This window comes from Sturnus vulgaris, chromosome 16 (assembly GCF_052056855.1).
Source record: "Sturnus vulgaris isolate bStuVul1 chromosome 16, bStuVul1.hap1, whole genome shotgun sequence".
Classification (NCBI taxonomy): Eukaryota; Metazoa; Chordata; class Aves; order Passeriformes; family Sturnidae; genus Sturnus; species Sturnus vulgaris.
Genome location: NC_142258.1, coordinates 5,653,167 through 5,797,345, shown reverse-complemented (window position 1 = coordinate 5,797,345; position 144,179 = coordinate 5,653,167). Strand labels below are relative to the sequence as shown.

General features: G+C 42.3%; 2 protein-coding genes across 4 annotated transcripts; one reads left to right on the top strand and one right to left on the bottom strand.

The window, feature by feature from the left end:
* Positions 1–22,813: 22,813 nt before the first annotated feature.
* PRKAR1B (protein kinase cAMP-dependent type I regulatory subunit beta) lies at positions 22,814–117,362 on the bottom strand. Of its 3 annotated transcripts, none has more exons than XM_088174356.1 (11): positions 117,093–117,362; positions 113,471–113,654; positions 103,861–104,031; positions 99,952–100,043; positions 63,274–63,335; positions 62,482–62,528; positions 54,655–54,813; positions 45,838–45,898; positions 42,263–42,384; positions 25,742–25,823; positions 22,814–25,321 (listed from the first exon to the last, which is right to left on the bottom strand). In XM_088174356.1, exons 1-11 carry the CDS (start codon positions 117,110–117,112, stop codon positions 25,149–25,151), a joined length of 1,173 nt encoding a protein of 390 aa, XP_088030482.1. In that variant the 5' UTR covers positions 117,113–117,362; the 3' UTR covers positions 22,814–25,148. The 3 variants fall into 3 exon arrangements, with proteins under 3 accessions (XP_088030482.1, XP_014725302.1, XP_014725313.1); XM_014869816.2 differs by lacking the exon at positions 117,093–117,362 and adding an exon at positions 114,542–114,766 and having other exon boundaries at positions 113,471–113,675; XM_014869827.2 differs by lacking the exon at positions 117,093–117,362 and adding an exon at positions 114,542–114,690.
* Positions 116,657–143,308, top strand: DNAAF5 (dynein axonemal assembly factor 5). Its single transcript, XM_014869898.2, has 13 exons — positions 116,657–117,198; positions 117,791–117,975; positions 119,029–119,153; positions 119,589–119,704; positions 123,666–123,898; positions 126,296–126,508; positions 128,611–128,751; positions 132,625–132,793; positions 135,459–135,606; positions 138,924–139,074; positions 140,399–140,555; positions 141,719–141,910; positions 142,398–143,308. The coding sequence occupies exons 1-13, from the start codon at positions 116,664–116,666 to the stop codon at positions 142,535–142,537; spliced, it is 2,505 nt and encodes an 834-aa protein (XP_014725384.2). The 5' UTR covers positions 116,657–116,663; the 3' UTR covers positions 142,538–143,308.
* The last annotated feature ends 871 nt before the right edge of the window (positions 143,309–144,179 follow it).

Below are 144,179 nucleotides of genomic sequence, written 5' to 3'. Positions count from 1 at the left end.
TAATAGCAGATGCAAAGAATTCAGCTCATCTGAAAATCCAATAGCATTTAAGTGGATTAACTGCAATAACACAACTGAGGAGTGATACTATCCTTCATGGGAGACAATAGACTGTAAATGCACAGCCAGGGAGACTTATCCTTTCATCTCTGAATTTCCTTCAGCATTTCAAAAGCGAATGCTTTCTAGAAGCCCTGAAGGGGTTTGCACGCTACTGGCTTGGACATGCTTCTAGGAAACAACCTGTGCTTTAATGGGCACTTTGCAATTGCATAGAAGTTCCCACCAAAACAGAAGTGGCCTTTCAAGTACGTTTAATTCTCTCTCATGATGTCATGTAGGCTTACAGGGTGGTCTCCAGGACCACAAGGGGGGAAAAAAAAAAGGTGGGGGTTGTAAAGAGAGAAAAGGAAAAGAGATGTAAAAGATTTGGAAGCACTTTAAAAAAGAGAATGCTGCTGCTTCTTTTTTTTTTTTTTAAAGTCAGAAAATGCTGAGCCAGTGTGGAGCCATTCCCAAATGCCTCCTGATATTAAAAAAATGACCTGAGTGCCACACTGCAGCAGAGTCACCCATGCAGGGCACGAAGAGACAGAGCAGGGCAGGACACTCTGGTAGTGCCATCACTTTCTTCCATGGCAGAAGTAAAAAAGCAACTACTTCTGTTTAGAAAAAATCTCATTTGCACAGTCTCATTTGCTGGGGTTAAAGAAGCAATTCTTATGGTCCATGTTGTCATAGTAATAAAAAAAAATAATTACTAAACAGTGAAATAGATTCTGACAGTACCGGCTGGCTGAGCCTTTACTCCTCTCCTTCCTTCCTTGATTGGCTAGTGCATTTGGGATCAGAAGTGCTGTGTATTTGTAGCTCTTGCTAGTGGTATTTCACTGCAAAAGCCAAGAGAGATGACTTATTCTTATGATAAAAAAAATCTATGCAGTTTTGATTCTTCTTATATTTCCCTCATTTTACAAGAGACATACTGCATCAGCATCTTTTTTTAATCTGTCGTTGTGGAGCTCAGATAAGCATCTTTCTTCTGGGTCAAGTTACACTTGGAGTAGCTTTTAACATTAGACTGTTTATAAGGGATCATTACAAATATTTGATAATAATGCAAAATATGTAAGATCCCAGAGGAGAGCAAAGACTAGGAAACATAAATAAAATTCACATATATTCTGCAAACAACTTTATACTTAGGTTGTCTGCCTTACAAAATTTTGTCCTTGTCTATTGTTTGATCTAAAATTGCATTTGTTGCCTCTAAGTCCCTACATACAGCTGTGTGAAAAGCCAAACACCAGTGCATGCTTGCTTCAGCATGGCACCTTCCCGTGGTCTGCACATCTATTGCACATGTGTGCACCAGACATGAAATATCACCTTTTATGTAATACCCACAAGCCACACATAAGGAAGGAGTGACAGGATGGTGGTTATAGGTTTAAAAGGAAATCGGTACCAAGAACAGAGCATCAGAAAATTAGGTTTTGCACTTTTTTATTTATCTGAGAGCAGCGAGCAAGATATCACTTGTCTAATTTAGAGCACGCACTGTTAGAAGTCTCTCAAATGTCAGGAATTATAATAGAATTACACCATGACAGAGTGTTGAGAGGGAGGATTCCCAGGGTTTGCACAGCAGTTGGCATGGGGGATGGGATGCAGAAACTCTTTGACACGAAATGAGACCACTTCAGTGTCACCAGTGCTGCTTTCTGCGAGTGGTCACCAGAAGCCAGGGTGCCCAAAGTCAGACTTCCAGCACCCACTATAGAGCTCATTTAAATCTCTGCTGGCTCAGCTTGTGGAAACACAGGCCAGGCAATGCAACAGGACCAACTCATGTTTCACAGACGAGTGCTGGTCCGGGGGTAGGTCACTGGGAGAGGTGCGGTCAGGGATGGCCAGCAAGGTGGGCACTGTGGGGCTTGGAGGGGGCTGAAGCCACGGAAGCACTGGGCTGGTTCCAAAACGGTACCTGAAGCCCAGGGCATCTATTTCAGAGCTCAGGATGGAACAATGCTATTTTGACCCTCCTGACAAGTCTTGAGGTTGCAAGAGGAATCATTTCATTGCAATGACATTCCTGCTGAGGGAGTCTTGGGAAATCCGAGTTTCTTCAGATTTTATTTCAGTGGGGATTTTGCCTCATAGATAATCCAGTTAAAATTAACAAAACAATGGGTTTGGGTAAGGGTTTTTGTTGGAAGTGTGGCTTGCTTTTGCTGCAGTGTGTGTTTGGGGCTGGCCAAAGCTGCTCAGTGTGTTCTGCAGGATACATCCTGCCACCACATCTGTCCTGGCTCTGGAAAGGGACCATAGGAAATACTCTCAGCAATTTGGACCTGCACCATTCTGTCAGTGCCCCACAGTGTATAACAAAGGATAAAAGTGCAGAACATAAAATCCAGAAAGCTGGACAGGAAGATCACCAACTTTGGGTGGTTCCTCTCTGGTTTTGAACATTATTTTGGCCTGTAGCTTCAGGGGGGCATGTGGACATGGTGGGGGGAGGTAATTTTCCTGCTCTGCAGCTTGGTTGCTGCCTGCCTGTGGAAAGACATGAGGCTGGCACAGGTGCAGGTGCAGTGCAAGCAAGGATTACAAATGCAGAAGGCACTGATAGCAGACACGCCATTCCCTTACCTGAATCTCAGCCCATAAAGAGCAGCAAGAAAAGCTGCAAGGAAAACAAGCAAGGCTGTTATTATTCCAGCTCGTGCACCTACAAACATGATTTCCTTATTTTCCAGCTCTTCCTTTTGGATCCTTGCACTGGCTCCGTTCTTCTGGTTGAGCTTTGTTGTCTTTGTAACTTTTGTTGGTGCAGCTTTCCAGACGCTTTCACAGTTGATAATTTTCTTAAATAGTCATGAGATGCAAATCTGCAACAAAGTTTCAGCTAAGAGGAGTGATCAGAAGTAGTGAGGAAAAGTTTTATGATGTCTCTGCCCCAAACACAGAGGGTGGCCGTGGCCAGGATCCACTTATGTGGGTTGACACTTAAAGCTACAGTATTTCTGGAGATGTTTTGCCCTCCTGTGAATGGGGCAGCGTCCCTGTAGAGCTGATCCTCCACCCAAAATTGCCCTTTTGACTTCAGTGCGGGTTAGACCCAATTGTCTCTGGAGACATGACTTGGTTTAATAGCCATGAGAGGGTTGGTAACGCTCTTGTTAATGTGCTCCTCTCTCCCCCCGTGCCCAGCTGCTCCTTCCCCAGGAGCTTCAGCAGCGTGGCTGAAAGTTTGACCTTCCCTGCTGCCGGAGCCACTGCTGAGTGACACACAGTTCACCTTCAGGGCTGGAGCACGAACTGGCAGCCCTGCCAGCCTGGGTAGCAAGATACCATGTTTAGGCATTAAACTAGGGCACTTGCATACCAGCACTGGCCGCTATTTTAGTGGGCATTGAAGCTGATCCCTGCTCCCCACCCCTGTGGGACAGGGGAGCTGCTGTTAGTGCGGGATATCCTCTGCCTGGTGGATACAGCTATTAAAAATGGGCTGTGTTTTGTCAGGAATACGGAGTTCATCCAGCTGAATGACTGTAAAAGTACCAGCCCAGCTTAGGGTATGCTGATCCACGCTGTAAATGAGAGCAGAGCACACAGGGCTCAGCCCCTGGGGTCCTGTGTGTGCTGTGCTCATGTCTCCTCAGCAATGGGGGTGTAAAGCTCTTCTCCTCTGACTCAAATCAACACCAGTTGCAGTGATTCTGTGGAGACCATCCAGGATGTAACTCAGTCATGCTAAGCACCATAAAATTGTGATATTATTCTTCATTGTTTGTAGCTTGGAGGCCTGTAGAGGCCTAGCTTGGAGCAGTCAGTTTTATTAAGCTCCATCCAAACACAGTGAGATAGTTATTCTTCCGAAGAATTTGTATTCTCAAAGTGTGAGCCGCCCCGTTTGTGTTCTTGTATCCATGCAACCTTGTTGCTCTTACAACATTACACATTTGTCCTGTGAGATTCCCTCCCTCACAATAAAAACTCACGAGAATGATACACACATTTTCAACTCCCAGCACACCGGGGACTGCAGGATCCAGCAGTACCTAAAGGACACAGGAGATATGGAGGCTGCTGTAGTGGAATTGCTAACTTTGAACTGCAAATGTTTGTAATGGCTGTGAAGCTTCCTAATTGAATTTCTGACCCTTTTTATCACAGAAATGTAGTTAATATAGGGGAACGAGAAGAGGACTGGTGATTTGATTTTTTTTTTTTTTTTTTAAACAGAAACTCCAGTATAGCGTTTTTTGCATTTTTCTTTTGATTTTCTTAGACCTACAGCAGCCTGGTCCTCACATGGTGTCAGTGGCTGCACATTGTTCAAGGATCATGCCTGAAGTCCCCAGCCCAGAGCAGTAGCTCTACAGAAAGGCTTCATGGAGCCCACACTGAGTCTCCAAACTCACTCACCCTGAGCACTTCCATCCTTTTGAGACACACTGGTATCCACAGACACACTGGTGGTGGTGGTCAGACCAGAGCAGGCAACCCATGTGGTGGCAACTCAGCAGAAATTCCCAGGGAATTCAGTGCTTTCCAGTTGTTTATTCTGACCACTGTACTTAGGGGATTTCTCCCTGAGAGCTGATAAAGATCTTCCACAGCCACGAGGCACATCAGTAATCAGAAATACAGGGAGAATGTAGAGAACCTGCCATGGGGCCATGGCCAAACTGCAGGTGAGAAACTGGGAGCAACCATTTCCAAAGCCCTTTTCTCACCACCTCAGGGCAAGTTTTATCATTGCCCTGCTGAATTCCAGGTCCAGCAGACCTCTGAGAAGCACCTCTGATCACATCACTTGTCTGTGTCACATGCCCATGTCTTAACTTTTTCTGTCACCTGCCAGCCATCATCACATGGTCCCTGGGAGCATGTTCCTGATATACTGCTGGGCTAGAAAGAGACCACACACCCACATTTACACCAGAAATTAATCTCCTGGGTCTTGCAAGAAGTGCAGTGCATAACCATAGAATTGTAGAATCATTTAGCTTGGAAAAAGCCTCTAAGATCACCAAGCCCAACCATCTTCTCCGTCCTATTGAATGTAGCATTTCTTTACCTTTCAGTGGTGGCTTGTGATGCCATTCTCATCAATTGCGATACAGAACTCCTTGTTTCTTGGAAGTCAGTGAGGAGTACAGCGTTAAAGCAGAGAGCAGGCAATGGCCCTTTAAGCATTGTCTGTTTAACTGTAGCACGATCTCTCCTGCACTCGAGTGCTTTCCATAAACAGCAAGTCATCCTGGAAGGGGAGGGAGGGGATGATAAATAATCCTATTCATGCAACTGCGTTCTTTCATGAAAGTGGGAAAAGGCAAAATAAAGTGGCGACTGTGAGACTGAGAATGAAATGAGAGGCAGTGAGTTGTGTTGCTGCAGTTGTTTGGGGCTAGAAGAAATTCTGGAAAGAGAAAGGTGAGCAGAAAAGGTTTAAACTGCCAAGAAGAAAAGCAAGAGACAGGACATAAAAGAGCATCCTTGCTTTGTGTCTGGGCTCACTGTAGGGCCTGGCTGTGGTTCTGGCTGTCCAGCACCAGCTCCTGTGGCGTGGCTTCCCTGTGTGTGCACCTTGTGGAGAGGTGGGAAGTGGGAGATGACAGAGCTCCAGTAAGGACAGCTGGGCAAGGAGAGAGGCAAAAGGGAGCAAACTCCGGGAAAGAAATCTCATGGAACAATGAGGAAGCAGAGAATAAACCTGTTTGCTGAGGGTCCTAGCAAATAAATATTAATAGCTATAAATAGTTTTTATGGGACAGTTACAGTATTGTCTTCATCACACTTTGCATCTGTGCCAGAGGTGCCTCCCCAGTTTGTGTTGGAGGTGCCCACGCTGCAGCCGCTCCAGTTCCGCATCTGTGCATCCCCTGGGCCCTGAGCTGGGACAGCTGAGGCACAGGCATCCCTCCCATTCCACCAGCCCTGCTCACAGGCAGCCTTCCACCGAGAGCCAGGACACACAGCTGTGGGGGAACATCTTAAACCACTGCAGCTGTCTGCTCTCTGCATGTGAGCCAGAGCCCTCCATCCCTGGGATGCTCCTGGAAGCAGCCAGGCCTGTACTGCTGCATAATTGCCTGGTACCAGCCCCATCTTTGGTTTGTAAGAGAATCTCATCCTGGCACAGTGTGCCAACCCTTCTAACACTTCAGTAATGGCACACATCCACTTCAGCAGCATCAGGGGTTGGGATAATGCAGCCACATTGTTAAAATCTTCCAAAAGTGCCTCTTCCCCTTGTGTGGCATCTGTGCAATTCCTTCGGACTTATAAAAACTTAAGCCTTTGTAAACAAGGCAGCACTGGAGCCTAGGTATTGTAGAGAAAGGATTCCTCTCCATGTCCTAAATACTTTAGATTGAAAAAAAAAAAAGAAAAAAAAAAAGAAAAATAAGAAGAACATTTAAGACATCAGCTTCCCTTCTAGTGTAAATGGGACCAGTTCCTTCCAGCTTCAGCCTGGAGTCCCTTACACTGTCCCTGTGCAAAGCTCCCAGTAAGGCAAATGGGACTTGCACATGATGTGATGGGAAAGCAGCAGATACCTTTGTAAATACTGTACCCTCACGCGAGCCACAAGTATCTTTCCTGAGACATGCTGCCAAAGTAGCAGGTGTTTTTTACATCAGGCCTTGTATTAACACACTCCTACGTATGTCTGGCTGCATCTGCTGCATTAACAATCCCTCGGTGCATAATGGCTGGGTTAGTTTGTGAAGTTAAATACCACGGGCAAGAGCCCAGCCACAATGCATACAAACCTCAAACTGCTTCTGTTTCCATCACAGGGGTTACTGCTGTGCTTCTTTCGCTGTGACTTTTTCTTTCTTCCTTTCACTGAATTTTGCTCTTCTTCCTGCTCATCCTTTCCCTGGTTTGTGATTTCCAGATTCCCTCCATGTATTTATTTTCTCCATTTTTTGCTATGTCTTTCCTGTCTCATTTCAGTTTCTGTGGATGCCAGAGAGAATGAAAGCTGCAGCCAGCCAACCCCAACTACTCCAACACACTCCAACAACCCCGGAGTGGTCAGATACTCCTCCAGCCAGTGCACGTCTGGGGGCAGTGCCATGGGGGCTGCTGGGTGGGGATGCCACCATTTCAACTCTAGGTGCTTGTAGTGGCTGCTGTGGAAGTGAAAAAGGACAGCTCAGGCCTGCTCAACTTCTACTCTCAGTGCAGACAGCAAGCCCAAGTCCAAAGCTACCGGGGAAAACATGTGCCCCTAGTGTAAAAGCCTGCTTTTACAGAAGCCAGAGGTAGGAGTCTTTGGGGATCAGTCTTCTGTTGTAATTATCAATGATTTTAAACTATGTTGTGGCCCAGCATAAAAGCTGTTCAGAAGCATGGCAGGGCTAATCTGAAGTCAGCTATCATAGACTTCTACAAAAACTCCCACCTGTCTTCGTAGAGCTGACACTAAAATTAGGTTGAAATTTCCAAGGGCACCAAAGATATATGTGTGTGTGTTTAACTTCCACTGAAAAGGGAGGTTGGGGCATTACTTAATGAGAAGGATTTGAAAAATACTCTTCTATCCTCCTTTGTTTAAAATTAAGATGCCAAATTCAAACATCCATGCCAGCATGGTGTCTGTTTCCATTGCTCATGCTTTTAGTTGTGCAGTTGTTGTCATGGTCCTTCATGGAGGTCTCACCTTTGGTCCCAGTCTCTCTTGGCCCTAGGTTTAGCTTTTTGCAGTAGTTCCATGGTGTATGCACACACACAAAGTACAACAGCTGGTGGATCTCTTATTCATGCCTTAATCACTTCCCTCCGGAGGTGTGCGGTGTGATGTGTGGTCTTGCTCAATCCTGGCTTCCTGAGGGATGGAGCAGGAGGGTCAAACACAGCCCAGATTCAACCCAGCACTTAGGAACATGACTAACTCAGGCCATGGAGTATTCTCTCGAGGTCATTAGGATGGACCTGCTTCTTTTCCTGGCATTAAGCAAGCATTTAGTCCTTTGGAGTTTGTCTTACCACACCCTTCCCATCTCATGCTTATCTCAGTATCACACTTTGAGCTGCCCACTGGTTTTCCACACATCTCCTCAGACTTTCCCCAGGCCATCCATCTGATCTCATAACCGCAGCTCCTCTGGTGGTTCACCATGTGCCCCCATCCCACCCTTTGTAAAGGTTTGCTGTATCACTGCTACTTTCCTATCCATCTGGAATTTCCCCTGAAGGCTCTGAGCCACCTACTCCCTAAGTGTCGTCAAACACCTTTTGCTGGGAGGGACTTTTGTTTCTTTGTTTCATGGTTTCGTAATCCAAATTGGCTGTCGATTTAATTCAAAATGCCTTCACATTAGAGCAGGGCCTCTGCATTTGAAGCAGTTGAGAAAAAGAAAATACTGATAAGGAGCCAGATGGCTCAAGAGATTGAGAACCAGCAATGGAGTCTGTAACCTCGACATCACTGCTCCAAAATGCAGCTCTGATCCACAGTGAACTTCGTGGGCTCAGTCCAATTTCTAGATATGTATGGTCATGCCAGAAAAAGTTCCCTTAAAACACCCTCTGCTTTGGCTAGGAGGCCTGAAGAGGTGTGGGAGGGTCCCTCAAAACAGAAGAAACATCACCTGCTACACATGGATGATGCAGTCTCCAGCAGTGCTTGTGCACCTTCTGCAGCAAGGGAAATGCAAATTGCAGTGTTGCCCACCTGGCCAGCTCCCACAGGGAAGACATTTCCTTCTCTTCCAAATTACCTTTCAAGCCAGTTTTAAAATTGTCTCGTGCCTAAGTGTCATGAAAACTGTAGCTCTGCAGTCCCAGTGGTCCAACTGATCCCATGTGTACCCGGTGAGAGCCTCCTCAGAGGTGAAAGAACATTGCCAAAGTGTCAATAAAAGAATAAGAAGCAAGTAAGAATTTGTGTCTGGAGCATCCCTAGGATTAAAACAGTGTGAGAACAAAATCTGGCCATGCACACAGGAGCCAAAAGCCTCACTAAACTAAGCTACAATTTCTTGCAGCACAGCCCTCTGTCCTGCTGATGGTTATTTTCTAACCTCGCTGTGCAGGAATTGGAAAGAAGCAGGTGCCAGAGAAGAGAGGACTCTGAAATGGCACTAAGGTCATTACACACAGAGCAGAAGAGCAATCCAGCCTCCCAGGTTTTATTTACTGAAGCCATAATAGTCTGAAAGGGCATCAGACCCCTTAGGGGTAGTCTTCAACTGTATGTGAAGGCAACAGAGCAAACAACTGCTTTTCCTTGCAAGGCTTCTTGGTGTGGATGTTGTCTGTCCTCAGCCCATGTTCACTCAGCTGCTCTCTCCCAAATTCCCCTTGCCCCCGCTGGAAAGCTGCCCAGAAACTCCCTCCACAGCTTAAGGGCCAAGACCAAATCAGCTCAGTTGGGCCTGTTAGAATCATAGAGTCATTAAAGGTTGGAAAACACCTCTAAGATCATCAAGTCTAACTATTAACCCAGCCCTGCAGAGGTCTCAGCTAGATGATGTCCTTAGGGGCCACACCTACATGTCTTTTAAATTCCCCCAGGGACAGTGACTCCACTACTGCCCTGGGCAGCCTGTTCTAATACTTAACAGCCCTTTCTATGAAGAAATGTATCCTAATATCCAATCTAAACCTCCCCTGGCAGAGCTTGAGGCCATTTCCTCTTGTCCTATTGCTTGCTGCAGAAAAGACTGGCCCTCCTGGCTACAACCTCATTTCAAGTAGTTGTATAGAGCAAGAAGGTCCCCACTGAGCCTCCTTTTCTCCAGCACCCTCAGATGCTTCTCCTCGGACCTGTGCTCCAAAGGGATTCCTTGTTACATGGGTTCTTGCCCTGCCTTGACACCCTGTGCAGGTCGTTCTCATTCTGTGGTCCTTTTTTTGGCTACCCAGGCATTCCCCAGTGCTCCTGGCTGTGGGATGCCCACGGCCTGCCAGTGCTGCTCTCTGCATCCCTGAGAGCTGGTCCCATCCCACACATCCACAGCCCTGTGGCAGCCCCAGGGAGCTGCTTCGTACCATCCACAACTGTTTGGTTTATATTCGCCTATCGGGCCGTGACCCTGAACTGGCTTCTCCCTTTAAATTCCTTCCACATGGCTCTGCCCACACTGTCCACAAAGCCTCTCAAAGAAATGCAGCTTGGAAAAAAAAAAATTGAGAAGAAGAAAAACCCCTTCACAACAAAATGTCCTTCTCTCTCCGGCAGCTCTGCTTGGGTGCGGTTTTCCCAACACTCCCCCGCAAGTGAGGAGTGGAGTCTGTTCAGATCTGCTCCCACTGGCACTGCAGGGACAGGGTCACCCCAGACTGGGCACAAACACCCATCCTGCAGGGACAGGGACACCCAAACTGGGAACAAACACCCACCCTGCAGGGACAGGGTCACCCCAGAATGGGCACAAACACCCACCCTGCAGGGACAGGGGCACCCGAGACTGGGCACAAACACCCACCCTGCAGGGACAGGGTCACCCCAGAATGGGCACAAACATCCACACAATCTGGGCACCTTCCCAGAGTCCCTGCATTGCTGTAAAACAATGCTTTTACCCAGCTTTTATCCCAAGAGCCTTGATGCCCTTTAGTCTCTGCCATTGCACAGCCCTGGGATTGTGCAGCAGGGCCAGGAGCTTCTCCCATGGGTGAGGGCCCATGACAGCCCCTCTCCATTCTCTCCCTTCCATATAAACATATATATATAGGACTGTCCCCGTAAAGTGGCAGCTCCACACATGTGCTGGTGGGCGGGTAGCTCTGCATTTGCCCTCATGATTTCATGCCAGAAACATTTGCAAGTTCAGCTCGCCGCTCGGTTTCCCCTCTCTCTCTCCTTCTCCCTTTCAGGGTTACTCCCCGACTCTGCAAAGGCATCCCACATTCCCCCCACCACGCCATGGGCTCCTGCCTGCCGGCATCCCTCCAGCTTCATCATTGCCTCATCCTGCCCCAATCTCTTAAAGATTTCCTTAAAGACTTCCAGTCAGATCAAAATTAATTTTACCATACACACTGCTGTTATCGAGGCTTCCCTTTTTGCCTCTTTTCTCAGCAGCTGTTTTGGGATGATTAATAATTCGTAGAGAGGGCCAGCACAGCAATGGTTAAAGGGACGAAGCTGAGCTGACGCAGGAGCCTTCTGGACAGAAGCAGTTTTATAAAGTCTTATAAGTGCTATTTTTTTCTTTAGGAAAGGAGTGGATTTTTATTTTTTTTTTTAAGTTTTGTGAGAACAGGAATGTTTCTCTTTTAGCCAATTCCACATACTTTTTGTTATAGGAGAAGATGTGGTCTGAGGGTTTTCGCAGAGGCTAAAACAGGGGAGAACTGGATCTATTTTGATGGTGTATCAAGCGGGTAGGAAATAATCGAAAATGCTGTGTTAAAAAATGAGTTTAGCAGCAGCTCCAGACGAGCCCTGTTCTGCAGAGAGCCCTCCCTCCCCTCACCTGCCCAGCACGCAGTAGACCTAGCAAATGTGCAGATTTGATCCATTTCCACCCTTTGGCCAAAAGACATTCCTTTAATCATGCCCTCCTGGGAACTGAGGTTGTGAGTGTTTTTCTGTTGGTAAAACGAAGCACATTGGCTGCCAGAGGCTGTTTAAGGCTGTGTTCAGGGGGGTGTGTTGCACAGTGGACAGACAGGTCTCTCCCGGGGCTCCACTGGGATGCTCCCACACATCCTTGCTGATGGGCAGCCTGTGGCTTTGCTTAGGTTGAAGCACATCAAACGTTCCTTTCTGGGCATGGTGCTGCAGCAGCCTCCTGCCTTGAATCGACTATTTTTCCTTCCCCACCTGCTGCCTGGGCTGAAATCAGAGCTCAGATCCATCCGCTCTCATCCCAGCACCTTGTCTCCATCACACACTGCTCAGCAGAAATGTGATGGAGTTTTTCCAGGACCCCACATGACACACATCCTCTTCTGAGAAAATTCACTGGTCCCATCGCCTCAGACACACCTCCAGGTCTGCCAACAGCCTCGCCTCTAATGATGGGTGGGATGTAAAATGGATTAAAAAGCAGAGGCCAGAACTTTTTTAGTTTAATCTCCTAATGCAAAAGGATCATATTTGGCAGCAACATAAGGCAAGCTCTCATCAGTTTATATTTCTGCTTTTCTTCCCTTTAACAATCTAATTTTGTACATCGCTGTGTGGAATCCAGATACAGATAATCCTCTCCCAGTTTACACCACTCTGGCTGTGCCCTATGGAAATCTGTGTGCTGTCTGTGGGAGCTGGAGACATGAGGGTGCTGTGCTGGTCTAAAGACTGTCTGGAAGGGTTTCAGCAGATAATAGATAGCTCAGGGTCACAAGGAGAGCTGCTGGAAACACTTTTCATGAGCACTTTTGGAGAAAGTGGTCTTTTGTGCTTGCGTCTCACCTTACATACACTTTGGTGCAGGGGACAGTTGGTAGCTACTGAATAACTGAAACTGAAATATTCTTATTGTCGCATAGGAGAAACTCATAATTTTCCCTGAAAAACTTTCACACCAAATGGAAATTTTCTAACAAACTATTCAGCCAGAACGACCTTTTGTGCTGCAGAACAAACTGCGATGAACATTTTTTCTACCAGGTTTTTCTCCTGACCTTATGAATCCTGATGGGGGATTAGTTAACACAGCTCTTTATCAGCACATGCAGCATCAGAGAGGAGGGCGGGAGCTAATGTGAGGTCTCAAAAACAACCATCTGATGCCAATATGCAATTTTAGATGCTGCTTCAACCAAAAAGGAGGATCCATGGGCTAAAGTTGGTGCTAATGTTAATCCGAGCTATAGGTGAAGCTCTCCCAAGGCTGAATTTGCCTCAAGAGAGTCAAGCCGAGGAGTGGATTAACTTCTAAGAAACTCTGAGTGAATGAATTAGCAGAATTACTGGGTAGAGTCAGCAATGAAATTATGAGTCCACTGTAGAGGAAACAGGATACGTTTCTAAAGGGCTAAGAATGGTCCCTTTGCTAGATTTATGGGACTGAGGTGATGAGCGTGGGGTCAGATAATAACCTTTCAAACCACCAAGGCAGACCAAAATATGCTTTGCCACGGCCCGCTTGCTTTTCAATGCATGTGTGTCATGTTTGGAAAACAAGGCCCCGTCTGTCCCGGCCGAAACAGCAGCAACAAAATAACGCTGCTTGTTAGGGAAATGCCACCGCAGAAAAAGATAATTGAAACATTCAGGCTGGCAGTACATGGGGATAAAGGCAATAAATCCTGAAAGCATGCTACTTTATCTCGGGCAGGAGCTGCCGGCGCTGCTCCTTGGCCCGCGCTCCACCAGGCCCCGGCCCGGCCCCGGCATCCTGAGGGCCCCGGCCTTCAGCCAAGGCCACCGGCCTGCCACGTGTGCTGATTTCAAAGACAGGTGTCTGCTGAGAAAGGCAGGAGCATCTTTTTAAATTTGAGAGTGTAAACCCCCTCTCCCTCCAAATTATTATGATTTTGAAATTAAGGGGGCTCTCAGGCAAAGGTATGGGAATGGGAATAACAGTTCTTTACTAGGGAAATTAAGATAGAAATACAGTATTACAGAGAATAAACCCAAAAAAAACACTGACAGAGTCAGAATACAGCCTGACACCCCATCAGTCAGTCAGGGTGTTGGTGCAGTCCCATTAAATGGTGGCTGCATCCTCCTGCAGTGACAAATGTGGTTCAGTTGAAGCAGTGCTCCTGTAGAAGGTGCAGTTTTCCTCCAAAGGTCCAGTGATGATTTTGAAAGGTCTGGTTTTCCTTCTGGAATCCAGTGGGGAAAGGCTGCCTTGGTGTTCCAAATATCAGTTTTTATTTAGGTAGGCAATGCTTGGCTCCTCCCCCTGGGTGGAGCATCTCCCATTGGGATGATGGAATTTTATCAGTCATGCACTGGGACTCAATGGCCCATTAACAGGAGATGTCTCCTGGAGGAAGGATGGGTTGTGGAACAGACAAAGATGACTGCTCCATTTTAACAGATGGCCCATTAGCAGAGAATATCTCCCACAGAGATCAGGATCACTGCCCCACCTGGTTTCAACAGATGGTGATAGAATACATACTTTTGGTCACATCCTGTATTGCAACCTAAGACACCATGGAACAGGGGTGCTGAAAGGGGACAGAGACCTGTCCCTCCTCATGGTGCAGCTGTTCTCCCTCCCAGGCACAGGGGGAAGCATCCACAGTGGGTTGGAGTGGGTGAACTAACCCCGAAGGCACACAGCCACCAAAACACGGCAAAGTGGCACAAAGTGTCAGGGAGGTTTGGGGTGGATGTGAGGAAAGGTTCTGCACCCAGAGGGTGGTTGGACACCGGGACAGACCCCCCAGGGAAGTAGCCACAGCACCAAGCCTGGCACAGTTCAAGTGTTTGGAGAACTCTTCCCCGGCACAGGGTGGAATTTTTGGATTGTTTTGTGTGGGGTCTGGAGCTGAACTCGGTGATCTTTGTGTGCCCATGATTCTGTGAAAACAGAGGTGAGGCTGGGAGGGACACACAGCCCCTTCTGGAGCTACTCCAGGCTGTCCAGCACATCCCTGGTGGGTGTCCAGCATCCCCCAAAGGGCTCAGTGGGCTGGAGCTGCTGCTCTGGTGCTCACAGCCTCCTACCCCATTGCCAGGCCTTTCCTGATGCCTCCACAAGTCACTGCTACAGGGACTCTGAAATTATCTTAACATTACAGAGAGTAAGCGGTCAAGGAACCGCCATAGTTTACCTACTAATCTGATATAAAAATGATGCAATTTTTTTTTTCTGAATTTATGTACAGCTGAAACATGAGCAATAGAGAGGGAAAGCCTGCAAACAAAACTAGTATCCTCAAGTCTTCTGCTTATTACGTGGCAACAAAGGTATGTGATGCTGCAAAGCTCTTGGCTTGTGGCCTCGCCCTGCTCTCACACAAGTCCTGGAGAAGTTATGCAAGTGCAATGGTAATCCGTGAATTTTGATGAGGAGTATCCCTGCTTCTCATCGTTCATGCCTTTGTAACAGGAGGCAGCACAGAGATGTGCTGCAAGGCAGCTGGATGGCAGTGACCACTTCATTACTGCCCAACAGGGCACCCCTGACTTTGTCCATCCAATTTTTCACGCTCAGTGCCCGGTCTCCTGTTGTGGCAGTGAGACTCTTCTGGGAGTGCTTTTACAGCTGGCAGCCTGGGCAGCAGCCCCAGACAGGAAAAAAGGGTCCATGATGGGAAATGGGCTCCAGGGAACACATTTGGGCTGCAGGGCAGCTCTCCTTTGAGGTTTTTGAGAGCCCACCCTCTGCCCCTTTATTTGCTTTGATGTTCTTCAGATGCAGACAGGATTTACAAATGCTTGACTGTAAGAAATAATCATAAAGGAGAATGCTATTTCTCCTGCTTCTCTCCCCCATCTGCTCAAGGGCTTGATCCTGCAAGTACTGCTGAGACAAACCCACAGCCAGGGGGGAAATGATGTTTTCCAAGACCACTCCAAGGTGGGCAGTAGCACAGAGCAATCAGCTCCGGTCTGTGTTGCTTTGTGCTTGACAAGCAGCAGCCAGAGAGTCTCTAGGGAGACCTGCTTTTCCTAAGGTGCCAGTACAACTCCTTACACGGAGCACAGCAGTTTGAGGTCCCGAGGCATCGCTGTCAGACCCCAGCTCGCTATGGAAATATTGCTCTGGGAAGGATTATCTCTCCCTGCAAAACACAAACCTTTCTTCTTCTCTGCTGCAGTAATTTTTCTGCAATTATAACTTACACTGAACAGCTCAAACTGCAGGCATTAACACAGCACAGGCTGCAGTCTCCCTTTACCTTCGGGTGGACAGCATGGATCAGACGGCACCCGGATGGTTTCAGCATGAATCACTCACTGCCTCTGTAACCAACATTCCCATAACCTAAATCTATCAAAAAGAACATAAACCACATCAGAAGCCAGTTCTCAGATACTCATTTGCTAAGACTTTGGAAACCTCTTATATTAAACAGATCATCTCTTTAGAGGAGTATGAAGCTGCCCTAATTATACAAAGGGTGGAAAGGGACAATCTTCCATCTGGGAAGGCTGTTTAACTTCTTCTGGCTTCCTAAAAAGCTATTGTCTTGTAAACTGAGCATTCCTTCACTGGCCTGGTAGACACAACATTCCCCATGTCCCAACCAAGTGCTGTGCAAGGAGCAGCAGGACCTGAGCCAGTCAGCCTGAACAACCCCGGGCACAGCCCCACAGGGGCTGGTTCTGGCTGCCCCTGGAACACCCCATTCAGAGCATGATGTGCTGCCAAACACCATTCTGCCTTGGCTTTTGCCTGTGGTTCCTCAGCAGTGGCCTCTGGCCTGTTTTTTTCGGAAGGCAAAGGTGCTCTGGGCAGCCCCCTCCATCACACCAGGAATCACTGTGATTGTAGGGACCTCACTGGGTGAGCAGCAGCTCTGCAGCATTGGTCTGGTGGCTCTGAGGTTTCTCCATGTGGCTGGAGATACAACGAGAACCCTGGATCTTCTGGAAGAGGAACAGCTTCATCACAAAGGCTGCCTCGTTTCTCACCAGACACCAGGGCCAGGTCTACCCACATTGACCATCCAAGGAGGATGATGTCTCAGGATGCCAAACAACATCCCTCAAACCCCCTTTACTTGCAAACCTTTCTCAGCTATTTTCTGCAGCTGGAAAACCAACTGTAAGTAGTAGTGAGGTGTCAGCTACTAACACCAAGTCACATCTTCTAGGGAGGACATTACTTCCATGTTATCGTAAACCCAGGCGTTTTTATTTGGCACCAGTAGCTTTTATAATTCTCTTCTTCATCTGTCATCGATACTGTGTTCAGTTCTGCTTCTGTACATGCTCTGGTAGATGCTATTGTACAGCTGACAGGCCTTAAATTCACACTTTGTGGGAGGCATATTGCTTTCCGAAGGTTTTACATCACTAAAGGTAGCAAGTCACAAAATAAAACCTTTGTTGCAAATATCATTTGAAGTTAATCTTCATATAATCCACAGTAAATATTTATGTGCAATGCAATAGTGGCTGGATTTGTTTACAGTTTGAAATTGTTAGAGAGGATTCCATATAGATTAGTCAGCTAATCTGCTGTAATCTGCTTAAAAAGCAACTGAAATGGGTTTTCTTTCACTGATTCGTGTTAGCCCTGTCTCTGCAGTGACTTCAGATGGGAAAGGGATTCATGCACAAAAGGGCATTTACCTTGTGGGTGCTCACAGTATTGCTTGCATTGCAGGAGAGCCATAAATTTCCCCTTCTGCCTTAGAGAATGGGACAGCTGCAGTGACTGAATTTAAGGTGAGATGAGTGTCAGGCTCTTCTATCCCATTTCCTTGCTGCAGCTTTTGAACTGTATTGCCCGGGGATAAACTGATCTTTGATGAGGCACCTGCACGGTGTCTGCACAGAAGTCATCCTTTCTGAATTTATTCTGTTTTATTTCACTCCCTCCTAAGATCTACAGGAGGTGCCTTTACCTAGCATGTTCCTGGGTTAATAAGGAAAGCATCCCATATCCTTTACTCCCAACTCACCTTTGTTCACAGGGGAGTTGCAGCTCAGGGTGGAAAAAGATTTTAGATATTCAGTGTACTTCACAGAAGGTCTCTGGGTGATGTGGGCATCCATGGGACAGGTGTGTTTCCTCTGAGCTGTAAGGTCCAGGCTTGGACCTCTAATGGCCCAGTGAGTGAAGGGCAAAGCCTGGGCAGCAGAGACCTCCTCCAACCAACCGAGCTGCAAGGTTGTCTGGGGTGCTCAGCTAACATATGGCAGAGATATGTGAAGAGTGATGAAATCCCATTCTGTGGCTTTCACCAACATTCAGAGGTTGGAGAATCTCTCTGAACCCTTGTTCCTGATGTGGGGACGCTCACACAGAGGTGGCTTCATGCATACAAGGTGATGGTTTCAGCATGGGTGAGTCCTGAACTCTCTGCATCTTGTGTCTCCAGGACATAGGCAGGAGTCGGGCAGGGAACAGCCCTGCTGGGAGAAAAGGGAGCTCAAACAAGGCACCCTGTCAGTATGAGGCCACTTTATTTCCCATTTGCCCACCACACCTGGGAGTGGCCAGAGGGCAGATGGGGTTGCCTGTGGCTCCCTACTCACCACTGGTTTAAATCCCATCTTCTGCCCCCTTGCACTGGGAAGGTTGGGCACCTCCTGCCTGCAGCCTGCTCCTCCATCCAGGCTTGAGCAGTGGCTGCAACCCAGCTCTGCTTCTGGAGATTGAGACCTGGAACCTCCCCAGGGAAACCTGGGAAAGGCAAAACACACCTTGTGTCCCCGCATTAACAGCAACACCAGCAGGACTGTGGCTTCCAGTCTGGGAGGGGACCTGGCCCATCACCTGTGCTACCCTCTGGCAAACACATCAGCCTTTGGTGTGGGACAGCCACTTTTCTCCCCTTTCACACATCCCCAGTGCCGGTAGATCATTTCAGTGTGGGTCCCTCTGAATAATACATTCATCCACAGTCCTTCCCCCACCCGGTCCTCAGCAAGGCCTTCACGAGTTGAATACGGTGGCTCGGCTCCAGCACACACAGCTGCCATCACTGCTGCAATTCTTTTGCCTTGAGAAAAAGCATATACAATTTAATATGCTCCTGGCACAACAGCTTTTCTGTAGCAGAGGAGGCGGGTTTGTTTATGGCTATTTTGATAGGGCAGCTTTCATCCGGACACAGGTTCTGCTGCATCTCCCCGCCCACACAAGGGCGCCTTTGTTGGGCTGGTTCTTGTGTTCCTCTGCCCATTTTGGTACCTTCTTCTGCTCCCTGCAAACCCCAGGTTTAAAAAGCCCTCCTTGCTGGTCATGTTATTCTTTAAAAGCTAGATCCTGGGCTAAAAGCCAGACATGCAAAGCAATGGGAGAGGGTGTGATGCTTTACGGGATATGTGTCAAGGATATGAACCATCCTGTCATCTCATGGGAATTTGGCCCATGGAGCAGAGCTCGTGGTGCTTGTGGTGGCTGTTAGCAGTGACTTACAGGCTTTCCAGGCTGGGGAGCAGCTCTGTTGCTTTCTCAGACACCTTCCATCTCGCCAAGAGCCATATGAACATGCACAGGAGCACAATTCCTTCTTTCAAGGGCCAAGACAGGGCTTTTCCATCCCTTCAGGAGCTGGCACTGAGAGATGCAGATTCCCTTCCGGCAGCAATTTCCAGAGTCACCCTTACGCAAGTTGAACTGTGAACAGTGACACATCTCCCTGCTCTGCACTCCCACAGCACCTCAGCTCCCCAGGCAGGGTGGGGTGTGGAAGAGATGCACCTCGGGGCTGGGAAGCCTCAATCAAACAACCCAGAGTCTGCAAACCCAGCCAACTCCTTCTATCTGGCAAGCAGCTTGAGCTGCCCCTGGTTAATAAGGAGAAACAATCTCTTGTGTTTTTCAGCTGCTGAGTCTGTTCCCTCTCTCTTCCACAGTGGAAATAAATGGTGGGAGGGTTTAGCCAGCACTAATTCATTGCCACATTCAATCTGAAGCTGCTGCAACTTTGTGCTTGGCCCACAAACACAACGGAGAAAATGAAACCGGATAGAAAATACAACGGATCATCCGATCATCGTAAGCACATGGGAACGAAACAGAGTCACTCTGTAGTGCACATGAATTCTACACATGTGCAGGAATGCAAAGCAGCTATTGTACCCCCACTTTGCAGATCCATTTCACTGCTCTCCCAGTTTATCTGGAAAATACATACTGCATGGTACTGTACGTCGTATTTCACTGCTATGCACCATGATGCCTTCTAATGGAACAATCGCCATGCTTGTAGTCTAAGGGCAATACAAAAGTGCTTTCAAATAATAACAATACATTTTCTGTATAAAGAGGATAGGGAGTAGCCATTTCCCAGAAAGGCTTGATTTCCCTGGAGCCAGCAGTATGAACATCCAGAGCGCCAGTAACAGCAGGCAGTGGTGAGAAATTCCCTACCTCATCATCAGTCTATACATCCTGTTTCCAACTGCCAGCTCTGGGAAGAGTGGAGGCTGTCAGCACCCACTGAGGGTAAGGTGAATGCACCCAGTGAGTCTTGGCAGCACGAGGCTCCATTTATCCCATCAGGGCTTGGGTGGGGGGCACTTTTTTGGCAAAACAACTCTCTCGGCTTTGAACCAAAGCTGTGAGCAGAGGAGCAGTGTTCTCACAGCCCAGCTCCCAGAGATCACACAGCAGCACAGCATCTGCCAATTCATTCAGCACTGCTGGCCCATGCAGCAACATGGCACGCCACTGTTCCACGTTTGGAGGCAGTTTATACTGGAATAGGAGCAGTCTTCTTGGGTAAAATGATTATTTTTTTCCTCTGTTAAGATCTCACGCCTTTTTAAAGGGAACCCTGCACACTTCAAATTGCTGGAGCACAAGAGCATGGGAAGTATGCTGCAGCTGGTCTGGGCTGTGGAGGCTCTCTATGATACTTGTGCAGAGAGTGACTTGAAAACAAGAATTAAAGCACAGCTAGGGAGGGTCTGGCACACTTCAGAAGGGAAAAGTTACCCTTGTGCATCTGAGATAGGAGTCAGAGCAACCCAAGGAGACGTTCATGCTTTGCTTTCCTTGCCCAGGCAAAGTGCAGCGTCTTTTCTGAAAACTCAATCCAGATTTTAAGACATCAGAAGAATCACTCTGGTATTGGAGCCTGATCAAGCACAAAAAACATCCTCAGCCTTCAGAAAAATACCAGATGGCTGCAGATGCCAGCTCCTTCGGCCAGGCAGTGTTTTGAGAGAAAAGGCCAGCTTGTTGTGAGAGCTCTGCATCCCAGATACAACTCTGCTGAGCAGCAAAGAGCCACAGAGAAATCCCTAGAGAAGGAGGAGCATCCAAGCCAATGTATTCCCGTAACATCAGATTTTCAAGGCTACATCTGCTCATATCCAAATATGCTCTCTTTCTCCAGAGGGAAGAGGGACCTACAGAAGGGACTGGCTGGAAATGCTCTTACGAGTTTCTGAGCAGTCGTGTGCACTTGAAGCTCCAGTCAGAGTTGCCAAATCATTGGAAGCAAGTTTAAAAAACATGCCTGGCAATATAAGAGGGGATAATTTGGTCTCTACATAGTGAACTGGTCTTTGGAATATCAACTGTGAGACTTTAAGCTGGTTGGTTCTCAATCATTTACTTTTTGAGGAGTCGATCATGGTGTTGCTGCTGCACAGGATAATATCCTTTTGCCCTACAGAAATGGGCACAAAGAAAACCACTTCTCCCATAAATAGGGCAGTGAAAGGATTTATGCACCATTTAAGACTTAAAACTGAATGGGATGCACACATCTTGTGAAACTTTCACAACAGGAGAAATGTCACCCTTTGTGTGGTGACTCCACTCCCGAAGACCACTGACTGCAAGAAAAGCAGCCCAGCAGCCAATAACCAGCTGGGGTGACTTGGTTCTCCAGCAGCTCTTGTTTCCCACCAACACCTGAACAGGTAACATGGTGTCAGACTGTGTTTGCTTGATGATCAAGGAAGGTTTCACAGGGTTCATGTGCCTCAACGACTTTAGCACCACTTTAGTGCCATGAAGCACTGGGAGTGCCTGAGCCAGCCAGAGTAATGTGATACACACACCAAAGCCTGGTCAGCCACATGGCCTTGTAAAAATCTGAGGTGCAATTAGGTTCTATTAAAAAAAAAAAAGATTTTCTTTTGTCTCAGGAGTCCTGAAATGGTTGCAATGCAATTAAAACCAACCAAAAAAGGAATGACAATGAGGAGTGGTGAGATGGTCTTTTCTGGGGAGCGTGGGCTGGTAATGTCCTTCTGGAAGGACCTCAGAGAGAGTGGTCACTTTTGATTACTGCATAATGTGAGTAATTCTCTGGAAAGACCAGTCCTTCCCTCCTGAATCATAGCAAAGGGGGGAAAAATAACACACTCCAAAAACGGAAACTGGACAGCCCTTGGATGTCGGGAGCCGCCCAAGATTTCTGTGCAGGGGCTACCACAGAGAAGCTGCAAGGAGTGAGCCACTGGCCCTGCCCTCTGCCCTGGGTGACAGCTCCAGCTCTGGAGCCAAGCTTGGACTGTAACACACCTACTGAAATGGCCACCCAGGGCTCTGGTAGGTGGGGTGACACTAACAGCACATGGAACGCCTCGTCACCCAGAAGCCACACTCTCCACTTCTTCAACCCGTGCCTGCACCTTGATGCATGAGGTGCAGCTGGTTCCTTTGGAGGCTCTGCCTTCTCTGAGAAGTTTGTCCCCAGTTTAGCTCCTGGCCAGCCCATGGTATGAACACAAGTTAGGGCAGCAGCACAGTACATCCCTGGTGCCAAAAACAGACCTGTGCTTCAGTCCCAGGGCAGCCATGCTTCTAAAAATCCATTTGCAGCCAAAAGTTGACAGGAATGACTGGGACAGATACTCAGTGTGGTTGGGACCATGGGCTTTGTCTGTGACACTGGGGGAAAAGGAGTGGCACTGGTATTTGAGAATGAAAGAGCCTGTTCTTCCCCAGGTGTACCCCCTGGCCGTATGACAGGCTCAGCATCAGTCCTGAGGGTTTCACAGCTGGCACCTGGACAACAACAGGAAGGTCCCAGAGACACCTTGGACCCGTATTTCTTTATATAGACATATATGGTTACATTTAAACAGATGATTATTTTTTGTTCGTGCTAATCCTCCACAAAACCAGTTTGGTTTCCATTACTATATATAGCACTGGGAATCTTGGTCTATTTTTTGTCCCTTTGCATCTGATTATTTTCAGTAGAGCTAAAAGTTTTGATGATATGCAGATTTTAACTGGAACGTGACATCTACTCACACAGACTTCCATTAGCAATAAACCCACAATGGCCATTTATAACGTAGAAGAATTTTATTCATACCATAATCCTGTCCCATCATCCACTGCAAATATTACAATTATCTTCAAAATGTCACTGAATATCATTTTGTTCCACTTAAAGCACAGGAATCCTGGTGTTAGACAGTTACATTTCTCTTGAGATTGCTTATAACAGAACCATAATTCAAACGTATTTTCCATGAGCTGTAAAGGTTTAAAGCAAAGAATCTGCAGTGTGTCTGTGTGCTTGAGTAACTTCTAAACAGTGAGGCTAATACTTGGTATTTAACAAGAGATGTGTCCTGCATATTATGCTAAACATTCACAATTTTTTTACCAACACAACCAAAATGCAACAGATAAAAGAACATACTTGAATGACTGGTGACATTTAAAAAATATTTCTTTTAAAAATTGCACAAGAAAATACAAAAACAGTGCAGCAAATAACCAAATGCGTATACATTGACCTATCTATATAGAATGGGGGTCTGCCTATATAAATGTATGTGATAAAAATTGCAAGGTTGGAAACTGTGAATAGTCATATTTAATAACACGTGCACGAAGCATAACATAATCATAATAAATAGCAGCAACGAATACACACTAACAGGACCACTGAAATTATGCTAAAATAAATTAAGCACCTTTAAGTGATGAGAAGAGCCTGAAGCTGAGAAGCTTTTTAGCTCTGTGAGAGCCACTGAGGGCAGCTACTGGAATATTGGGCCCTTTGTGGCAGTCAACAGGAAAGTGTCCAATTAGTATTTAATTCCAAAGAAGAAAGAATTGTGTGTCAGTAGGACTCAGCCATTTAGCCAAGTTCAGCTACACCTCTAGTTTCAAAAGGGAGATTGGTGCTGCATTTCACTGCTTAACCTTTGGCATGTCAAAGGTACAGAAAGTTTGTATTTACTCAGAAGAATGTTATTGTAAAGAAGAAATGGAGTTTTGGCCCAGCTGAAGAGCAGGCAGTGCTGTTTAGGGTGGCTGAGATGCAGAGCTTTGCTGCTGCTGGCAATGACTAGTTTACCTGCAAATAATAATCCAAATGATCCCATCCTTGAGGGCTGTGCAGGTCCCCAGCCTTGAGAGATCTGCAGAAAGCTCCATTCAGGAGGAGCCCCATGTGTAGGCAGGGCAGCAATTACTGCCAGCAAGGCTGTGAGGCCCCTGGAGGGACCTGGGCTCCAGGATCCTGGTGCTCTTTGTTACACAATACCTGTCTTTTGGAGGAGAAGCAGCATTTTGAAGCACTTATTTGGCTTTCAGAAAATTTTAAAAAATTCTAAAATTTAGTCATATACTAGAAGAAAGGCATTTGAATTTAATTAAGTGGACATTAAAAACAAGCTGCTGTATTTGTCCCTGAAGTGCACCTGGCACCATCTCTTCAGCATTTCATGTAATGTTCAGAGAAGTGGCTGAGGACATTCTGCTGAGTTTTGAAGCCAACTTAATTCAGCAGAGAAGCCCCCACTGGACTTCTAAGGACTCTAATGTAAACCCTCATTTTAAAAAAGCTGAGGACAAATAACTTAGGTCCTAAAGGCTCCATTTGAATTCTTACAAAACACTGTCCCTTGACCTCTTCACCCAGAAGACTGGAGCAGGCTGTTTGCCTGAGTATATCCTACAAAGCAGACCCAAAAGGGTTTGTGACACGGAGGAATATGGCCCCTATATCTAAGCCACAAACAAAACCACTCAGAAGCTTTAATTCTCCCTGGCTTGCTGGAATGATCAAAACCTTCCTCCAACCTTCCCCCTTAAACTGCATCTCATCAATGACACTGCCACTCACTCCATGGGATTTCAGAACCCCCCAGCCTGTAAGCAGTGAAAAGTCTTTTAGAAGTGAGAGGCAGAGAGATATCATGGAATCACAGACTGGTTTGGGTTGGAAAGGACCTGAAAGGCTTCCAAGCCCCTGCCATGGGCAGGGACACCGTTCACATCACTTCATCAAAGAACCTTGACAAAAGGTGAGTAAGACCAGCTTTAAAGATAATAAAGAAAACAGAAATTCATATGTCTTTTAAATAGTTGAACCCAGTTTTAGGCAATATGAACCAACAATAGGTAAAAATCTTATCTGCAAGCCAAGAGCCCAAAAGAGCCCCAATCTTCCCCAAAGCTAGTCTTATCCAAACAGTTACCCTTCCACTTCCATGATACACGAGATTTGAGCTGACATCCACTAGGTAACATAAACAGAAAAAAATACACATAAAATGCACACTTCTTTTTTTTTTTTTTTTTTCTTCATAAAGCTAGGGAGCTGCACAGAGCAAACTTTAAGTGCACAAGGTCACATGAAGGCAGCTTTCCAGAGGAATCATTTTAGACAGTGAGCGAAATGAAGCTGTTGTATCTCTGAATGTTTCTCTTGAGGATCTCGGAGCAGGGGCCGAGCACTCTCTCGAAGCGGGGCCGGTCCAGCTTCACACACTTGAGGGGTCCCCGTGCCACCACCGTGGCTGCCCGGGGCCTGTTGAGCAGCAAGGCTATCTCACCTGCAAACAGACACAGCACACTGTCACACACCCTCCTCTCCTTCAGACGGTGCATGTTCCACCATGCCTTGCTCTGCTTGTAGAACATCTCCCTTTATATATCTCCTGATAGACACTTTACATAATTCTGTTGACAGTACAAATGCATTACACATGCATAATGCATGTGTGTAAAATGCTTTGGAAAACAAATGCTTTCAGACTGTTTTGCTGATTCTGGTCTGATCTGTGTGCTGTCAGCTGCACTGGTACAAACCAAGGGATGGATTCAGCTTCCCTGAAATCTCTGAGCATCGCTGAGAGCAGCGGCTGACCTGTGCATAACCCCTCTCATGTAAGAGTGGAACACTAATTAAGACAATAAGCACTTGACCCAGACGTGCCTGTCTTTCTGAACCATGCTTAGCTGAATTTTCTTACCGAAATAATCTGATGGACCAAGTCTTCCAACTTCGACATACTCCTCATTGTCAGACCTGCGCTGCAGGACGGAGGCTGTGCCCTGGGAAGAGAAAGGCAGGGACTCAGCTGGCTTTGCTCAAACCTGCTCTGATTTAAAAAGTACCCAGGCCTGAGTATTTCCTTTTGCATATCACACTCCTTCCTGATATGTGAATGAAAGGAATTAAAAGATTAAAAAAATAAGCCCGTTAAATGCTTTCTCTGTTATGAATTGTTTGGATGCAGACATATTCGGCTCATAAAGAAGACAGGAACAGGACAGAACCCAAGAACTCCTATTTAACTAAAGTTCATCTTGTTTTAGTGTAAATGCATGTTTTAATATAATTTTAAAATATGTTCTGTGTGGATGCAGAACCGTAGAGAGAGACATACAGAAAAGATTTACATTAAAAGAAATGAAAAAGAAAATTCCCAGTCACAATACTGGAACATGGTTTTTGTAAGATGCAACTAGAGCTTATTCCTTGGTAAAAGGAGTTTTTAATGCTTGTTGTAACAAAGGGTGATTTTTTTTAGGGGCTTTGCCCGCTTTTGGCCTACAGTGATCTGGACACCTGCAAGTCAGTCTCTGGAGAGATGGAATGTGCCTTTTCTCCCCTACCCTTAATAACTGCTGTACCTGACACGTGCTAATACATGTCAAAACTCAGTTACAATCTATTTAAACCTTCAAAGAGTTTTACATGCAGAAATATTCTGACCTGGAGGAAATCTTAAATTATTGTGGCATAAAGCTTTTGTAGAGGAACAGAGAAGGTATCTGCTTTTCTGGAAAAAAATTACAGTAATATATGAGAATATCTTCTGAGTCCAAACCAAAAGCATAAGGAAAGGCCAAATGTTAACATATTTTGATTTTAACTGAAAAAAATTCACCTCCCTCCAGTGCAGAGCATTCAGTGAACATTCACTGGCTGCAAATATCCTGCAGCCTCCTTCCACCAAAATAAACTTGTGCACCCCCAGTAGGTAAATTTTATTTCTTCTTGACAGAAGAAATAAAATCTGTCAATAATTTCTTCTGTAATTTCTTCTGGTTATTTTATTTCTTTTCTGTCTTCCAGAAAAAAATCCTTTTCCTTGATATAACTAAATTGTTCCACCAACACTGCAGTTTTCCAAGATCTTCCAGTAAATCTGCAAGGCCATGAAAATGCAGAGATAGTGTGATGAGCGTTGTTATTCACACTTGCTGCAGCTTTCAGAACAGACCCACATTCACAGGCAGCATTCTCAGAAATACCCCACACAGGGAATAATAATGCCTGCATCGATCCTTCTCTTGCCAAACTTTGGATCAGGTGCAGCTCAGTAAATTGAAGCTGTTCTGATTGCCTGTACAGTGTAAATGGATTCAACTTCGGAGTCACTTCCAGCCCCTGTCCTCCTTTCATCTCCATCTGGAGCCTGGCAAAAACTGAACCCCTTGACCCAAATAGCTGCCTGCAATCCATGTCTCCAGCTCCTTTCCCAAAACTAATTTTTAAAAAAAATCTTCTATTACAAATGTTTTATTATATTAAAAAAAATAGTCTCTGAAGTAATCATAGTGACCACCCAGGTCAAATGAAGAAAGGACTCAATTCCCCACTGCTCACCTTCAGCACATTGCTATAAAGGTAATCACAATATCAAGCAATATTGCTTTCATCTCCCCGAGTGTCAGCTCTTATTGTGGCTAATATTTTTCTGACAGAGTCCATGTGATATAGGACTCCAATAAGTCAGCCTTCTGAAGCAATTTCTTCCACTGTTCCACTACAGTCAGCCTTTTTAATCCAAGAAACACCATATCTGCTGGAGGAGGACAGATGTGTCTGGCCTCCACAATAAACACTTGGCTTGGCAGGATAAAGCAATGCATATTCCAGATCCATATTTTTTCCACTCTTGTTTTAACAGTCACATAGGCTTTTCCCGTTGCCCAGTGAGAGCAGGTCTGTCTCAGAGCAAAACAAGCTTCCTGAAGGCCTGACAGCAAGCACCCAGATGTCAGCTCTGATTACACTGCCTGGCCCCTCGTTGCACCAGCCACCAGCTCCACAAGTACATCCTGGAACATTGTCAGAGTGACCTTCACGGGAAGGCTGTCCACCCCGGGAAACAAAGAAGATGTTTTTTATAATTGCCTGTCTGTATCACCTTCACTTTGTGTGTTCTTATCTCTGGAATCAGCACTATTCTGACTGTACTAGAGGAGCAGTCCAATTGTAGGCAAATAGTGTAAATGGGGCAAGAATAATACAGAAATAAAATAATAAAGAACAAAATTTATTTATTTATTTATTACAGAATAAAATACTACAGAAGAAGTCCTTCATTACCCATATAGCTGATAAAGTTGTCATGAATTCTGTTTTGACCCCTACCCTTGCCCTCCTCCCAAGTTTTGGGGCTGTTTGAAATTTTATTTTACTTGGCACATCCTTCTGATAGAGTTTTTGATTTTTATGTCCTTCTTGTGCTTTAGGATTCCCCACCTCCCACAAATGATAGGACTGAATAAATCCTCTGGGCCCTGTCCCAGGAGGAAAGGGCATTATCCAACAAGGGTTCAGGAGCTTATCACTCTCACTCCCAAATGCATTTTGTCTCTGTGGGAAAGACTTCTCCTTAAATGACACACAAAACTTGGCAAGATGAATCTCTGAAACAAGCTGCATGATCCTAGATTTGCAGGATCAGGCTGCTTAGTGCTGCTCAACTTAAAATACTGCCTTGTACACTGATACCCATTTCAGCCTCCTACACCACCAAGCAAACCCTACAGAGCACGAGCTCGAAGGCTGTCGAGAAGGTTGACACCATTTAATAAATCAGCCCTTTGTGATGATATTAAACTGAAGGCAGACAGGCATGTCTTTCTGCTAGCAGACACTTGGGAGTGAAATTATGGTCTTTGGGGGCTCCAGGAATATTCTCTTTCAGTCACTGGGGAGTGCCTGTATTCCCAGAAACTGATAGCATTAACCTCCTCTCCTCTCCTCCGAGTAAATACGAGCATCCTGTTGCAAAAACAACAAGAGTAGGAGTTCCCAAAGCACGGTGCCATCAGCACCTCTCTGCCATCCTCACCCCACACACCTGCCTGCTCCCTCTGGCACTGCTCCAGAGCACTGCTGGGAGTGTTTATTCAACTCCTTCAAAATGCTTCAACAGTTTGTTTTGCAGAAATTTATGCCTTAGATATGGCACCATGATTTAAGATATAAAAAATAAATTAAGGTTTATAATCCATGAGCCTCCATCCTCTCCAAACTAATGAGATTTTGATAGATGTTTCACTTTTAAACTCTCAGATCCTACAGATAGATGAGGGAGACATTCTGGAGTGTGGCCCATCTGGGTCAACACTGGGATTCCCAGGCCTTATCCTGCAGGTACTTACAAGCACTAATTGCTTCAGGAGCCCTGTTCTTATATTTAAGCCTGAATCCTATAGCCAGCAGTTGGCCTAAAGAGCCTGGCTACAACAGGCAAGTATGATTCATGGTGCTAAAAACTGAAATCCTGTATTTTTTTCCTCTATTCCAGCTCAGTGATCAGATGGGATCACTCCCAGGCAGCACGAGGCAAAATGTGGTAGCCTGTGTCACCCCTGGGTGGGAAAGGCAATGCAGGATGGGCTTCACCAGGGGCAGGGGGTGGGATGGGAAACCCTGCACTGTTTTAGAAATTTTTTGGTTTAAAAGTCAGTCATACTGATTGGTTTTGTTGGTCTAACCACCCATTTTAAAGATATAGCCATCAATAAAAGATACAGTGAGGCTCCATCTGGGATAAAGGATAATTATTAAAAAGAAGACGTTACTAAAATTATAAGAAAATAACTTCAATTTTCATAGTCAGGAAGTTGCTAGTTTATATTTCCAGATTTATTTCATTTTTTTTTTTTATTTACTGCTTTTTCTAAAAAACGATGGTTTTTCCCCATGGCCTCGAAATGTGACATTTTTATCCTAGTTTTGAGCTTAGAAAGTTTTTCTATTCTATTTTATTTTCCTCTTCACAACCCAGCACAAAGGGCAGTGCAGTGTATGGAATTAGAGATGGAAAGGTCAGGCTGATCATCTGTGATTGCCATTAACTGCATCAATGGCAGCTCTGAACATACCTTTGCTCTTTCTCACTTGGTTAACCCACACACTCCATAATTCACACGTTCAAAAGATAAGTTTCCCCTCACTCCACAGCCACACAAACCCTCATTAATGTGTTGCTATTAAATCTTAGCACAGTTCTACAATAGGAGAAGGAAGGGGCACAAAATGCTTCTGCTCCCACGGCGCAGCAGAGGGACTGGATGGAGCTGCAGCAGGTCTGAAATGAATTAAAAGATCTGTCACACAGTATGATTCTGGGAGGATTTCATTTAATTGCAGGCAAGACAAGGTTTGTGGAAGTAATATATTTTATTAGATCAACAAGCAGAGCTACAGAAAGCAAAGAGAGCTCTCGGGCACATGTCTGTCTTCAGGCTGCCTATTTACCCAGGTATATCTAATAAAATCCCCCATTCACCTGTCTACAAACATTGTCTGGGCCATGTTCTTATACTACAACACCTACAACCATATTAAGGTGCATCTGATTTAATCATATCTGCTTCCCAGAGCATCTCCAAATCATTAACTTAATTTAAGGAGAGCCAAAAGCCCAAAGCACTACAAATTTCCTGGAAATTCCTGGGAGTTGGAACTAGTTGATATTTAAGGTCACTTGCAAGCCAAACCATTCTGTGATTCTATGAAATTGCCTGATTGCCTGCTGAATCTGGGAGACCTGTCAGCCAATGTTTCACCCTCCACTTCAGAAAAGGGTCACAAAAATCAGTTCAATTGTCTAATGTGAAACCTCGAGCAAATTTGGTCCAGTTTGGGAAACTCTCCCTTCTTGGCTATCCTTCCTGATGAGCCAGTTGTGGTGGTGGAACAGAGCTGCCAGAGCAGCCCCAGGTTTGCACTGGCTGGAAAAGTGGTGGCTGTTTGCCTTGCTTATCTCGAGCAAGTCAGTTCTTTTCTGCATCCATTAGAATTCACTACAAATACAGCACAAGGCAATGCCCAGGGTAATGAGCTGCTGAGAGCTTTTGAGAACAAATATGCAACATTTTACACATCCAGCTTTTTTAATTTGGTTGCGACTCAGTACATTTGGAATTGCACTGATTTCATGGGATTTTTTAGGAAGCCAGCATGTTGGGAATGGGGTTAGGATTAATAATGCAAGGTCAAAGGAGTTCTAAAGGCAATGTTAGAGTAACAAGCTCTGCACCCTGATACCCATCCAGTCTCCTGAAGAGAGCAGTGCTGCCAAAAGCACCTTTACACTGTCAGTGATCATCACTACATTAACAATATTACATTCATCTTATCAGCCATCGTTCTCAACAGCATATCAAATTTTAGCAGAGATGGAAAGCACCTGTCACTGCCCAGCTGGCAGAGGTCCTGGACATCATCTCTACAGCCATGACTGATATCAAACAACCTGCAGGTTCCTGTGTGTTTTGTATCACACCTGCATCAAACTGCCCTACATATGCCTACATTCCCAGCTCTTTGCTATTCAGACATGTTTATATTAGTTTGGGACTATGGGTTTAGGAATAACACCCAGACCTGGGAGAGGAACAAAGCTGTCTAGAGCAGTCACCAAAATAGCCACAAACATTAAGGTACTTTTAAAGACGACAATCAATCATAAGCCAAGCGTAGCTTAAAACAGCAGAAAGAACTAAGCCACAGGGCATTTCCTAGGGATATACAGGAGGCCAGGGTTAAGGCCCAGACATGACTACACCCAGCCCATCATTAATCACCAGGAAATGCCTTTGTCTTGATCGTTCAGTATTTAAAATCATAGATGTCTGACACGGGAAGACCTTTTCAGTCGTTTTGTTCATCCTCCTGTTGCACTACCTCAGACAATCTTTCCCTTCAGTGTTTCTTTGATACTGCCTGCATTAAACCTGTGCTGTACCTATGTATTCCTCTTGAAGTAAAAGAAATGCTGTTATTAAATGGAAGAAGTCAAGATTCAGACAGAGAGCAGTAAACACAGTGAAATGTCAAAAGAAATGGTACCAACTGCAATTTGCTTTGAGCATGGAGACCTCTGCAATACTCAGGTGAAATAAAGTGGGCTTTGCAAAAAGAAGAAAAAATGGGATTTCTTGGTTTGTTAAGCCTTTGCTGTTGAAAGACTTTACAGGAGCAACACTTTAAGATTTATAGCATATATTGACTTCAAATTGTTGCCCTTGAGCCACAGTGGCAGAGCTACCACCAGGCTAGACCACACAGGTGTCCAGTAGAGGCATATCCACATGCTGGGGGACTCATGACTTCACCATCATCACCATCATCATCATCCCCCATGGTCAGACAGAGGGACACGACAGCCCCAATGCCACAGAGGTGCCACACTTCTTCAAACCACCAGTTGCCAGCTGGGACTGGGAAGCCTGGGAGCAAGGGAATGGTGGCAGAGGAATAAGGATACCAGCTCTGAGCCACGGGAGGAGCCCCTTGCCTGGGGTGTGATCCTCCTTGGCTAGCTGTCCTGGCTCCATGCCCAGAAAGCTGGAGAGCCATTGCACCACAGCCCTTGGGGTTCTTCTGCATTTTTACCTTTACTCCCTTCTGGGATTTTGGTCATCCCTCCCATTGCACATTCAGTCACCTGTTGCAGGGTGACAAGAAGCAGAGCTACTCAGTAAAGGTGGGCTCAGATGTTGGTTTTAATGAATCATCTCAGGGATACTTGGCCTTGACTAATCAGTAGCTTCTGTGGGAAAACAACTGAATTAATATTCATCCCAGTGCCAGATTTTAAAGACCGTCTGTGCCAAGCACTGTGGATTATTGGCAACAAGGCCCTGTTTTCCTCCCTCAGACATGTCAGTGTACAAAGCAATAAAAGTCACAAAGGGAAAAAAATGTTGCATTTTAGAGATTCTTTCTTTCTACAAAGCTAGCCATTATCTCGACTCTCTCTGAAGCCAGGAAACGTCCACTGAGTCAACATAAAAGTGACTTTATAATGGGTTATTCATCAACTGTTCATATTTGTGACTGACCTGACAGGGCTCATCTCCTGTAAGCAGAGAGCTACCACCTACAGCCAGGGCAGGGGTGAATGCATGGGAGAGAAAACACGAAAACAGTGCTGAACCTCCCTCACCCTGCCTGCAGAATCCTTTCTGGTGAAAATCGTTTTTAGCTGTTAATGCTGTTTTACGGCCCAATTACTCCTACCACCATCTGCTTCTTTGTGAAAACATTCTGTAGATGCTGAAGTAACCAGACCAAGCAAAAGGCTGAGGCAGACATTGTCATTAAAGTCTCATAACTAATGCTGTGACCAGGGCTGGGAGAGCAGCTGTGGCCAGCGAGGGCAGCAGCTTGTGAGCAAGAAATAAAACATGAAGTAAACTGGAGGAAGGAGAGAAGAGAGTTTATTACAGAGATCAAGAAAATTCCCCATGGAAAGCTCTCTGTGAGTCCTTTCAGTTGGTGAATCTTGTGTTTTCAAAGGACAAAATTCTGAAATTCAGAAGAAGAAAAACCTCACAAACTCAAAATTGCCTCATCCTGGAGCACACTGAGAAGGGTATTGCATGCTCCAGAAAATCCACACTGCACAACTAATGAAGGAGCCCTAAGGGCTATATTCTTGCAGCAAATCTGCAGCAACTCAATAATATCTTTGCAGAGGAGGGACAAAAACTATTCCACTAAGGGACAGCTTTAACATGATCCACAGAAAGGGATGAACTCCAGCAGAGACTGGGGAAGTTCTCCATTTCTCTTCCTCTAGGTTGAGCACCACTGTATTTCAGGTCTTGTTTACACTGCAGTGTTTTTGCTCGAAGACAGAGAAGCTCTCCTCAAGACAGAGCCCCCAGCTCCTGACACAGCAGATGCCTTTAATGTCAGCTCAGATTTAACATGCCTGGGGCCATCTTGTTCACCTTGACTAAGTGCTTTGAATCAGGGCTTGTGAGCTCAGGATCCAGTGCCAAAGGAGCTTATGGGGATCCTGAAAACCTTGAGGGGTAAATAGCCTGTGCTCCTCTCCTTCCTCCCATGGAGAGATTTTCATTCCCTGTGAACCTCCAATGCTTTTTGCAAGCTGACCTGGTAGGAAGACACTACAGGACAGGACTAAAGAGCACCAACCATACCCTAAAGTTGGTATTAGCTCAGGAAGAAGTCAGAGGCTGCTTTGAACACAGAGAAAATCTTGCACTCTGATTTTTATGCAAATTCAAATGGAGCATGCATATATTAAGAATGAAACTGCCAATCACTAACTTTGGAGTTTACTTCTCTGCACACCAAATGATTTCCTTATATTCCCTGATTTCCACATATCCCATAGTGGTACAGGGCCAGGGTGTGTCTGTCATTCCAGCATAAACTTCAATTTTATGGGTTTACAAATCAGATGTTTTAAATTACAGCTGAATGAGACTGGAGACTCCTACACAAGTTGTCATGTCAAAAGTGAACCGGGGAAACATTCATGCATTTTTTTTTATGCCGGGTATAGCATGTGCAAAAAGAGGCTGGGAAAACTACTTTTAAGCCTTTGGGAACAGTGTGGTTGCACTGCATCCTCCTGGGAATTGTGCTTCAAGACCTAGGTTTATCAATATCCCAAAGACAGAACACAGCAGGTCCTGTGTGCACATTATGGTGCTGACATAAGCAATGTCCTCATTCCTGGTGTCCTGGAAGACCACCAGCACATCACTCCTCAGCTGCCATTTCAGCCCTCAGGGACTGCTGATAGCATCATTCCTGGGACAGCTTTTATGTTAGAGCTAAGGATCAGCAGTTCTAGGGCTACTTTCCAAAAGAAGACAAATCCTTTGAACTATGTAGCCAAAGACACTGCAAATATTCCTTTAGCCAGTAAATAATCTTGGATTTTTATTATTTGCCAACCTTTGATTTATGAAAAAGACCTTTCTACAAAAACAAGGGAAGAAATCAACACATTTCTGCCAATACAAAGAGCAAGTGACTTCCACATAACCTGTAGTATAAAATAGCACCCATCAATTTTGGGTGGTAACATTTAACCTAAAGGAATGAATAATGGAGTGCTGGTCACAGGCTCCCACTGTTTGTCTGCCCTGGACATTTCATAAGCAAAATCATGAAGGTCTAGACCTTCAAGGTGTCTAATTCCCATCAATTGTTTTTTCAGGAATGAAGAGCTATCCCAATTCTTGTGCCCCGTGCTTCAGCTCACACCATGCAACACAGAGGTTGCTTCACACACTTCATCAGAAGGTGTGGTGAGGATAAAAGCCCTGTGGCCTTCATGAGATGTTCATGTAGGTAAAAAGGAATGAGCTGGTTAAAAGGTTGCATGTGTTATAGACATACAACACTTAAAGGTATTTAATTATAAAATTATTTATCTCATACTACATGGAGGGGCCAAATCCAGGTGAAAACTCTTTACCACCACCAACCATTGGCTGTGCACATTGTTTTTACACTGTTCTCCTTTCCATCAGACCTCTTTTTCAACATGACTCATTTCCCTAATGTAAAAGCTATCTGACATTAATGGTTTTGCAGAAGGATGAAGCAAGAGGACTTAATTCTGGTTGTGGACTCAAGATTGAGTCATGACTGGGTTCGACAGCATTTTTTTAACTGTACATTTTCAAACTATCATATGTTATTCTCCACTCTCTGGGTTCATAGCAACTCACGGAATTTACATACAGTTGTCCTGGTTTCTGCCACAAATGAGGAACGAAATCTGCAAAGCTCTAAAATAGACTAGAAATAGTGGCTAATCTGAAGTTTCACAGAATTATTAGGAAAATGCTTCCTTGTACATCACTTCTGAGGTTCCAGGTTTTGCAGAATTCACCAGAGGTTGACTGCACTGCAGTGGTTATTGGTGGGGCTGGAGAAGGCTGGAAGGAAAGGTCAAAAGCTGCAGTCACTGCCAGGTCCTCCATGGCTGGTGGGAAGAAGGAAGGGAGCAGCCATTTGCTTCCTATGAAACATAATCCCATGGATATGCAGCCTGACCCACTGCCCATGGAAGTTAAAATTGAGTTTAACAAGAGCTGGACTTAGCTGACATTTTAGTCTCTTTGACTCAACAAAATATTTCACCTCCATCCCTACTCAGGATGGGACCCAATCACACACCCAACTTTGCATCTTTGACGTCAGCTGGCCATTAAAAATGGATCCTGAGCACAGAGGAACTCTGTAGCTGGGCCAGTGGAAAATGCTGCTGCTCCAGCACAACTGGGTGATATCAAGAAAATCGAACGTCCCCTTCCTGTAAGAGCTCTGTGGGAAACAATGTCCGTGCAGTTAAAAATAAGCAGAGTACAGAGCCCTGGTGCCTGCTGGCTCTGTTTATTCAGGATATTTTGTTTATTGGGTACATTAGGAGTCGCTGCAGACTGCCTTTGACAAACATTTTTGGTATCAACAAAATCCTGGTAACACTAAGCAGTTCAGATTTGTAGCCTTTGAAACTCCTTTTCTAGACAACATTCATCTTCCTAATTAATAATTAATCGCACTGTGTTTTAAAGAGATTATCAGGTGTGATAGCAGAGTGTGCCTAAGGCAGTGACTTCATTATCCCTACGGAAGGAGTTTACTTTGTAGTTCTCCTGCCTGTCGCAGGGGTAGGTGCCAAAGGGGTCTCTCTTAGGTTAGAATGTCAAAGAGCAACGATTTAGGGCAGGAAACAATTGGGCTATTATTTTTCTTTTTTCTTTTTTTTTTCTTTTCCTCCTTAAGGAGCTTTTAAATCATAAATCTTGAGATGCTCCTTGTGTAATTTAAGACTCAAGTCGAGTTTTCCTGCAGAAAGGCCCAATTCTGTGCAGGACCAGGTGCCCTTCCGAGGCAGAGGCAGGTTACCATGGCAGGAAGAGTTTACAAACACTGTTCCACCTACAGGCTTTGAACTGCATCTGTGCAGAGACGCTCCAGAGTGTGCCAAGAGTGTCAGCAGGGCTGGAAACACTGATTTCACCTACAGGACACTATCTCAAGTACACTCTCGTCAAGAACTCACAGCGGATCCTGCCCAGACCGGAGCCAGTTTGTGGCCCTGACTTGAAATGTCAACAGCAGCATGGAAGGAGCTGCCCCCACCAGGAATTACTGGGCTGTTTCCAACGTGATCAGCCAAGGATAGTGCTGGAAAAATGACCATTAACCAATTAATTTCACTCATTTCTTTCAACTAGGCAGCTCTAGGCATTAATTCTGAAAGACCTTCTGCACTATCAGAGAGGTTTTTTCTCTTATTTGTCAATTTTGCTATTCCCATTGCCTGGTTTCAGTAGTGACAGAAATTTATGCCTTTTTCCATTAAGCTTTTCTTCACCTTTAAGAGGTGTCATTAGGGGATGGGGAAACAGGGAGGGCAATGTTCTGCCCACAGACTGAACAGGTTAGACTGAAAATCAGATTCCCTGACCATGCCTCCTCTCTAACTAGCAGGATAATAAAGAAGAATACAAACCCTCAGATTTTTATAAGTGCTTTTCACAAAGGAGTTGCAGAGGAGTGCCCTCTGTAACTTAACACAAATCTGCAATTAAATACACTGTTTTTTAAAGCTGAAAACAAAAATCTAATGCCAAACTCCTTGATACCAAGGGTCCATTTCTCCTTGAATTGTCTCCTGTGAATTATCTTCTATTTTTAGGTCTTTTATTTTTAGGCTGCTGCATGCGATTGCTGGGCAGCTCGACCAGCTATTAATTGGAAATGTTTTACTTCTCATGCAGATTTATTTCTATGCTTTCTGCACCACTTAAAGCAACCTGTCCTGGGAGCAGATGACAGGCTGCACATTTAAAGGGCAGCCACAAGCTGTGCTCCCCAGGTTCAGCGTGGCCCTGTCAGAAACCTTTTGCTTTTCTCTCCTCCTCCACCTGCGCACGTTTGTGTCTGTGCACACATTTTTCTTAAACCATGTCAAACTTTATGAGTATTAGGGCCATATGGCAGCAGCTCAGCAAGCTCTGGGTGTGCAGCTGAGGTTCAGAGAGTCCCTGAGCACAGTGGGTGAGTCCCAGGACACGGGCAGGGATCTGACAGGGGAGGGGTGGCAGCTGGAAATCCCAGCAGGCTGCAGCTCCCTGCATTTTTGGCAGCTGCCTTACAGACTTCGAGGTACTGTGCCACCCAGCCAAGCTGGAAGCTGAACTTGAGAGAGTGGTACATGATCATAACCGCTATTTTTAATACTATTGTCGCTACCTTTCTCAGTAACCTAGACAACAGCAAAAAACTCTTTTCTTTCCAGTTTCAGAGCACTACTCCACTGGTTTGAACTACTGTTCGAGCTGGAGTCAGTGGCAAAGCACGAGTTGGGAATAAAACCAGGCCCCGTTCAACTGGCATCTCATTTAAAGGGACTTTTAACTCCACAAAGCTCACATGCCTTTGCATCCACCACTTTAAAATGCTGGCTAAAAATATTTGCGTTATCTGAAGTCAGATGAATAAATCCTCCCCACTGCTGGGTACACAGTGTGGCAGTGCACAACACAACTGCAAATTTATTTGTTAGAAACCGTACATCTGTTATGATTTACGCTTGCCAAAATATAATTCTTTATGGCAACAATTGTTTCATGGTGCTTAAAGTTTTTCACCTCTGTGCCAGGAATCTCATATGGGATAATTCCATGACCTTGGAATCCAGCAGATACATTCCACATCTGTCTGGTCTGGGAAAGCCCGAGTTTGTTGTGTGAAAACCATAGTGGGAAAGTAAGACCTGGAAATATCTGAAAATACAGAAACTGCAGGGCTGCTTCTTTATTATTATTATTTTTTCTTTAATTACCAGTTTCAAGTGCAGTAAATCAATCTCACAGAAGTCGTTACTTTGCTTTTGTAAGCAGACATTCACTTCTGATCCTATCTTCACATTAAGGAATATGGTATAAACATTACAATAATTCTATCTCTGGAAAAAAAATAAAAACCACAGCCTTTAAATATTAAAACTAAAGCTTGTTCAAGGCTGCTTGATGTTTAAACAGAAAAAGAACCCAAATTACTGCAAATAAACATCTTACTGCTGCCTGTGAAGATTTAGGATGGCAAAAAAACTGCAGTTGTCCTGGAAGCTCAGGGAACTTTTCTCATTAGACTTCTTAGCAAAAAATGAACCATAAACAGCTTTGTGAGCAGCGAACTTAAAAAGCTCTGGTTTCCTGTGATTCTTCCCTGTGCACATTTTCTGTTATTCTAATAATTTGGCTGAGCTCCTGCTGCAGCCTCACTTTCCAAGAAGCACTGTAGCATTTCCATTCACACAACCTACAACTCAAACAACCTGCACCCCAAATAAACTCTGCAACACTGGAGGGAGGAAGGTGGACAGAAAGCCATGACAAAAACGTTATAGTAAGAAATACACAGAAAAGGTGAATGTGTTTGCTTGATAGAAGGGGAGACTAATTAGATTTATCCATACTAACTAGGATGATATTCCTAGTTTAAAGCAGGAATTGCTGTTCTGATCATCACTGGGACTATCAGTCTCCTTTTCAAAAGGTTTCAGTGGTTTCTCTTCAGTCTGCAAATCCTGAAGGTGCCAATCCACTCACAGGCTGCATCCTTGGGCAGGACCCATGTCCTTACAATGTCCCAAAGGGTGGCACAGAGCAAGGCAGCAGGGCAGGCTAACCAGAGTGAATGACTAATTTATGAAGTTTAACTATTTTAAATCCATGTGTGAGTCCTGGGTGCCTTAGACAAGCTTTTATGCTAGGAGTCACAAGATTCCACTTGGAACCAGAATCTGGGATGCACCAAAGCCTTATAAAGTAATAACTGATTTGTCTAAAGCAGGATATGAATGATCCTAAAAACACGGAATGTTAAATCCCAGCATGGTTTGGGTTGGAAGTGACCTTAAAGCTCATCTCATTCCACCCCCTGCCATGGCAGGGACACCTTCCACTATCCCAGGCTGCTCCAAGCCCTGTCCAGCCTGGCCTGGGACACTGCCAGGGATGGGGCAGCCACAGCTTCCCTGTGCCAGGGCCTCAGCACCCTCACAGGGGAGGATTTCTCCCTTGATATCTAACCTAAACCTACTCTCTTTGGAAGTCATTCTCCTGTCCTGTCACTCCAGGCTCTTGCAGACAGTCTCTCCATCTTTCCTGCAGGCTCCCTTCAGGTGTTGGAAGGCCACAGGTAGGTTACCCTGCAGCCTTCTCCAGGCTGAGCAATCCCAATTCCCTCTGCCTTTCCTCACAGGAGAGGGGCTCCATCCCTCTGATCATCTCAGTGGCCTCCCCTGGGGAGGGGACCCCAGATCTGGACACAGAGAGCAGAGCAGAGGAGCAGCATCCCCTCCCGGGACACAACTGGCTTTCTGGGCTGCATCAAATGCAAAATGAGTAAATAAAAAGGTAAATGAGTACCTTGTCCAAAAATCATGTGGCCCAGTTAACTTTGTAGTACTGGCCATGCTGTGCTCCAAAGGAGGCTGCATTTTAGTGATATATGAAATGGTTTTCTGCATATGCAGCAGCCAAACAACTTGGCTGCATTTCTAGTGGTTTGGATTAGAAGACCACAAACATCAAAAAGCATATGTAAGAAGCTAATGGCTTTTCAACATATTGTGACAACAAACCAGCCAAAACTACTTTCAACCAGGTTGTAGAATAATGTCTTCCTGGTGACTTGAAGCGATTTTTTTCCTACAGAAAAGCTTAAAATCAAGGATGTAAACTCCTGTAAAAATCACGTTTAAAATATAAAGCTTAAACTATGTGTGAGCAGGCAGAAATACTGCTGCAGCACAAGAAATAGTTGAAACTGGATGTTCATTCTTTAAAGCAGAAAAATATAGGCAATTTCCAAAATGAGAAACTGAGTCAGATTTTCAGTGCAAGGGTGAGGTGAGCAGATACTTTCTACAGAATGTTGTGTTAATGCTTTTCTAACCATTCAAGTCTTAACAGCTGTTTCAGTGAGAAGGGGAAAATAAAGGCCCTTGGTAACTCTAAAGCAAGCTGCCAATTTTCCACATGGGATTCAATGGCTATGAAAATTAGATTTTCCTTGTCTCCTGCTGCTGCAAGGAATAACAGCACACTCAGTAACACTAGGAGCAATGAAAATTCCATATTTCTGGAAAATCTTCAATTTCCTAAATTTTTCTCATATACTAAACATCTTGATAAAAAAGATTCCCTATCTACTATCTAGTCTCTTTTATTCTGACATTATATTTTTCAGGGGTCACTGCTTGTCACATCTTTAAAGTTCCTGAATTGTCTCTGTATGATAGACAGGTGCAGTTACTTGCACTGACAATTTTGTGAGCATTGAAGAAAAGCTATGTTCATAAATAAAATACATACTTCCGACCCTCAAGAGGAAAGAAGGATGGAATTTCAAATGTCAGATATTGATTATGAATCAAATTCTGGATACTTTGCATGGAGGCACCTGTCCAAAAATCCACAGATAAAGAGCAAGCAAAGCAAAGCCTGGGATGCATTTTGTGTACATACAACTGGGTCCCAAGGCCACACAGTGACCAGCTTCTTACACCCCTCTGACCCACCTTCTCCCACACTGAGGGCTTCCAGCTCCCTCCCAGTTCCTGTGCCACCACAGGAATTCATTGCTGGTCATGTAACACCTGGAACTGTCACCACAGCCATATGTTGGCTATTTCTGGTGTATAGATTTGCATAGGAACACTCACAATCCACAGACAATCATAGCCTAATGCTCTCCTGTTGTTCAGTCTGAGTCTCTCTAGTACCTCTTTATAGCTTGTTACATCACAGTGCCTTGGTACTTGTGTGAGATACCAAGGATCCAAATATTTATGTCAGAGGAGGGGGGGAAAGCCCCATCAGCATCTGTTTGCAGAAGTGAGATGGTGGAACTGAAGTGTCAGATAATCTCCCAAAAAGATGTCAGCATTTTCAGCTGCCTGACAGATCTGTCTGCCTGTGTCAGAGTAAACAAGAAGATGGCTCAGCCACTTGGACTGAATTTAAGGCAAAACAAAGAACAAATTATCTGTTTTCTGATCAGGTCTCCTGCTCCAGTTTACAGATGTGCATTTGTAATAACCCCTCTAAGTCCCTTTGGGAACAACAATCCATGTACTCTGTGACTGACCAGTATCAGAAATTTTGAACTAGAAAAATCTCCCATAGAAAACAAACCTTCAAACAGTAAAGACACCAAGCATACCTCAAAATTACTCTGCATTTTCAGTTTACTGGAAAGATTGTCTCACTTAAGACAATTCCATGGAACTGGTCTCTGAATTCATTTGAATTTTGAGTAGGTCTCTTGTTTTAAGTGGAATTAGATTTAAGCTGAAGTAAGAGATTGAACTGAACCCAAATGTCTTTAATACACAGCCTTGATCTTTACCAGGAAATGACAGAGTTTATCAGCTTGCCAATCTTACCTCTGTAATAATGAAGAAATCATCACCAGGCTCTCCCTGCACGACAATTTTTTCTCCATCTTCAAACTGGACAGGTTCCAGTGCATCAGCCACTGTCAGCCGCTCCCATTTGTCCAGGGACTCTAAAATATTGAAGATCATAAAACTATATTATAAAAACACTCCAACTTTGGCTGAAGATTCATATCTAAACTGACAGCTCTGCCGTGCCTGGTTCTGTTATAAAAGAAACATTTCTTTCATCCAGGCACTTTGCACGAACCTCCAGTTGGGAAACATGAATGTATTTATTCATTGTGTCTTAGCCATCAGTAATCACCCAGATAGCAATCTCAAAAGTTGGACAGGAAAAGTTGGCTCTGGTTCCCCTTGCCTGCAATCTGATCTGTGCTGCCCTGGCACTGCCACAGCCTGGAGCAGCTGAGGAGCTGCCTGGAGATGTGGGAGCACCTGAAATTCCCTCACCACATCCCACACCAGGTGTCAGGACAAGTCCTGCAGTGTTTCCACCAGAGCTGCTCCCAGTTCCTGCTGGGCTGCAGGGTGGGTGATGCAGTGCCCATCTCAAGGATGGGTGACACCTCCAGAGACAATGGCCAGACCCTGGTGGCACGAGCAGCAGGAGACCAGAGGCATCCAGGTTTGTGGGTGCTTGAAATGGCACCTCCTCATTTGCCAGCAGGATGTTTTCCTTTTCATTCCCCCACTTCAGGGAGAAAAGTTATAAAACTTCCAAAAAAAATTCCGTAATTAAAAATGATGGGTCTGTTTTAGGATTAACAGAGCAAATGCAGCCTGTGATAGGGGTCCCCATCACCCACCTGCCCCTGCCCCAAATCCCCACCCTGGCAAGGGACAGCCTGCACAGGGCACATCCAGGGCTGCTCAGTGTCCCAGTGCCCTCCCCTGCCTTTGCCAAGGGATGGATTCCACCTGCCCTGCCCTCAGAGAGGAGGTGCCACCCCCTGTTTCTCTCCAACAGCCATTTGCATGAGAATTCAAGACAGTGAATTGTACTTGAACTTTTGTACTTTGATCAGATTTGACTGAAAAATTACAGGTTTAAAAGTTATTAAAAGCAGTAGATAATACGATGATTTAACCTTCACTGCCTCAAAAAGCTGGGCTGAAATTCACGTCCCAGAGCTCTGCTGGTTTCTACTTACTATGAATTATTGAACAAATGTAAGTTGAGATACAGATTCTGACACCAGGATTAGATGTGTGCCATTCCATCAGACTCTGGTTTCCCCATTTTGTTCAAAATATTGCTTAGAAGGATTGTGTGAGGGTGAAAGGAAGTTCCTTAAAGTAAAAAAATGCCTTTTGGCTGAGCTCAGAAGGACACTGAGTCTGTAACAAAACCAGACCAAAGTGCTCAAAGCACCAAAGGTAAGTTTTGAGTTGACTGACACATCATCATGTTTTTATGCCACTTTCTTGTTGCTGTTTGGGAAATTGATTGTTTCTAACATTTTCCTCACCTAAAGCACTTTCCTGGTGTGTTTGTGACCTTTGCTGCAGAAGAACTAAGATCAAGACCAAGCCCATACTGCCAATGCAACATTCAAAAACTGCTCTGTTTGATTAAAAATAAGCATGAAACTCCTTCATGCAGACTAGAGAAGACTTTTCTTTTTTTTTTAAAGAACTCAGTAATTAACAATGAAAAGAAAGAGTCTCTTGAAACTTCTTCTTCTGTTGGCTTTATGAAAAATTCAAAGCTAATTCTAGCTCTAGTCACGAAGTGTCTCTCTTTTGTCTAAGGGAACTGTACCACTACAAATACATTGGTTAATAATTTTTGAAAACAGAGCATTATATAGAATATTCCAGAGCATTATATAGAATATTCTACAAGTTTTAGTGGCAGAGTTGAAGTATCAGATAAATTAGACCACATGCAATTTTTTTGCAATGTCTAAATTGTACATATCAATTCACGACTTTAATTAAACTCCAGAAGAAAAATTCAAAATAATCACGTCTTTCATATCTTGTTTGATACACTATAAGCAACTACTGATAACCCAAAAAAATCCTTAGATTTAAAAAAAAAATATGACTTTTGCAATTATGTGGCTAATTACAGACACTAGGCAGGCCTTGGAAAAAAAGAAACATAAGAAGCAGGTAGAGGTTTTTCCACCAGGAAATCACTGAGTTCTGACCACATTAAGGGATAAAGTGAAGTTGACTTTTCAGTGCCATTTTGAGATTCTAAAATATATTTCTGCCTCGCAGGTGCCATCTACGTTTTAGACATGTCAAAGAGATCCTTACACATTTCACCTAAATTTCCATGTTCCTGCAATGATGTCTTATTTTGTTCACTGCTTTTCTGTACTTAAAAAAGGTTCAAATCTTGAAGTCCTTCCTCTTTTTTTTTTTACTGAGATTCAAAAGCCACACTACAAATTAGGCTCTAATTACATTGCAAACCACATGTTTAAGGAAGCACATCTCTGAATAACCTTTCTACTCTGAAATTGTTTTGAGATGTCTCATTGTTGTAATTGCTCCTCATTAGTGCAGGTGCACAGATTCTTTTTTTCTTTAAATACTCATTGTAATTTGGTATAATTTGTGCTCTTAATTTAGGAAGATTTAAATTAAGCATAAAAGAAGGATTTAAAATGATGAAAACTTCATTAATAAGTGAGCAACATACTTGGCCTCACTTTAAGCACATAAATATAATTGAAAATCTTATGCATAGCACCTCTCAGAAGTTCAAGTGTATGCTCACTGAGACACTCATATTTCAGGTACCTCAGTTTGAATGGTAGGTGAATATCATAAAAAAAATAAAAGAAAATTTAAAGTAGAAATATAAATACTTTAATTATACAGTAAATAAATCCTGAACTGTTTTTTTCCAAACAGCCCCAGCAAAAACATGATGTTTCTCCTAAAGAATCAACAGCTCATTGTATTGTCTAACACTGTCCTCCTTATTAGAGGCTTTTGTTCTCCTAATGGTGATTGATTGGTCAGGCATTATGGGTTTGTTGTTTTTCCTACTGAAGGCCATCAAGAACATGCCCAAATTTCGTGGCTATCACATTAATCAAAGGGAAACAAAATCCATGGACAAGAAGCTAAACAGATGTTTTAAGAATGTGAGACAGGGGCTGTAAAATGCAGAGAAAAAAAAAGGATCAGTCCAGTTTGATTTGTAAGGTTGGCTTGTTTAGTGCACATAAACACCGTATTCTTGCAGGAAAAAGCTTCTCACCTGTTCCCTGGGAGGATGTAACTGGACTTTATGACAAATTTATATCTCTGCACTGCTTCCTGCTCTATCCACATGATCTTTACTCAGCAGCAGCTACTGAAAGTACCAGTGTGTGCCTGCTCCACCTTTAATGTGTGCTCCAAACCCATGGGCAGTGCACAGGAAAGAAGGAGAAAAACAAAAAGGACCCTTGACACTTTCATTCCTTCAGAAACAACACAATGTGAGACCTTCTGTCTGAGCACCACTGCTTTCATCGTGCCATCAAAGATCAAAATTCATCCTGCCAATGCCAATAACAGAGGAACCAACATCCAAGTTCCAAAGGGCAACTGACCCAAAATGGAGACCTTGCTCAGGAATTCTTCGTACATCTTCCGCTTCCTCAGAGTGCTGCCCTGTTATTACAGGAGAGAGAAAAAGGAGGCACAACATTACACAAAGTATTTTTGTGATTTCTTCCTACATCTGCTCTTTTTTTTTTTTTTTCCCCTCCCCTTCCAAATCTTAAGCATAGCCAGTGTAAACAGCCTCAGGCAAACGTTTCCCCATAAAATGTCTGGGCAAGTTGTATTGCTGATAAGCAAAGACAGAAGGACTCAAATTCAATCCTGCTGTAATTTCACTGACTTTACTGGTGTTACTGGACACTGCAGATGAATTGCATCCATTTAAAGGCATTCATTTTAAAGCCTGAACTTCATCAATTAACTATTTAGCCAATTCAATATATGTCTCATTGCCAATGAGGCTCTTTGTAATTACAAAGTAGGATAAAACTTAAAATGTCTCCCTCATGGTTTCCATCCTTCTAGATTAAAAACTTTTTAATGCCAAATGTGTTTACCTGTAAACCTGGTTAATATTCTGCACAGTGTTGTATCTATTGTTATGCTGAGCAATCCATTCATATTATTATTTTAACAAGATTTAAGCATTTGGGGGCAGACAATCCATCAATGTATGTGCAGCCAACAGCACAGTCATTCCCACTCTTCTAAGATTTTGTTGTGTGATAAATTTCTAAGACACGTTCTCCTTACACAGTGTTTGATCAGCAAGACAGAAACCACAAGTCACTGTTCCAGCACGCATTTTTGAAGGTGATTCATGTAGGAATAATTATGAAGAAATTTTACCAACACAAAAATAATGAATGCATCCTGAGTTCCTTCGGCAGTGACACAAAAGACTCATAAAGAAGTTCTTCCCAGGTACCAAGGAGGAACTCCAGGGCCTTCCTTGGAGCAGGCAGTTTGTTCCACACTGGTGACACCCCAAATCACTCCTGCCTGGGCAGATTTCCTGGGGATGTCAAAGGCTGCCTGGTGCCTCCCACTCAAATCTACAAGGCACAACACAAGGATGCTACCCTGATCTTCTCAAGGAAAGGAAAACAAAGATGCCATTTATTCATAGACTGGGAAGAGAGGATGTAAGCAAATGTCAGTGTCTGCCATAGAAAAAGCCATTTCTCTATTCCTCCTCCTCCAAGTGACCACCTGTGAGTGCTGGGAAAGTGGAGACAGAGAAGGGCAAAGGAGAAGAAACATTTGCCCTCTGGTATTGGAAGCATTCAGGAGTGTTTTGGGTATGAAAATGGGAATGGCTGGTTCAAGGGCACTGATATAACTAAGAATTAAGTATCACCCCTCCTCCTACACATGCTGTGCAGGTGGGGCTGCAAGAACCCCCAAAGCACCACGAATCCTTCCAGCAGCATCACCAGGCTTTGGCTCCACCTTGGGACCCCAGCACAGCTGGAGCTGCCAGGTGCTCTCCTCTGGGAACAGCTCCCGTTTGTGCCCCTGTCCCGGGGTCACCCCTTCTCCAAACAGCCACAGCAGCCCAGGAGCTGCCAGTGTCCCCAGGTAGCTCTGGCTCAGCAGCAGCAGCAGCTCCTGAGGCTCCCTGGCCATGACTGGGGGCTGGTGATGACAGTCGTGCTCAGCGATAGCATCGCTAACCCTCGCCTGACCCCTCTGTCTGACAAACTTGGTTCTCAACCTCGGGGGGCCCCGGCAGCATTTGAAGTGCCAGAAAGAAAAAAAGTAGAGAACTTCAAACACAGGAGGCTCTGCGAACCACGCCAGCCTCTGACAGCTCGCTGGGAGACAAAGAATGGAAAACTGGACACTGCACAGTTGTTGCTTTCCTCCCTGCAATCGAGTGGAAACGAGAGCAGCAAAATTGACAGCTGTGGAAAAGCAGATTGGTGGTTTAGTTCGATGGGCTGGGACACCCAGGGACAGATGTGGAAAATGCTTTTTAAATGACTTGCGGACACAGATGAATTTTAAGAAGCAGTAATCAGTAGCCATAAGTGATGCCTGGCCACGGCTTCGAGTATTTAGAGATGCAGACAAGACCAGGAAGGTGGGAATTGCAGCCATCCCACCTGGCCCAGAGAGGAAGAGCCCACCACTTCCTCCAGGAGCACAAGTGTGTTATGCCTTGGCTAAACTAAGCCAGGGCAGCACTACAGAATCCACAGCAAAGACAAGTGCAAAAGCAAAACTGAAGTGGAAATAATTAATTAAATGTGCTGTTACAATTTTTTGTATTGTCGTAGTATCTAGAACCCCTCTTAATGCACAGCTACACTGACTGGAGTATCCCCTGTCTCAGAATGATCCCACAGGGGTCAGGGAGAACATGGGCCCAGGGAAGAGCGAGTGGCTGGGGCTTAGGGCTGCTGCTTCCCAGCACATGCACTGAAAGCCAAGGTGACCCAGCTGATGGCTCCTGACTCATCCTGCAGGATGGCTCCATCCAGCCCTCCCTCCCTGTCTCCTCTGAGCCACCTGACAGCAGAGCTTCTCCTCAGGGTGCCCAGGCAGGCACAAGAGCTTTTTCTGCTTTTTCAGAGCATCCGAGGCTGGATCCAGGTTGGCACAACCAGATCCCAAATTCATTTCCAGGTAGGAGAAGCCTGGCTCACCCTTTATACACATTGTTTCTACCTGAGTGTGTTTTCCTGCTTCAGCTCTCACAAGCAGAGTGAGGGGAAGGATTTTGAGAGATCAGTACTGTAGTGCAAGCTAAAAAACAACACTGCAGTGGAATTACAGCCAACCAACCATGTTATTTCCATTGGTATTAACCATCTTTTCTCCCATCAAAGAGAGAGAGAACATAGATTCATAGGATCATAGAGTGGCTTGGGTTGGAAGGGACTTAAAAATCATCTAGTTCCTTCTCACCTTCTTTGGCCAGCCTGATATCCCTCTCATCCCCTCCCAGGCATAATGTCACCTCTGATTTCTGATGTCCTTTTTACACTTGTTTTATTTAGTTGCTTTACCCAAACTGCAGAGGCCAGGGGTATGAACAGCATCACCATCTCCTCTCCTACCCTTCAGGTACCTTCAGCAGAAATGCCAACCTGTGCATTCCCTGGCACAGGTGCTGAGTCTGTCCTCATGCAATATTTTTATGGATCTTCTAGAAGCAGCAGCAATTAAGACAGTACCAACATTTACAGACTGTGAGGTGGTGGAAGTTCCCTAGAGCAGGAAAATAACAAGAAAGGATCTGGAGACATTAGAAATGGGACTAGAAAAGAATAGAATGAGCATCCATTTGGAAAATACAACTAATAAAACACATATCCGAAGCAGAGATGCTTGACAGAAGACCCCTGCAAGTTGTAAAGCTGAAAGAGATTCACAGACAGGAGGTGAGACCTGCATCAGACTGCAACAAGAACACAGCCAAGGCTATTTTGGTCTGCACAGGCAAAGATATCATCCAGGAATGAAGTTTAGAGGCTCCATCTCCGTGGCTCAGATGTGACGGCGCCTGGTGTGCTACATTCTGTCTCGGTACCTCTTCTCCAGAAATGTGCTCCCAAATGCAGCAGAGCTTGAAGAAATGCTAACACACTTGGGGAGAGCTGATAAGGAAGGAGCAAAACAAATGCAGCCTGTATTTGTTGGCTCAGCACTGGGATTATAGGTGTGTCATCCTCATAGCTAGCATGCACTGTGGCAGGGGTTTTAAGTAGATAGTGATAATTATCTACAGATATATGACAGAAAGAGAGGGCAATTCAGTACAGCATAACTTGACATAGCTCAAAGTAATGGGAAAAATTAAGAAAATCTAACTTAAGATCAATACCAAAAAAGTTTTCCAATGAAGGAATTATTCTCTCACAGAAAAGTTTCCCAAGGGAAGCACTAGAAATCTTAGAGCTTAAGCCAGATAAAAACAATAGTAAATGTACATGAATAATTCTGCACTGGCAGGGTTCTTGATGGCATGTTTTAAAAAGTCTTTATTAATTCTGGTTTTTTCTAACCTATTAATATCTTATTTCAATAGTCTCTGCTTCTCCCTCTCCCCCCCCTCTCCTTTGTTCACTTTCTCCCTGGTTCTGAGCTGTCAGGCACAAGCTCATCTCCTTAAAGGCAGTGGCTCCCATTAATTACGAAGTCTTGTTAATATTCTAAGCTGCAGTGCTCCTCCCTGAGACAGTCCCAAGGAGAAACAAGATCACTCTCATGTGTCAAATCCACACAGAAAAGGCTTCAAACCCATTTTTTGGACCATTTAACGTTGCAAGGCCTAGGCTTAGCTTAAGCAATACACAGGCTGGGGAAAATGAATGCCCCAGAGATTGTAACAGGTCCTGTTGAGTTCCTATTCAGCATCTGCTTCACCTCATTTCCAACTGCTCTTTCTGTGTTTTCTTCTATATTTATTTTCATTCCTCCAATCCAATCTTTCTTTGTCTCTCCAGCACTCTTTGTGTCTTGTTTCTGATTCATTTTCTCAGGTGGAGCTGTCTGAGTCCTTCCTAGAAATCCCCACCTTCAGTAAGAAGCCAAATAAATGTCTATCAAGAGGCAAAGCATGACTCAAGTTTCAAAGAAGGAGTTATCCTGGCAGGAGGTGCTGGAATGGACTTCAGGACTGCACAGCCCCATTTAATCCCTGATTAAGCTGTTCCTGAGTGATGCTTTGGGTGTGCATTCCTGCTGGAGCATGAAAAAAAGAGTCCCTGTGCATTCTGGCCATGGGCACCAAGCAGCCCACACGGTCCTGGTGCTCTGTGCCACAGATGTCAGGTGGATTGCAGCCTTTGGAGTTGCTTTATGCTTTGGCCACCACACAACCTACATTTTATGGCGACCCAAAATCCTCCTGACTTTATTTTATCTCAGCTGAAAAAAAGCCCTACTTGCTAAAGGATTTGGTTTTGGGTTCAAAGCTGTAAAAAGACAGTAGAAGAAACCGAAAATAGCATAAATAAAATGAAGTATAACATTAGGAACTGACTATCCTTGATTTGTCACAACTTACAAACCAATGTTATAACTCACTTTCTGTGAGCACTTTGCCAAATAGGCCAAATGTATTGAATCCCACACAACTCCACTCTCAGAGCCAGGTACCTTGGACCATGGAAACTAGAGGGTAGTTAAATTATCCTGGACCAAGTCCTCCTAAAGAAGAAATTGCAAGAAATTAATACTTCAAATTTTCTCAGTCTGGGAACAGAATTGTCTAGGGGATCAATCTGATGTTGGGATAGAGACATTTGCTTCTCTGGTATTTGTGGTATTTGCTATATTTAGAATACAAATATTGTACTACCCTGGGATGTTCCCCATTCCGTGATGCTCTCGAATCCAAATTGCAAAGAAGAGGGCAGCAACTGAATTCCAGGAGAAGCCTATGGCAGAAAAATTCCTTTGCTCTCTCCCAGAAGAATGTAAGTAAATAAATGTTGGATATGTACACAAGTGTGTGTATCTGTGGCCATGTGCACACACACAGAGAACATATACATAAAAGAATTTGCAACAGAGTGAAAAGTATGTAACTCAGCAGAGATGATTCTATGAAATAAATGGAACACACAGATGGACAGATAATTTGTGAGTGTATCATGGAGGGAGCATGTTGAACTGGTTTTTTGTACCCCATCTAATACAATGAATTTCATGGTGTAATACTTTGTCAAGGACTGCAGTGAAAGCCAAGCAGTTTCACTGCACGTTCTGACAAAAAGAGCTATCCCAACATTTACAATCATCACAGCTGCTAAAACAAACTTGAATGTGACCTTCAAGCCATCAGGATACCTAAGCTGAGACAATGAAATATAAAGAAATATATCTGTTTCAACAAATTTCCTCTGGGACAGGCTAAATAATAAATGGATGACAACTGTAACTAAAAGCCAGCAGGAACTTTCTGCATCAGGCTTTGTCCATCCATAAAAAGGAAACCCCAAACTCCAAACCTCCTGAGATGCATTTTGTTCATACCATAAACCAGTCAGGATCAATGAGACACGTAAGTGGGGAAAATGGCACTAAGCAGAAATAAAAACAAGAAAATATTAAATGCAAAGCAAAGGACCAAAATAGTGCCTGCAAGGAGAAACAAGGTGGAGAGTCAAGTGTCTCATGACAGGATAAAATCTTTTTGGCAAGTGTGGATCTGAAGGCATGATTTGTAAATAAATATTTACAACCCAAATAAAATTTCAACACTTGACTGAGAAAACACGGGGCTGGTCATGGCAGGGAAGGAATGCAGACAAGAGAAATAACTATCTGGGGCTATGGAAGGGCTTTATCTGACTACAGCAAATATCTTTGGCATAAAAAGGTCATTTATTCCTTGGACAAAAGGATTTGCAACCAGAAAATAAGAAAAGAAAAACCTGCTTACTCCCAAGTTTTGAAACCATGTTAAATCATACATTTCAAAAGGTAACCTAAGCATTACTACTCCTTAAAGGCAGAAGCATTTCTACATTCAAATACCCAGTTAGAGGCTAAATGGCAGGAAACCATGTTTCTGGGAGTTGAGAGGCATCTACTACTGCACTTGAACTGAGTACAGCAAAAGCAGCCCCATAATGGTGGAGTCAGCTTCAAGTATGAAATACAGCCACTGAAACATGGTGTAATTAATTCTTAGGCTTGAGGAAATGTGCAGAGAGCCACTGTAACCTGCCCTCACACGACTGCACAAAGACAGGTGTCCCATTTCACCTACAGCAATGAAATTATCCACCCTGCACCTACAAAGAAATTGGAAGATGACAGGATTCACTCACTTTGGATGAGTAAATTGCATTCACCATGGACTGCATTTAAAATTGGACATTTTCTATACCTGCAGCAAATAATTTACCATGAAAAATTTCCTATCTGAGTACTGGGAATACTACAATAATGCTGTCTGGGTATCTAACAGTGCAACAGACCACCAATTTTTAGTGGCCTCAACTGTGAAAAAAACAAAAGTAGCAAGAGAGGCAGAGAAATATATCCATACTAATCAAAAGGTCTCATTGACTGCAGAAACTGAGCTTGCTAGGTAAGGTACAGCAGGCATTGGTGCAGAGAACATGTGAATTAATTTGAAAAGCACTTAGCACTACCCTAGAATCAAACAGAAGTACAACCATAATACTCAGCTTGTATGTATGACCAAAACCAGCATTAAAAACACAGTCTTCTCCACTTGGGACTTTAAATCCTTTTAGCAAAGTCCTGTCTCTGCATCAAATATTCATCTGCTGAAGTGTTCTATCAGATGATAATGGACACATGACCAAACTTGACAGCTCACAGGGCTGGCTGATTTTAGGTACCTCTAGTTCCATCAACACCAACACTGAAATCACCTCCAGGCTGCAAAGCCTGTGAACCTGTCCCTTCAATTCCTTACCACAAGCTTACAGGCAGCTGCAGAAAGCTCTGCTTAAAAAGCCAAGGAATATGTGCCTTGTCCTGGCATTTATTTCCCTCCTACATTCCTTCACTTTTGAATTTTGGATTCATCCTTGTAGCTTGTAGGTTCATCACACCAGTTATCCCAGACACCCCTCCATGCATCCTTGGAGGACATGGGACAAGTAAGTTGGGTGTGGCTCTTACATCTCTTTAGAAACTCTCCTTCTCTGTGTTTTAGAAGTACCTCTGCCTGCACTGGAAACCTTTCAAAACTGTTCATCCTGTTTACCCACAAGAGAGAAGACAAAACACTTTTTATAATTATTCGTCTATTTTGTCTTGGAGCCATCAGGCTGAATATTTTGGGATAGAATAAATTTCCATCAGCTGTACTCTCTCAAATGCCAGCATGATGTTTGTTTATGTGACACTGAACTCAGCCCATGAAATAGGGAGTGAACACCAGCAGTGCTCATACAGACACCCAACAGTCATCACACAGGGTAAACAAAGATCACTTGTACACTGCTGCTTAAGAATTAATCATTTAAGGGTAAAATCTATTCAGTTCCTTTGCTGTTTTTTCTGTTTCCTATAACACCCACTGGAAATACAGATGATCTCAAAATTGTTAATCCAAGAGAGCAGTGTCATTTCCATCAGATCAGAATGGAACAATGCAACTTCTAGAGAAAAGTCCTATTGAGAAGTAAGCTTTACATAGAGTAATGTCTGTTAATTATCAAAAAGAAAGGAATATTTTATGGAGAAGGAAGATATGCACATGGACATTGGAAACAAACTCATAAAAAAGTTATGACTTTACTGAAGTTAATTATCTGTCAAAGTTTCCATTATAAACTCACCACTGAAGAACTAACAGCAAATCCATAAGCTAGCACACGCCCCAGGTGCCACAAAGGTCTGCAGAGCTTTGCTGCAGGGACGAGGGAGTTTGAAAGGAGCAGAGCAATGAATCATTAGCAGCTCTAACCCCATGGTATGTGTGGCTGGGTGCTGGCTAACAAAGATGGAGGGCACAGTCCAAGCAAGACTTTATTATTTTAGTGGAGCTGGATTTACTTTCCATCACCTGCCTTGAGGAATGTAATACAAGATCAGACAAAGACTTCACAGGCAAGGGGTGCTGCTGAGAGATATTTCCAGGCTCACGATAAGGAGAGGATTTGCATAGCTTTGGTGGGTAACAGAGGCCTCCTGAGGTTTTCATTCACAGAGCAGTTATGCATAATGTTTCTCAATTGCATTTCTGACTCAGCGCCTTTCTGCTGATTCCTGTCCCCTTTTCTTTCAGCTCCCTTCATTCAGTTACTCCGCTATTTTGTCATGGCCTCTCTCTTTCATGTGGAAGCTCCAGGGTACTCTGAACACAGAGCTGCAAAGGAAAGTGAAGAACAGCAGCTGCATGGGGAAGCCCTTCCCCATAAACTCACCATCAGGATGCGTCTGTAGCTGTCTCTGTCGATGCCCCAGAGCTTCAGATCTGTCTTGGCCTTGACAGTGGCAGCTCGGGGGGTCCCATAGATCAGCGCCAGCTCCCCAAAACTGCCTCCTTCTCCAATGCTGGTCACCCACTCCCCGTTGACATAAACCTACCACAACACGAGACAAAAGAAGCAAAAGCAGCTTAGAGACTTAGCTGGAGTTCTCCTCCTGACTGCCAGTTACCTAACAGGCCATCAGCAATTTCCTTTCTAGTTGTCAATGTTGGGGACACAGAAGGAAAACAAGAGCATGACACTTCCAACAGTTGGTCCCCAAAGAGGGGGACAACCTGCTCTGTGGACAGAATTTCAAGCTGTCTTGCTTCAGTACAATGACTTTATTTACTCTCTGGGTTTCCAGCTCCCATGGTTAGCTGGCATCATGTTTTCCCCTTTGTGTTCAAGGCTCAGGCAGTCAACAAGCAGAACTGTCACAACTTTGGTTTTTTATTAACACTGTCAGACTTGGAAGGAAGGAGGTTTGTTGATATGTGTAATGAGGATTACTGAAATGTGCCATGGCCATGAAATGGAAAACAGTCAAAATAAGGAAATATCTTTTGAAAAGGAGCTTGTTTTTCTTCCCTAAGCTTAGTGCCTCCAAAACCCATTTAAATGTAACTATATAGATCTTCTCCCTTACTGAAGATGACTTTGGACTTGAGAAGCTCTAAGCAGAATGACCCTTTAACATCAGCTCTAGGAACTCAGGAAGCAGATTTTGACCCACATCCTTTATAGGTACTATATCCTCTTGGAATATGGTATTAATGGATACTACTGCTGCCATATTTTTCCTGGATGATGTTTAATTTGAGAAGAATTCCTTCACTTGAGTGCTATGTGCCCTCTTCCCTGGAGGAAGGGGACTGGTGCAGGTGTTGTCTGCTGGGCAGATTTTTCCTCACTATTTATTCATGCACAATGCTGCTCATGAACCATAAGAGTGCATGCAAAGGCTGCTGTGGACTGTGCATTCTGCAGCTTGCTATAAAATACACAAACCCTTTCAATCCTGTCACTGTGCCTGTGAGTTTGGAGGGCAGGAAAGGCTGGGTGCGTTTACTCAGGGCAGAATATATCCCAAACTGTTACAGACCAGTAACAGCAGAAATTAACCACTATTCATTTCATTTGCTTGAAAGTTCTGTGAAGAAAAATACTATGAAAAAAAATGGCAGGTATTCTCATCTTAAGCAGAAAAGTATTGCAGAGGCAAAGACCATAACCTGACACCAATTAGTGAGTAATAAACTAGCAGTTTTTAAAAAATGCATGAATTAGAGTTGTGCTCAAGCTGGGCATGAGAAAAGATGGCAACCAAAATAAATGAACTGGGGTCAAAACTCAACAACCTGTCAGTGTTAATTTTAATTCCATCTTCGTTTTATGATGAAAAAGCTTATTACAAAATACAGCTGGAATCAATCCCAATTTATCTTCACAATATTCAATTAAGATTTGCTCCAGCTCCTACTGAGGCCAGTGAAATGCTGGTTCAGTAGGAGATGGATGAGGCCACGATGCAGTTCAGCTGATCAAGAGACCTCTCGGGTATCAGCTGAAAAGGAGCAGCTGAACTCCAGGCAATGTGGTGGCTCCTGGTGCTCCTGGAACATCTGAGGATCAAGGGGCTTAAAAATAAAGGGTAAAAATAATCCCAAACAGGCAGGTGGTTGCAGACTGCCAAGAAAAAGCTGAAGCCACAAAAGCTAAAGCTTCATTTCATCACCATGACAGGATGAATGTCACCCAGGAGAATATCACACAAGAGAACAGCAACAGCCTTCCCTTTCAAACTTTCACACTCACCGCAGAAAGAAAATCTCACAGAACATTGAATCTACTTTTGATTCTCCTCATGATGAAAAAATGAAAGCAAAAAAAGAAGTTTTTAAAAAGCCAGGCAAACCCAAGCAGTTTCCTGGTGAAACAAGCAGGTAATTCTGTGGCTTCTTTTTTTTTTTTTTTGTGAGACAATCAGGAGAAATGGATGAATAAAATGAGGATTCTGAAAGGCTTGTTATACAGTGAAACTGTATGAACATTTCTAAATTATATTAGTTCACTGCAAAATTGCCCAGAAACATACTTGACTGTAGGGATATCCTCTTTCTGCAGGAATTGCACTGGATGGGTTCATGGGGTTTGCTACACTACAGTAATCCATGTGTCTTCAGTAAAAAGTCTCAGGGATGGTGGGGAAAATCTAAATTCCAATGGGTTTTGGATCACATCCTGAATGTCAGCTGACGTGGTACCCTTGACTGTTTTTCATGACACCAAAAATACATGTGTATGTGTAGAGTACATGCTCTTCTGTTGAGCAACACAGATTTCGTTACTGCAGAAGGGTCTGAATTATAAGCAGGAAAATAAACTTATTCCAACACGTATTTTTTAAGCAACATGGTGACATTTCTTGTTAAGGCAGTGTGCAGGATGTGACTGCAACCCAGAGAGGGGAATTATGCTGGTAAAACTCGAGACTGAGCAAGTGAAGGATGGACATTTAACACTGCACAGTTGTAATTTAGTTGTTATTTAGTTGTTATTTAGAGAGGCCACTACTGAACTGCTCTAAGACTCCTTAAATGTTGCTGTCTTACTTGACAAGACTGTACAAAACATGTTTGACATCTCTCCTTAAACAGTTTATGCAAATGGTCATTCCTCCACCCTAAGGGTGTCAGGTTTAAAGTGCTCTGGGGTTAAACCAAATCACTGATCTGACAGTCTTTGGGCCCAGCACTCACTCCCCCAATAAAATGTCATTTCGAATATCAGTCTCTGGAAAAGAAAACACTTTGAGAAGAAATTGTTTTCTAGAAGCAAAAGCATTGGACTTCATTCTCTGCAAAGGCCAAAGTCAACACTCAACTTCTGTGCTTGGGATGAAGTGCATTGATGGCACACTACATCCTGCCCTTTAACAGAGTTCAGCTCCACTATAAATCCCTTTAAAATAGATTTTTAAAAAAGAAGTGGAAAGGAAAGAAGTTCTGTTTGTAGGGTGTGGGAAGCAAAGCTATTTTAGGCTCAGAACAGCTTATGAAAGTCGATTTTATATGGCAGCAGCTCAGATGATCTCCCTATTTATCCTAAAAAATGCTGGGCTGAGGTTTTGGCTAAGCCAGCTTTAGGCATTCGTGAACTCTCACCCAAGTGGTGAGTACATAAATGAATTATTCCTAATTGTCACTTGACCTGCCAGTCACAGATCCATAATAGCTGGAACCTTCTTTCATGCAGCTGAAGAGGAAAAGTAGAAGTGCAGATGCCCAAATATGACCAAGCCATCAGGACCATCTACTTCCCACAGAGCAAAAGTGCCTTGGATTTCTATTATTTTGCATCATCTAATATGAACACTGCAATTTCTGGAGGCTTGAGGATCACACAGTTTGGTTCATTTCATTATTTTTTAGGAGGCAAATGGGCTGTGATATCCATGGGCACTAACTGGGAGAAGCTGCAGACACACAACATTCAGTGCCACAGGAATGAGCCTGGGCAGATGCAGAAAGGAACCTTGCCATAAGCATTCTACCTTGAAGGCAAGATATGAACATCTATCTCTGAGCTTCACTGGAGTGAATTTATCTTTAATTTTGTATTGCTGATTTCAAGTTAGCTTCTAGCATTTTTTTTTTTTGTGCTGCCACTTTGTGATCTGTGTGGACAATCTAATTTGTTCCAGGCATGGTAATTCTTATGTTTTAAGTCCCCTCCCTTGTATCTGTTTGCAATAATTTGTGCTTTGTGTCTTGTCAAGCCTAAATATTTGTTATCCAAAAAGGAAGATGAGTTTTATTTATTCTTGGAAAAATGAACAAGCCTTAGATATGAAGGGTATTTTAATGTGGGTAGTCTTCTCAAATGCAGTGTTTTATTTGTAAGTTTGAATTTGAACATATGAACTTGGAGACTGCCTTAAGAATCCTTAAAAGTTCAAGTTGAAAAACTCCAAACTTTAAAATATTCTGCTTCAAATTTCAAAAGGCAACCTTCCAATATTAGAAAACTCATTGATGATGGAAGAATTTAAACTAGAAGCACTCTATGGAATCTAGCCATTAAATATAACCAGTTTTAAAATCCAACAGTATTCTCACATAAAACACTGTGTAATTTTCATCTTTGTATGCACAAATTAGACAGTTTGTATATACAAATAAGGGCTTCAGGTAGATTTGATCCACAATCAAGAGATAATTTTATCTATTGTCCACAATATTCATGTATAGCTTCACATAGAGATTTGCACAGTAAATACAGAAATTTAAGAAAAAAACACTGAAAAGTTTTCATTTTAATTTTCACCATACTACAGGTTGGCTGCTGTTGTCTTACAAGAAGAAAACCTGAGAATGCCTGTAGAGAAAATTGCTGTGACATTAAATAGAATAGGAAGATGTTGGATCTAAAAAAACCCCACATCTGTTTGAAAAGGGCAGTCAACGGCGCTTTTTAAAGTAAAAAAATGTGAGGTTATGAGATTAAAATAACAAACAGGAAGTCACTTTATACTTAGAAATGTGGATTAGAGATTTTTGCAAGTCATATTTTAGCAGGTACTTTCAACATCTTTACTGGAAACTATAATTTAAGTTCTGCCAGCTCCTTTTTGGCACACGCTCCCATTTGTCTGAGCAGGAAAGATTCCAGTAGCCAAGTGACCTCTAAGATTTCAAAGTTTGTGCCATCATCTACCTCGTGTGCACTGTACCCATCTGCAGGGACAGGTCATGAGAGAAAATTCTCCTCAACCCTGAAGTGCTAAGGAGGAAGAGTGTGACTGATAATGCAATAATGCCAGTTTGGTCAAAGTGTCCCTGGTTTGCAGGATACAGTAGAAGAGAGGGAAAAAAATCATGTTTTCCAAGGCCTACCTCTTCCTCATTCTAAAATCCTTCTTTTACACATGAAATTTGTGCTCTTCCCTTGGCCCACAGAAGAAAATATACAGATATTTTATTCTAAGCTAACAGGGCTTGTTTATACTCTAAGAAAATGTAGGAGTTGAGAATGAAGTGCTATTATATTAAAAAAATATTTTATGGTGCTTCTAATTTGACTCAGATTATTTTGTAAGGGAAAATTTTAGAAAGTTCTTACTTAGTCTTTGGGGTGCCTGTGCCAAAACTCGAACAAAAATTACTTTTACATGCTGCAGTTTTTAAACTCAAAACACCACACACTGATTTTGTTATTGTCACTTTGTGGTGGTTTCTGTTTGGTTTTGGTTGCTTGGTTGATAGATTTTATTGGGTTTTGGGTTTTTTTTTTTGTTTGGTTGGGGGTTTTTTGTTTTGGTTTTTTTTTGTTGTTTTTTTGATTTTTTGGTTTTTTGGTTTTGTCATGACTTTCTTCCATGGGCAGGGATTTTATGATGACACTTGTGACCTCCTTTACATCTGTGTATGGAAAATCTGGGTGTTTATCAGTCATGATGACCCCAGAGCAAATTGCTCCTTGAATCCACCATTCCTGGTATTCCTGCCATCCCAAGCAGACCAGGGAATGGCAGCAGAGCCCCTGGCCTGGGGTTAAAGCCTCTGTGCACATGCCAGCACCAGCTGAACCAGGCAGAGAATGGCTCGAGGCTCCAAGTCTCGGGGTCAATTGTCTCCACTCCAAGTCACTTTTTTTTCTTGGAGAAGCATGGAAGCATGCCAAAAAAGTATCTGGCAAGGCTTAAATGAACAGCAGCTCACTTACTCCTGGCCTGGGCTTTCCTCAGACTACAAGGATTTCAGCAGCTCTGCCCAGAAAGTGGCAGAACTCTTCTGGGGAGCATCCCATATGGGGTGATGGTGCATGCCCAGGGGCTCTGGAAGCTGCTGCCCCACACAGGAGCAACTCACCCTGCACTGGTGTCCTGGCACAGGCTTTGTTCTGATGGGAAAAGCTGGGATCACCCCCCTGCACCTTCCCAGTTACTGCAGGGAACTTCCAGCCCTGCAGGAGCAAACCCCTCGTGCCTTGCACAGCACCTTGCACTGGAATTCTGGAGGTGTTTTGGCTGAAGTTTTAGGCAATGCTTAGGAAGGAGAAAGAAGCAAGCTGAGCAGATGGGGAGGGCAGAGGAAATGGAGCATCAGGAGGCACCTCAGGGGGTGCTGAGGTGGGCAGTGTCAGAGCTGGTCACAGAAGGGTTTGGCCAGGTGGTCAGAAGCTGTGCTGGTCTCTGCACAAGCACAGCCCAGATTACATTTTAAAGTCTTGCCAGGAAGCATTTGTCCCACAGGTGGTGTCTGTACCTGTCTCTGTAAGTGTCATGGTGACATTGTGGTGGATATGTCCATTTTAATCTGTCCTAGCAGCTATAGGCTGATTTTAGGGGAGTAAGGAATGATAATGTTCACGAAATCAAAGTTGTAATCTACTCAATGAAACCCTATTTTGTCACTGTTTTCTAAGAACAATATGTGCATATAGAACATTAACTCTTTTGCAATTAATTACAAGGGTTTTGCAAACTGTTTTCTGCTGTCATTCAGTCCCTCACTATCTCTGAGCTGAACACTGGAGAAAGCTTTCCTAAAGGTGTTGAGAGAGGACAAATTATTTTTAAAGAGGATTAATCTATAACTTCAGCATGTGCATTTGCGTGTTTGTGGGTCTGATTCAAAGCCAGTGAACTCATTTAGCTCCCTATCGGTCCCAAGCCAATTATTTTAAAACTAAATTTTAACACTGTTCTATAAATATTGCCCTTTTATTTTCTGGCCCTGTGGATGTGGCAGTGTTTGCTATTGAGAGGGCTGTCTGATAGGAACAGTGAGTCAGACGGATTTCCTGAGGAGCAACTTCCAGAGGCAGAGGCAGCATGTGAGGTTTCTCAATTCCCAACAATACCAATTAGATGGTCTCCTGACACAAACAGACCGCTAAAAGAAAATAACTTTCACTAAAATAACTCTGTGCCTCCTGCCTGGATTTAAAATAAATCACCTTCTTCTTTAAATATGCCAAACCAAGCTCATGTGGGCATCTGAAGAGTAAAGCTGCTAATGAGCTAGTCTGTCCTACCCAGCTACTGTGGATACATAAGATGTGTGAAGGAATTTGCAGCAAAACTGTAAAAGGGCGAGTTTCAAACAGGAGACAAATGATAGGAGGTAAATAGTTTATGATTTGGAAGGCAGGTTCAGAAAGGAGCTTCTTTTCAAAGACTTGCTGATTAAACCACTGCATACTCCTGTAAACATTTTGTGGTCTAACAGATCACTTTACACTTATAATAATCCCTGCTTTATTAATATGCTGCATTGTTCTTATATTTGGACCTAATTTTAAAAGCAAATTAAGGTTTCTAAGATGAAACTCACTGCCTGAGGCTGTATCTCAATTTCTGGGGGAAAAAAAGAAAACAAAAACAAACAACACATGAGCTAAGCTAACTGATTAAAGAAAATATTTTCTTTATGGTTGATCTGAACCCTCAGGTGCATTCCAGCATGGTGGCCTGCTCTGCCAAAGACTGCACACCTCCAGGTGTGGTTAGGGCTCTGAAGATAATGTCATTTGCTTGGTTTTGATACCATTTTCCTGCTCAGAATGGACAAGTAAGTTAGGATGCAACACATGCCAAATTTAAAATTATGAACAAATAACTTAACACAACAAAAGCAAAGTAATGAAATCAATCCTGTGAAATCTAGTTGAAGAAAGGAGACAGACCCACAGCACATGGCTGGCTCAAGCTCTCTGCCAAAGTACACACTTTTATTCTGTAGCTTCAAAATAAATATACTGTAAGTGTATACTTACATCCACCTCGCCTTGGTCAATCACATAGAAGTTGTCTCCCTCATCACCTGGAAGCAAAATACAAAAGGTGATTGTTTCCTGAAGGTCTGCCAAGCTATTCAATAACTTCCTGTCCCTGTATTTAATCCTGTACATATTTGCACAGGTTTGTATACCAGATTTCTTACAGAGAGATTAATTTTCTGAAACATCCTTGCTTATTTGCCTTCATAAATCAAAGTATCACTATGTGTTCTAGCTATTTATACCCTTCAATTGCATTAATTTATTTCTTTTGATTGATTCAATACTTCATTTAGGGTAAACACTCAAGAGGTTTTAATATAGCCTGAGGGTAATGAAGTCCTCCACAATGTGCTGCAGGCATGCAGGTAAGTTGCCAAGTGTGATAACTCTGATACAGCACAATGAGGTGTTGAATATTCCCAACAACCATAAAAATATTTTCCATCTCTAATTACTCTCAGCTTGCCTGTGCCACCCTTATGCATCCTGAGCTGAGGTTTACTTCCTGACTATCTTCAGTTAAGGGAGGAACATTTTTATTTTAAGTGCTGTTTATCTACATTTAACTGAAGCACTTTGAAAGCCTGGAGATCCACCAGAGTGGGGCTCTCTTCACGTGCAGCAAGAGACCTGCATCCATGAAGTTACCATATAACTGCACACTTGGAGGCCTTTGGAATATGGTTTTTCTTCCCATTAAGCAAAGAGGGTGAAACCTCAAATGGAGAGATGTGAATTACAGGACCCTAGCAAACACACAGGAGGAAGAATGAGAGGAAGAATTACCCTGTTGTATGACTGTTTCTCCTGCGATGTGTGTGACTGGGAACATGGCATCGAATATGTCACTGGGAAAAAAAAAGGAACATTTATTAATAAATCAGACCTATTTCTTATCTAGCCACTAGACCTACCTTCATTGTTTATTTAGCCTTTGTTAGCAGATTTTGAAGAAAAGGGAAAGGAAAACATTAGCTGTAACTGGAAAGTGAACCCCTGCTCGGCAAGAAATCAAAATAACTTGTTAGGCACAAGCTGTGGTTTAAAACTGAGACCATGACTTGGCGTGTGCTGTCTTGAAAGATCTCTTGAATTATTTGGAGAAAGGCACCTCTTACAGCAGTGCACAAACTGGCCAGCCTGAGTACTGTGTTGTCTAAGCAGAGAGATTTGAGATTTTCAGCTGTGATGGGTTTGTGGCCCAGCAGTGACTGCCAGATGCCCAAACGGGAGCTCTCCTCTTCTGAACATCTGGCCTTGCATTTACAAGCAAAACCTGTTCCACAGTACAGAGCACATTTGGAAAGGTAGTTGGCTCTAAATCCATGTAGCATAAGAGCTGGCAGGAGATTGCACTCACAGTGCAGAAGAGGCCAAACTCTGAAAATCTCAGTGAGTTACTGGTGAGAGGGGAATCCAAGCGATGCTACAGAAAGAGGGAAGCTGCAGAAGAGCCTCGTGCTCATTAATCACACTGAATTACACACCTTTCCATGTCTCCAGCTCGCTGTCACATCTCCTTAAAAGGCCAGGCAGAGCAGTGGGGATGGGAACACACCCTGCACCAACACTTCGGGCAACGTGCCCAAACCCAGTCCTTTGTTTATTGAGGGAGACAGCAGGCTCTGTGGAGCCAGGGCTTCCTTTCCCCACATCAGATTTTGGGGAACTTATTTTCAGAAGCATGAACCACATGCTCTCCACCTCTCTTCCCCTTCCTATGCATCAGCCTCAAGGGCTAAAGGAAATAGCTCCCCAACAAAAACAAAAGGCAGCAAGAGGGGATTGTTAACTGCTCTCTTCCCTGGTCTGGCCTAGAATGGTCCATCCAGGGACCACTGACGACAGTGGTGAGATGAAACACTTCAGTCTGGAGTGGGGAAAGGACCTCACACACACAGCTACGCAAACAGGGAAGAGACCTAAAATCTTCATCAAAACAGGCAAAGATCAGCCACCAAATCCATGAAGCCTATGCTACATTTCAATGCCTTATATGGGAAATGCATATTGTAAAATCCCATTATTAGCTTATTTCCTGTTCATCTGTTCCAGACTTTTTTCAGGCTCAGTTCTAGGAAATGTTTCACTCCTAAGTTCAAATTGCTCATGTCTTTCCTCTTCATCAGTCTGAATGTTTTTGCTCAGGATCACAGCTCTGCGTCAGCACCACTTGTAGGAGAACTGGGAGATTTCAAACCTGCACCTGCAAGGGATGCTCAGCCCATGGCCTATATATAACAAAATGATATATTTTACTCCTGCTGTTTTCATCAGGCCCACTCCATGCTATTCCTACTCACATTCAGGAAACATTTCCACCATGGATACCAAGCCTGCTTTGAGACATCCAGGAGAAACTTCTTCCTCACCTCATTCTGAGCACCACTGCAAAGACTTACAGCGGATTATTTTGAACAGTCTATGGACCTTATTCTTAAATCCACTAAGTTAATTTCTGTGATCTCACATAGGTTCAGCATTTCTCCACTTCGAGGACTTTCTCTGCTGGCAGAAACCATCTGCCTGGTACAGACAGATCTCTGGAGCTGGTCCCTGTGCCAATGCTCCAGCTGGAACTGGGAGCTGAGGTTCCAGCAGGATGGGGAAACTGCCACACCAGTGGGTGCCAAACTGGAACAGCCACTGAGGACTTCATGTCCATGAGGGAAGTCCAGTTGTTCTTCAGCAGCTCTGGGACTGGGAATTCAGTGTGACAGAGGCTCCTCTGCCTCCCTCTGGTTTCACCTTGGCTGTGCCAGGGCTCCTCACCGAGCTCTGAGAACAGCTCTGCAGCCTGCAGAACATTTACTGAGGGACAGGCACTCTGTGAGGCACAAAGTCTTCAATGTGATACATCCAAAAATAGGTACAACACAGTAAATATCAATAACCAAACCAAAATGTGCTGTTTGAGCAAACTTGGAAACTTTTCCCTTTTTTCCTAATAGAAATACAGAGGAAATAACTACCCGCAGTTTCACCCTTTCATCCTTGTTTTAATCCTCTATTTTATTTATAACTTAACAATTGACTGTACAAATAATGCCAAATAAATTATGTATAGCACTGCACCCTTCTCCAAAATGTTCCACATTTTATTTCCACATCACCTTTTAGTTATCAAAAAATAAACTCTTTAAAACTTTCAGCTGCCAGTGTAATGAACCCAAAGTCTATTAGCAGCAACAGCAGATTTACCCCAAATAGCAGAATATCAGTGTAAATATTCCAGTATCCCATATATGATGGGGTCAAATCTTAATCTTATTTCAGTGAAGTCTTAATCTTATTAGACCAAGACTTGGATTTTTAAAGAGACCTTTGAAGGACATGTCATCAAAATTATTCTGAAGTACGTATGAACACAGAGACAAGGTACCCAAAGTTATGGTGATGTTGATTTACAACTCCAAAGTGAAACCAGGGCATGGCTTTGATATAAAGGTAAGCAACCAATACTATCACAACTGTCACTGAAAACACACCACCACGTTCCTTTTCTGCTGGAGAATTACTGCTCTTAATTGATATGGTTAGACCAAGATCTCCCACAGTGATTAATGAGTTGAAGTGTTTCTGCTTTTGGATGCTCAATTTGAGATTAATTAAACATCCTCAGATCTCCAATGATATGGATCAGCAGGCAGCCTCAAAGTTTCTCAGCCTTCAAGGCAGCCAAGAACTGGGCCTTTCAGAATGGCACCAAAGAAAGCCACCCTTCTGGAAATTATCACCTCCTAAAGTACCAAATGCTTAAGATCCCTGTAGCAAATCTGGTTTTTGATTCCGTTCAGACTAAGTGTAGAATGGGTTTGGAAATTTTTATTCCCTCTATCTTCAGAGTCTGAAATAAAAGCAAAAATGTCACAAGGATCAATATACCAAAATACTTCAAAAATTTGAAGTATTTGTTCCTGAACCAAGCTAGAATCTGAAACTGCAAAAAAACAGACCTATTTTCCATCCCCCCAGTCAAGGTCTGATGCTGGCATATTCAGTTCAAGCCATGTGTTCCTGGGCCTGTACTATGTACAGAAAACAAGCTTTAAATACAGAATAAGTTGAATAAGTGGTGCTTGCTAAAGGCATAAACAATACAGCTAAGGCCAAAAATATGGTCTGTTGTTTTTCCCTGTACCACGCACTTGTTTATAAGACATCCAAAATCATTCTCTGGCCATTACAGCAAAAAAAACCAGCCCTTACAAACACAGTGCTGCAGCCATCCCACCACCAAGCACAGATTGTAACTGCAGGTCTGCAAAAGTAGGTGTATTTCTAGTGTTTGAAGGGTGTTTTTTAAATAATAAGGGCCAAACACATGCAAACACATTCCTAACAACCAAATTATTTGTTTCAAGCACAAGCAGGTTTTATTCTAGCACAAACAGAAAGCCAAAAAATCAGTAGTTAAGTCTTCAAACGTTGAATTACCATGATTTCATCTTCTGCCTGAGCTGCAGCACCAAGAACACAGCAGCCTCTGTCTCCTGCCCCTGCACTGCTGACACCGACCGTGCTCGCAATGCTGTGTGCTCCACTGATATGGAAACAGTTTGATTTTTTGCCAGGATTTTTATGATTGTGCTGTAAATGAGAACTGCTCAGAGGGATTTCTTTATTTTGTTGACCATGTATCATTTGCCCTCTTTCCAGATGACTTATTCAGGTGATGGATGAAGAAAATAGGTCACCAGTTCTGGTATTTAAGCTGTTGTTTCATGAGACTTCAACCAGGAGAGCTGCACTGCACTCAGCATGTCCCAGGCTCAGCATCAGCACTTGGGCCCTTTTCCACCCTCTCCAAAACCAAAGATTTTGACAGGCTTTGCTATTTTTTTTAAACCTTCCCCACCTCCTCCCAAAGAATCTGTATCTGGCTGCTCGTGGCTCTTGGGAGCCAAGCATTTGTTCCAACCAGAAAGTATCAGGGGCAATTTTTTGGCTTGGAAGTGTAGTTGCAGGTGGAACTGTATTTACCTGCATATCCATGTTTAGATCCAAAGAGGGACAGCAGGACACCACTAAGGTTTTCCAGGGGCATTTCTGCACCTTTAATTCTTTGCAACCTTTTGATAGTATCACTCAAAAACAAATCACAAGAAAAGATTGTGAGCAGCAGAGAACATACAGTGAACTAATCCAGCAAAGTGAAACCAAGAAATGTGTTTAGACATGAAATCTCTATCTATTCAATCAAAAAATACCAGCTGTCTGCTTAGGGAATATCAAAATTTAGAAGACTTTTTTTAAAAGGTCAAAGATATCAAAGGCTTGCAGCAAGTTTTAACACATAAAGTGTCTTCCATGAGTGTACATGGAATTGCAAACAACTGCTATCAGATCTGGAATCACAGGGGCTGATCCTCTGCTGTCTGCCATCTCTGATGACTCCTGGCCACCTGGCCAGGTTGAGCCAATTCCCTTCTCATGCCAAGAAGGCAAACTGCACTCAAACCAACGAGACTGCAGCTATTTAGACCAGAAAAGGAACTATCACAGTGATTGCAGAATAAATGCAATGAAACATTTTGCTGGTTTAATTCAGTAGCATTTTATGGACCCCATTTGCCAAGAAGCAAATGCCTGTGCTAAGAGGAAGCCAGTGGAGAAGGCAGGGCCAAGGGGTTCTCTTTCTCACGAGAAAAAGTGAGTGATAAAAATAAATCATCTCATCTGCTTTTACACCGAGGCCTCTTGGAGTCGACGTAGAATTGGAGATAGAAAAAAAATGATGTGCACTGTGGGTAATATAGCACTGGCAATAGGCAACTGAGAAGAAGCTTGTTAAAACAAAACGAGAGAAAGAGAATTCCAAGCACTTTCAGAACCAGACCATGGCAATGGCCAAAATAGGGAAACTATGTAAGACAATTTATCAGTTTCACAATCAGATTTCTTTCCAGCCCTTGCTGCGCTGAATGCATTGCAGGGAAGGAAAAATGGAAGAGACAAAATGTATACGTGTTAGGCAAAAATGGAAAATCCTCACTGTACCTGCAGGTTATAATTTGTCAAGAGTTCAATCAGAACAATTTCATTGTGCAGGCAGCCTCAGAAAGCTTTCAATTTTTGTGCTATGCAGTTTTTCCTTCTTTTGCTATCTCTCTAGCAAAACAAAGCCAGCCCTGTGTTGTTGAGGACAGCTTTAAAAGATATGGAGCTGTTCTGGCATAATTCAACAAAAGACACGCAACATTTTCTCGGAATGAGGCTGCCCTAGCAGCAAGATTCAAGTATTTTAAACCTTTCCTACTTACATACCTTTAAAGTTTAGTAAACAGAGTTGATAGTAACTCCACCTCCCTTTAGCTGTAGCTTTGGGTACTACTATCAGGGTACTATTTTAAGATTTCTAAAATGGGGGGGTAGGAGGTGGAGATGTATGGGGTCTTTTTATGTACTTCTGACATTTTCTTATGATTCATTTCCTGAAAAGACAACATCTTTCTAGCAACTGTTCTAACAACAGCTCCTCCTGCTCTGTAAGGATGAAGAGCACAAAATTTAAACCAGACTAGCTTCAATAAACATCTGTATAGTGAGGGAATAAACACAGTACTTTACCACTGAATAAATTGCAAGGGTCTCTGCTATGTGTAAGTACAAGGCTCCAATCCATACTCCTTGTTCCTAGGAATGCTGCAAGTCCTTGCTAATGTACAATACTGGAACCACCAGGAACCATTACTATGATTTACAGACTACTGAGAATAAAAGCATTGCAACCAGGTAAAAGAAAAAATTCCTTTTTAGAGGTATTTAAAATTAACAGCCCTGAGGTTACATTTGCTATAATCAAATATGTGGTGTGGCAGGCATGCACCTCAGAAAGAGTCAGTACTGAAGCCTTAACAGAAACATTACCCGTCTGCTTCTGTTAATTTCTTTTCCTGCTAGGGCAGCAACAAATTGATTATAGCAGCATCCAAAATTATTAACAATTTAGAATATTTAATTACTTAATTATAATGGCTGATGATTAGTTATTATTATAATTAAGACATCCATTGATTTTACAATAATGATCATATAAATTAGACATGAGAGGACATTGTGAATGGCAGGTTAACACTAGAGTCCATGTCTAATTCCATAACATGTATTAAGTCACAGGTCCACATAACTAGCAGACACATGAAACAGAAAGAAATAAAAATTTATCATCTTCTATTTCTGTGAAGTATTTCCATTTTTGCTGTTTTATGAAGTCCCTTTATAGGTTCATCAATTATTACAGCCAATGAACAGAGTACAGTTTTATGGGCAGAGCATCAATTCATTTTACAGGCTCTGTACATCTATGTGCCAATGGGTCACATCATCTTCCACATGTCAACAGCAGCTTCCAGAGAGAGTTTCTGCAGGGATCTTCATCTGGAAAGCTGTCTGCCATGGACTACTGCAATAAGAGGTAAAAAAGGGGACAGACAATGTGGCTCAAGGACAGGGTTCAATCCCACACCCTGCTTTGGCCCCTTTTCCTTTCACCCAGCCCTCAGAAGAATCCCCCCATTGAAGTCAGGCTGCCAAGCCTTTCTTGTACCACTCTTGTCCAAGAGGCAGGGCTTGGTGGAAATATAACTCAGGTCCAGTTCTTGCTACCTCCACCTAACATTTCCTAAAGCTGAGGGAACACCCACAGTTCCTTTGGCTAGCCCCAGGCCCATCACCACGTGCCCAAGAAGCCCTGTGGCAGGGCAGGCACTGTGTGCTGGGAGGCAGAGGAGGAACATTGCACAGTATGGATGTTCAGCCCCAAAATGCCTGGTGCCCAAAGCCAGGCTGAGGCACAGGACACCCCTTTGGGCAGCCCCAGCTCCCCAGAGTCTTTCCCAGTACCCCAGTTCCATAGCTTTCAGTCTATCACAGTACCCCAGTTCCACAGTTTTCAGTTTTTCACAGCACCCCAGTTCCATAGTTTTCAGTCTTTCCCAGTACCCCAGTTCCATAGTTTTCAGTCTATCACAGTACCCCAGTTCCATAGTTTTCAGTCTTTCCCAGTACCCCAGTTCCATAGCTTTCAGCCATCTGCAGTTCAAGAACAACTGCAGGCTGGGCTCTATCTCCCAGGCTGTAGGCAGCAGGTTGAAGGAATTGATTATCTCCCTCTGTTCAGCCCCTCTTGGACAGCCTGGAGTACCAGGGCCAGTTTTGGACTTCCCCCATTCCAGAAAGACACTGAAAAACTGGAGCCAGTCCACAGAGGCCATCACAATGGTCCAGGGCCTGGAGCAGAGAGCAGATGAAGAGAAGGGGGAGAACAGTGCTTGGTCTCTTCTGAAACCAGGAGCAGGGAGGTCTCACTGCTGTTCAGACAAGGCACAAATGGGAACAGAGGAAATTACCACCTGATCGAGAGTGGGGGAAAAAAGCCCCGATGAGGGTGGTCAGACCCTGCAGAGGGGCCCAGGGAAGGGGATTGTTTCCAAAGTGGGCAGGGCTCTGGGGGAGAGCAGCCAGCCCTGTGCAGGCTGGCTTGGAGCAGGGATGGGAGCTGGGATGTTCGGAGCCCCGTCCACCTGCCGGGAGCCCAGGGCTTGGCACGGAGCTGCTCCCAGTGGGAGGCAGGGATGAGGTGGTCCCAGCCTGGCCGCAGACACGGGGGAGGCAGGGCAGCCTGAGTCACAGGCCAGCTGGAGCAAATCCCATGCATAATGCACGGAAAATATGCACTGGTGGAGGAATATCTGCCCTTCTGCGTGAATAATTGCAAAGAGGCCGGGTCCCAACTTCCCATCACTAACAGCACTGCTCACCAACAAAGTCTGTGCATACCAGGAGGCCTTGAGTAGGAATTGGGCAACAGGATTTTTCTCAGGAAAAAAAAGCAGTTTGCTGAAACTGAATATTCCTGTCAAAAATGGCTGATGTCATTTCCCACTTGAAATGTTTCAAAAGTTTTGAAACTGTCTAGTTGCCCTACTGTGATAACTTCAGAGGATCTACTTTTCACAATGAAATTACTTCAAAATAACATTTCTAAGTAAAAAGCTAAAATCAAAAGAAGGCATTGTTGAAAATGCTATTTCAGTTGAACATAATCACATTTGTTCTCTTGTTTTCTGCATGTGAGCACTCTCAAGATTTTCATCTTGGAACTAGGATTCAAGATGAGGGATGAATTTAAATGCCAAAAGAAAATCAAACAAGAAAAAACAAAAGTCCAGAGGAGCTTGGGTCAATGGAATGCACTTTCTAGTTTATAAAATATACAAATATATATAGACGGGTATAGAGAAATACAAATACTAAACTGCACAGGCTTCTGTCTGGATTAGTAGGTACAGTAGAGTGCTCTTTCCTCAGCCTGCAGGTACTGGATCTAATGCAAAGACAGAGACATTTATGGGGATTATACACTACAAAAACACAGTATTGCAGCAAGCACACTCTGCTGAAACTTTTACCTTGAGAAGTCCCCAAATGCATCATTGTTTGAAGCAGAAAAAGGGGCTGTAACAAAGTCAAAGGTGTTATTTGTATGCATGGGCATTGTAGAAGTGACCCAGGGAAAGGCTCAGCACAACAAACCATGAACTTCAGACCACGTGTGCCAAACTCATGCCTGGTGTCACTGAAATGAGACTGGTGTATTTGAGCAGACTAAACACAAAGATGGCCCTTTAAGTCCCACACAAGTTTACGGTTTTTCAGTTTCCCAACAATTAATCGCTTTCTCAAAATTCTGGAAAAGCAGTGGAGAACATCATGCTGAAAAAATAAATATTTTAACTTAATACTTGAACCAATAAGTGTTTTAACTTAGTAACTGAAAGAAAATTGCTGCTGTTTGGACTGAAACACACCATTACAAGAATAATCATCATTCCTAAAACAAGGCTCTGTTGTTGCTGATACAAAGCAAATTCCACCAATGATAAAGGGCAACCACAACAAAGTCCCCATATTTGAACTATTTCGTTCCTTCTGATACTTTTAAATCCCTTCACTCTTTAATTTCAAGCTCCCTCTTCTGGACTATCCCAATGAAGCTGGAGAGTCACTGTGCACTCCTCCTTCAGGAGCCAGGTAACACAGCTGAGGAAGCCCTTGGCAAGTGGCACTGATAGAGGTGGTCACTGTGGCCCCATCTCAGGGTTACCACAGCTGAAGTGATCTGAAAATATAACAGAGTATGCTGAGATTTCAAGAGCTGCCAGAAGGCTGCAATGGGAAATGCACTATGTGACCTCTTGGAGTAGATGATGGGGATGTCCCTCAGGTACATGGAACATATATCCCTGAGGATATCCCTGTATAGGGATATAGGACATTATTTTCAATAAGAAACTATAACAAATCATATTTCATACATAGATAAGTAAATACAAACAAAACCATACTATGCACATTACCTTACTGTTCAGATTCTGCAGTGAAGAAGAAATCTTCCTGCCCAGTAGTAATAGGTTTTTTGTTTTGTTTTGCTTAATACTGAGGACATTCTTTCATGAAAATAAAGGTTTTTTTTTTTAATTTTCTTGCATCCCTATGATTAGAAAATTGTTGCCAGAGCAAGTTTTATTCTAATAATTCACCCAATTTTTCTATTCAGAGCATGGCTACACACAAAGTGTTGTGGTTGTGGAACTTGGACATGAACATTATATTAATCTACATTTTTTTTCCCCATTCTCTGAAGGAATCAATTTAAGTTTTCTATAAATATAGGAAAATTAAATTGTATTTGATAATTACAACTGTTCCTTCAAATCATATACTTACTGCTCCTACATGCTATTTTTATGACTATAGCTTGTGCACCTTGAATGCCACAAGGCAGCATCTCTGCCTGGCAACTGTATCAGCACAGAAATAGATAAGAGCTATTAGGTATTAGGCTAAAATCTTTTTGCTTCCATGCCTGGTGGTCCTTGCCGTTAACACAAAAATCAGAATAATGCAAGGAAGCTAAAGATGTTAAAGGAAAACACAACGCTAAAGAAGAACAAGATTCTCAATGTAAGTGCAGTGAGAGGGGGTACAAAAATTTGGTACATCAGGAAATTCCTCGGGTAATTCTGATAATATCGATATATCAAAATAATAATAATAATAATAGCAATAATATAATAATAATAATGATAATAATGATAACAATAATAATAATATATGGGGCACTGGAGTAGCTGGGGAGCAGTGAGGGAGCTAAGCCAAGCTCTGCAGAGCTGTAGCTCTGAGTCCCTGAGCAGAGCCTGCTGTGAGTGAGGAGCGTGTGCTGCAGCTAATCACAGAGTGTTTGACACGCGTCTCCCCTGGCTGACAAGCTCAGGGCACACGGCTGCAGCCATCTCCCACATCTTGCTTAATTAATTTCCATCCCTGTTGTGTGCTCCCACACCTGCAGATATCAAACAGCTGCCTATAATAAAAACATTCTAAGCTGCGTTAGCGGATAGGATTCAATTTAGTTCGTAATTGGATTGGTAAATGAAATCATTATAAAATAGCTGATAAAGGTTCTCTGTAATGAGTCAGAATGGTTTTTTAAAAGTGTGTAAATCTAGTGTTAAAGAGCTGATGAATAAAATTCACATCTAACGCAAAACCACATGTCCACAAGCACTTGCTTTTCTATTTGCATATCTATTATAGCTTACAGACATGTGCAAACTCATACACCCACACATTTTCCTTATGTTTTCCTTAAGTTCATCATTACTCCCCTTCATCTCTGATTCACAGCATTTCCGAGATAGAATCTTCTACAATAAAATGAACTGGAGATAAAATTTCCCCCGACAACAAATACTTCTTTTGTAGGAGTTCTTAGTGAACTATCGCAATTAAGCAGTTTCATTTTTTACAGCTCCACTATAATTCAAAGAAGGAGAAAATAGAGATTGATTAGATCAGATGAAACATGCATGTTTTCTTAAGTGGTCTGTGTTTGCAGGGCTCCGAAGGAAAAGGAGCTTTTCAAGCATGAAAAGCTTAAATCTGTAGATGCACAAACACAGACCTAAGGGCACGCTTTCTTCATACCTATGGAAATAAATTCAGATGCTGTTACATTGCTTCATTCCATCTTTCTTATTAATTCTTTCCGAGTCTTCACCAACCACTGCAATGCACATCAAAGACATCTTGAAGAGCCCCAGCAACATCCCTGGCAGCAGCACCTGCTCCTCCCAAGCTCCCAGCACCCCTTCCCCAGCAGTCCAGGGTGTTTGTAAAACCTGCCCAGCAGACTCTGCACTCACCTCCTTCTTCCGCATTCTGCCACAAACATCACAAAAATCACGAGTGCCCGCTGTTCAATTCTGCACTGCAACCTGCACGGGCCTACTTTTATCTCTCCACGGTGATAGCAGATCTGGAAATCTCAGCTATGCTGGGCTTTCATTAGCATAGCTGGGATGGGAGAGGGGGAAAAGGCAGTATATGCCTTCCTGCATATCTGCAGGACATTTTTGAAATGCCTGGCTGAAAGGGGACATGAAGAATTGGCTGGGCAGGCTGGTGGGTCAGTAGTAACCCAGATCTTTGTGGACACTCTTAGTCCAAACCTTCAAACACCTTTGCTTGGTTCTGCTAATTCCGTGTTTGCTTTCATGCTGGTATAATTTTGAAGCAATTTCTCAGCAGAAAGAATTCTATTTTATGGCATTAAATAAACCAGGACAAACCCAGCCCCGAAACAAATTGCAAAAATAAACCTGCAGGAGTACATTATCCCACGGCTCACACTGCTTCTTCCCAACCAAATAACCCTCCCAGCTTACAGATTTCTGTTTAATTTGGCCTTCTGGCATGACAAAAAGGAATTTTTTCCCCATTTACACAACTCTATGAATCAAAGGATGACAACAGTGAGCAGCTCCTCAGTCTGACTTGGAGGCACCAAAAACCAGCCAAGTGCTGTCCTTGCTCTATCAGGTCTGCACAGCCCAGCTATGCTGTGGTCTGTAGCACACACATCCCCCTCCAAGACTTGATGTATCAGCAGCTATAATTGCTCTGAATCTTGAATCCTGGCTATGTTTGCTGCTCCAACACCAGCACCTTAAAATACTCTGTCTGTAAGCTGATTTAGGTTAGGTTTAAAGAATAGGTTTTTTTAAAAAAAGTAGATTTTGCTGTTTAAGGAACATACTTCCACTGGTTTAAATAGATTTTTTTAATGTAGGGCAAGCAGGTTTTATCTCTGATATGAAATTCCAAAATACAATAAAGAAATGAAGCAGAAATTTCTATACTAAAGCCCACTTAAAAATAAATCCAATTAAAGGGAATAAATAGGACAAGAGAACAACTAATTCCTTGTCTTTGCTTCTCTTCAAGGAATATTCATATAAATCCCTGGTCTGACATTTATGCTGTTTCATGTGACAGGGATCAGAATTCTCCATAGCACAATGTTTTTAAACCATTTACTGCAGCAGCACCTTTATAACGAATAATAGAAACCTCTCCACATGCACAGAACATTTTCTATAGGCTCACAAAGGGTTTAACCCTGCAAGCTTTTATCCATGTGAACAGTCAGCACTCTAAGTTGGAATAAAAGGAGTAATTTAATGAAAAGGGGGTGGTAGAATCACGGATTTGGAGTGAGAATGTTCTGGGATGAACATCTCTCTTATCTCTGCTGGTGAAGTGGTTTGTAATCACAAGTATTATATGTTTGCTTTGTGGTGCAGTAATAACAATAACAGGGCAAATCTTGAGCTTGGTGCCTGAATTAAGTAACTGCCCCGGAGCCTTCAGACTGCTTTATTTTAAAGAGAGGATTTCACAACTCATGGACCAAATCACAGCCTGCTTTACTGTTCCTGTGGCCAGAGGAGGTGGGAAGAGCTCATAATCATTCAGACTCCACTTTGAATCTCACTTTTAAGGAGAGGACATCAGGAGGGACCCCAGCCATGCCTGAATGGCTCGAGGTAACATTTATATGCAATGTTCTTGCCTAAATATCCAGGCATGAAAGGGCAATGCCTGCATGTGCCAGCCCAGAAAGATCCAGAGAGCAACACTCCTTTGGGACACTTCACTGTGAATCTAGACTGAGATGTTACCACACCAAATCAAATGCAATTTAAAAAAGAAAACTTTAATAAGGACACTGCAGAGAAATTTCTCTTGGTGAGGGTCAAAAGAGAGGGGAGGTGGAAGGCAGCAAGAAATGCTTCTTAAATGGAGGAGATAAAGATGGCAGGAGATAACAAGGTCAGACTAGGTGGTCTAAAGGTCCCTGTTAACCCTAAACTCAGTGACAGATACAGAAAAGCAAACACTCGATCCCAGAAAGATTTGCTCATACAAAGAATGTCTTGAAAAACTCGCAGAGAAGAAGCAGCAATCAAAGCAGGGCTTGGACCCTGGTAGTAGGTAAATACGTGATGAAGCACACAGATATCCAGACATCCCTCCCCACTGGAAACAGCAACTTGCACTCACATTCCTGAGATTCTCCTCAAAAAAACACTCTCTGCAACACCTCAACAGGAATATCAGAGGTTATTATAAAAATCTTACAGGAATAAGCAACTGAAAAATTAAACTACTGATGTGCTATAGGATTTGTAACTCTAAGCTGACTTTAAAAAATAGATAATACATGCAAAGGTCACTAAAATATTTATATTAATGATGGAGTTGAACACTAAGCAGATATTGACTTCTGTTAAGGTGAACCTCAAGATTTATTGGCTTAAGAGGTAAACATTGACTGAGATAAATCCAAGGTCAATATTTACTACAAAGGACAATAAATCTTGGTGGCCTCTGAAACATGAAATAAATAAATAAATACATATGTATATATACATTCATAGACACAAGAATATCTACACATATTAACACAAATGATCACCAAATTCATCTTTTACAGCTTGTTCTCCTGACTATGCCAGAGAGAACCAATGAACAATTATGAAACAGTGCTAAGAGGCATCTATTTGTGTATGTTTGCACTGGTGATATCTTAGGGTGACATTTCTGCTTCTCCAGGTGACTCCTTTGCCCACTGAGCCAGATGAAAGCTTTCTCAGTCACAAAGGGAAGTCAAACTAGCTGCCCTATTTCCATCTTAGCTTGAGAACCCTTCCTTGTAACTCAAGAAGCAGAGTGACACGCAGCAAAGCAGTCTGAATAATTATCAAGCTCTGGACTTATCAGCCAGAAAGATTTCTGATGGATAACTTCTGAGTTCAATGTACCTCCACCTAAGGTCAAGTTTCTTCCCACGCAGGACAAGCTCAGGAGGGGACCACGTGGATATTCTGGAAGTGTTTTAACAAGAGGCACTTTTACTGGAGTTGTGGTCAATTTTGTATAAGCTCAGAACAAAGATGTATCAATCAAACTGAGCAAAATAAATAAATAAGAGCATTGGATGACTTTCAGAGTTATAGGCTTTTTTCCTTGAACTAGAAAAGCAAATAAATTTAACAGGGGTGCTGACAAAAGTAGACCTTCTTCCTCCAAACATTATACAAGATCTAAGCCAAAAGGAAACAGATGACTTTGTGTGTTTGTAGGAAGTGATTAGAGAAGATAGAACTTAATTTATTAAGATGGGAGATGGTGATTCTTTTGTTGACTTTTCAGGTCAAGTGTTAAAACCTCCTGCAAATAAGGCAGTAGACACACTACAAGTGAGCCTTGGCAGGTCAGGGCATCGGGCTTTTTGATACTCTGGGTTTTTCTTGTTCTTTGAACAATTGTTTTGGAAAGCCAAGTGAGAGAAATCTGCAGTCCTTGCCTAGGCTTCCTGGTGGTCTCTCCCCTGCCCACTGCACCAGTCTGGGCAGCTGGAGGCTGGTCTGGACCAAGCTACACCTAAATGCTGGACTGCTCAAAGCCAACAGCAACAGCTTCCACATGACTCCTGAAGGGATGACAGAACAGGCTAAAAAGAAACAAGGAAAAAAAAGGAAATAAAGGAGAAAAGAATAAAATTTAAATATTTTTTTAAAAAGGAAGAAAAGACAGAAGAAAGTGTTTGAAAAGGAGTATTTCATTTATCTAGCAGCCTGACAAGTCTCAGGGAGGAATGTGGTGCTGTGCAGGCAGTGCTGGCCACTGGATTTGCAGGAAGGAAGAGCAATTAGAAGCACTGGGCAGGAAAAGGCCTGTTAGCACTCTTACCTTTAACTTAATCTTTAATCTCCTCCTATGCCTCCAACTTGTCACCACAGGCATTAATCACCTTGCAGGCCTTATAGCAGCTCAGGCTCATTTATATTATTTGTTTTAATGGCCTCTCTCATGCCATCAGTTGGGCAGTGAGTGGATGGCTCTGCCTTTATTTCCTGCTGGCTGCTTTGGTCCATCAAAGCCATGTGGTTTATTTTCACACAGGTTTCCTAAGGCTACAGCACAGCCACAGGTTTCAGTGATCATATCACAGTTGACCTCTGCAGACAGTATTCCAACATAATCCATGAAATATTATTACTCTGAATATTTTAGAAGCCTCTGAACTCTCATTAATATGAACACTTTGTATTTCACTGAATTTTATTAATGTTCTTAGTAATTCAAGGAATGGCAGAATGGTTGCACTCTTAAGAAGGATTTATTTCTTAGCTTGCAAAGAAAGGAAAAGCCATTTTCAACTATAGCAAAATTGGAACATGAAAAATAATAAACTGACAAGCAAAAGACAAAATGTCTTTGTACTCTGTCTTCTAAATCCAGATGAGATCTCAGGGTAAGCGTTCTCTCAACAGACAAAATCACTATATAAAACTCATAGCCAAGATTTTCAAAATTAGAAGCCAAAAATCCACATTTATGGGTTTTCAGAAGAACTGATAATTTCAGAATAGTTCTGTTCAGGAAAAATACGATGCCAAAATAGGCTCAATTAGTTAAGCACAACCTTGAAATGTTCAGGAAAAGGACTCCTGTCTCCTTTCAGCAGAATCTGTGTCCAGAACAGGGAGATTTTGTTTCTTGCAAACTATTTGCCCCTCTGAGGATGCTCTAAAAGGAGCTTTCAGTGAATTACAATATTCAGAATATTTACATTTAATGTCACTTTCTCTTTGAAGTGGTGTCAAAAAATTCCCCCAAAATTGAGTTCTAAAAGCTACTGTGAAGATCCAATCATGAATTCTTAATGTAATACCATATACATTTTATATGGTGAACTCATTTATATGCCAAAACATTTTATATGGTAATTATTTCACAGCATGCAAAATTATGAGGAAATAATGAGGAAAGTTTTGGAAGAGATTTTAAGAGAAGTAGTGACTTAGTGACCTGCTGGGGGGAAAAATGGAAAAGCATAAACCACTTTCAGTTTCATTTGTTTTAATTAGAAATAGAGATTCTAAAAAAATACTGTGTATTCCACTAGGATTTTGAGGGGGAGACAGCCTAGTTGTTAATTTTCATGCAGTTAAAACTAAATTTGTCAGACATCCCACAATCTGAAATTCTCATTGTGAAAGGCTCAGGAAGGTATATTTTTCCTGATGTGAAATCAGGACTGCAGCACAAATGTCTGACCTTTTTTTAATCAACTCAGAAAAGACTGCATTAAGAGGCAATTTGTACATCACCTTTGATGTCTGTACATTGATGTCACTCAAGGTAACCTGGGCAGCTGTAGATTCACCATTAGTTCAACTTCATGCAAGGTTTGAAAACAAATTTTTAAGTCAGGAATAATGAAAGTCGGAGAGGTAATTGGAAAATGAGGCAGACTGGAATATCTTCTTTCTCTCTTTATTTGATAACTGATATTCCACAGAAAATCAATCAATCAATCAATCAATTCATTAAGCAAGCAGGTTCAGTGCTAAGAGGCAAGCTGCTGGTTAAAATGGGAAAGTTGATTAGGAAGAAGAACTCTAACGTGTTTAAGGCAATAATTTAAGGTAGATTAACTACAGTTGATATTGGAAGTGGAAGAACAAACCTGGAGGTCATTTTGTTAAGAATATTTCAAGGCCCAGTCCTGGCAGGTAGAGATGCTGTGCTCAGATGGATTGCACAGAGGATGCTTTTGATGACTGAAGTAATAAAGTTGGAATGAAATTCAGTAATCTGACATGAAAGGCCATGCATGTTGGAGTTACAGTGACAATTTCTACTTTAATCTGAATTCATTAAGCCACTGGGTAACTGCAAGCCACCCTTTTTACCCTTGGCTGGGAAGAGACAAACCCACCCTACACCAGTACAAACTGGGTCACTTTCAAGTGGGCAAGGAAGTGTTAATGCCATTATAAAAAGCACCTCTGTAAACAATCCCACTTCAATACTGGGCACAATTCTCATCAATCACATGGAAAAGAAAGAGAGAAACAAGATGCACTTGATTCAAAAAAGATGCAGAAAAAAGTATTCTGGGGTGATAAGGGTAAAGAAGACTCTATCTTTCACAAAAGAAGAAAAGAGAACAAATCATTTGCTGCAGTAAAATAAGTAAAGGACAGATATAATTTTAATTTATAAGTACATAGGGATAAAAGTCAAGGGTTAGGCTGAACTACAGAATTGAAAAGGAGGTACTTTAACTCATTGACAATGAAGCCATGAAAAATCAATACATATAAACACTTAGGCTGGAAGTGAGATGCTCTCTTGCCATGGGAGTAGTGTGCAGCAGCTTTCCAACAACTGTAGCCCAATAAACAGGAGAAAACAAAAAAGTCCCCATTTAGGTTATATGAAGGATCTTATGACTGGGTTTTTATACAGTTATCAGATGGCTGAAGTCAGTGACTCAAGTGAACCCTTTCAGATTGTATTTCCAAGGACAAGCATGAAGATGTTTCCTAGCAGGGCAACGAAGAGTAAAACAAGTGCAGGGTCACTGTTGGAGAAAACGCTCTGATTCCTGACAGCCTATTCTTGTAACCGAGACAAAATTGCTGGGAACCTCATCAGATTTGCTCCTCTCAACTTTTTAAAAGATGAGAGGCAGTGCCAAACACTCAAAACAATAACGTCTTGCCTTTATAAACAACCTTTAGTATGACTGGATATAAACCAGAGCCTTGGCCATCTGCTGAGCATGCCTATTGGATTGGCACCAGCGCTCTCCCCCTGGCTCGCACGGAAGGTGACGGGGTCAGGAATGAGACATCTCGTTCTCCAAAAACAATCTCCCAATTCTGCCACTGGTGGCTTTCAGAATCCACCTCCTGTGCTGCCTAAATCTGCCTTCTTTTGGAGTTTTTCAGGCGTCCTCTAGATTCCAATCAGAGGATTCAAGTCAGTGCATGTGCTGAGCAGAGTTGGGGACGCTCAGGAGCTGTGTGGAGTTCAGGCTCTTGGCACAGCCATGGGTAATGCTCTGTGTCCTGGTACATACTGGGAACAGATTGTCTGAGTCTGCTGCAAGAATTTCATTGTTAAAGATGTAGCTTGGGACTGCCTTTCTTGCTGTTCCCCCAAACATCCTCCTTCAGCCTTTAATCTCTCTGCTAATAAATGTTATTTTTACACTGCTCTAGTCCTCTCTATATTTTGCACATTTCCACCAGAGATACAGGCAGCCTTTATCCAGACAAACATGCTGGATAGACAGGGGATGATTGGAAAAGATCAGTACCAGTGGGACAGGAAGAAAAAAACATGTTGTCCTCAAATAATGCTATCATTCCCATAACTTCTGAATTTTCCCCCTGCTCTTCCATCCTTGCCAGGAGACAACCCAATGTGGCACAGCCCAGCATCATGCTGGATGAAAACACAGAACAAACCAGTGTCACTTGCCACCAAGTGTTTCTTCAGCTTCAACTAATGGGATGATTAAACCAAAACAGAGCTGCAGATGAACACAGCAACTGGTAAATGCACTGGGTGATTCAACCAAGCCCAGAGGGAAGGCAGATGTTTGGGTACTGGAATAAGCAGTGTGAGATCATTAACACCCAGCTGATGGATCACAAGAAAGGCAAAGGAAATCTCTGAGGTCTCCTGTTTCTTCCTTTCACCGGCCTGAAGGCCGGACAGAAATACGGGCATGTGTGAGGGAGTGTGAGCTATTTTAACAAAAACATTTCATCCATCCCTAAATATGGTCACAAGATTTTAGATACTTGGCTTACTCTTAAACAGTAAGATTCTGAATTATCTCCAACTGTGTAGGCTGTAAAAGAAAATGCATAAACCAGCAACCCTGCAAACTCCCTAGAAACGTATTCCCTGCCAGTTTTTTCTCTGTAGCTGTTATATTAATCAGTGTCTTAAGGAATTAGAAGGCCCTGTGATTATATCTCTTTCAAACCTAATAAGTAATGCTTTGCAATTAACTTCAACTCACTCTCCTTAATGTCATTATCTATCATCTAGAGCTTTGCAACACACCAGAGAAAAATGCCAGAATTATGGCTCCATGTATTTGGGCTGCACTTTCCTTCCAGTGAGCAGCAAACATCAGTATTTCAGTGGCATCTCGGTTACTCTCTTAAGATTTCTAACCCAAATGGAAAAAATGTGAAAAGATCAGCTGTTCTCAAAAATATTGCCAGAAAAACATATTCGGGGGATTTTGCCTGAATCAGAACTCAAATCGTTTTCCAGAATCTGGCCCTGAACCAAAACTCAAGGGATCAGATTTCAGGCTTCAGTTTTATATCTTACCAGATAATCACACACAAGTTCATCTTTCAAAGCAACTGAGATGCACAAGTGTGTGAGTGTGAACGTACACACAGCAAGTGTGACACTGGGGTGCAGTCAATGGATTTTATTTCTGTACTTGTACATTTATATAGTCTCACAGAAACACCTCTCCTCATCTGCCATATGAAAGTGTTATATATATGGCATGAATGGTGTAAGGTATTATCAACATAAATTTGGAATAGTCAAGTTATTTATAAACAGGCTTTGCTGTATCGGATTTTAATTGACGAATGTTGATAAAAATGGAATTTATATTTCCTTTCAAGACTCATGGGCTAGAATTTTTTTTTTTCTCTGAAATTGAACAGATGCCAGGAATAAATCAGAAATTGCAAAGTGGAAGAGAGCTGTGAGGCAGCACGCCGAGGGCCGTGAGGAGAAGAAAAGTGGAAAATTACCAGAACGTAAACCCAATGGATTTAAGAGAAAAAGGCAGAGCAGCATCACTGTGAATTCCATGGGAATAGAGATGGGAAGAGAATAAAAGTTGACCAGAAATTATAATCGGTATTGTGAGTCAGGAACTAAGAGCATTGTCTGAGTTAAACCCTGAGTTTTCAATAAAAATGACTGCAATATCCTATCAGCACCACATCTCCAAGTGCAGTTGATGGATTTTTTTCAAGCAACACAGAGAGCAAACACGGGTGAGTCTTGTCTGATCTCTCATTTGCATTTCAGAAAAGAAAACTGTTATAAAGTTGCTTTAATATATGATTTTTAATTATGCTGATTTTTCATGCCTCTGTGACTGGAAAGCTGGGTCACTACCAAGAGGCTGAATCTGGGAGCAATGAACTAAAAAACACCAAGAAAACTAAAAGGAAAGATGGAAATGTTCAAAAATAACTGTTAGGAAAATCTTTGGGTTTAAAGTCATACACTTGCAATCTATGCAAGGTTGTGTTGATGCAGTATTATATTCCTGCATTTTAAATCAATAAAAGTAAGGAAAGGAAAAAGAAGACTCCAGTAATGAGAAAACATTAATTCAATCACATTAGAAATCTATTGACTTTATGTGAAACTTCTAGTAAATATGAAAGGCAGCCAAGTTTAAACAACTCCCAGAATTTGTAAAACTAATTAGCAATTTTCTGATTTAGATTCACAAAAGAGCTATCTAACAGCACAATCTAATTCTTTCCTACCAATATTTTCTGTTGTTTTGCTCCCAGTCGACAGCTCCTTTACTTTGGCCGCCAATTTAATATTGATTAATCCTCCTTCCTGTAGCACCTCCCACTGACGTCCATGGAGCTCCTCCAGTTTATAAAAGCTTGTTTGCTGAGATCAACTTTCGAGATCAGACACTCATTTTGTCATTTTATTCATCAGCCACAATACCAAAGGATATCCAAAAAGTGTTCAACATAGATAATAGTTGCTTATCCTTCTTAACAAGAAGCCCAGAGCACAACAGGCAAAGAGCACTTTTTAGGAGCCAACTAATATTAAAATAAATACACTTCACAAAACCTTCCATGGTTTGCTTTTTGTTGCCATTCATCCTTTTTACTGCTCTGGTGCATAGAGCTTCTATCAAGCTGCAGATCTGCTGGATTCTCCTTTGCCCTGAGAGCTGACACAGTTAGATGTTATTGATAAAAATTGATTTATATCTGTAAGGATCTTCTGCTTCTGCCTAAACCTCCTATCTGACCCATTAGCAGCATTAACTGTGGACTAACCATGTGCATCTGAGGGACTGCTGAGTTCTACAAGAACTGCTGAGTTCTGCTCAAAACTACTCAGGCCTTAGAGAAGGAAGCACAGGGCAGCTGCACAGGGAGTCAGATTTATCTGGAGCCCAGATATCAGTGGCAGAGCCCAGCCTGCTGTGAGCCCCCAGTGATGCTGTCCCAGGAGGAGCAGCCTGTCCATCCCTGCAGCCACAGTGGTCCCCTGAGCCCTCCTGTTGCCCCTCTCCCTGACGAGACACAGCCTGGAGCCTCAGCACTGAACCTCCTGTTTTCTCACCCAAAGGGCTGCAATTCTCTCCCTTACTTCACATTCCACACATTTTCACATGTGTAAAGGGAAAGCAGCTGTGCTGTATTTTTAGCTTAACTAGTTGAAAGGAAAAGCAAAGGAAGCTAAAATCAGAAGTATTATTTTGCACTATTGAGCGTATTAATGACGCCTTTCCAACCTCATCAACATTCCCATCGAAACTAACATGTTAATTTATATTCTTCATATAGTACTAATTATGTGTACAGCAGCATGATAGCCTGTACGAGGAGCTATCTCACTATAAGAGATGAAAACATAATGTTCTGATTCTGACCTCGTGATGGGATACATAATTAATTACTCCAAAGAGCACTGATTATAATAGGACTAAAATGTGGTTCTGAGAGATGCTTTGAATATCATGTAACTACAAAAGATGCTAAGGAGTTTTATTTAGAGGTGGTGCCAGTGATGCAAAGCTCATTTGAAAAGGCACAGGAGTAAGGCAGTTCTGACTATACAACCCTCCAGCATTGCAAGGAATGGATGTTTTCCACTAGCAAAGAGCTGTGAAGGAGCACTACTGTGAGCACTGCTACTGTTTTTTCCACCCTGGTCTCCTTCAATTATACCTGTAACTGAAGTACTTCTTATCTAATCAAATGTACAGATATGTCAACAAAAGCATTAAGAAAATTACACAAATTATAAGGAAATTATACAGGAATTCTTTTCCATGAGGGTTTTGTGGCCCTGGCACAGGGTACCCAGAGCAGCTGTGGCTGCCCATCCCTGGCAGTGTCCAAGGCCAGGTTGGATGGAGCTTGGAGCAACCTGGGATAGAGGAAGGTGTCCCTGCCCATGGCAGGGGGGTTGGAACAAAATTATATTTAAGGCCCCTTACAACGGAAACCATTCTGTGAGTCTATGATACACTTTTCATTTAGTAAGGACAAATAAAGGTTAAAAAAACTGATTTACTGATTTTTCCTACTAAAGAACAGACTGAATTCCATGCAATGCCTTGTGCAGTCCCGTTGTCTAGAAGTTCCAGTAATATTTAGCTAAGGGAAAAAAAAGGTGCACTCCACAGATGTGCATTAACTCCTTCAGCTCCAGTGGTGGCCACCCACTGCAGGTACTGCAGTACAAGTCTGTTCTCGGGTACCTACAGGCCTTTATAAAGGGATTTGTAAGCAGAAGAGAATGTAAAAAGGGTTTCTATGCCTTACTGCTTTAGCTTAGACTTTTCAGATCACAAGGCAGCAATTTTGCAGCTGTGTTAGAGACAGCTCAGAGAGCAGCAGGGATGCCCAGCTTTGAGCAGCTCACACACTGAAGTGCTGCTCTGACAAGAAATGTGTTTGGAAGTTGTATTTGCATCATCTGGGTTCTCCTCTTTTGCCAGTGCACAAATAGCCCTTCCTCTCTCACCAGGCAACACCTCCACAGAAAGATTTACATCCACACAGCATTTGGAGGAGTTTTAACATAAATACATATTTTGACAACTTTAAGCCTAGCCAGCTTGAAAATTCGGCCAAAGTGCTTTTAAGAAGTATTGCTGGTACATAATATATCATGGGGGCTTAGCTGAGACAAAGATTTCATTAATAGCACACTTAAGAAATTCTGTAAGATGGGTGCAGATTTAAAATATCTATTAGACTCCCCTATAATCTCACATATGTAAATAACAGGAACAACCACAGAGATTTTGAAGCAGTTCGAGGATTAAACCAGATCAGCATCAAGGCCACAGAAGATTTCTCAGTCACAAAACTACACATCTACAAGGACCTTCAAAGCCACACTGTAGGAACCAACAGGTAGAAGGGCTAGAGACAAAATGCAGTAAGAAAAGTGTACAAGAGGCAACACTTTTCTTGTGATAGTCTTTATACAAATCTCTGACTGCTAAAGTAGACTTGTTTACACACTGAAGTATAGGGCTTCGTTTTCTCACACACAATAAAAATTTCAACTAATTTGTATACTTGTGGTAATCTCAATTTTAGCCTCCAGGGCTTAGGGTTGGGAAGTATGTTTTTTTTACTGCTTCTATTTCCTTTGTTACTTCATACCTCTCCTTTTTAATAACCTTGATCACAGTGACCCCAGGTGGCAGAGACAACCACGGCTGCTCTCAGAAGCTGAGCCAGACCTTCATTTTTCACCAGGATGCTGAGAAGTCCCTGTGTCCCAGCCCAGAGTCCCCAGGGTCAGTGCAGGACAGCTCAGATGCTGCCATGGCACTGGAGAGGGCTCACACAAGTCCCTGTGGGACACAGCAATCAAAGGATTTCATCTCAGAACCTTCACTCCTCATTTATCCATGGAGGTCTCCTAAATAAGTCTTTAATTTTGCCTGAGCCCAGCAGCACAAACTCCTGGATCTGGGCTAATTCGGGTTACTGAGAGGATCAGTGAGGGACCTGGCACAGGCAGGCAGCTGCTTTGCCCCAACTCATGGTTCTGTATTCCCATTTTGCCCCATAGACATGCACAAAGCTGCTTATCAAAGCAAGACACAGACCTAGATATGACAAAAATCACCTTGATTTTAATAGAACTTAGGAACCTTGATGCCTTTCTCCAAGCCTCATCTGCCCCACTTTGCTGCTCCAAATGCCTCAAAAGCTCACTGGTTTTTCTTTTTACTGCCTGGAAAAATGTCAGCTGGGGGAAGTTTGCATTTTGTGACCCATCATGTCAGACATTATGTAAGACAGCACAAATAAAAACATTACCAATGCAATACACAAAATTAACAGTGGGCAGAGAACTTCCAGTAGCTTTTCCATCTTTAAAAACCTGTGTTATTTCCCAGGGGAAGGGATCAGTGAGTCTTCTCAGCTCTGGTGAGATCCACACCAAAGCCAGAGAGAGAAGAGTGTGCTTTAGAGTTGATGTAAACAAATTAATTTAAGTACGAAGGGAAACTTTTCAAGCTGCTCACCAGAAGACAAGTCCTACTCACCAGAGCAAAATGTCCTACACTATTTATTACATGGCATTTGAATTTTGTGTCCATCAGCCATGGTGTACAAGGCTAACTTTAACTTTACATGTTTGAATTTTAATCTTGAGACAAACCAGCTCTGAGGGAAGGAAGGACAGGGCATGCCAATGCCTTTCCCATGAGGTTGCTCCATGATTGCTGCTGAAGAGCTCCCTAATGGCAATGAAACTGTCCTGCCATTGCCAGAGGGTGTCACTACGGCACTGGAACAAAGCAACCAAACAAATAAAACATAAACAAGAAACGTGGAGAAACCTATCAGAAATAAGCTCTATGTAGCCTTCACATGAATTGCTCATCAGCTCACCCATGGGCTTTCAAAACATGGTTCTGGAGTCTGAGTACAACATTACTCTGTATTTTCTCTTCTTTTTCCTCTATCTCTCCTGCTCTAATCTGATTTCTAACACTAAGTCTTGGAAGGAAGAAAGGAACTACCTATTAGAATTGTTTGCAGAATCTCTGTTGTTCCCACATAATTTCACCTTGCTTTCCATTAAAGCATCCTTTGAAAACGAAACTATTCTAAAAGCACACAGTTCACAGACACAATAACTATATTTGTAAGGTAACTATTTTCACAGCAAATTGCTGCAAAAGAAATCTAAATCTTCTGACATAATGAAACATAGCTCAGCTAATTAAAAAGAGCCAAACTGAGCATGTTAAAGTGATCTTGAGTGTTTGGTTCAAATCCTAAACCAGAAGAGGAAGGAAGTCAAGGAGCCAAAGAGCACAGTAAATGAAAGCACTCAGAAGGCTGTGAAAAAAACCCTGCAATGCAAGGAAGATTCCAAGGTGCACCAAATTAGAAGCTTTACTGTCTTTGTAGTCTAACTGCAATCTAATTATTAGCAGCAAATGGCAGGAGACACATGGCCATGAGCCCATGTCGATGTGGTAGATGATGGCCAAGAAACCTGAGAGATGTTGGAATGCAGGAACAGCTCAGTCAGGGTGTGTGTGCAGGGGATCAGGGATTGCAGAGTGCTGGTAGCTGCTGCTCTGGATGTGACTGTCAGTGTCAGAGGGTGGGGTGACTGTGAAAAGCAGAGCATTAAGTCCCAGATTACACAACACACTGCTGGAGCAAATGAGCAGCTTCATTTCAATTATATTTTGGTACCAGGGTAAACTGACTGATGCTGCTGAGGGTAGTTTTGATTAGGAAGGGCTGCTCCTGCAAAGTGTTCCAGAGTTCTTGTCAACCTGTCAAGGAATCAAACCTTGTGCTCTAATAATAGAATAATAATTTAATATTCTTGGAAATAAGTTCTAGTCAAAGCACAGGATTTAATAAATAAGAGAAGAAATATGACACATTTCATACCATTAAAGAAAGGTAGGTAAACTTGGATCTGAAACACAGATTTTAAACACTATTTTAAACCAAGTTTCTAAAAGCAAAGGAAAATCTGCATGGATGTTGTAACCACATTGCAGAAAGCAGCTGTATGAGGAACATGGGTCAACTGCAGTGATTAAACTGTCAGGACTTGAAATCAGGGCACTGCTACAATATTTTAATATAGCAAATCCAGTCTATCATGGTGAAGGTTCAGTTGGCTGTTCTGGGAATTATTAGGATGTCAAAAGGCCAAAGTCTATTTCTGGATACTGAAAAGTAATTCCCATTCACCTCATACAATAATGATTTGCCTCTGTTAGGGAAAAGAAGAGAAAGTAATTCAAAGGTAGCAGCAAACTCTCTTTAAAAATCTTTTCAACAATGAATAACATAAGAAGAAATTAAAATCAGAATATATGCAAATCTGTTGTTTTGTTTCTCTTGTCTCTCCCTGACTTTCACGACAAATAGATCTCTCAGATTATCAGACATGAAAAATACAAAGATGTGGAAAACAGAGCTGGAATTTGGCTTAATGACAGCAGACTTGGTCTTTCATTGCAAATGCAGAGAGGGATATCAGGAGGTCCAGCCTTATGTGGACCTTGTAGTAACTGTAAATATATAACAAGATATCAGGAAAGAAAAGTGTTTTCCTATTGATTAGAATCAAAGCTCTAGACTGAGTAGTTTATTCTGCCTACCTCAATTATCACATCTTGAAAATTATTCAATTCGTGTCTCAGCCTTTATTCTAGGACATTCACTCACATGAGCAAAGAACTTTCAAATCCTCTGGGGTCATGGTACAAATCTACTTTTTTCACAAAACAGAATAAACTAAGCTTGATCCTGCAAACAGTGATGATAATTGCCAATACTTTAGTTATTCAGATGGTGCAGGATCAGGACTTAGGAGTGCAGGACACATGGAAATTGGTTAGATGTGATCAGGAATAGAGTTTCTATAGGAAACCAAGCTGGGAAATACTGAAGAAAATGGCTTAAGAAGAAGCTTGAGCCAGGATGGGCAAGAAAACAGAGTGTTCAGTGCTGAGACCCTTGTGTTCAGTGCTGAGCACTGGAGTCCTGCTCTGGGCAGCAGAGCTCCTCCCCAGTGGGTGCCACTCACCGGGTGCTTCACCCTCTCCATCAGCAGCAAGAGGAGCCGTGCTGTGCACAGCTTCCCTGACACCCCCTAACACCAGCTACAAAATCTCAGAGGCTCCTAAATAAAACCCCATCCTTTGTAACCGAGCTGAAACAATAGCCTAAAAAGAGTCCCAGCATGTGCCTGTTTCAGACATCCAAAAATCAGTCGGGCTCCAAGTTGTAAGAGCTTGGCTTTCAGGAGGACCGATGTCATACAAGTGTTTTGTTAACAGGAGATGGCTGCTGACTCTTCATTAAGTGAAATAAATTTTCATGTCATCACGTTTTGCCATCTTTGAAAAAAAAAACAAAACCCTCACAATCTTGTGGAGCACTTGAGAACATACTGCGAGGACCAGCAAGAGCAGAGAGCCAAGTTTGATCTGAAGGTTTCAAGCAATGGAAAAATCTGCCACATCCCAAGCTAATTTAAATTATGGATCAGTTCCCTGATTGCTCTAAAAAGAAAAACTAAACTTTTCCAGTCTGAATGTGCCCAACTTCAGCCACCATGGATCTCACATGGATCTAACATGTGTCTTTTAAAGAGATTGTTGCTATCACTTATCTTTCCCTCCCAGATATGATAAATTCACCTTCATTCTACTTCAATTAACTAAATACATTCTCCACATATACTACTGGGAAGATGCTGAGTGCCTTAAAATAGCATCTGATGCCATTTTTTGGATATGCACTATTATATTTTTGTTTTAATGCACCACATAGAGACATTATACTTTTCTAATGCAAATTTCAGCTGTCAACAAGTATGTCTTTGGATGATTTATAAATCAGAACTTGAATAAATACAAAACAGACAAAATCCCTGCAAAGAAAGTGATAGTTTGGAGGAGTTTGCTTTGTTTAGTTTTTTAATTTCTGAAAGCAAAAAGCACATTGAAAACCCAATTTCTTTTTCTGCTTTTGTTAAAAAAATAAAAAGAGAGAGAAAAGGAATCTGGCAGTGCCAAAGGGTTAAAGTATCCCGTTTCGGGCAGTCTGAATATCTGAATTTAGCAGCTGACAGTGCATGGTGTGTCAGTCTCTTACAGCTGTTCCAGTTGATTCAAAGACCATCTTTGTTTCTCGAAATCTTAGCAACTGTTACTTTTTTCCGAAGACAATGATAGACCAGCTGTTACCTCACAAGACGAGATGTACTTCAGGTCAAAGTCTTTAGTAAGGAACTTGTAAAACAAGAACTAAATCATTGTTTGGGTTTGTCAGGGGTTTTTTCATTAAAAGAGAGTTAGCAGCCTAACAGTCAAATAACTTACACTTGGTATTCCCATTAAGTGCACTACAATGACAGAGAAATTTCATCTGGTTGTTGAGTTGAATTCTCTCTTTCTATACAGAATAAAAATCCCACTACTAAATCTTGTAGTATTATAGGATATTTTTTGTTTGAAGGGCAGTTTCTGCCTTTCCAAACACGGTGTTACTAGGCAGATATCACCTCATCATGGAAATGCACAGGTCTAACCACTCAGAACGTAAGGTGAGGATTTCAAGGGAAGCTTGTAGGAGTTAAACATTCACTTCCCACTATATATCAGTCAGTGAGAATATCCAGTTCCTTTAAGCTCTTTGAACATCCTCCTCTAAACGCATAAGGAAGCAACTGAACTGCAGAGTTTATCCTCCAGTACCAGTCACACCCCTGAAGACACCAGGCTGTCCAAGTTTGCAGAATCAGCCCCTTCATGAAGAGTCCTGAGAGAGGAGTAACAGCTGACAGGTCACCTACAACCCTTCCAGGAGGGTGAAAGAAAGGAAACAGCATTTTAAAGAGCTTTAGTTGAAATAAACCCTTGCTCATCCCTGCACAAAGACAAATTACTGCTTCCAGCTGCTCTGATGCAGAAGACAAAGACTTGCTGAGAAGAGTGGACGTTCTTTTATTCAACCTTTGTGTTTAATTCTGGAAAGCCTTAGCATTGAGTAACCTATTTGCAGAGCCACTGCCAGCTAATTGTTGTGTAAAAAAGCACACAAAGGCACGGTCATACATACTGCAGTGGTAGAAAAATTTTACAAGGCCTGGTAAATTCAGCAGTAGTCATCATTTTTCTGTTTTATATATAGAGAGATAAGTATAGACTCAAGATTGTTTCACGAGCATGCATGAATACTATTTGCCTCGGGCTGTTTTTTCTAGATCTAAAAAGGATTTATGTAAATAACTTCTCTGCTTTAAGTCTGTTTTTCAGAATGGGTGACATACTGCCCATATGTAAACCAGTGCTTTATGCAGAATTAAAAATAACCACCATTAGGCATGGCGCCGGCAGTATTTGTGATGAAGAATATAAACTGTCTAACAAAACACTGAGGGTGAATCACAACCCCTAAAAAGCCACGAACTGACAGTATTTGTTCCTCGAGATAAAAATATCCATAAATACCAAATGTGTGTGCTTTTAGTTTTGTTTAAGAGAGTAGCTTACCTACCAGGCCAAAAACTGACATCACAAAAAGGACAGTCTGCTGATGCTGTCAGGCTGTTGTAAGGGGATTGATACCAAAGCTGATACCATCTCCTGATGACTGCTGAGAGCACAACTTTGCATAACTAATTTAAAGACTGCTGCCTGCAGGCACCACAATGGTAATTAAAGACAATAATTCTTGGACAAATGAGAGGGATGCACTGGAAAATAAAGTCAGTGCTAAATTCACAGCTAATCCTTCAACGGAGAATTGGATCATTTATTTTCCAAACGGCTGGGCAACTCTACCTGGTTTCATTTCCATCTCTGCTGCCAGATGATTCTTGTCTCCAAAATCCGTAATTTTTTCTGGTTTAAATAGTATTCCTCATTGGCAAGCTCCAGTTCAGCAAGAATGAATGTGCTTCCATTTAAATACATGAATAGTTCCTTTGACATCCACAGCAAGTCAATGGAACAACTCACTGTTAAATAATACACTTTTAAACACCATGAGGAATCAAGGCCATAAACAAGGCACAAAAGGCACAAAGAAAAGCTGGATTGCCAGGCAGTTTACCTGGAAAATAGCTTGGTGTTACCAAAGAAGAAAAGCTTTGTTTAGCATGCCTTGGTAAATTCGAGTTTCCTCTTTTTGATTGTTTACAACCAGAATTCACAGAACAGGCTAATCATCCAATACCACTGATGATCAGGAAAAATCTCCCACACAGGGAGGTTCTGCACCAGTTTCTTCAGTGCCAAACCTGTTACATATGCATAACATATCTTGCATATTCACACCTCCTCTGCCCCCAAGCCAGCACTGTCTGCTGACAATCCCCTGAAGTTCCAGCACAGGTTTCAGCCCTTTCATTCAGCCCTTTACAAATCCTCATCTGCACAACACTGGGATCATGCTGCATCTCCTCTCTTCTGCTGTCCCCAAAAAGGAGGGTGAAGGATCCCGTCCAACTCTGGCCATCAAAAAAATCCTGATATAATTCAAGGAAGCCACGTTATGGATCAGCCTCCACTGCCATGCCTCACTGTGCAATTTCTCTCTCATCTCTTATTCTTTCTTTTCATCTTTCATCTTCCCAGTGGTTTAGCTCAAGTGGGCATTCTTGGCAGGCTTATTAAAGAGGTATCCACACATCTATTTCCATCCTCTGGCCTTGTCCAGTGACTAGTAATGGAAATTAAGATGCAGTTTTGCCACCATTAGTTTGAATTGGGCCATAAGGGGAGATCCTGCCCTTCCTCTTGATCTCTACTCCTTCCTTCCTTCCCCTTTCCAAAGCATTCTGGCAGCCAGGCATAGGGTGGGAGGAAGGACCTGCTCTGACTGAAAATAACCCTGCAGGGGAGGATCACTTTTCAGAGAGCTGCTCTGGCTCACCTGGCCATGAGAGCAACAGGGACATGCAAGGCTTGGCACTCACTCTTACTTCATCCTTTGGTATCAGCCCAGAATTCAGTTTAAACCAATGGTGAAACCATACCCTGAGTTTTCTAGCTAAGGTGGAATTCTTCTTGCACTGCTCTGTACACTGCATGCATATATGAAGCACAGGCAGAAGCTAAATCTGTGTTTGTTTTTTAACAAAAGAGTTAAGTTACAAATGCAAGGAAAGCACAGGATGTGTAATGAATATGTCATAGCTGTGGCATCCTGTTTCTAAAATATCTTGCTCCTGAATGGTGCCGTCTTAGGTTTCTTCCACATAAATGAGGCTTTCCAGCTGGCCTGCAGCCAGTGCTTTAATAAAACATGGTATTATGCAGAAGTGAATAAAGCCTATGGCAATAATAATGTCCTCGAAATTCGCTAATCACCAGACGTTTCAAGAAGATTTCAATATGAGATCAACAGGACAACAACTAAAATTCACTTGTTAGCTATGGAAAGCCACTTTCCTCATGATAAATTATGCCTGTATTGAAAGAAACCCCAAGTCATTAGTGACCCAGATTAAAAGTGTTTTCTGAGTTTGAAGACAATACCTTGCTGCAAAGGAGCTGCAAGCACTTCAGAACATTTTAGGATGTAAAATTATTACAAATTGAAGGCATAGTTTGAGAAAATAGATAAAGTAAAGACACAACAGCTAAGAATATTTGGGGAGGGGTGACCAACAGCATAAATACATGGTGAAGATTCATGGCCAAAGTAGCGTTTTTGCAGGGAAGGAACCACTGATTACAGTGGTCACATCCTAAATAGGACTCAAAAATATCCCATTGCTGTGAAATATTTAAAGAAACAAGCAAGACATGGAGCAATTGGGGAGAGGTGAGAACAATAAAAATGGTAAGTAGGCTGACGAACCTGGTCTGCAAAGTGCCAATGTTCATCTTTACATCTTGGTCCCAACAAGCACAGATATTACAAAATGCTCTTTATCCTCCCACCTTTGCCATGCAGGGGACACACAAGAATAAATGCAACACTGTGTACTGCTGAAACAAATACAGAGTCTTCAAGTTCATTTCTTGGTACTTTTTTTGTGTCTTCATATGAGCTCACTCTTTTAGTAAAAGCATTAAATACCATTTTGTGCCTCTTGCTTTCAAAGCCGTTTCACACCATTATACTGTTCAAAGAAACCAATTTATTAATAATGCAAGTAATAAAATATACAAAAGTGTACTTTGTATTTTCTAAAAGCTGTTGCAAGCATTACAGCTGCCTGTACATTAGTAATAAACGCTTCCAAAAATTAAATTAGCTAAACATTGATCTACTCTCTTTACTTCTTGATGAACAAGTCTGACATAGCATTTACACACAGACATGGTGAACATTCGACCTTTCCACTTCTTTATGTGGTCAGGAGGCCACCGAGCTCCTGCACAGGGACTGAGAGATGTGGCTCAGGACTCAGCAGAGCACACTGGCACTGCTGCCATCCTGCAAGCAGGAGTGACACTCCTGCTGCTCTCAGCCCTGCTCTCTCCCCTACTGGTTATTTCAGTTCTATTTCCTTCTCCTCCTTGGCAATCCTCAGCTCTGGGTCCAACCTCCATCCCTACAGCTGCTCACCTCTGAACTTCCTCACTGCCCCCCTCTCAGTGGCTGCCCCGTCCAGCAGAGACACAACATCCTGCCAGTGAAATTATGAAAAGTTACTTTTTATTTTTAGCTATAGAAGAAAAATGAATAATTTCTCCTCTTGATTCTCCTTTATTATTCAACATCACGGCAGAGCCAAGTGGGTGTGCTTGTACTCCAGCATTTCGTGATGAACAATGAAAAATCTTCATAGCTACACTGCTGGGTTAGAAGAGATTAATCAGAAGAGGTTAGAAGCAGGTCACTCAGACTGGCCCCTTGTCACCAATTTTGACTTTATACACCATTTCACAACTAGGAGGCCTTAGAGGTTGTTAATCTGCTGGATATCCAAGAGTGGGAGAGGAAATAGAAGGCTGCCAAGGAATGGGTGTAATTCTATCTGTGCATAGACAGAAATCCTTCAGTGGCTGCAGAGCCATAGCAGCACAGCACCAGCCTCACCCATGTGCAAAACTCCCAGGCAGCACTGACCAAAAGAAGGGGGGAAGTTGATGCAAACTCTAAATCACCTTCAGAATCTTGCCTTAGAAGGGATAAGATCAGCAAGGAAATTGCCCTCAAGACAAACCAAACATTCCCAGTTATTCAAATCAGAACAGTTTTAGCTCCTCCCAGCTAAAACCACATTCCCACTCCAGGTAATGGGCATTTTGTCACTGGCTTTGGGAGAACCAGGACCTTCCTCCAGAGTTTAACCAAGTTCCATGAGAAAACAGTGGACTGCCACATCACTTCTCAGAGCTGCACTGGTCTTTGCAATGTTAGCAACTCCTGAACATTTTGGCAAAAGTTGCTGATAACTAGCTCTGCTGCTTTTGGTACTGTCGCAGTTACATTTCCCTTTCATTGCACTTTTCAGTATAATTTTACACCAGAGACTCTGTGTAGGACATGGATGGCAGCCCCATTTGAAGCATGGCACAGGGAAAGATTTGATCTAAAATAAGACTTGAAGAAAAGTATTTCCAACACCAGTGCAAAAAATACTTGTTTCCCTTAATTTCAGCATGATTTCTCATGCAAACAACCCTTCATAGGGAATATCTGACACAGAGATGATATGCAACACTCTGCTTTTCTAAATAAGGGGTTAAGTCTCACAGCTGCCAAGCAGCAAGTGCAACACGAGTCAGAGCAGGCTAACACAAATATCTTTTTGAAGAAAGAAAAAATGTAAGAGTCATCCAGTGCAAATGAGAAATTGCTAGTCCATCCTTCCCCCACCTGAACACTTCCTAAATTTTGGTCAAACATGAAATTAGATAAAACAGTGATCATATCTTCAGTGTGGAAAGTACTGAGTGAAACAAACACAAGGCAACAAACATCACCACTGCAGCACACAAAATAACCTTACCTAGCTTTCCACCATTCCAAGAGCCCAAATGAAGTAATTTACCACTTACTTTACTGAACTATATATTTACATTGAGAAGATGCAGACTGGAACTGATGGCAATGGTATGCTCTGACTTGCTCACTTCTCCACACTTGACAAATACAACCAGACAAGGGTAAGAGCATGATGTCAATTTATTCCTTCATTTCAATCTTGTCTGCAGAGCAGAACATACATCCTTCTGTGAGCTCCTTGTCCCCGTGTCAGCAATAGCCTGCTGTGCTCATCAGGAGGCTCAGATGAGGCCTCTGGACACATCCCTGAGCAGGGAATGGTTCTACACCTGACCATGCTCCAGTGCACAGCCCAGGAGCTCCTGAATCTTTTGACAGCAGAGGCAGAATACACCTGGCCAAGCAAAGACTTCAGAATGCACCTGCAGCACACACAAGGGAGCCTGCAGGTCTCTTCACTCCTAACACATTTCCATGACAGGACAGGGGAAAATGGGACACGGGGAATGGATAGGAGAGACCACGGTCATGATGTGCAATCAGCACAGTGCAAGAAAAAGCACTTGTCCTTCAGATTTTGTCTCTCACACTATTTTGATAACATCTTACTGAAATGTCCTTTTTTCCAGCCCTAAAACCTATCCTTTCAGTGCCTGTCACATCAGCATGCTGACAGTATAATCAGGATTTACAGCAGTTCTGTGCATGCATTCTCTTCTATGGGTGTAAAAGCTAGAATAAATGTGCAAAGTTCATCCTCTTCTAATTACTCCAGAAATCTGCATGTTAACATAATATCATTAAGATTGCAAAGTAATTAAACTGTGTAAACATCTGCAAGAGGCAGCAAAATTTGCAGTCCTGGAATGTGCTTTGACTGCAAGCATTTGAGTATCCCCATTGAAGGACTGTGCTGTTGGTGTTCTGCCAGAGCTAAACCATCAGTGTAGAGAAAGTTTTTGTCTTTTCTAAGGATGGAAGCACAGAAAAGTGGGGCTGGTGGGGAGTTCCTGAGCTCACTGAGCCTTATCTGCTGCTTGTCATTGCTGGCAGACCAGAGTCTAATCTGTCCTTAATGGCCTCAAGTGGTGGAGACTCCACAACCTACCCAAGCAATCAGAGACCTCTTCTTGCATCTCACTTGACTCTCCCCCACTGTGCTTTAAATTTGTTGCTCTTTACCCTCTGGCCCACAGAGCAGTTTATCACGCATATAACATTATTCACATGCAATTATAAGCTATTATTGCATGCCTCTGCCCCAACTTTTATTCTGCAGGCCAAGCAATCCCATTCTTCCCTCCGAAGTGATGTTACCTAGGTCTGTGATCATTCCCACCATTCCATGAATTTCCTCTAACTGCTTTTCCTTCAAATGCAGTGCCCAAATTGGACACTGTGTTCCAGCTGAAATATTTCCAACACTGGGACATCTTGCACGTTCTCTTTAGTTACCCCAGTAAAGCAATAGTATTTTCAAAAAAAACTTGACATTAGTGACTATTATTCAGACCATGAGTCACAATAAGTTCCACACAGTGCTTCAAGGAACAACCAAAACTGCAAAACTGTCTTATAGCCATAAAGGTGTTTTTCCTGCCTAAGGAATACTTCTCTGCACTTGGCTCAGTGTCAATCCATCCTGCTTTTTCCAGAATATTCCTTCAAGCTGTCAGCATCATTTTGAATGCTGCCCTTGTCTCCCAGTGTTTTAGCAGCCCTTCCCATCTTCATGCCAGTAAAAATTCAACACTCATAGCCTGTCCCATTGAGGCTACTAACAACAATAATGGTGACAAGCAGAACAACCCCTCCAATATACTTTTCCATTGGAATGATGGACCAGTGGTACCTGGTATTTGGTATAATTCCATCACACTGGTTTCACTAAAGACATAATTCCCCGTTTTTTTTATGAAATCATCATAAACATTAATGTCAAAAACATTGCTGGAAGTTGACCTGTTTGGCCTCCTTTCTGCCTCCCCCAGCTGCACAACTTGCTGTCAGCTCTGCAAACACATTTTCAAGTCCTTAAAAGTCACACTGGCTGTTACTGAACTCCTTGGTCTTCTCCAGGTGCTTATAAATAATTCATTTGTTCCAGTTTTTCCAAGAACAAAACGATTTACCTGCCATTCCCTGTTATCTCTTTACAGACATTATGCTTTTTCTTTCCCACCCATTCAGCACTTGACCTGTCTTCCCTGAGTTTCAGAAGTAATGGCAAATGCTTCTGAGATTGCTTTAGCTAATTAAGTAATGCAGAATAAAGTTTATCAGGCCCATCTGTTCTGAAAATATTAAATATGTCTGAATACACTCTAACGTGTTCTTGTCCTTTTTTACCTTGTGATTTTACCCTCTGTCATAATACCATGAGCAGCTTGAGGGTGCATCTAATGCGACTCAATGCATCAGTGAGAGCAGCTGTGAACCCTGAGATGAAATTTAATCTAATTTCTTGTCCTCACACCAAGCTATGTGTTCCCTTGAATCATAAAGCCTCTCCTACCTTCGTTCATTGTCATCAAGATGAGCAAAGAGCACATTCTTGGAGATGGCCTTAGCCAGAGCAGTCATAGTTTTATAGTCCTTTGGAATAACCTGTAGAGAAAAGAATGAAAGATAATTACACACCTGATTGTATTTCTTCACAAATCGTGAAATCTACCGAAAATTCCACTCTTCAAGAAAATGGATGCAATTTGATTTCAGGCACTGAGACGGGGTTAGGCTATAATATAAAGCCACTAAGAAAGTAATAAATTACAGTTTTGATAATGTGAGGATAAGAATTTTTGTTCTCAAAATGACACTCAGAAAGGAAATATAAGATCAGGGATGACGGGGGAGAAGGATATCCATAAAATACTACAATTAGGAAGCACTGGCAGCTGTGTAGTCTCCTTTCATATGTCTTGGACTGAGGAAAAGTTATTTTATATTCCTCTTCCCTCCAAACAACATCAGAAGCAGCCTACTTTTAAAACTGTGGAAATGGCAACATTTCTTTAGGAAAAAGGTAAAAATGTGTTGATTACATCATATTTTTCTGTACTTTTTGTGGTATGAGCAACCAAGCTCCTGACAGGTCTACTTGAGTCAAAATCCTATGCCTTGGCTTCATAGCAAACAAGAAGAATTTCTATTTGAGAATGAAGATGTCTTTATTTGTTAACTGGAGAGATGTCAAAAGTCCTGTTGTGCATTAATTTGCTCAAAATAAAAGTTGAGATTCAGAAGTATTTCCACTTTGGAAAGATAAGCTCTCCATTTTGGTAACCATTCAGGTAAGATACCAGTAGATAATCTCTCTCTCTCTATTTGCCAAGTATCTTCTACCAGTCATAGACTCCAAGATTAGGAGAGACACAAAAAATTTATAAAAAACTATGACCTGTCGAAGATATTAATTGTCTTTGATAATGTGATTTTCCTTAATCGTTTAATTATAACAGGACAGAATCAAGCATAGCAGAAGTTTGAAGTGTTAAATAAACCTTACTCCAATCTGAAAATCAAAATCTGTTTGTCAGTCTCAATTACTGCACAATAAATGTCTGATAAGGAGCATTTACCTCTCACATTTTGTTATGACAGAAATAGTGTATCTGTCTGTTGCAAGTTACTACCTGTGTTGATGCACAGGTACTTTCCTTCCCTCAACCTGGAAAGGCAAGGAAGTACCCATCCAACCAAAAGAAGGATGTCTCAAAGGGTAAAACTCATGTAGAACCAGTTCCCACAAAGAATTATCAAGTTTTATTTCACAGGGAAACGCTGCACTGTGAAGATCTAAATTGGCTTCACACCTCTCTTGTATTGACTGCTGCAGTCATCAATTCCCCAAATTAAGTCTAGAGAAGTATACAAACTGCATGTTTGTATCTGAGTGAAACCTAATCTAATTGATCTAAAAGTTTAAATTTCTCAGTGTTAAATTCAGCCAGTATCTTATTCTTAGTTTTTACCCTATCAGAGGAACACTGGATTGAATTTCAGGCCTGAACCCTTGCTCTATTAGGAATACACCAGCAGCTCAGCTCACTGCTGATGAGCCAAAAGGATAAATAATCAGATCACTAAGACATTCAACTCCAGCCTTTCTGTCTGATTATGAAATAGCACTGACTAGCCTTTCTCAGTGTAAATTTGCAGCAGTGAAAGCCACAAGGCTTTGTGGGTTTGCTGGGGCAGGGACACAGAAAACACAGGAGAGATTGTCTAGGTGTAACCAGGCATCTGACCAAAACCAATTGCTGGTGAGAACTGCTCGGCCATTTCTTACATCACTCTTCCAAATAATCACTGAATGTTGTCTTCAAGCTGATAACCCTCTTCAGAGCAAGATTCCTGTTCTGTTAGTTGTTAACTGTGTTATGCCAGATGTGTTGACAAATACTGCTTTCTCTAGCTCAAGGATGAACTAACCCTCCACAGAGATCTTCCCCAGAATGAAGCCATGCCTTGTGCTTGCTCAAATCACAAAGCTAAACCTCTTTTGATTTTCTCTCCAGGGATATAACTCATTTCACTGCCTCTAGCACTACTCATGCTATAGCTCACCCTTTCTAGGGATCCTTCAAGCTGGCTTATGACCCAGATGTGTTTCTATCCAACACCTGAATTCAAGCCAGCAGTTCTTCCTGACTACTATCTAAAATTCCATCTGTTTGCAATAGTCTAACACAACCTTTGCCTTGCTTTTTACTCTTTTAAATTTGTTCCATAATTTGTCCTTTCAGTGCCTCCTTTTATTTCTGTGTTCTAGAAATGTCACAAACACACATCCATGGGTTTCACCATGGGATTCATTTGCTTATGGCAGAAGACAAAGCACTGACACAAATCCTCTCAGTGCTAGTTCTGTATTCCATCCAGCATCTGTAGCTGTACAAGAAACTATCCCCTAAATTATTATTATTTAAGATCAGCCAGTTCCTAGGAAATTAAAATCATAGCAGGGCTAGTCACAGAACACACAGAACATGATCTGTATTGCTGCTTCTGGTTCTTGCCTACTCATGCTACTGTCAGGACTCACTGACATCACTGCTGAGAAATGAAGAAAACAAAGTTTACTTCAGGTTCCATTATAAACATAAAAGAATTTCTCAGGGGGGTGGGAAGGGATGTTTCCTTTGATATTCAGAAGAGTCAGATGGAATCCATAATAAACAGAAACAAATGGGATCTCTTCACAGAAGTTTTTTAGGGGGATATTGCAAAATGCACAGAAAGAAAAGTGTTTTAAAGTGGCTTTTGAAGTATCACACAGATTTTTTGACAGTGTGGGGCATTCATTAATAGCTCGACCACAGTGCTGTTAAAATTTACCACTCACTTGCAAACATTATTTAACTGCCAGAAGAATACTCTTACACACTTGTTCTTAGAATGAATGGCTCTCCTAATGCTTTTTTTCTTGGGACAGAAATCCCCAGAGGAGCCAGGGAACTTGTATCATAAGCAGATGACAAAAGCACATCTGACTGCAAAGGCAAAAAGCATTCTGCCAAAAAACAGTGACTGACAAAATGTATTCCCATAAAGAAAAAGCAAGCTCTTTGAGTTAAAGCTACTCCAGGCGTGCACAAAAGCACATTAGTAGCATCTGTCAACCTTATGAAATACATTTTCAGCCTGGTTCCCTAAACAAACATGACATATGCTATTGCAATATCTCTCTTTTCATAATCTTTGAAAGCTTTAGCCACTGTCAAAAAAAAAAGGAGTTATTAAGATATATCAAAGATATAACATAGCTAGATCTTTTTGTGAAAAAGGCAGTTAAAAAGAGAGAAGCTCAAATTAGAGCTCCTAGTGAAGAAATTACCTAATTTGGGATTGGCATTTCTTCAAAGACAATGGTTAAACAAAATCACCCAAGTATGGCCAACAGACATCCAAAATTTATTGGGTTAAGTGGTACCTAATCAACATGGGAAGTATGTGTCTGAGTGGTCTAGGAAACCTAAATTATTTAGATTAAAGAAAACTTGAGGCAGAACTGGAGGCAACTTTTGGAAACAAAAAAACCCCCAAACCCAAAACAAACAGGAAGTGCAGCAATAGAAAAGCTGTCTTCCAACAATGCTAGGTTTTGATCAAACTGCAGAAGATGCTGCAGTCAGGGACTATCAAGAAAATGGCTGAGAATTACTGAGCCTGTTAGACATGGAAACAGATGAGCAGCACATCTCAAAAAGGAAGGAGCAGGCAATGCTGAAATCCCATTGATGGGGAAAATCCCCAGTCAAGGAGACAGCAAAAGAACTCGAGCGGGAAGATGGTCAGCCCTGCTCATGCCAGCATGAGGACACCATCCTCCAGGCTGGCCCAGGAGCCCAAATTAGGGACAAAACACGAGCCACTCGATTGTCCTGTAGATGTCAGAGCCAGAGGGCTGGTCCCAGGTTACCTTTCTGACGTAGGAAACAGCATCTTCCTCAGTGTACACCTCGGCACTGACCCCGCCCCGCCTGCGCCGCGCCTTCACCACCGGGTTGGGGGGCGGAGGGGAAATCTCATCGTCGTGAGAATCCGACTGGGAGCTCGACTTCTGCCGAGCCAGGATCTGCTTGCATTCTTCCTGCAAGGCAAAAAGAGACAATGAAACACCTCTTACCCATGGATATAGTTAATTCGCCCTTCCTTTATGGCTATCAGCAACCCTTTCACTTCTCTGTTAGGTGACTGTCAATCTGAAAGAAAATTACAAATTTAATGAGAATAGCATTAACTACAATGTGTGTACAGGCATTTAACCTGTTCAACTCTTTCTGACACATCATGGCAACCTATGTATATAAAGTGCAAGCATAACTCTGCAGCTCTACTCCTGGTTGAGAAAGCAAAACAACTTCTTTGGTTTACTCTCCAACATCACAGCTGTTATTTTCTCAGTTGGCTTGTACATGTCATTGTCTCTTGCACAGACAACTTGTCAGAAGTCACACATTGATATATTAGATAGTTTTCTTCATCTTGCTCTGCTTTGCAAGCTTACTGTCACCACAAACAACAAACATGCTCCCTACTCCAGAATTTCTGCCATACAACTGATTAATAATCAATGGGACTCCTTCCAAACAAATAAGATCCAAGGTATGCTCCAGAGGACTATGAAAGATGATGGCTGGCCTAGCACCAGCTGGCCAATAGGGAGATTATTCTCCAAATTTCATGCTTGTGGAATAGAGAATAAAATAGGAAGGGGAATCCCTGAAGAGAGAGTAACAAGTATAGAAAACAGTACAGAAAACCTTCAAGAAAGGAGGTCAGAGTTGCAAGACTGTCAATTCATACATTGAATTTGACTTCCAAAGAATAGAGACAAACCAAATTACCCATAATTACAGTATTTTCCCAGAGCCCCATGTTCTGTCCCTCAGATCTTCTCAGAGCTTCCTCAGATTTGAAGGAAAGCATTAAGGAGTAAAATTCCCTTTGCATCATTCATGTCTGTCAGTCAAAGGAACAGGGGCCTCTGCTCAGACCCAGCCCTTCTTCTCACCCCCTGGCACTGCTCAGCCACAACACATTGCCCTGCTGCTTCTCCATTCCAGCCTTCACTGATCCTGCCTACAGGCAGGGGGAACAGGAGATGGGGTGGACCATATGTTCTTCTCCCTGGTGCAGGAAACCAGAGGGCATGAGCAGGAGGGACACAGCACTGTAAGGAGGCAAGCTGGCTGCTGCAGCAGTAGCCCAGTGTTTCATCTGCTGTCATCTCCTCTGTGCAGGCAGACCCCACAGCCTGGCAGCCCCAGGGTCATGCTGAGGGATGTACATGTAGCCATCACCCCACAACTCCATGAACAACCTCAGCATTTTTCAGACAACTCAGCTCAGCAGCATTGCAGGCTACCCAAAAGAAAACACAGCAAGGCTGAGCTCCCTGCACACCCCATAAACCAACATTCCTCCAACAGGGATGCCAGAACCTGGCCTCTCTCCTCCAGGAAATTTCCAGTGAGACTTTCCATTCAGAGCTAGGACAGGAGTGAGTGGAGGAGGGAGCATCTGGGAGCACCAGCACGAGTGGCAGATCACCAACATCACCAGCTGGTCTCACTGCCAGAGGAAGTGACTTATCCACAGCTCATCAGGTATGGCACAGAAAAGGGCAGTACAGAAAACTGGCACAAGCTCACCACTTTCAAGCTTGCAAGAAAAATGGATGATTAATATATGTTTTGCCATTGATGTTTACATCAAATCCAGTCATGCCACCTGTCTTTTCTGGTCTTATTCCAGTTAATTCCTGCACTATCACTGACACTGCCCTTCTTATTAACCTCTGATACCAGTCTTTGTTGCACTCTTGCTGCTTGAAATAAATCACGGAACAGTATTTCCCATGCTGCATGACTCAAAGTGACAGGTCACACATTCTTGTTTTGAAGAAGGCATTACTGAAATATTTAGGGGACAAGCTCAGAGATAAAATGTAGAGGGCTAGCTAAAGATCTGACTTTTCAAGATCTTGACCTGCCTCAAAAAGTGCCAAGTTTTTTCAGAGATCAGTTGGGGTTTAAATTTGGCTTACAACCCCAAAACTCCCAGGCCACTATACAGTTGACCTTGGTGCTATAACCAAAAAACCAGAATTTCAGATGGATTAAATCCTTACTGAAATTTTTAAATTTCACATTCAAATAGCAGCACTAGATATGTAAAAAATTACTTAGCTAGATTTTCCTATAGTGTAAGAACTGCAAATTCTATTTCAGCATTCTCATAAACTTCTTCCTTATTCCTCTCTGTCTTTAGATTCCTTAAGTACAATCAAGCAAAATATTTCAAATACAAATGTGTGCTATATATTACAATTATATTTAATACTAGTGTTTAAAAATTAAAGCTGTGACTGAAGAATTTCAAATAACATTACTGACTGCCTATCTCTGACAGTGTTAGTGGTCTCTGATTATATCAAATGAACACAACCAAATGCACCTTCCTCATGGGCTTAACTGAAAAGAAGTAAAGATCTTTCTGAAGAATAGCAGCTAAAATTTAATTAAAAGGCAAGTACAACAAGAGGGCAGTTGGGTAACTAATAGTGTGCAGCACTTACACAGTTCTTTTTATATATAGCATATTTACTCAGAGAGAAGAGTAGTAGTTTGCCACATTTTAATATAAAGTACACTCTTCTCTCTTCAGTACACATTGCATAAAAGCCACTTCCAAGGAATTAATAAATACTATCTCCCCTGCCCCAGCACAGATTTATATACAAAAGAAAGCTCAGTGAGATAAAATTAATACTACAAAGCATGCTCTTAAATTCAAATACTTTTAGAAGCCAAAGAGATTTTAAAGGATTATAAAAGTGAGTTACGGTGTGATTCATTTTAAAGGGAAGTCTCTTCACTACAAACTCCTCTCATATAAACAGCAGGCAGTTGACTGGCTGGCTTTTCCATACGCCGCTATTTGCAGTCTGGGAAGGATCCCCATTCCTGAGCTAGACCGTGCCTTTTGGAAATAAAAGCATTTGCTCTGTCCTGGGCTGAGCTTTCAGAGAGACGTCTTCCATATATCCTGGGGTAAAACTGCACAAATGCAGTAAATGTTTGAAAGGAGGAATGAACTGGCTCAAGAAGAGTTCTTCAAACACCGATCTTCAGAAGCAGCTTGATGTGAATCCTTGGGCAGAACTCAGTTTCAAATAAACACCTCATCATCTTTTGTTGTCATGACAACAAATGATCTCTCTCTCTCTCTCTCTCTCTCTCTCTCTTTGGATGGCACTGATAATTCATAATCATATTGCCCAATTATGTCCACCTTCAAATGAGAAAACACATGGAAGAACTGCAAGACAGTGTAACTTCCTTTGATCATTGCCTCAAATTGAAAGACGAACCAATAAATACAATTGCAGTAACCAGCTTATCTTCTGAATGTCCACTTCCAGCTACAAGAAGCTGAGGTATAAACCTCAGGAATTTTGCATATTGTCCTCAGCATCATCCCCAGATAATGCTGATTAATGGTAATTTTTAATGAGTTTAAACACTGCAAGTGGAATAGCCACAATGCTGAGCCAGTTTTTAGGTTTACCCTTCCTTTCAGACCACTGCTTATGAGCACACACACTTCCCGACCCAGAAGCTTTCTTCTCTATCAGCAGGAGCATATCTAAACAGAAATTCACTTCCTCTCCCAATCTCTCCTTTCAGCTTTGTCACTACCTGAAAACTCAGATGAGCTGGAGGAAGGAAAGCACCTAAGGAGGCTCCAAATCACTGTGCAGCCTTACAGCAACATCCCAAGAAGATTTTTAAAAGCAAGTCAGACATTTGATATCAAAGCTCAGTACCTCTGCTCTGCTGCCTGCAATGTATACATTAAGTTTAAAAGCAACACCACCAAACACACTCTAAATTATTTTTCCCCCAAGCACATTGATAAACTTTTCTGACTGACAGACCTGGATTATTCACAGAAAATGTGCGGGAAAGTTCATGCACAGGTAACTAATCTCTTTTTGCACTGGAATTGACCCAGAAGAGAGGCTCTCCATCTAGGAGAGTTTCCACCACCCCTCACCACTCCTTGGGGCTGATGATTTATAGCAACCAATAAAGGCTAAAGGCAAAGCACTTCACTTTGCTGGAGCATGGGACTGATGCCATCACTAAAAGTAGGAAAAATCTGGGAGATCTTAATGTTCTTTCCAGTCTTATCTTTGCCAGGACAGACAATCTTTATGATCATTCAGCCTCATTATTCACAGTCACAATGGTTCCACTGCCTTCCCCCTGGTACATGCTACCTTTTCTTTTACAGCTCTTCTAAGAAATATCTTTAACAAGCACTCCCTACTCTCCTACCAAGGTATTTACCCACTCCATAGTTATCCTCCACTTTGATTACTATTTCTGCATCCTCCATGGTCCTTTGCATCTCAGCTCATTCCCAGTCTAGGCAAAATTCTCCTGCCAAAAATCCACCTACTCTGATGACACTCCAGCTGCATGGCTGACCTTCCTCAGACCCTTTACTGCCATTGTTTTACCTCCTGCAACTTGTTCACACTTCTTGTCTTTCCCCCCACCAGTGTCTTCAGCATCCCAACCCATCACCACCTCTTCCCTACTTCCTTACATATGCCTCAAAACAAAGTGAGAGGTTATGTTACAAAACACAGACCCTATTTTTGATACTTAAAAGCTTATATAATCAAAGAGAATCATAGCCAGCGCTTCTGATTCTTAAAATCCAGCCAAATAACAATGTATGCATGCATAGCTTGTGTAAGAAGAGGCAAGCCCACATAAAAGTGGATTAAGTAACCTGATAAATGTGAAACAGAGGAGCTTGAGATGTGAAACAAAGACATCTTCCAGGCAGAATTCCCTCCCTGTTCCATCACTGCACTCTGTTTTTGTTAGGTTTTGGCTTTGAGACTGGGAAAGCTACTCATACTTCTGGACACACAGAGTAAACAGGGAGCTCAGCTCTAATATGTTCCACACAGGCTCGTTAGAACATGGGTTTGCTTATAACTAATTTTATTTCTTAGGGAAAAAGCTTTTTTCTCTTTCTGCTCTTATTCCCTTCATTCTCCACCCTTCCCTAAGCCTCTTGCATGTAGGAAAGTTTGCCTGAGGGGGTTTTAAAAATTCACCTCGTTTTCCTTTACCTCTTCCAAGAAAACTGTCACTTCTCACAACACTGCCTGGGGCTGACTCTGGCAATCACAGAGGTCCCACCTGAGCTGCTTTTCATCCAGCCCTCCCCAGTCCTGATAGCAGAGGAGAGGCAGGAGCAGAGGCTGCCCAAGCCTGCTCAGCAGTGCAGTCACACAGCCAGGGCACCTGGTGCTCCCACTGTTGTGCCTCCATCAGCATCTCAGGTATGTTCCTGCATGTTTTACCAACATTTCTCACCACCAAGGAGATACCACCCAACTGCTTTGCAAGCTTTGAACGATATTATTATTAGGCTTTTAGGCTAGTTAATACATTTTTTCTATAGTTTATTCTTTGTGTGATTTTGCTTCAAATCCCTACCCACTCCCCAGCTTATGTGAAAGCAGTGAGTTATATTTTGCATAATAATAACGTTATTAACGTAAATACGTTTAAGAATTCATTTCATCAGTTTAGACAGGTTCTGGTGGACATTATTGATTGACGGACTCCTTTCTGTGACAAAATACAAATACCGGGGGAGAATACTGTTGCAGAAGAAGAGCCTTGTGCTCAAATTTTGATGCTCGATTACCTTTGGTTCTGAAACTCTCTGTGGTAAGTGAATAAAGCATGTTTTGCTATCAGAGGGTGCATTTGTGGTTTATTACACCTTTTTTTTCCCCCAAGGCCGGCTCCCGGCAGTGCAGTTCCGCCCGGTGCTGCCAGGGGGGATATTGCGATATTGAAGTGCGGATTCCTGAGCTCGGCTTTTCCTAAAATTCTCCTTCCCGTGGTACCGTGGATCAGCCTGCATCCACAGGAACACCGCCCATCCTCTGGCAGTCATTTTATCAGAGCAAAGCAGCGTTTCCTGCATGTGCTGATGGCAACAGAAGGGGCCTGGGCAGAGCTCAGGTCCAGAAGGTACCAGCAAAGCCCAGCTCAGCCAGCACTGCCCTGCTCTGAAACACCCCACACGCAAATGGCTCCAGCAAAGCCATTTTAAACACGTCCTGCAGTTTCCCGCTGCTTCCTCTTTTGTGCCATTTTCTTCATTAGTTCTACTCTTTATTCTAATTCCTTGCTGTGGAACAATTGAGTTTAGCCTGGCAAGACAACCCCACCTTTGATCATATAATCGTGGCACTAAACAGCCTGACACTATGAAGTTTTTGCAGTCTCAGTATGGCTAAAAATACAAAGTACTGCCCGTAATTTCTCACTAATTAACTTTCACATAAAGTAAGAACCAGAGATAAAATATGGGTTCCCTGGGTTTTTTTCTGCTATGCCTCCTTTAGTCTTCAAGTAAACAGGACTTAATTACAGCTATTAAAATAATGCCACAGTTTCTTAGCTAACATCTATTCCCTCATTCCAAAAAATCCCAATTACAATCCCTAAGGGAAAGAATTTCTCACTCCATCCACCAAAGTCTACACAGTCACAGGGAAACATAAAATAAATTGTTCAAAGGAAATATCACAGGTTTTAAAATATAAAGTATCTAAACTGTTTTCAACTATTTTCTGCGCTCAGGGGCATGTTACAGATTTTTACAAAGTAACTGTTAATGTGATCAGAGTAGATGTCATCTTGAAGTCCATAGGTTACAGCATATAAAAGTGACTGGCAAACTTCAGAATATAGAAACATAGGCTGATTCCCAGCAATTACTGGCAACTTAAGCAGGTCCTGCCAGTATTAAGTGAACAGAAAAATGTGTATTAAAGTTTTCCCACAATTATTTTCAGACTTATGGTTTTTGATAATGTACTTGATACAGATAATCTGCAGTTAGAAATGCCTTGGGAAGGGGATGCTCTTTCTAACATTGGCACATCTTCAGAATCCAACATCAAACATCAAACCTCAGTCTCCAGCACTTTATTCATAAGCATTTATTCACATTCTCCCTTTACAGCCCTCTCAGGCCATGCCCATGCTGTGAATAAAGAGTGGCCAGCCACGGAGCTGAACACTAGCCCAGGACAGTCCACATCCCTGGAGCATTACCTCATTCCCTGGCTCTGCTCTCAGCTGCTCCTACCAATTCCTGCCAAAACAAACCTGCCCCTGCACGTGTTAGACTTCAGAATGATCCTGGGGGCCAGTGAGTGTGGTGGGGTCAGGGCTCAGCCCTGACCCTTTTTCATTTAGCAGCAGGCTGGAGGCAATGGACCCAACTCTGATGTCATCAGAAGGTGAAAAGCATTTATGATCCACTCTGATCTCGCGTATCATAATAAATCTTGCTTTTGTGAGTTGTTTTTATGGGATGGAGTGAAGAATTAGCAAAATTAAACACACTCTTCTATTTTTTTATTCACGTCTGAGGTAGCTCCAGTACACTTATGTGGATCAAGCTCTACTGGTTTTCCACAAGCTCATTTTTAACCACTTGAAAAATATCCTACACTTCATCTCTAAACTTCCCACATGTGTTTTTGACAGATAAACTGTTCTTCTACTGCTCTCTTCAGTGGAACATGTTGTTTATCTGAATGAGTTTGGAAAATAACCCCAAAATACCACACTTAGGTGGAAAAATGCAGTACTTTGTTTAGAAAATCATGCTTAAACGCAAAGATTTTCACTCCTCTCCCTACACAGGACCAAAATTAAAGAAGCTAATAGCAAATGTGCCATGTCAGTATTGCACATTTACAAAAATCTCATGAACAATTGCTAAATTCACAATTCCATTAGGATTCTTCAAACTGCCTGTATATGACAAGTGTAAAAAAACAGGATAAAACTTATTGAAACTTATTATTCTATCTTTAGAGGTCTTCCTTCAACTGTTCTCACGCAACCAACTAAGTCAAAATATTATTTTACTGCAGAAAATCCTTCAGAGTGCAATTCATCCCAAGGAGTCCTTGGAGATGGTTGGGCAACAAGAGAGTCAAATCTGCTGTAGGAACCAGAATTACAGTGCTGGAAACCTCCAGAAGCAGCCTAAAGCCTCCAGGCTCTGCAGGCTCGGCCCCCAGGCTGCTCTAGAGAGGCAGTGCCAAGATTGTGTCCTCCCACAGCCAGCACAATATTCCCTGCAGATGATGCCTTGATGTTTCTAAATCATCTTCCATTTTGAGGCAAGTGATATCCATCAGCTCCTGTGCTGGCATCCTGATTGATGTCCTACAGAATTCTGCTGTTCTTTGGGAAATAATAGGAGATCACATGAAAGAAGATGTCATTTCTCAAGGGTAGGAGCTGCCCTCCTGTCTCAGGTATGTGTGCTGTGTAAACATCAACAAAGCCAAACTCCCCCAGTACAACTTCTCAAGAAATCCCTCTAGCAGTGGAGCATACTCCATAATACCATAGCATATTTTAACGAGGTTTTTTTCAAGAATGGTGTTTATCCTTCTTTTCAAGAAGTCCAAAATTCCACGTTATGACAGATTCACAACAAAGTAAAGGAAATTCACCAATTTTGATTCTCTCAAAATGGGTCCTGGCTGTCAGAAGTTTAGAATATACAGAATTAAGAGATCATTTCTTTTTCATAATAATCAAATATAATTAAAAACTATCTTGTACTTTCTATCCCTCTCTGATATCCCAGGCTGCCACCAAAATGCAATGTTTGCATTTTTTTTAACTACACAAATTTGGCATATACTCACCTACAGAAAAATGTATCTGAAAAGCAGAGAGTGAGATGTATTAAATATTTTACATCACTGGTGATATATCAGCCTTATGTATTATTCACTCTTGAAGGAAGAAATTACTAAACCTTATCTCTCAAGCCTACAACAACACTTGCTCACACAATGTGCTCTTCCTGCAAAGACACCCCTAGGCTTTAGAAAGAATTTGTCTGGGAATGTTCTAAAATGTTTCCCCCTCTCTACAATGCTTTTGAAGACAGTCACAAGTGAATGCATCCCCTGTCAGAGGATCCTGGGACAGGCACAGGAGAGCAGTGGAATTAAATAGCAAACTGTTTAATGATTTTTGAGAACTTGCTGGTTCTCTGATTTCGGTCAGTTTCAGGGGAAGGGAAAACCTCACCCCCTGACACTGAAATAAACAACACCTTCTGCATCCACAGGCAGGTTCTGCAGAGAGATGAAAGTTCAGGATATCATTCCTCACAACCGATTTGGGTCATTTTTAACAAGTGCAGTTTGATGAGATATTATAATCTTGGTGTTACGCACAAAAAATTCTAAACTATAGCCAGTGTTATAGTAGACACCCACAAATGAAGGGTTGGGGCTTTATTCTCTTAACAGTTTGCTTTTTCACAGTTGTGTGATCATTTAAAACTTGAAAGAAAAAAAATGTACCAAAACATTTGAAATCTTTAAACAATCTTTTTCATTTTATAAATGGAAAATGTAAAGTCACCTGAAAATCACTGACCTTTTCTAATTTTTCAAAGTGTTCTCTGAGGAACTTCATGGGTCGGTCTGGCTTTGCTATACAGAGGTTTACAATGCATTCTTTTAAAATCTGTTGGATGTTGTGTTTCTGAACATAGAGTTCACATCCCTTCAGGCTCTCATCTTCTTCCACATTGCAGGAAGCAGCAGCAGCCATCTTCAGGCTTGTAAACAGAAAACACAACCTAGGTAAGAAAATGGTGCGAGAAAGAGATAAAAGACAGTTCCCAATTCCTTTGTCAGAGAGATCTGAAGAGCAAAGACATTTCAATATTGCCTGTTGCCTATTGAGGACCTATTGAATTTGAACGTTTTAATGTTCTGAGGTTGTAAGTGGAAATGCTGAACTGTGTCATCTTCGTATTATCAACATCCCACCAAGTACACAAAGATGATTTTAACTCCTAGATAATGATCACTCTTCGAAAAAAACAACAACCAAAAAAAACCAAATAAACAAACCGGTGAAATTAACCCTACGAGGCAAGGAGTTTCAGAGACACTATTAAATGACGGCGTGAAACCTTGCTTTGCTCTCCCCGTGGGGACCCGCTCCTGTCAACAGAAACCCAGCTTTTTGCTACAGAGATCTTTGGGCAATTTTAGCATCTCTCCCTTTCCCAGCCAGCGACCCTTCGCGGCCCCGGGGAAGCTGGGGAGGAGCGGGCAGAGCCCCCCGAAGGGAAGTGAGCTCCCCAAAGGGAAGTTGGATGACCTGGGGGGAGAACAGCCCCAAACGCTCTTTATTTCCCCCAGCGAGGTTATGAGCGCTCCGTTAGGAGCCCAGAACGGCAGGGCAGCTTTACCCCGGCCCCGGGCTCTCTGCCCGGCTCTGTGGATGCCGGGGGGCGGCCGGGGCTGTGCGGGGCGGGCCCCGGGAGGCTCCGAGCGCCGGGGAAGCGCCCCGGGCCCGGCCGGGCGAACCCGAACCAGCGCATCCCCCGGGCCCTGCCGATCCCAGAGGCTCTGCCGCCGCTGTCCCTGTCCCCCCTGCCCTTCCGCACGGCTCCGCGCCCGGCCGGGCCCGGGGAGCGGAGGGGCCGGTAAATACCTGGCGGCCGGAGCCGGTTGAGCGGCGGCGCCTGCTCTGTCCTCGCCGGAGGTGGAGGCGGGGGAAGCGGCTCCCCTGCCGGTACCGCACTGCAGCCGCCGCCGCCTCCGCCGCTGCCCGCCCGCCCGGGGCCGCGGGGCGCCGCGGGGACCCTCCTCCCGCTCCCGCACAAAGGCTCCGGCTCCGCCGCCGCTCGCCCGCAGGAAGTGCCGCCGCCGTCACTCACCGGCGGGCGCGGCCTCCACCGCCGCCTCCGCCGGGCGGCCGCACGGAGGGAGCTCTCCGCTCCGAACCGAGCGGCACCGACCCTTCCGCTCCGGGCGGCACCGACCTCTCCGCTCCGAACAGCTCCGCAGCGAGCCCTGCGCTCCGAGCCGCACGGACCCCTTCGCTCCCATCCGCTCCGGACAGCACAGACCCCCCCGGTTCGAAGCGCCCCGCACGGACCCGCTCTGCATCTCTCTGACCCCTGCTGACCCACTCCGCACCTCTCTGCCCCGTACTGACCCGCTCTCCATCTCTCTGTACTGTACTCTCTGTACTGACCCGCTCTGCATCTCTCTGCCCCGCACTGACCCGCTCTCCATCTCTCTGCCTGTACTGACCCACTGTGCACCTCTGTGACCCGCACTGTTCCGTACTGACCCTCTCTGCCCTGCACGGACCCACAGGGGATGGCAGGACCTGGCCTGGCTCCTCTGCACCACCAGCTTGAGGACAGGCTAGTGAAGGAAGACGAGCCCGGCCACAATGGACCATGGTCTGGCTGTTAAGAACAGGCCTTGCCATGAAGGACAGTCGGGGAGTTTGAAGTGGCCAGACCATGAAGGATGGACATGGCCATGAAGGCCATAACCTGGCTGTGACACATGGCCCGGCCAGGCGCAGGGGATAAGCTGGGCCATGAAACGTGTCCTGACCACCATGGATGATGAGCTGGCCTTGCAGGACAGGCTGTCTGTGGCACGGGAGCTGCCAGCCCTGCTGAGCACCCACAGCTCGGGAAGGGCTGGGAAGAGCAGCTCTGCCTTGGGTATTTAGAGCAAAGCCAGCACACCCAGCAGCACCTCTGTGCAAGGAGTGTGGTCACAGCTGGGATTTAGTCATTGGCCAGCACATGCTGTCAGGAATACTCCAATGCATGCTTGTATTCCTTCTGTTGCCAGGAAATTCACATTCGTGGTTCGCATAGAATAAACTGTGAAACAGGACTCCAAAAGATCACAGTCAAGCTAGGAGAAGCACAAGAGAATAAACTCTGCTGGTAAACACATGGCTATTTTAAAAAAATAATTTGAATTAGTTCTGTAGTTTATTGCACTTCAGATTCAGCGCGATCACTCAAGAAAAGGACCCTGAGCATCCTTTCCTTTTGGTTTGATGTCTGCTCCATGTAGTCACCAGAGAGAATACAAAACACGAGGTTGTGTAAAGTACACATAAGGACATAAACGCAATGTATATACACATTAGATAATACAAATAAGCACTAAAAAGAATACAACGCTGTTACAGAAACTGACGGTTTCCTGCCCGTGCTGTTTGATGCCTCCAGAGAAGAAACAGCGGGGGCAGTGATACATGTGACAGTGGCCGGGCTCGGAGCCCCCGGTGCTGTCGCCTTCCCGTTCCCCTCAGCCCTCGCACCCTCGCGGGCTTCTCCCGGGTTCGCTCCGCTTGCTGACCGTGTGACACAGAGCGGGTCCGTGCTGCCGGTACCGGCTCGACCCCATGGACCCCGCCTGCTTCCCTGTGCTCTGCCGGGGCACCCTGCCCTGTCCCTGTCCCTGTCCCTGTCCCTGTCCCTGTCCCTGTCCCTGTCCCTGTACCGTTCCCTGTCCCTGTCTCACTCTCTATCCCGTTCTCTCTTCCTGTCCCCATTCCGTTCCTTGTCCCTGTCCCACTCTCTATCCCGTTCCCTGTCCCTGTCCCCATCCCGTTCCCGTTCCCGTTCCCGTTCCCCGTCCCTGTCCCGTTCCCGTTCCCGTTCCCGTTCCCTGTCCCGGTCCCTGTCCCGGTCCCTCTCTCCGCGCTGTCACCCGCGCGTTGCCCGGCACAGCCGTAAAGCGCGCACCCGCCGTCGCAAACGCCCCACGCGTCCCTGGCGACGCGGTGCCGGAACATGGCGGCGGCCGAGGCGGCGGCCGAGCTGTCGCAGGCGCTGGCCCGGCCCCTGAGCCTCCTGCAGCAGTCTGACTGCGGCCGGGCGGCGCGGCTGCGGGCGCTGGAGGACATCCGCGCTCAGCTGCAGGGCCGGCCGCTGCCGGGCGCGGTGCTGCAGGACGTGTTCGCGGCGCGGCTGCTGCGGCCGCTGTCGCGCTGCCTGGCGGGGGACGCGGCGGAGCGGTGCCGGGAGCTCGCCCTGGAGCTGCTCCGCCACGGGCTCAGCCACGGCGAGCGGCCCTGCGAGGCGCTGCCCGTGCTCCTGCCGGCCCTGGCCCAGCGGCTCTGCCCGCCGCAGGGCGCGGAGCCCAGCGAGGAGCTGCGGCTCGGCCTGGTGCAGCTGCTGGGCCTCCTGCTACAGCGCTGCGGCGCCTCCATGGCCCCCTACCTCGGCGACATCGCCCGCATCCTCCAGGCCACCCTCCTCGACCACTATGCCGAGGTCAGGCGGGAGAGCTGCAGCTGTGCCGTGGCCTGCGCCCGGGCCATGCCAGGTGGGGCTGAGGGATGGATGGGCAGCGCTGGCTTGATGTGATGGGGGCTGAGGAAGGGAACAGGGATGCAGGCAGGACAGCGATGGGAGGTCGCACACAGGTGTGCTTTGCAGGGTTTGGAGGATCTGTCGGAGAAGAACCATGGTAGGAGTGTAGGCTGAGCTGTTAGGTGTTGGGAGTAGCAGGAGGAGGGGCTAGGGGAGGATGAGTGGGCAGTGTTCAGCCCTGATACTGTATAAAGTTACAGCTGCCTGCTACATAAACACAGCAACATTAGTCAGGCTGCTTCTCGTAGTGGTACAGAAATCATGTTGCTCCAGATCTGTCACCCACATAGAGAAAAAAAGAGAATTATGGAACAGCGTTAAGCCCCCCGAAAGCCCCCCCCAAAGTCCATCCCAAATCATCTTGTACTGCTGGCCCCAACAACTATGGGATGTCATGGATATATCCGTGCTACATAGAATCAGAGAGTGGTTTGGGTTTGAAGGGACCTTAAAGATCATCTAGTTCCAACCCTCTACCATGGTCAGGGATCCTGCCCACTGTGGCAACTCACATGGTTGATGTTTCTATCTTTCTGCCCTAACAGAGCACTTCCATATGCAGTCAGAGTCTCTGATAAAACCCCTAATGCAGACAATTTCCCACCAACACTACAGAGTTCGTGTTGATGTGATTCAGGCTACTGGAGCAGTGATACAGTTTGGGAATGGAAAGTCCGTGGATGATGTCCTGTCTCATCTGGCCCAGAGATTATTTGATGAGATTCCCAAGGTGTGCTTTTCTTCCTTCTTCTCTTGGCATTTATTTTAAATCTGTTTAAAACTCATCCCCACGGGGTGGGTTTCTTGGTGTTTCTCTCCCTGCTTCCCCCGTTTTCAGCTGTCTTGCATTCAGCTGAGATGTGTAAATATGTCTGTTGTGGTTTAATCCCAGATGGAAATTAAGGACCACACAGCCCCTTGCTCACTCCCAGCTCATGTCACTTGTCCTGGCATTGCTCCCTCAGCTTGTGCAGCTCCTCACTGGCAGAGCTTGAGACACCCAGAAGTCCTTGACTTAGGGTAAACTCTGCTTAGCAACAAGTAAACATCAGTGTATTATCAGCATTGTTCTCACACTAAATCCAAAAAATAGCACCATACCAGCTGCTAAGATGAACTCTGCAACCAGGACAATGTTTCATTCAGGACAGTGTCCCACCCAGCCTGTATCAGCTGTAATTTATCCCAAACCAATGCTGGTGACTGCTGTCTAATTCAGCAGGGTGCTGAGGATTGTAGGCACCTTTTTGTTCTAATGTGTGCCTTCAATTCTGTCTTAAATTCTTTGTCACATCTCTCTGGGCCTTGATTCTCTGGCCTTTTCAGATGCTTAACATGGTATGGGTCCTTTTATAAGATGCAACTGGAACAGTGGTTTTAAAATTAATCTTTCCTTTGTAGTGAACAGAGAAGATTTTCTTCTGGAGATGTGCTTGGAAAGCTACAAATTCCAGAGAAATGCACATTTCTTACATTCTCAGGAAGGAATTAACCATCAGAATTTAGGTTTCTGAGTTAGGTCTGTATCTTGTCTTCCTCTCAGAGCTGTGCTTTTGTGCAGCAAACAGTCTAAGACTGATTAAGCCAGAGCGAAAAATGAGAATGTGATTCCTTGTGTGTTCCTTAAGATGCTTCCTGCCAGTGAGGAAATGCCAGGTTCTCGTAATTTCTTCTGAGAGTATTGATGTGCTTCACATCTCATATACAGAAAGCAAATACTGTTTTTAATATTTTTCTGTAGTTTTCCTGATATCTTTAAAATAGTTTTTTTGTCTCCCTGTAGGTACGGCATGCTGTAACAACTGTCATTGGAGAATGGTTGTTGCACCTACGAGACAGATACTCTTATTTTCACAAGTTAATCCCTCTTTTACTTGGCAGCTTTACTGATGAAATTCCTGAAAATACGTAAGTGGAATGTTTTGTCTTTCCCCCCCCACCTTAAATAGGTGTCAAATAAGTGTTCCTAAGTTCACAGATGTCCTGCTTGGAGGACAAAACCCCCACTTCTGTTTGTTTGGTTTTTTGTTTTTTCTTAGACTGAAAATTTTAGCATTATCTGCAGTAACTTTTATAATACTGTCATTTTATGCTACATTCAATTAAATGTGAGAGAGACAAAGACAAGGGTGGACAGAGACAGAATTATCCCTTGGGAGAAGAGGCCTCTGGCCACTGAGTACAAAAGAAGTATAAACTCTCAACTTAATGTGCCTAGGTTAAATGGCAGGAATGCTTCCCATCCTTCCAGCTGAATTCAAGTAGTCAGCTTTTCCAGAAGTCTCATTTTAAAGTGTTTTTATCTGGGGGCATGGTGGTATAAAACTCTTATTTTATATCTAGGAAACTGGCTTGGACCTACTGGGAAAAGATAGGCTTGCAATGGGAGAAAGAGAATGAAGAAGATTTGAAGGATAAGATGGATTTTAGTGTTTCACCATCTCATTATCCCAAAGGAGGTAAATGTTGTGCTGAAAGTGGTTTTTGCTTCGTGAATAATCTCCAAGAGCTGTAGTGCAATACTGACAGTAGAGCAGGATGTGTAATATTTATTACAATATGTAATATTAATGTAGAGATGTAGCACATATAAAATATATATTAAATTACTTTAATTATTTCTATTAAATTTAAATTTTTAAAAATGATTGTTCAGTAACCTCATTCTTTTTTTTTTTTTTTTTGTTAATCCAAAAATTCATTTTGGAGAAAGTAAATGAGGCTGCCTATGCTGAAAAAAAAGGTAAAGCAGTGGTGCAGAAACAGCAGTAAGTTCTACATCAACCAGCAGCCAAGTGCACAGTGGGCACAGAAATGACTGGAAAGGAAGGAAGGAGGAAAGAACCCATGAGCTAAGTCCTTGAATAATGAGTGCAGGTCACAGCATTAATGATCCACATAATTGGTGTGGAAGAAAAATTTGCAATGAAATTATTTCAGACTTCTCTGTGAGACACTGGGATGCTACCCAAAATCTGCCAGTGTACATGAAGAATGTGGGAACAGAGTAATTTCCTTTATTATACACAAAACCTCCAAGATATGCAGAATGGGTAGTTTACTTTTTGGTACTGTATGATTTATAGGTGGCTTTCAAACATTGTGTTTGCAGTAGCTTGAAGCTTGTTTCCTGTCTTGGTTCACAAAGTTAATGTTTAAAACTTAAAATGGGAGTTGGGGGAAGAGAGAGTTTAACTGGCTCATTTATTGATTTCTATACTCATATTTAACTGAACAAAAACTCTTTTGGTGTGAAAGAGCAGGTTCATGCTTGACTTGTGCCTACATGACAATCACATCACCCAATACCCAGCAGCAAAATCCTTTCCATGACAGTGGGTTCCGGAGTTCTTTCTTCTTTTAAATTACAATTCTTTTTTTTTTTTTTTTTTTTTACTTTAAAGTTGTTTTACTCAGTAATGCTTGAATGAAAGGGGAAGCGCTTCATAATGGTGACTGGTTTGACAGAACTGTTTAGCTTTGAAGGCAGGCAAGTTGATCTGTCATCCATCCCAATCTTTTTTCTTTCCTCCTTATTTTATATATAATTTTACCTCAGGGGTTTGGAAATGCTAAAGAACGCTTTTGCTTCCACTAGTCATGGCAGAAACATATTTCTTCTCCTGACAGTCAGAGAATCTTTTGACAGACATAAACTGATGAAGTTGAGTGTCTAAGCTCCAGTCATTTACTTTGCAATGACCGTGATTTAATGAAGGTCATAAAAGGTTTAATTTCACTGTCCTTGGAACAGTGATTACCATTTGTACAGCTGATGGGGTTACCTTGGTCACTTTTGTCTAGGTGTGTATTGGGGTTTGTGTGTGTAAGCTGTTTTGGTGGGGCTTTTTAGAAAGTGACATCTACCAATTACTTGATAATTAAATGATATGTGATCTCCCAAATAATCTTGGCACAATAAATATGCTACGTGAATTTGGGCAGCATTCCAGCCCCACATTAAATTGAATTTTCATGGATTTTTCTTGGTAGAACAATGCAGTTAAGGCTTGTCTGTGACATATATGTGTGTATTTATGTATATGTGCACAGGTAACTAAAGAATATTTTAAAGAAATGGCCTGATAATTTTGGACTTGAGTCCCACGTTAAGGGTGACTTTTAGGTATCATTTCTTGCTGTTTATCTTTACTTCCAAGTTAAATGCCTTATTGATAGTTAGGCTTGATGTGACAAATAGAAGAAAAATCAGAGGAAAGGAAGATTGGCTGCTTAATCGTACAGAGACAAAGCTTTATCAGAGACACTAATATACCTTATGGGTGTCCTGCCACAGACTGTGTATGGATGATTGTTATTATATATGTCCTTTCTGTTTGCTCTCCGCGACCATTTAGTTGGTTTGATTTTTTTGAGAGGGGTTTTTGTGTTAGATTGTTGTTTTTTTTAATGTGGTAATGATGTATTTTAGTACTTTGTTGCCATTGCATGTGACTTTAGTGTACTGGAACATTTTTTTCTAACTGTGAGTCTGTAGGACGTTTTACTTAAGTAGCTTTGTCCAGCTGTCAGACTAATGGACCTGCCACAGGAGCCCCTGCTTTGATCTCCCAGTGGCAGATCCTGCAGGTCAGAGGGGGACCAGAGAGAGACCTGGTGTCATCCAGGCAACTGCACAGCTTACACTGAGCCTCAGCACTCATTGCCTCAGGATACAGGTGCAGACAGTTTATAGCAGGGAAGTCTTTGACAGGAGTAGCTACAGGGATAAATGCCTGCATTTGAACATCTGAAATGGAGGAATTGCTGATAAAGAATGGTCCAAATTCTTCAAACAAAATTCTGCCTCGGGTCGAATAGGATGCCAGTCTGTATTTTCTGTCTCAAGTTGATTTCTTTGTTTGACCTTTTACTACTCATTGTCAGCTTTCATAATCCAGAATGTTTCCTCCATTGACAAAAGAAGCAGCAATTCATGTCCTGATGCTTGAATTTTATTTTTTTTTTCTGAGTTAGGTATTTCATAGGTATTTCTAAGTCTTTTGTGTCCTCAGACCATTTACTTTAGTCAGTTTTCCTTTTAGCATTTGTAGTTACACAGGCCAGTGCAGGAAAATATCCTGAGACAGCTCAGTCATTTTTGTCCAGAGCATTTACAGGGGAACTCTGTATCAGAAATAAAAAATGCACTCACACATTCAATGTATTTTGATACCTCATAATGAATGATGTCTCTTTCTTAAAACAGCATGTGAACATTGTGAGTGGCAATTCTGAAATCGTGCTTCCCAAAGAACAACTTTTCAGATTTTGTTTGTATAAACATACTCAGTGTTAAGAAAAGGAAATAGCCTGTAGGAAAAAAAATCACTGAAAAAGTTTATTGGAAAGGACTGTCACAGCTTTATCTGTAAAGTACAGAATAGGACATTTGTTAGATGCTTGTGACATTGGTCAAGTTATTCTTCTGAATTTCAGTGATTTATAAATTAACTAACAGATAAATTTGAAGATTACCAAGACAGCAGGGAAAGGTAAGTTTATTAGTTCTCCAGAAATCCACATCCTTTTTTGAGGCAGTGAATATATATTTGTAGCACTTCGGGGTTCTGTTTGAAATCAAAAGATAGCCACAAAAACTCACTTTCACAAAGTTATTACAAATAAAATTCGGTCTTAAGAAAAAAAAATATCCCCAACTCCTGTGTCATCATTTAAAATGTATTATTAAAGTTTTGAAACATTGAAGAGGCACTTCAGTGAGCTGCTTTTCCTGGAAGAGCCTTAGAAAGCAGCTTATATAATAGCTGTGATTTTTAAAACACTATCAATTTGTTGGCCTGACCTATTACACAGCATCTGTACAAGTCATAGTTCTGTGCCCTTTCTGCCTTCAATTTGCCAGATACACTTTTAACCTTTTCCTTTAGAGGGCACAATTGGCATTGTCTGTTTTACTGCAGCTCATGTCCTCTGCACTGCTTGTACCTTCTACCTTCTTTCCTCCTCCAAATTATATTTAACTCAGCGTTTGCATGCAGAAGACTTTCTTCTGTTTATCTGTGTGTGTTTCCATTTATTTTTCATGGGATTTGTGTTGCTATCAAAATTAAAAGGGATTTATTGAGCTATGTTTTCCAAAGTGGGTAAAGACACACACTCATTTCAATTATCTTTCTCTTCTCCTTCTGTAAACATTTTGAAACATGAAATCTAAATCACCATCCAGTAATAAATACATAAATATTCAAAGAGCTGTGTGGAGTTTTAATTCTGCAATATATATTAAAGTAATGCAACTTGCACAGGTAAATTCCTCAGCAGCATTTGGAATATTTTATTCTATGCTGAAGCAGACACCCAAAGCTCTTACCTTGCAGCTTTTAAACTTTTCTGAGGATTGTTATGCATTGGCTTTTCCTTTGATATTTCTTTTTGGGTTGTTTTTCTTTCTTCTAGAGACTCGACCAGGACTGGGTTGTCGGGAACTTGTGTCGAGAAACCTCTCCAAAATTCTGCCAGGTCTCTGTCATGATATAACAGACTGGGTTGAAAGCACAAGGATCAAAGCATCCCAACTCCTGTACACATTATTGCTGCATGCAGAGGATCACATCACCCAACACATGGAGCTACTGCTGAGAACTTTGTACCAAGCGTGCTCAGATGAAGAAAGTGAAGTGGTTAAAAACGTAAGTTTGATCTGTTAAAGTAGCTGTTGTACACTGAATAAAGACATTATAGTCTTCAGTCTGTCTTCTGAAGGTTGACTTTACCTTAGGTCACTGGAAATTGCCCATGACTGAAGGATCAGGCTCAGGTTTATATGGATGTTAAAAACATGTGCACATTATACTTCACTAATCTGTTAAAATAAATGTATTCCTCTATTATTGGTATGAAGACAATAGAAAAGTTATCTAGATACTGTTTAGTTTGTATGCCAACCCCATGAAGCATTGATAATAATCTCTGAAAATTATAAGAAGTGGATTAAAGTGTAAAAGCCTTGGGGCAACAAATTCAATGTAAAAAAATGTGCAGGTCATGCCCTTTCAAGTTAATTTCACTTACCTCCTCCTGCTCCAAAATCCAACCATATACTGAGGTATGTTTATTCCATGTGATGCCCATATTCCATGTTTGAATCCTTGACTTAATGCTTGGAAAATGTGGTGGGGGGCGTCGTGAAGAATAATTAGTTTCATTTTTACTAACAGTCAATTCTTTTAACACTTTGATCTACAAATCAGTAAAACAAATGCAGTTGAAGATATGAGATAAATTTAGCAAAAGAAAGACAGGTGGTAGAAATGCTTTTGCAATTTTAAGATAAAATCTTCTGTTTCTGTTTCTACACAAGGAAGAGAACATATGTATAACAAAAATATATCCATGTAACTTACTCTAAAGTTACAAATTTTATTGCTTTGGGAAATGGAAGAATGTGTTCTGCTTACTGAATGCAGATAGCCCAACCCTAAATCAGGCTCTTCTTAGCCCTGCTCTCAGCTGGGCTATAAGAAAGCATCAATAATTAGGAAAATAAGGCCATGTTGCCCTGCTGTCCTGTCAATTTTCCTTTCAAGTGCTTATTGCAATAAATCTAAATTCAGAAGTATGTGTTCAAGCAGCACATAGCTGTCCTTGCCTTTTATTTACCATACTTTTCTCTTTCTTGGAATTCCACCACTAATCTTCTCACAGGTGTTTCCAAGAGATTTATTCCCAGTTAAGGGATTATTTCAATATTTAATTCTACTTTTCTTTGTGCCAAACATAAGATTCAGCAACTTTTTGTTTTGAATGCCTTTTATCTCTTAGTGATGCAGATTCTCAAGGTAATGTGATAACCTCCTCTAGTTTGTCACTGTAGAAACCCATTTCAGAGCAGCTACCAACCTGGAAAATGTCCCTGTCTTTCTCAAGTCTAGAAATACCAAATGAGACCCTTTCCATTTTTTTTCCCTGTTAATGTGGGTAAACTGATCAGTATAAATGTATCAAATCATATTTTTGTGCTCTTTAATTGTATTGTACAGTTTTCAGAGCACAAAGTGTCTTTTTCTTTATGGCAAATGTGGAGGAGAATGGAGTTCACAGCTACACAGAGGATGTTACAACTCCTTTAAGTCCTATCCTTGTGAAAAGAAACAGCTCTATACAGTGCAGATTTAAACTGTAGAACTCATGGCTATGTGCTTCCATTGAGATTCAAAAAACTAGCATGATTCAACTATTGATTAGGTGCAAAAAAAGTCATACCTAACCAAAAAATCACTAGACTATAAATGATAGAGAGATAAGCTTTCATCTTTGGGGAAATGAGCCAACCCTTAAATCCATGCCATTGGAAGAAGTGTTACTGTTGCACAGGTAGTGCTGCAGTAGTTGATTGTGTCTTTATTCATGCACATGACTGTAAACACTGGGCATCAGTCAGGCAGTCAGCCCTGGTGGAATTTCATGTGGAATACAACATCCTGCTATGTCTGCAAGGCAGGAATGGGATCCAAGGGTGCCACTGTCACAGGGAATACACAGTAATTTAATCCTTTCAGTTAGAGAAGTAAGATGGAAAGCAGTGGGCAGTTCCCTCATGGCATTGCTTCCACACTTAACTGGATCTGTAATGTCAGCTTCAAGGTATAGTACAACAACAAAAAATTCCTCCTTCAGGATTTTATAGTTACAGCTTTTACTAAAAAGGGGGTGATGCATTGAGGGCAAGCCTCAGAACAGCATTTGAGGGACGAAGTGCTAAACCATTAAATGTACAACATCTGGTCACTCTAAATTGGAAACTTTATTACAGTGAAGTTGTACACTGTTTCTGTGCACTGCTTTCTCATGGAAGTTTGTCCGACGTGGGGAAAGCTGCTTGCAATGCCTTATTATGTGCTTACTGAACATGTCAAGAAAATTTCTTCATGCATATAATCATTACTGAGCGAGTGGAAAAGGCCTACAAAGCAACTGCTGAAGCATTTAAGATAACAGCTGGAATCATTAAAAGAAAAAGGCCATGATACCTTGAATGATCTTTGTTTTTCAGGAAAATCCTCAAGTTTTTCCTGTTCTTTTTTCAGAGTGTGAAAGCGGCAGAATTGATTGGAACGTTTGTCAGCCCTAAGGTTTCTTTGAAATTAATCACCCCAGCCTTTGAGCAGACACCCAAAGCATCCTGTGTGATGGTTTTGGCTGCAGTGATCCGAGGTAGCCCAAAAGAAATCTTACAGCCCCATGTGACCCAGCTTGGCCACACACTGTCACAGGCTGGAGTCTGTCAGCGATCTGAAGAGGTAAGGAAAGCTGCAAAACACACAGCAGGATACAGGCTTTGACCAAATTACTTTCACTTATTCACCTTAAATGCCATTCCTATCCCTCCCTTGCACACCTGTCTCAGGGTATAGTTGTGGACATGTCTGAGACAAATTAGGAGCTTCCCCATTCTTCCTGGGCCGTGTTGTGATCTCCTGCGAAAATCTGCTGCTTTCAAAAACTTACCAACAACAGTCCATCCTCTCTGCAGAGGTAGGTTCAGGTTTGAGAGCTGCTGTAAAAGACTTCGTGTAGTGGTAAGAAAATGAAGACACAAGGCAGGGAGAGAAGCAGCTGTTAATAAGTACTGTACTAACAAAGGACTACCCTGGCTGGTCCTGAGGCAGAGTTTAACCCGTTTTGAAATTCCTTGTGTTCACAATCCAGACAAGATCATGCATTTCAATCCTCATCTGTAAAAATGACTGAAAATTTTTTATAGTCTATTGTAATTGGCATGTCAGGTTTCCCAAGATTCCCTCTTAATGTTACCTGATTTTTTTTTTTTGCATTCTTATTTTCTATTTTAAACAGCAGGTACCAGTATTTTATGTGTATATTTTAGGAGCGTGTTTTGTAAACCTTTGGGCTTGGTTACTTCTCTTTAAGTGAAAGTCTAGAAGGAAGACCTTTATCAATTGTATCAAGTGTATCCTTAGGTAATAGCTGAGCCCAAAGACCATTTTTATTTTAGCATTTGAAGAATATTCATCAGTTGCTATATAAGGAGATGAGAGATTCTCTTAAAGACAGAATGGATATTTTTTAACCTGCAGGATTTGTTTTCCTTCCCATGTTCAAATGTAAAAATAGATGTTAGAGATGCACAAGAGGAATCCCTATAGTTTTCCCCACAAATGAAATCCTGGCTTTCATTCCACTAGAAGTTTGTTAGATGTTGTTAAGATGACCAAAAAAGGGCCAGTGCTGTGCCTTGAGGAACTCTGACTTCATGTCAGATGTAGGCTTCCCTTAAAACAGTTATTCATGTGTGCAGACTGAATCTGGCCTAATTGTCTTTTTGAGCCAATGTAAGAAATACATTTCAAGTTCTTCCCTCATTAGGTTTCTTCTCTAATGGAATATGTACCAGTGATGCAGGAATTAACCTTAATCTCCATGAAGCCTCTGATGATTAGGAGCTCATAAAAGTGGAAGCACTATAACCTGATTGTTCAAATAACAATTCCCTGAGGTATAGCTGCAAAATTGCTATGAGGTTTAAGCTTACCACTTCCATTTGGCATTAGCTGCAGGAGTCAGCTCCATCTGCAGCTGAAAGTTTGGCAGAATTGTTCCAGCCTTTAGTCTTGGAAAACAATCTCTCACTATTTTAGCCAGCAAATGCTGCACAGACACTGTTTAGCTAAGGATTGACCATGTCCATGAGATTAATAACACTTACAACTAACCTATTCCTAGACTTGATTTATTTTTTGGGAGTAAATTTGTAACAATGGCCCCTTCTGTTCCTGGACAGATTCATGGATATCTGATGCACTTTATCATAGAAGTCATGGCAAACTTGCTGAAAACAGTATTGACTTGAACTGGTATCAGTTGGATCAAGATAACATGAATTATATGGCATCAAATGAGATAAATTAGCTGAGATAAAAGCTAAGGCTCAGGTTTTTTTGGTTTATGTATTTAGCTGCCATTGTTCATCCAAAACAGTCAAACTTGGAATACTATTTCAAAGAGTTGTAACAAATATGTTATTAATTAACAAATTGCACTTCAGAAAGAGAAAGTACTATCAGCAAGCACTCCAAAATGCTTTGATGTTTTTATTCACCATTCACCAGTGGAACCGTTGTGTGATTAAGAGCAGGGTCATTTAGTTTGTTAACAGGACAAGGTAAACACAAACAGTGTGGGAGGAAGATGATATTGTATTATATGAAAAGTAGAATATGGGTAATTAGAAGAACTAACATGAAATGACCAATATGTTACCAGTGTAAGAGATTATACAGTGCTCAGATTTTATTACTGTCATTTCCTATATCTCTTCTTTAAAGAAAACTTTTTATTTGCTAAGAAAACATAATAAATATGTGCTTTTATTATTAAATAGGTCTTTTATATGGAGCAGCTGCTTTATTGTACACAAGCATTGATTGAAGTATGCCAGGAAGACTGCAAAGAAATTAGCTTGCAGCTCATGAAAGTTTTGGTGACCATAATGGCAATACCATCTCAGGACCTTAAAGAAAAGGTAAACTATCAGCTGGTTTAATATTTTGTTGTGTTCTTGTCTTTTCCTAATTGATAAGACACTTTGTGTGAAAAAGTGGAAAATCTATATTATGGAAATAGAGCCATAATTATTTGTGGGGAGTATTTGTGGCTAGTCTGAGATTGTGCAACTCAGACAGTACAGACTGTACATGGTTAGTACCAGAATTAAATCTGGAATTGAGTTTACAGTTTGGAACAGCAGAGCCTGGAGAATTATGTTTCTTCATAACTTTGATTAAAAGCTTATAGAGTTAAAATACATTCTGGTTCCAGAAAAGGCCATGGAAATCAGTTTTATTTTGTGGTCAGAAGCATCTAGTATGGGTCTGTAGCTGCAGTTACAGCTATAACTTTCTTTTTCTGTGTGTTTGGGTTAGCTTTCAGAATAGATGACTTGAGATGCATTACTGGAGCATGGGAATCTTGGAGCTGGGTGAGGACAGCCATGGGCCTAATAGAGCACTTTATTTGGGTGGGTATTAACCACCTGTCCACTGTTAGGTAAAGTTTCAGAACAAGAAGTGTCCAAGATTTTATGTTTGTACTGTATTCTCAAAGCCTTGGGCATGCTGGTGGTGCTGGTTGAACTGTTGATGTTTACTTTTTATGGATATAAGTCATTGTGAATGTTTGGTTATATGCAGAAAAAAAATGAAACTTATTTTCTGACTGTTAAGGAACAATTTACTTAGAGGTCAAGAGTACTACTAGCCTTCAAAATGTGATGCTTTCATAGTGATTTTTTCATCTTTAGCCAAATATCAGACTGATTTTACAGTAGTTGACCTTTTTACCTCCCCACAAGAAACAAAAGTTTAAATATCACAGGAATGCTTTAAAATCGAGGACAGCTGTACATGCCCAGATAATAGATGAGCTTTTTTGGCTCAGCATTATCTCACCCCCTTATTTTTCTCTTCCTCTTTCTTCCTGAGCTAAATATCATATAAATCAGCGAGCCATCCTTATGCAGTACAATTATAACCTATCCCAGTTGTCTTTTTTCAAACACACACCTTAAGTGCAGTGGCTATTCTACTTCCTTTCCTCTTGCTCCCAGGCATGCTATTCCAAAGGTCTGTGTAGCATCAGTATTTATGGCCCCAGAGCTGACAGGCTGCCTCCGAGGAGGCGTTTGCTCAGAAAGCTCTTTGGAGAGAAATAAAGTGGAACAAAGCTTGAAACAAGTATTGAAAAGACTTTGCAGGTCAAATAGGGGTGGGATGATGATCTGTCTTATGGAGAGTGGGATTGGGGAGGGGTTGGAGTTTTTATTTGTTTGCTTGGGGGGTTTTTTGAGACAAAAATCGGTCCAGGTAAGCCTTAGGCAGATGGATCTGGAATGTTTTGTGGTATCTTGCCTGTTTATCCCTGCAGTGGTCTATAAAGTCAGCAATGTCCATTTAAAACCTTACAACTTCATACTCCTACGAAGACAGCGGTTTCATGGAGATAAATCCTGATTTTCATAAATGGAAAACTTAATCTCCTGAGATTATTAAAGGTTTAAGATGTTCCTGCAGTTCCAGATGATTTTTTAAGTTGACAGTACTTTGGATGAGAATCCTTTTTCTCATTAGCCTTTCTTTCAGCTAGATACATACAAAATCTGGCAGTGAGATTACATAATTGCAATATTTCAAAATTGTCACAAAGACAAATATGGCTTGAATTTTATTTTTTTCTCCAGTTACTGATTATTCCAAAACTTCTAAGTGAGCTGTACAGCTTGGAGAAGCAAGAAGTCCCTGTTAAAATAGCTTAGGAACGTAGAACAAAAGTATCACAGCTGCTGTACGAGTATGAACTTTTTGTTCAGAAAATAAATCTGTATTCACACTCAAAAGATTTTGAGTATAAACATAAGTTATTCAAAAAGTTGCATTCTAGAACTTTAATTCAGGCTTTATTGTCAGGAGACAGAAGACCACTGAGATAGTGGAGACCACAACTGCTGTGACCTAGTGGGGAGCACTCAGGTCTGGCCTGATTTTTGGCTTTGTGTCCATCATGTTTGTGTTTGTTTGGGGCTGAGGGAATGGACCAGGACCAGCAGCTGAGCACAGCAGAGGCACGAGGAGGAGGGTGGGGCACAGCCCCAAAGAGTTGTAGAGACTGTTAGGCATGATTTGAGCTTGTCAGGGATTTAACTGGTGACCTAAAGATAAGGTTTTGCTTCATTACCAGTGCCCTGTGCTATCCTGGCTCTTCTTTCAGCACACTGATTCTTAGCAGGAAAATATTGTGTCGTTAAACTTGTTAGCTTGTTAGAGGAAAGAAAATCACCTTTGCTATTTATTTTTATTTAACTGTGAGACACTGCTTAATGAGAAAATATGCATCAATCTGCTAGCATATTTAAGTTATTCTTTCTTTTTTTTTTTTAATTGCATTCTTGAAACCACAGAATTTACTTTAAATCATGTGAGCAATGTATTATTTTGTACCTCTTGTTCAATGGGAAAAAAATAGTCTGTGTTGTGTGTTATGGTGGGATTAATGCTGAGGAATAGTTTCTGTCCTGACACATTCTTAAATTGTTCCAATTTACAAGTAACTTATATGTAAAATATTCATCTGAGTTGTTTTGACTGTCTGGCAGAATGCTTCCATAAAGGAGAAATCTATTGTGCTTGAGGCAGGCAAACCTGCTTTAGGAGTAACCTTTGTCCTTAACCAATCCTAATTTTTTTTTTTTTTCTTATAATTCTCTTTTATTTTCTCCACATCTGGTACTTCCATAAAAACATCTTTGTCTGGCGAGTGATTAGTCTGGAAGAGTCTAAAGGTCCTAGACATGTTTGAGCTAACTTGTGTGGTTGAGTTCAGCTTAAAAATATTAAAAATATGAGTACAATTTGTAGTTCTACTGAAGCACTTGGAGTCAAATGATGTCACTCCCAGCACTGCACTCCATCTTTCCCTGCTGGAACTGGCCCTGCTGGCAGCACATGTTATTCCTTTGTGAGGTTCCTAACGGTGCCTTGCTCCCCATTCTTGATTCACAGTCTACTGAAATCACCAAGACTACAGATCCTGCTTCCAGCACACTTTTCATCTCTTCCTTGGAGAAGTTTTATACTTCTGGTAGGAGCCTTCAGGAACTGTAAAAGCAAATTTTCATTTGCTTTGAAACACATCTGCTTCAAGTGATTAGGAAAATCTGTAGGCATCCTTGCCAAGCATGCTTATGTCTGGAATTCATTTAGTAGTTCTTCTTACATGTTTCATTTGTACATGTTTTATTTGCATGTCTCATGGAATAATCTTTAGATATGAAGAAGATATTTCTGATGTAACAGTGAGTTTTGGTACTTCTAAGCAACTTCTAAGAAACTGGGAACTTCAAAATGAGCTACTACAGAAAGAGGGGATCTTTCATAATTAAAACTGGGGGGGGAAAGGGAAGAGCAGAAATGCCATGTCTTCTCTTACCTGCAACAGCAATAGTTTCTGGAAGCTGCTGTGGCTTGGGATTGTGAGAAATTCCCCCCATGTTTCTGTTTTAAAGCATTCTTAAATTAAGGAGAAAAATCACTACATCTTTAAAACCACTAAGAGCCTGTTTTATGATGTGGTTATTTTTTTGGATGAGTCTGCACATGGATTAGAGAGACTCATTTTGCCATTAGGTTGCTGTGTTCCTGATGATTTCATTTTGAAATCAGGACAAATGTTTCTCTTCAAATAAAAGTTAATGGATGTAGTATAGGCAGATATTAAATATCAGCCTTGATTGTTTAATAGAAACTATGAAAATCTTCCCTGTCTGTTCTTACAGAATGAGTTTTAAAGGTTTGGGGGTTTTTTTTAATGGTTTCTGTTAAGTATCCTGTCTCTGTTCTAACAGGTGGAGATAACAATGTCTTCATTAGCTGAAGTGCAGCAACTGGAAAGTTTTCATTGTCTCTACAAGCAGCACATAATCCAGCTGCTGGACTGGGTTTCAGTGTCGTGTGAAGGGTGGACTTGCTATTCCCCAGAAGTGTTGCAGCTCGAGGTCATCGCAACCCATTCAGGTACGAATTATTTAGTTCTAAAAAAAATCCAGTCAGAATCTCCACAGCCTGCAGACAGCTTGTGTTTTGTAATGAACAGTGTAATATTCAGAACCTTCACAAGAACATGATGGAAAGCAAAAGAAATGTTGAAGCAGCTCATATTCCCAAAGATTCCGTGGCTGCAGGGAGAATGCTAGAAGCACTTAAGGAAAAGTGCACTTTCAGGTGAATGAAATAGGTGAGGATTAAGGGGAGACAAACTGAATGTAGCTTGTGTCCAAAAATCCACCTTTTTATTCCATCTATTCACTAGTCTTTCAGAGGACACCACATCTCTCTAACAAACATTTCCTCACTGTTGCTGTCCAGCACGTGGCTGTGCAGAGGTGAGTGACACACTCTGGTTCACATCTCACACACCTGCAGCCCTGCACAGTGAGCACTCCTCTGCCACAGCTCCCCAGCTGGCATCTGCAGCAAGGGACATGGTGACAGGCAGTGCTTTTCACCTAGACACCCATTTTAAAATGAAAAGTCCTGCTTCTTTGTTTTTTCCTTTCTGTTGGTTGTGAGGGGGATGGGGACAGTCACTTCATGAAGTGCATATCACTGTGGCTACTGCACATAGATGTGGACAAGCATATTTTAAAGGAATGGATCTTCTGCATTTAATCTTAGAATCTCAAAGACACTCTCATCAAACCTATGTGAGGAACCCACTTGTTGGTTTGTGCAGCAACCAGCAGAAGTACTTTTTTTGATATTCATCTGTGGAAAGAACAAAAAGTTACTTCAGTGCAAGATTTGAGAGGCCAACTTTTCTGTATATTTGTGCTCCCATTTCCATGACTGAGGGACTTCTAGACAGTTGTCTCTGTTTTCCTTAATGCTAAATAAATCATCCAATGTCTGGGCAAACATTTTGGCTTGCACCCAGCACTGGTAATATGCTATTGTCTGTGTTTTCTGTCTGACACAGCAGCTCTTAGAGATTTTTTTTTCTTTCTTTTCATTCCCACACATAATGTTGTTTTAAATCAATTTAATCAGCTTTACTCAATTAATATTTCTCAGTTTTTGCTGTTTTTCAGGAGCGTATGCTTAAGCTGAAATTAGCAATGTCGTTTATTTTGTTTATTTTCCATCTGTTGAATTTGCTGTTATCAGTTTGATATAGTAGTAGTATCTTGTGAATGTCTCAGAACTCACATGAAGCAATGTATCTTGAATAAATGCTGTGAAAATAAAGACCTATTTGTTGGCACAGACATTTAGCAAACTGCAGTTCAACACCCTGTATTGCTTCAGTCTAGACAGTGAAGATTTGGGTTTTTTCATTATTATTTTAAACATTAAATTTCCAGATATTATTAAATGCTATTGAGCTTGTTTTGGAATCTTGAATACTTCAATATGTCCATCCTATGTGTGAGGAATATTCTTGTCATCATAAATATCAGTGTGGTGTCTCCTCTGGAAGGATTTTGAGTTAGTGGAGTTGAATGGAATGTGCATCTTAAGGATGCAAAGCGACAAAGTTCCTAAAGGAAAGCAGTTTATTGCAAAAATGGAGCAGAAAGAGCATTCTACAGCAAGAAGCTTGCAGAATAAAGCATGTGTACAGTCTTAATGTACTCTTCCTCTTTAAAAGCAGGCAGATGTTAGTCATTATCAAGGAGAAAGACACAAATTTCTTTCAGTTGTGGGAAAATAACTTCTTAACATGCTGGGATAACAGCTTAGAGTTTTGTTTGTTTGTTTATTGTTTAAATTTATCATAGAATGTGAAAATAATAAACTAAAGGGTTAATTTATAAGATATTTTTATTTCAAATAGCTTCTAAAATACATCATATTTTAGATTATCTTATAAGATGAAAATAAGCATTATTTAAACAGGGAGAAGGAATGCTGCTGCAGTAATTGTATTATCCAAGTTTTGAAGCTGATCCTTTTAAACAGGCCCTTTCCTATGCCTCTGGGAGTCATGAACATCTCAAATGCTGCATGTGGAAAAACTTGAAAGAAGAAGAAAGTGTAGTTAATGCTGCTGTGTTCAGAGGTGTCAGGGTCATGCCAGATGTAGTGTAGTTTTTCATTAAGTTTAAGAAAACCAAAGCTTTGTGCATAGCCTCAGCTTTGCAGAGTTACAAGGGAACAGCATTAATCCTCCAGCCAAAATGCCCTCTGGTACTGATGGTCCCAGCAACTCTGGGGTGTCATGGATAGATCCATTCCAGAGTCACGAAATTATAGAATGACTTGGGTTGGAAGGAGCCTTAAAAACCATCAAGTTTCAACTCCCTGCCATGGGCAGGAACACCTTCCACTATCCCAGGTTGCTCTGAGCTCCATCCAACCTGGCTTTGGATGGGGCAACCACAGCTTGTCTGGGCAAATGTGGTACAGCTATGTCAAGCTGACTAAATGAGATGTGGGGACCTGATCTTCAGGCTGCCCTGGCCAAAACTGGGGGTACCTGAGCCATGGGGAGTGAGCCTGGGGATTTGTGCACCACCTAATACAGTGTCACATGGATACCTCAACAGCTGCTGTGCAAGAGTGGGAAGCTAAGGACTATTTTAACACCACTTATATTAGAAATGGTGATGCACCTACATGTGAAACATCTAAGCAGAGCTTCCCAGGATTCTGAAAAAAGCTTCCTGTGTTTGTTTGCTAGGTGCTGTCATAGGTGAAGCTCTGGATGACTTTATTCTCATTCTGAAGACGTGTCTCCAGCCAAACAGAGATCCCCAGATGAGGCTAAAGCTTTTTACTGTTTTATCCCAGTTGTTGCAGAAAGCAAGTGAAACCATCAATTCTCAGGGGTAAGTGGAGGTCTGATTTCACACAGCTATTTGAAAGCTCCAGTGGCATTAAGAAGTAATGACCATGGGAGTTATTTAACCCCTATAACCATCTCCATGTGAGCATGGCTGGAAGAGGAAAGACTTTCCCACCATCTTCTACAGCCTATTTTTCTTGCTGAAATTTTTAACAATTATTAGGAGGGTAGAGTGTAATAATTTAAAAAAATATAAAATATAAATAAATGGAAGTCTTGACTTCCTCCGCTGTAGTTTTCCTACCTGTGCCATTACTGGGAACTAAAAGGAATGTCATGGAGATGGGGATAGTTTTCCAAAAAATTGAAGAGCTGTGGTTGAAAAGAGTACTTGTTTGAAAGCTAAAAGGGAGATTCTTATGAAAAGAATTGGGAGTGGGGGTTGTTTGGGGTTTTTTTTTTTAATTTTCTCATAGCCATCTTGTGAGAAATTTGTATCATCTAACTGAGAATGCAAAGCCCTTGGAGCCAAGAAACCCAACCCAATGAGCTGCCAGCTTCATTAATATTCTCAGGAAAGAGAAATTATCAGTGTGCAAAAGCCAGAAGAATGTTTCAAAGTAATTCAGTGAGTATGGCCATACACCACCCCAGCTCTGCACACAGCAGTGATGGAAGTCGTTTTGCTCAGGGCAGTGTGAGTAAAAGGCCTTTGTCAGGATGAGATACATCCAGGGAGGGTTCACAGAGCTGTTTGTATGAAGGATGGTCCAGTCCAGCTCATAATGAGGCTCTGTCCTCTGACAACAAAAGCAAAGCCATGAATTTTACCAGTAGGTTTATCTTCAAGACTAAAAGGCAGTGTAAGCAGCTAAATGCCTCTTTGAAGTCTTGATCCTTCTTACCATGGACACAGCAAATATTTTCATGTAGGAGGTAACATGTAGTTTTGGTTGCAAAACATTCTGGAGGTTTTGATTTGTAAAGGCCAATCCAATTTTGTTTCAAATTACCTCGGTTTAGGATGTTAAATTAAAAAAAAAAACAACAAAAAACAAAAACATACAAAGAAAACCAAGACACAACAATCCATAAACATATAAGGCAAAGTGCAGCAGTGTCATAAAAGCAGAAAAGGAACTAATGCTAAACAAAAATGTATAAAAAGTAATCAACATGGAATGAAAATTTAAGTATGCAAGTTCATAAAACCAATTTTAATGCAAACCCAAGCTCTGCTTTGTACATCTGCATAAGAACAGGGTACTAATATCTCTGCAGATCACATTTTAGTTCTTTCATATCCAGTTGAGAATGAAGTATCAACCCTGTAAATATAAACTGCAGAGACAGGGTATATCCTTTCATGGAAATGACTGACTTTTAGAATTAAGTTACACAGATTTACAACAATAAGACCTGAAAATGGAAAGAGGGAGAATTTAATTAAATCAGCAACACCAAAAATAAAACGTTAATAGTAATGAGAGATAGTCTTGGGAAGTAGAAGAAAGTTCCAGTTACACTCTCACATTCACTTCTGTCAGTAATTTGTTTAGTTCCTTGAAATGGTTCTCAGAGTTTAGATATGAAGGCTTTTGGTTATTATGCTAAACACAGTTGTGTGGTCACCTAATTGTGTTTGAGTTGACATGACTGAGTCAGAAAATTGCCAGATATTGCTTTACTGATTCTGTTTCAAGGCACTAGAACAAACATTCTCACAAATAGCACAGCACCATGGTTAACATAATGCTGATGGAATTTACCTTTGTGTTTTGACAGATCGTTTTCTCACTGCAGTTTAACAGAAGGTTTTATTAAAAACAGATGCAGCTACTGATCAGATAGCACAGACAGCACAGAGCTGCTTTTAGCTTTGGAGCTGGAGAGAGATTTGGAATGATGGTTATCATTAGTTCTATTTTTTTCCGACAACTTTTTTAACAGGAAATTATTAATGCTCAAAACTGTCTAAAATGCCACATCTAAAGGGTTATACAGATTTCGATGTGTCTAATGGGATGTCAGATTTCTTGTTATTACTTAAGTGCCATCTGCTGACAAGAAGCAGCAGTGGATGGATCTCTGACTTCTCCAGAGCCCAGGGGCTCGCTTGCCAAAGGGAAGCAGCAGCCAGGTGTATCTATTTCCATCATGTTGCAGGTGTGTGTCAGCACATAACTGAGGCCTGGCAGTGCAGCTGCTTGTGATTTAGTCAGGTAATACCTGGATAACAGGGACTACCTGCAGCGTGGATTCTTTTTAAAGTACTCACTGGTAATTGTTAGTTGTTAACATGGACCTGTTATGTTCCTCCTGTGTCTTGGCACATCACTAAAGGAGCCACTCATTCACCCTGGCAGTGTAGGACTCCTAGAAAAGTCAACAAGAGCCTGTTCCCTTTGTACCAAGCAGCAGGGTGGGGACGTGCTCTTTGGCACTCGGTGGGCTGCGCTTTGAATAGAGCTCTGAACACAGTGGGACAGAGTCAGGGCAGGTTCAGTCTGTTTGCACACTGCCAGCTGCTCTGTAAGGCAGAGCCTCAGGTACCAGCCACAGCCAGTCTCTAATGTCTCTTTGATGCAGCAAAGTATTAATTAACTTGTAAGATCTACATTTTTTTCCTCTTAATTTGAGATTGTTTGAGCTGTAACTAAATGAATGCCAGGCAATCCTGCCTATTGTCACAGCAACTTTTAGCATTATAACAACCCATTCAATGGAGGAGGAGGGAAAAGCATCAGCAAAAACATCACAGATTTATGTGTTTGTAATAAAAAACCCTAGTACTGGGACTGGCACCATCAGAAAATCCTACAGACCTCTCATCTTTGGGGGAGATAAGTTTCTGAGCCAAGAGAGAGCTGAAATATTCTGTGTAAACTCCCTGCTGTATCAGGAGTTCAGGTGTCATCAATAGCATTCATACTTTTCACATTATAAATACTTTTCACTGGCCAGTCTCAAAGGGCCTCACAGATATTAATGAATCCTCACAGCATTGCACAGGGTGTTATCTCCACTGCACAGACAGAGAAGGTGAGACCCAGAGAAGGTAAGTAGTTTACCAAGATAACACTGAGTCATGGTCATTGCCTGAAGTGGTAGAAAGCCTAGCCTCTCCTTCCTATGAATGTTAGATATTTGTTTAAATATTATCTAGAAGAATTAGGTTGTGAAAAGCTTATCACATACATTGCAATCACATTGCCTTATGTTATTTATTTTTTTACAGAGTCTTTTTTTTCCCCCTTTTCTGCCTATGTTTCTATGACAGAAAAATCTCTTTTACATCCTGTCAGTCTCTTTATCACTTTCTCATGAACCTTTATTTTGCTTTCTTATTTTTGGCTTCAGGCTGTTCCCTAGCTACCTTGAGACTGTGATAAAAGACATCCTGGCTCCTAATCTGCAGTGGCATGCTGGAAGAACAGCAGCTGCCATCCGTGCTACAGCTGTATTGTGCCTTTGGGCTCTTATCCACTGTGAAATGCTTTCACCAAAAGAGGTAAATTCTCTCTTTCTCATCCTTTGAAATCTTAGGCAGGAAAACAAAATAAATGCAAGGGGGGGAAAAAAGAATAAATCCTTAGGGTACATAATACTTTCAGAAGGACATAGAGTTTTCATAATAAAATACATTAATTGTAATTGAATGTTAATGACTGAAACAATCACTCGTGGAGAGATGATGACATCTTGATAAGAGACCTGAGGCCAGCAAAATGCTGAGGTGTAAAACCGAGGAGCATTAAATTTTGTAGATATTTTTTTCTAACAGATCATCAGTTCTGGAGCAGAAGGTACTGACCACTATGAGCACAACAAATTTGGGTGTTTGACATTGCTGGGCCTGCAGGCAGAGCCTGTGCAGCAGCACTGGAGCCAGCCAGGACGTGCTGGGCTGTCACGTGGCAAAGACAAGTTGTCTGGTTTCCTTGGAGCCCACAGCTCCATTTAGGGGAAAAAAATAACATCTAAAGATTCTAAGAAAGGACAAGAGGACTTGAAAAGGAACATGAAGAATATCTGCAGAGGCTGGAGTGCTAGCAAAGAGTACACTTGAAGAGATGTTACCCATCCCTGATTAAGGATTAATTGAATCTGAGGGGGGCTTTGAAGCTTCTTTGCTAGCAAAAGTAGCATTTGGAAATTAAGCACTGGAAATATGTTAAATACAAGGTAATTTTTAAAAAATAGATTTAATTCGAATGTTATTAAATATTCACAGTCTTTAGTGTCTTTATAACAGACCTTAATTGAACAAGTTGCTTAAACACACATAACTGGTTGAGTTCACATATACAGAAACGTTGATATCATAAACTACTGTTCTAGCTGAACACTTTTTTCCTGAATCGGTGCCTTACTGCCTATTTCGCATTACTGGGTGATGTGAAATAGACGGAATAAAGTCAAATTGCGAACCTCCCGGCACAGCCCAGCCTGGGCTTCCCGTTGGAGTCGGGGGCCATCTGCTGGTGCCTGTGCGAGCCTCAGCTCCGCCCGGCTCCAAGGCGCCACAGTTCGGGTTGGTTTTTTTTTTAAAGGCGAGTAAGTTTTAAAGCTTTTACAAGCTTGAGCATACATGTGAGTTGCATAAAACTCATCTGCTTGTATACTGAGTGTTCATGAGCTGGGTGATTGACTGGTGGATTTTCATTTTCCAAGCTAATGTAGATGCAAAATTAGAGCTCTGTAACTTCAGGGATTTTCAGGGTAGCATTTATAGCTAATTTTTAAACTAAGCAAACAAATATCTGGCACAGTTAATGGTAAGTGCTGTAACACTAAGCATATCTTTTTTTCTATGCTTTTCCTATTAACTGTAGATCTTAAAAGTGAAAGATGAGCTGATGCCCCAAGTTATTGCTTCCATGGATGAAGACTCCAAGATTACTCGACTGATGGCCTGTCGTATTGTTGATGTTTTTCTGAAAGTCTGTGGGAGGCAGTTTGATGTAGATAAATTTAAGAACACTTACACAGGTATGTGTAAAGGTTTAGTAGTCTCAATATAAGGGCATTGTTAGTTTGTTTGTGTGTTTTAATCAAGATTGCAATGCTGAAGAATTACATTTGCTTTTTTACCCAGAGTGCCACAGTTGGCTCAACTTTTAGGGGTTTGGCAGAACCGAGCAGTATTCCCGACGTCATTATCCATCAGACCACTAGGTGGAACTTCATTCAATACTTTGGTCTGTGCAGGGCTTGCCAGCAGCTCATCTGCATTGCTTCAGAGTTTGGACTATGTGAAATAATGTGCTAAGTATAGTGAGAGCAGAACAGTACTGCAGTGTATAAATGGAAGTCACATTGTTCTCCGTGCTGTGTTTGAGAGCCAAGAGCAAACCATTCCAGTATACCATAAATAGACCTGAATAGGTAGTGAGTTGGGTTTTTATCTAAAACAAAAAAGTAAACACAAAGAAGAAAACTCTAATCTAGAGTTTTGTATTGCCTATTAGAGCTAGGAGTTGTAATGCCTCTTAGAATGAAGTTAGAGTGCTAAACCATGAATCAGAAGTACAGACTGTGCTTTGTGCCAGGATTTATGTTCTTATACATACAAATAAATTTGGCTTCCTTAACCCAGCATCTTAACAACTGATACTTTTTATTATGTGACACACTAGAAATCTAACTACAAACATTTTTATTTTGCAGAAATACGTTGCCAGATAATTCTCAAAGTACATACGTCTTTGCACGTTCACGTAGGCTGCAGTGCAGTAATTCACTGAAACAGTAATATTTAATTTAGTAATTCAAATAATTATTATTTAATAATTTAATATCTAACTAGTAGAAATGCTGTGCTTTATAAAGCATAGAAATATTCAAACTCTGTAGTTCTGTAATGCATAAATAGACATTCATAGTTTCTTGTTAGAAGGAGTGCTAGATAATGTCCAATTAATCTAAATATTTCTGTATATATCTTTTATTAATGTTTGGACAGCATCATCCAATAACCATGAATGAGGAGCTTTTAGGAACAGTGTGCTACATGTATCTATTATGCTCAAAAGACAAAAATATGTCAGAAACGTAACAATAATTTGAATGTTGACAGAATACATTTGCTTTTTTTCGAATGGAAAAGTCAAGTCCTCTGTTCACAGAGCATTTTGGTCATTGCTCCTTTTCAGAGGTTTTGAAGCGTCTGGATGATGCCTCGGGTGATGTCCGACTGGCAGCTGCTCACACCTTGGCTAATTGGTTTAAGTGTTTAAAGGACAGTGATGTGAAATCCTCAATGGAAGGTCATGTTGAGTTTCTGTACCAAGAACTGTTGGTACATCTCGATGACCCCGATGAAAATCTCCAAAAAGCAGTCCTAGGTAAGAATTTCAGTCATGTATGTTTTTAACAATGGTTTTTAAATCATCATTTTGAGTGTTGATGAAAGCAGCCCATACAGGTTGGAGCTTTCCTTTGGGTTTCAGTGGATGAGCTCTGAGCTTTTACCTGTGTGCACAATGAATGCTTTGCCCAGTGTTCCCCAGGGGAGGTAGCAGGGCAGCTGAACTAGCAGAGACTTTATAGATGGTAAACAGGATATGGAGCACAGAGCCCAACTACTGCAGGGTGTGACCATATCCCAGCCTGCTGGAGGGGCTCTCTGGAATTTATTAGCATAGCAGCCTGTGTTGGGGAGCACAAATGTCACAATACAGACCTCAGCAAATGGGGGAGAGAGGAATTGTGTTGTCATCACTGCGTCACTTGTAGAACAATTTCCAGGTTTGCTTTCAGCTACCTTGAGGGAACTCGGGTAGAGAAACACAAAACAGCTACTGATTTATAAAACATATTTTTGTCTTACAGAAGTTTTAAAGGAAGGAAGCATTTTATATCCAGATCTGCTGGTGAGAGAAATTGAAGGGGTTGTACATAAGCATCAAACACCAGTCTATTGTAATCAGCTGCTACATCACATTCAGTCAGCCAAGGAATCAGCTTTATGAATCACTGCTGAGATTCTGTTCAGGAAACTGATGTGAAATCTGTATGACCTGGATTATCTTTGTATTTTTGTTTGCCTAAGAAAGGCTGAGCTGGAAATAGATTGTCTTTTCTTTGTAAATTCACTGTTGGCTCATTTGAAAGTGAAATTGGCACAATTCTCTGTTCTTTGCAGTTTGAACAGTTCTTTATATTTCCTAGCAATAAAACAATGTTTTAATTCACTTTGCATTGGTTTTTCAGATACAAGGTTTAAAGAAGGAATGTTTTTTCAGGAATTTAATTTTTAGATTATTTAATAATGTAATAATTTAACGTCAGAGTTACTAATGTAATACAGCAAGGATTCAGTCTTTCAGAAAGCATTTCAAACTGGATAAAATCACACTTCACAGAGTCAGGTATGTAATGACCAGTTTTATTAGGAAAAAAAAGCAGCCAAACTTCTCTTTTGTAATGCAGCAAAGTGTATAATGTTTTGAATATTCATATTTATGCTAATATAATAGGGACATAGTAGGTGGCAGTAAAATAATAGTTTTTATTTTTATTGTTTTACATTTCAGGACTGAGAGTAAAGCTGATTTTTTTAAATTAAGGTTTTTACATGGGAAAAAAATGTGTTGCTTTGTCATTTAGTTTAACGGTATTTATATTTTTGTACTAAAGATATGTCATTTACAGTTTTTATGTTTATACCATTGTGCCTTGGAAAGCAAGCAACGTTTGTTTGCATATTGCTTTGAAATTAAATTTTGTGACTTTAGGTTAAAGCTTGGTTTCTTTGGGATTTTCTTCAATAGCTTTGTAGTGTGTAAGTTTTGGTGTCATCCTCTATTCTCAGCTGTGTAATAAAATAAGGGAGCTCCTAGGTGCTTGTCTACACCATTGTAGGGTAGGGTGCTGGGTTTTTTTGCACACACAAATCATGGAAAATCAGGATTCTGATGTGAGTTTTTAAAATTGTCTGTATTACAGACAGAAAGTGCTCTTTGGCTTCTAATTCCCAAGTGCCTTGGCTTTGTGTCAAGTCTAAAAACAGACTCAGTGGGGGTTGTTCATGCTCCTTATGCTGTAGGAAGTGCTCATGTTTGTTTGTCCATCTGACCTAACTTTACCTTTTCAGGCCTGTGACATAATTGTTAACCAACCCATGATCTCTTTACAGCAATGTCTACTTGCCTTCCCAAAGAAACATTTGAGACAGATTACACACACAAGACAAGTTTTATTCCTAGCTTAAAGTCAAACTTCTGGCCACTTCTCCACAAAACACTGGGTTGCTTTGAAAATTCTCCAGAGAGGAACAATAATACTAATGATACAGAATAGTTGAAGAGTTTCTTATGGTTCCAAAAGCTATTGTACATTCCTGTAGAATAGGATACTCATTTTAGGTCCTTTGTACTGTCTTTGAAGTTCAGCTTTCTTTTAATGAAAAGCCGAAGTACAGCTGTTCCTGTACTGAGCAGCATTTTAATTGACTAAAAACTATTAACTGTTTAACTCACTGTAAATGGAGGGGCAGCTAAAATTCTTATAAGGCACAATGTGAGTCAAGTTAAATAGAGTGAAGAGGTTGTGGAGTCTCCAGCCTTGGATATATTCAAGATCTGACTTAATACAGCCCTGAGAAACCTGTTC

Coding starts and splice junctions, on each gene's coding strand:
- DNAAF5 (XM_014869898.2), top strand. CDS start 116,664: ATGGCGGCGGCCGAGGCGGCGGCCGAGCTGTCGCAGGCGCTGGCCCGG. Junction 117,199..117,790: donor CTGCGCCCGGGCCATGCCAG/GTGGGGCTGAGG, acceptor CTGCCCTAACAG/AGCACTTCCATATGCAGTCA. Junction 141,911..142,397: donor TCTCCAAAAAGCAGTCCTAG/GTAAGAATTTCA, acceptor TTTGTCTTACAG/AAGTTTTAAAGGAAGGAAGC.
- PRKAR1B (XM_088174356.1), bottom strand. CDS start 117,112: ATGCGGGCGATGTCGCCGAG. Junction 63,336..99,951: donor CTTGATGACAATGAACGAAG/GTAGGAGAGGCT, acceptor TTTTTTTCCCAG/TGACATATTCGATGCCATGT. Junction 45,899..54,654: donor GCTACAGACGCATCCTGATG/GTGAGTTTATGG, acceptor CTGTAATAACAG/GGCAGCACTCTGAGGAAGCG.